Raw genomic sequence first — 144,179 nt, forward strand, 5'->3', positions numbered from 1 at the left:
TTTTTTTTAATATCTAGAGGTTTTTTTTAGCAGACTTCAATTTCAGTATGAGTCAACATACTGTATAATTATGGCAGTCAAAACCCTCCTAATTTGTTATTGGGTTGAATTGAGGGTAATATAGGATGTAGGATTAGGGAGTTGATTCTATTTTACTTTACTTTAACCAGATCAAACTGTAATACATAATAACAATGATAATAGCATTTATGTATCACTTTAAGGTTTACAAATATTATCTCATTTTTATCTTCACAAAACCTCCAGAAAGCAGGTGCTCTTATTATCCCTACTTTTAAGTGTTAGAGGCTAGGGGTAGCCATTTCAAATGTATGTAGAAATGGAGTTTTGTTATTCAATCAAACATTTATTCAGCTCCTCTTCCAATTAATTATTTAAATAGTATTTCTCTAATTACATTAAAAAAAATTTTTTTACATTTGTTTTAAAAACTTTTGAGTTCCGGATTCTCTCCCTTATCCCTCCCAACTCCCATTAAAAAACCACATGTGAAGTTATGCAAAACATTTCCATAAAAGTCATATTGTGAAAGAAAACAGCTCTCCCACCCTATAAAGAGAGGGGGATGGGAAGGCTTCGATCTGCATTCAGACACAATTGGTTCTTTCTCTGGGTATGGATAGGATTTTTCATAAATTGTTTCGAATGTTGTATGGATTATTGTACTGCTTATACAGTTCTTAATATGTACCCGATGCCCACTGTCATTTTAGAAAGGAAAAAGCAAGATCTGATCAAATCCAACTCAGATATAAACCTGTTTGCCTTAATTTCTTAAATCATGGAATGAGTATAATAGCACCCAATTATGAAGATCAAATAAGGTGATATTTGTAAAGCACTTAGCATAGTGCCTGACATAGGAGACACTATATAAATGCTAATTGTCATCATCTTATCATCATCATCATCATCATCATCATCATCATCATCATCATCATCATCATCAAAAGACAGAGTGTCAGAGGAAGGCAATCAGAACTGTGAATGCATCAGCTGTGGGAGCTGAAGGAGACCTAAAAGGCCAAAAGGAATCAGTGATATGAAGTTTACAGCTGGAAGTAACTAGGTCAATCCTTTTGTTTTCCTCATTTTACCAAGAAGGAAACCAAGCTCCCATTAAATGGCACTTCTCCCTTGTTAATACAGGTAGCAGATATTAAAGCTGGGATAGAAAGCTGGTTCTCCTGACTCTCAAGTCCCAGGGATCTTTCCGTGATACTAATGGTATTCCACCTAAATAGTAAGAGCCTCGGTAGTGAATAGGATCAACAAGGAAAAGAGTGTGAGAAAAGAGAGGAGAGTTGAGAATACATCTTTGGAGCGATAAACCCACTTAAGGAGAAGGTATTAACAAAGGAAATGGTGAAATTTGATAGGGAAATAGTGAAAGAAGGCTGCAAGAGAGAATCCAAAGTCACAGAACCTCAAGGGTCAAAAAGGATGAGTGAGACCCAAGTGTTAAAGGCCAATGACTTGATATCTTTTTGGTATCATACACATACAGCCAGAGTATGTGACTCCTAATCTCTATGGTGGAGGGGTTGTTAGCCGGTCCTGTTCTCTGGGCCTGCAGACACAAGCAGAAGGAGCTCGGATTGTTTAGATGAGGAGGAGCTGGACAGAAGGGAGACTGAATAACCATCATTATGTCTTTGAATGGCTATTCTTCAGTATAGACAGTCACAGAGGAGCAATGGATCCAAGCCCTGGCAGCCCTTGCTCTACCACTCCCCACAATATGCAGCTCTTTATCCTATTTCTGTCTGTCTCTCTTTTTCTTCTCAGCTTGTATTCTACACACAAAACACTATCTTTGTGATACCATATCTTAGTATCTCATATATAACCACCTTCACTTTCCTATGCTGCTAGAACACAGTCACATCCTCACCCTTCACATTTGCAGTATCTATTACCCACAATCATCACATATATTAGGACTCAAACTTTTTCTATTCGTGACCTCTTTTTGCCTGAAAATTTTTTGTCTCCAGGTGTACAAATCAAATATTTACAGATAATAAATCATAATTTCACAATCCCCACATTCAGTTACAGGACCCCATATGGGATTGAAAATCAAAATTTAAGAAGCTGGGACATGTATAATCAGTTTCAGATATGTACTTCCACTTCCTATCATACATACTTTCTGCTAATATACAATGTCACATATCTATACCCCTCATTCAAGAAATATTCGGCAGACATTTATTTATAAAGCATCAGTATTAAGGAAGTCCTAGAGATACAAGGAAAGGCAAAAAGCAGTGCCTGACTTCAAGGAGTTCATGATCCAAGAGATGGCGTTACCATGGGAATGAGTCTAAAGGGAGAAAAGAAGAGAAAAGGTGCTATTCATAGGGAACACTCATTCTCTAAATTTTATTATTTTATTCTGAACCCAAACATTAAATAAAAGGAGCATTTCCATATATAAAGTGTGCAAGAAGAAGAGTATGGAATTTTGGATCGGTTATGTACAGCTTATATTTCCTTTTAAGAATACAATCAATTCAGCATGTAGCTTTCAAAACCGTCTTGCTTGTTTGTTTCCTTCTGGCCTTCTTTCCATTCTTTTGTATTACTGTCCTAAAAATGCTTCAAAAGACCTCCCTTCTTTTTCTTTCTTTCTTTTTTTTTTCTCTTGGCAACACAGGAGGCTCCTCATCTTCTCCACCCCATTTGAGGAAAAAAATCTGGAAAAAAACAATCTTTGTAGCAAAAATGTTTAGTCAAATAAAACAATTTCCACCTCTGAATGTATCTGTCTGCACTTTGAGTTCATCATTTTTCCATCAGGAGGTGGGTAATATGATGCATTTTGGGAGGCAGGGAGAGATAGGACACATTCAAGGCAGACTCAGAGGCACAGAACCTCAAGTACCGGGTGGGATATAAAGGCCACTAGCCCAACTCATACCATTCAGCTGTGTTGGAAGGCTAGTTAGCTTAGAGGAAGCTAATTCTGCTTCTGGAGAAACCTGGAGGCGTAGAGGGAGCACGGTGGACTTGGAATCAGGAAGACCTATGTCACATGTTAGCTGGGTGACCTTGGTTCAGATAGTCACCTTCATTTTTTAATCTGTGTATGTGGAGGGTAGTGTGGGAAGTCCCCGGTGGGGGCTGGGCTCCCCCTGGAGAGTGGGTCTGCACTCTCCTTACAATAAAAGGTGGAGTTCGGACTAAAGGGCTTTAAGGTTCCTCCTCCTAACTCTAAATCTATGATCTAACGACATAGGATTTCAATTTAACAAGTACTTATTAAGCATCTGTTAGGTAAAGTCAAAGGCAATAATAAGGTTGTTTTTTTTTTTTTTTTTTTTCCCCAAAAAGCTCCTGCCTTCAATACATTTTTGATCTACTGAAAGAGACAAGATAAAAAATATCTGAGAACTCAGAGAGAGCAATGTGGGGGCTAGTTTGAAGGCAACTCCTTGCTCATCTGACCATACAGTCTGTCACACAGTCATTTGATCACAACTCCTCAACCCAGATACACATCGCACAATCTCTGTCACACACACACATGCATGAACACCTATGCACATATTGTCATAATCATTCTAACACAAATCTGTCACAATCACACAATCTCAGTCACATGGACACGCACTGTCACATAATCGCACTCCATCACACAATCCTTGGCACCATAGTTACATGCAATCACACAATCTGTCACACAGTCATAGGATCACACAAATACAGGTCCACACATACAGGTGGTCACAGTCTCCATCACACACACATGGACACCCGTGTACACAGTTACATAATCATACTCCATCTACAACCTGTCACATACATGGTCACATGATCACCTGAATATGTCCATACAGACACAGATGGTCACACAACCTGTCACATGTGCACCCAGACATACTGTCACACACACTGTCAGGTGATCACACTATCACACCCACCCACACAGACACAGGCGGTCACACAACCTGTCACATGTGCACCCAGACACACTGTCACACACACACTGTCACATACACTGTCAGGTGATCGCACTATCACACCCGCACAGACACAGGCGGTCACACAACCTGTCACATGTGCCCAGACACACTGTCAGGTGATCACACTATCACACCCGCACAGACACAGGCGGTTACACAACCTGTCACATGTGCACCCAGACACACTGTCACACACACTGTCACATGATCACACTATCACACCCACACCCACACAGACACAGGTGGTCGCACAATCTCAGCCACACACACACACACACACTGTCACACACAGAGTCACATGATCACACTATCACACCCACACAGACACAGGTGGTCACACAATCTCAGCCGCACATGCACACACTGGCACACACACTGTCATGTGATCACACTATCACACCCACACCCACACAGATACAGGCGGTCACATAACCTATCACGTGTGCACCCAGACACACTGTCACACACACTGTTACATACACTGTCAGGTGATCACACTATCACACCCGCACAGACACAGGCGGTCACACAACCTGTCACATGTGCACCCACACTGTCACATACACTGTCACATGATCACACTATCATACTCACACCCACACAGATACAGGCGGTCACACAACCTGTCACATGTGCACCCAGACACACTGTCACACACACTGTCACATGATCACACTATCACACCCACACCCACACAGACACAGGTGGTCGCACAATCTCAGCCACACACACACACACACTGTCACACACAGAGTCACATGATCACACTATCACACCCACACAGACACAGGTGGTCACACAATCTCAGCCACACACACACACACACTGTCACATGATCACACTATCACACCCACACAGACACAGGTGGTCACACAATCTCAGCCGCACATGCACACACTGGCACACACTGGCACACACGATGTCAGGTGATCACACTATCACACCCACACAGACACAGGGGGTCGCACAATCTCAGCCACACACACACACACACACACACACTGTCACACACAGAGTCGCATGATCACACTATCACACCCACACAGACACAGGTGGTCACACAATCTCAGCCGCACATGCACACACTGGCACACACTGGCACACACACTGTCACGTGATCACACTATCACACCCACACAGACACAGGCGGTCACACAACCTGTCACATGTGCACACACACACACACTGTCACGTGATCACACTATCACAACCACACAGATACACACGTGCTCACACAGTCCTTCACCCACGAGCCCAGAATCTCTCCCAACCACACATATACAGTCCCACAATCACGCCCACACAACTACGGCCTGGAATCTCTCGCAGCGTGTCACACACACGCACACGGGGGTCGCGCACGACCACCCGGATAGGGCAGCCGACAGAGCCGGGCCTCTGCAGGAAGCCTGCTCCCTCTCTCCCTCCCTCTAGTCCTCCCTTTCTCCCTCCCTCCCGGGAGGTGGAGGCTCCGCCCCGCGCCCGCCCCCTCATGAATATCCCGCCCCAGATTAGCGCGGGCCCCGCCCCGCCCCGCCATTTGTCGCGGCTCGGGAGGCTGCGCTCGCTGCCTGGGCGCTGAGGAGGGAGGCTGCGGAGCGCGAACCCGGACCCCGGCCCTCGGCCGGGCCCCTGCCGCTCTCTCGTCGGCGGCTCCGCGCCCGCGTCCTCCCCGCGCCGCCCCTCGGGAGCCGCGGCGCCCCCGGCCCGGCCCCTGGCCCGCAGCCCCCGCCGCGGCGCCCCCGGCCCGGCTCGAGCCGCCCTGCAGCCCGCCCGCCCTCCGCGGCCCGCGCTCGGCCCCGGAGGGGTGGGGAGGGGAGCGGGGCCTCCGCAGGGGCCGGCCCCGGCTGGGCCGTGCCGGGCCGGACGCCCCCATGGCCACGGCGGGCTGGCGGGACGGCTCCGGGCAGGAGAAGTACCGGCTCGTGGTGGTGGGAGGAGGTGGCGTCGGCAAGTCGGCGCTCACCATCCAGTTCATCCAGGTGACCTAGGCGCAGCCCGGGGCGGGGGGCCTCCGCTGGGAAGGGGGGGCTGGGGCTGCCTCGTGGGGGGGGGCGGGACGCAGAGGATCCCCGTGGGGGGCCGCGGTCCCCTCCCGTGGGGGGAGGGGCTGACTGCCCCCCGGGGAAGAGGAGAGGGGCTGACTGACACTGCCCCTGTGGGGGGGGGGCGGGGGAGTTGAGACTGCCCCCGTAGAGTGGGAGAGTTGAGGTTGCTCCTTGGGGGGAGAAGGAGTTGAGACGGTCCCCCCTTCCCCCGCGGGGGAAGGGGGGAGGGGACGGAGGCCACCCGGTGCGGCGCGCAGAGTGCCCGGGGCCGGGAAAGTTGTGGACGCCGGCCTCCGTCGCGGCCCTGGCCGGTGCCCGCTTCGCGGACCGGGGGAGCCGGGCTCCCAGGAATGTGGGGGGAAGGGTGGGGAAGATGTTAATCCCCCTTATCTCCCGAGCGGGGGCCGGCCCGGGCCTCGGAGAGCCGGGGGCTACCCCCCCCCCCCCGAACTTGGTGGCTCCGAGCCTGGGAGCCCTCGCTCCCCCGGCCGCGCCGTCGTCAGCGGGGGGCGCCCCAGCCCGGGCTCGTGTCCTCGCAGCGGGGGTCCGGCCTCCTGCTGGCTCAAAGGCCACCTCCGGGGTCTGACTTGTGGGAGACAAAGGGATGGAACTGTTTGTGCACTTTATGCACGTGTCGGACCCTTCCTCCTTTGGGTGGAACTCCCAGATACGGAGAATGGAGACCGCCGCCGAGCCTCCCGTTCCTCCGGACTCCGGGGGTCCCCACCCACTATCCTGGTGCTGTAAGTGGCATCCTTATTGTAACGGACGAACCTGCGCAGCCGGGGGGGCCAAGGGATGTGTCAGCCCCGCCCGGGGGGCCGAGCACAAGCCCCGCAGAACTCCCAGAGCAGCCCTCTCTCCCCTAGATCACACTGCCCTGGAAATTCTGGAAAGATTGGAGGGCCTCGGCCCTCCGCCCGATGACTGACCCTCCTCCAGCCGGCCTTTATGTTAGAGTTATCTCCCTTGTGCATCTCCCCGGGCTTCCCACCCTAACCGAGTTCGGTGCTCTACTCCGTTTATTAAGTGACTCCTTTGTGTAAGACTCGGGGGTCGGCTCCCCTTAGGCTGTGCGCTCGCCTGGGTGGGGGAAATCCGAGGGAGAGTACTTGCACCTACTTCCACGGATAGTTTTTAAACCCCTTGTTGCTAGGGACTAAGCTGGAGATAAAAAGATAGAAAATGCAATTCTATTCTTCTGACCTACAAAATCTGGAGTTCTGCGGGGAGTTTGAGTAGTACACAAATAAATGAATTGGAATGAGGAAAGTATGTGAAAGGTCAAATTGTGATAAGAGAAGGTGGGGGAGGGTACTGGGAAGATCGGGGAAGGCCTCCTGGAGGAGGTGGTCTGAACTAGGCTAGAAGAAAGGAAATATTTTCCACCAGTAGAGCTAGGGATGGTACTCGATACAGATATGGAGAACAATTTTTAGAATTTAAAAAATTAATTTCTTAGAATTTGCAGCTAGAGACAGGACTCTGATTTTTTTAAATTCTTGATTTCTTCAATCCCTCAAATCAGGTGCTAGGGAATTAACAATCTTTATGATACGACTTTTGTCAGTTCTTGAGGTCTAAGCGATGTCAGGTGGTCATTTGGTGCAAGCGCTGATCTGTATTCCCTGCCTGGCTTTGTGAGCATATCCTGAAAGGGCAGTAAAAAATGTAATTGAACTGCTTAGGGAAGTATTGGGTTTTCTATCTTTCCTGTTGTTCTAAAATAGAATACTTAACCTATTCTTCCCTTATTACTTAATGTTATTAACAGCTACAGATAGTGTATCCCGTGGAAATTGACAATTATCTGTCATGTTGAGGCTGTGAGCAATAACCTTTACAAGCGTGTGGGACTAAACAACCTAAAAGCTGTTACTTCAGTTTAACAAACATTTGTTAAGTACCTGGATGTTGTGATACAAAGATTAAAGAAAAGAACTAAAATTCCAAAACCAATCCTGGCCCTCCAAGAGGGGGGAAGGGAGAGGAAGGCAAGCATTCTGAAATATAAATAGAAATGGTTTTACGGAGTAATGCAAAGTAATTCTTGGATGGACAAGTACTCATCACCTCAGGGATGCTTTGAAGGAGAAGCAAGGTATTCTGCCATCTGGAGATGGAGGGATCATTTGGAGAAGGGCTTGGAGGTGGTTACAGGAATGCTGTGTGTGGGAAATAGCTTGCAGACCAAAGTGATTGGAATGGACAGTGTGTCAAGTAGAATACTATTAAGTAATGCTGGAAAAATAGTTTCCAGCCTGAAAATTTTGTGTATTATGCTAGAAGCAATGAGGAACCATTGAACATTCTAAGTTGGGAGTGACATCAGGATTCAGTGTCAGTAATTGAGACTTGGGCTGCCAAATATATTTGAAAAGTTATAGTAGGAAGTGAGCAATTTGGTTTAGGCTGTAGAATCTAGGATGCTGTCATGTGGCTATTTCCCAAGGGCTTAGGGGTAACATTAGGAAACTGATAGCAAAGCAATTTATGGCAGGCTTTTCTCTGGGGAGTATGGTCTCATGGTTAGAACAAAGTGGGAGGTGTGAAGGAGTTATTATGGATTCTTTTCCTGACTCCACTGTTCATAAAATGTTTTACTTAAAATACACAAAACCACAAGTGGTTAAAAACTTTGGCTTCCAATTATTTGAATCCTAAATGAGTATAGTGATTAGAAATTCTCTGGGGAAAGGCACTGGATGTTGGACATAATACTGGATACGAAATCAGGAGATCCCAGTTTCAATTTTACTTCTGATACTTAATGTCCCTGTGATCTTTGGCAAGGAAATTTTTCTTTTTTTAATTTCTGTTTGCTTGTAAAATGGGGTTGACCATATCTGCACTACCCACTTTATAGTGTAGTGATGAGAAAAGCATTTGCAAAAGTAAAAGCTCTATAGAATACAAATGCTTTTTTGGAAATCTTGTAATAAACATCACATTGTAATTATTGACCATCTATTTATAGAGACCATTGATGTAAAGAAAGTTGAGATGACACATGAGCCTTCCCTTGGGAATTTGCACTTGAGGAAAGGTAACATTTAATAAAAATGCCTAGATAATTTTTAGTCAAGTCCCATTTATGGCACATTTAATTGTGTGATCTGCAGAATTTGAAGTCCTAAAGGAAGTCAGGAAGGGAGAGGATGAAGGATCCAGAGGGAGAGCATTCCCATGCTTGCTACAGTAATAGAAAAGTTGGGAAGAAGAAGGGATTGGGGGAAAGATGAGTTCTTATATTGAATATGTTGAATTTGACATGCCTGTGGCAGTCCATTGAGGTAGAAAGGACAGTTAATTATGTGGGACAGGAGAAAGACTAAGGCTGGATATTTAGATTTTGGAATAATCGGTATAAGTTTGAACCTATGGTTTCACCAAATGAAAGAGCAAATGAGATGTCTCAGGACAGACCTTGAGGTGATACCTAAGGTTAGTGGACATATCTTGAGTAAAGATTCTGCAAATAAGTCACAATAGAGTAGTCGGACAGGTAGGAGGAGAACCTGGAGAAGGCAATATCTTTAGAAAGGGAAAAGTATCCAGGAGGAAATGGGGCAGAGACGTCATAAAGAATGGGGGTTGAGAACAGTCCATTAGTTTTGGCAGTGAGGTTATTGGTGACCATGAGAAAGCATGTTTGTTTGAATGATGAGGTCTGAAACTTCCTGATAGAGGAGATTAGAAACCAGTGAGGGTAGTGGAAGTGGAGTTCCCGGTTATTGGTGGTTAAAGTCACAGGTGATGTTTTAAAGTATGGAGGAGACATGGGTGAAGTGGGATTTTTTGGCAGTTGAAGAAGATCCAGTAGATGGGAAAGATGGAAGATTAGAGAGTGAATGATAGTAAAGGCAAAGTGCTGGAGAAGACAAAGGGTATTTTTAAGAGTAATTGTCTTTTTCAGATAGAAGCAGAAGGAAATTCAAGCCTATAATTTTCTTGATCTAATAGTCATTCTTATTGAATTAGATCTTTTATTTTGGTTGGTCTTATTAAGAGAAAAGAATATTTAGTTTTTTTTTTTTAAATAGCATTAGAATGTCCAATACTGAAAATAGTTTTAATTCAGATTTTTTTTTTAACTGAAAAAATATCCCTAGCTTTGAATTAAAGAGTCATAGTAAAGTGAAAAGAGAACATCATTAGGTAGAAAAATCTGGGGGAGAAAAGAGCACTGATTTTGAAGATAGAAAATCTGATGTTTTTTAGCTTTGTTATCCTGGACAAATCATTGAAGCTTTCCTGGGCTTCAGTTTTCTTATCTGTAAAGTGAGGATAATTCATGGGGTCTACCCAAAGAAATTTTCATTCCACTTTTTTTCCAGGGCCTTATCTATTGGCTACATTGATAAGTCATTATGTGAATAGTGACAGTAAATGAAATATTGGGGTGGTGATGGGAATAGAATGCTAGACTTGAAGTCTTGAAGACCTGAATTCAAATCTCTTTTTGGACTCTTGGCAAGTCACATGTTTCTCAGCTTTACTTTTTTTTTCTCATCTGTAAAATAGGAATAATGATAGTGCCTACCTACCAGAGTGGTTGTGACATTCAAATAAAAAAATCGTAAAGTGATTGCAAATCCATAAGCAATATATAAATATTAGCTTATGATTGAATTTAAATTTAATTCCCTGGAGAGTTTCTGGTCATACAAAGAAGAATGTGTTTCAAACCTTTGATGACTGAGATTAAGATTTGCATATTTTCTTTTCTACAGTTTCTTTGGGAATCTGAAAAAAATCCTTCTGGTGGACCTTTTTTTTTTTTTTTCCTTAAACCTTTTTACCCTGCTCGAGTTGGTAATCTCTATAATGATTTTATTGTTTAAAATTCCACTTCCTTGTAGTATGAAAGGTGTTCTGGGTTGTGCTTCTTTGTCCCAGAAGACAATTATTAAACCAGGTTGAGTGAAGCTAATTTTTCTATCTGTTAATGTTGCAGAAGAGTTCTCTCTGGTGTCTAGACTGGCCTATAAGCCCTTTGAGTTGTGAGTTCTTTGTGATCCTTGATTTAGTGAATTCCGTTTCCCTTTTAGGAAAATTACATTTGTGGTTTCTGTATGTATGATTTAGCATTGTCCTGGTAACCTCTCTTAGAGTTATTCTGCTCTGGAGGAGGAAATTGGAACTTTGAGTAAGTGCTCAGACCTTCAGGAAGCATTAGGTGAAGTACCAGGAATTCTCTGAAATAAAAGGGCTCCAAAGCACTTTTTTTTTGTTTTGTTGTTTTTGTTGTTTTTAAAAGGAGCTAGGGCCTAGAAGACCAAGATACTTGATTTTAGAGGAAGCCTGGGTTTTAGTTTAAAAAAAAATAAGATATTGATATTTTTTGTTTTTTATATTACCTTGTTTTTCTCTTGTATTCCTTCCCTTCCTAGAGAGTCATCTCGTTAAAAAAGAATTAAAAAAAAAAAAAAAGAGAGAGAGAGAAAGAGAGAGAAAATTCAGCAAAAACTGATCAGCATATTGGGGAAAAATAGCCAACCTGCCTTTCTCTGTACTTGTTTTCCTCCCTCCCCCTTTCCACCTTGGTCATGGATCTTTTTGGAATTGTAGGCTCTGTATCTAGTTTAACTATCATCATCCACTTTGCTCATTGTTTCTAGGCCACTTTCTAAAGGATCTCTTTGTAGAGAAGCTTTGCTACTTACTTGTAGGCTAGTATTTCATGTCTGCATTCCAGGGCTAAGGGGCTGGAAAGCTTTATTCAAGTCCTAGCTCAGACTCTACCTTGTCCGGGCAGCCTTCCTGGATTCTCTTCTCCACCCCATGAAAACTAGGTGATACAGTTCTTTAAAGGCAAAGACTATGTACTTTCTTTGTATTCCCTGTGCTGAGCACACAGGAGACAGAAAAACATTGTTGTGTTGCTTATTAGGGAGGGAAAGATATTGTTAGGTGTAGACCAAACCAGTGCAAATTTTTCCAGCTTTTATTAGACTTTTTTTTTTTTCCAATTCTCTGAAAGGCATTATAATACCAATTGTAACTTTGTGTACTTTGCTTTTTTAGATAAAGGGTTCATTTAAAAAAAAAAAAAAAAAGAGTGATTCTTTCTGTAGGAGAGAAGTAAAATGAAACCCCAAATCTAGGTTTGCTGTTGCACAGCTAGCTAGCTGTGAGGCTACAACTCTTGAGCTGGGAAGTTCTGTGCTGTAGTGAACAAGCGGATGGTGCTGCCATACCAATTCTGGCATCATTGTGGTGATCCCCCTTGGAGTAGGGGCCAAGGAGGGATGAGCTGGCCCATGTCAGAAAAACTGAGCAGGTCCAAAGCTCCAGGGCCAGGCAATAATGGGTTGCCCCGCACTTCTAACCAGGGTAAGCCAAGAGGACCCAGGCTTTTCAAAACAAAACTCAAAACAACCTAAATTAAAAAAATAACATAAAATTGTATACTTAAGAACCTATTATGCTACCTTGGCCTAAAGCTTCGGATCCGAAAAAGTGCCCCAGTAAAACTGGGCAGTTTGTACTTTGTTCAAATGTTTCTGGCCTTGTTGAAAATAAAACCTTATCAGAGAGGTTTGTTTAGTTGTTTCAGTTATATAGACTGTGAAGTCTCTCACTATGTACTGGTAACCTTTGTCCCTTGGGATTCTTTCTTGGAAGCTTGTCTAGTTCTGACCCCACATCTGGGTATCCCTGCAGTTAGCAGGAGGTAGGGCCTGTTAGCTCAAGCCCAGGAGGGTTTGGGTGTGTGAAAGCCTCCATGATTCCACTGGAGAATGGATTAAAACTGAAGGACTGAAGACCTTATATGAAATTAGAGAAGTTCATCCTGCTGAATTAGGGGAAGTTGATCATATTCATGCATTTAAAGGGTTGTGAGGAGGAACCAGGTATAAACTTGTGTGGTTTAGCCATAGAGGTTAAGACTAGGAATAGTTGGCTGATGTTGCTGAGAAACAAATTTAGGATCAATAAAACTAATAGTGAGGACTAGCCAGAAATAGAATGGGCAGCCGTGGTCTTCCTTGTCTGTAGAAAAGAGTCTAGATGACCCCTTCTTTGGGGAGATTGTAGGCCTGATTGGTTCTAATTTGTATTAGATGAGGGTCTTTGCTGAATTTCAGGCCTTCTGATTGCATGTGTGAAACAGTGCTCATTCCCCAGGCTTTCTCGAGGGTCTTCTGGGCTTCTGACACCTCACATTTCTGGGTAGAGCTTTACAAATGGCTACTTATTTTCCTTGCAACAGTACAATGAAGTAGCAATGCATGGGTTGACAAGTCACTTCACGCCTTCATTTCATGAAGGGACTGCACAATACCTAACTGGTCTTTGCTCCATTTGGCAGATGAAACTCAGCCAGGTTAATTCCCTTTCCTAGGTCCTATCTAGTAATCACTGGAGTTGAGACTTTAGGGAAGCTGTACTATATTTCCTTTTATCTAGATGGTTCAGGATAGTGAATCTGGTTGGAGTTCTCAGTCTGCTGTAACCTTAACCTTCATTTCCAGCCTTGAATCTGAAATGGCTTGATCTCTGATGATGAGTTTGGGGCATCATTTAAAGCTTAGTGTGGCATTTCCCCTCTTGGATACAATGCCCACTGAAGATCCACCACCCTTACTGTGTCTTCCTTGTGGCTCCTGGAAGAAGCAGCACAGTTAGAAATGTGCTGGCTTCTTGGGTTCTCTACTAAGCTGTGTGATTTGGGGCCTTGTACCTTAAGGGCCTCTTTGGGTCCTAAGTCACTTCCCCCCAAAACTTACAGCTTCTCAGGAACCTTTCTTTAGTCCTAAAATCTAGGAATTGGATTCTGAGAGAAAGGCAGCCGAGCCTAGTGCATTTGTCATCAGAAGACCTGAGTTTGAATTTCTCAGCTTCTCTCCTGTAAAGTGGAGCAGAGGAACTTTAAAGCTCCTCCCAGTTCTAAGTCCTTTCCTTCTCTCATGTGTTTTCCAAATTTGCCATATTGAGATCCTCTTTGTGAATGGATTCACTCCCTTTGGCTTTATTTACCTTTTCATTCTCCTGCCTCATTCCCAGCCAGCCATTCTCTGATCCTGTTCCATAAGAGCTCCCTGCCAGACTCCTGAGCCTCCTTCCCTTCTCCCTCTTTATCTCTACTTCTTAGCTAACCTGGCCTTCATCAGACTCCAACTAAAACCTGGTCTTTGACTACTGAAAGCCTTCCCCAGATCCTCTTGCTTCTCTTGCCTTCCTTTGAATTGTCGCTTGTTTATCTGTGTGGTGTGTAGCTCCTTTGCATGTCTTGGCTTGTTGTTTTTCCCATTGAGGGCAGATTGCCTTCTGCCTTTTTTGAATCCCCCATGTTTAGTATCAGGTCTGCCACATAGTAGATCCTTAATAAAAACTTATTGACTGACTTTATCTGTCCATCTTAGATTTTGGCACTAAACATACTGTATACTGTTTATTAATGGTAGAATTTGCTGCTTTAGAGGACATAAAGAAATGATCGAAAAGAAAGGTCTTGGGAAGAAGCAAGATACATCTATTGTCATTTCTAGGTCAGCAGCAGTTACTCAGAGGCTGAGGCCCTTTCTGTGATTTCTTTTGAAAGAATGTATAATGCTGAGAGGCTACATATTACAAATTAATATCAGTAGTGATCTGCTTGATATGGCATAGATTTACTTGAAGCTTGTTTTAGCAGTTTGGTCCAGAACAGGGAAGTGTCTTAAAAGAAAATCTTCATTTCATTTGTCTTTGGAAGTTCTGACTTGGAAGATTTTGAACAGCTTTTAATGTGGTCTGAAGATTTATGAATTTGTACATTTTCTTAGTGGATTTTCTTCCAGCGCCTTATGTCTGGTTACATGATATATGGGGTTGAGATTACAACATGTAGCAATTTGTGAAGTAAAAGGAAAGGAAGAGAAAACATGTAAGCCAGTGCTACAAAAGGAGGATTTTTGATTTTCAGGAGTGTAATCTTTCAATAAACATCACACACTCATGGGCCTAACACTGTGCTAAGCACTGCATTTAGCTGAACTACAAGTTGTAGAAGAGGGTATATAGAAAATGTCTTTTCTACTCTGGCTTCTGAATTAAAGACAGAGCCAAAGGAGATGGACGGCATCTCTGAAGTGGGACATTTTTTGCCTTATATAAAATAAAATTATCTCCCTTCACCTTCCCCCACCATTGATGACCATCTGGCTCTGATATGAGAGAACTCAATGAGAAGGGAGCACTGAGAGTTTGGGAGTTTAGGAAATCTCAGAGATTACAGACTAACCCTTTTAACCATGAGAAGAGAGTTCCCTTTTAGGGGGAGCCATATATGTTAGCTTCCAATGATTGGGTTGATGCTGGTTTCAAACTGTTGTATAAATAGGTGACTTTTATAAGTGGAATAGTCATTCTCTTGCCAAAGTCAGAAACCCACTTTGTATTTAGTTGAAAGGGGGGTGGTAAGGAGGATGTGTTGAATGTAGTAATTCACATTGAGGCCTGGTTGGTCGTCCTCCGTCCCTCCTGAGTGTGGTGTTTTTAAACAGCTGTGCTCACACTCCTAGGACCTGCTGCTGCTGCTAAGTTACAGGAAGTTTCATTTATAGTGTTCAGTTGTGAAGCTCTGTCTCTGACTTTGCTTTGCAGACCTGTAGAGAGACTGAGCAGGGATTTAAATCCTCTCTTCCCTACAGTATGGCATATTTGACTTTGGTTCGTGTTTCTCTTGTAAGCAGGCGCTCGTTTCAGAAGAGAATCCTGGTCAAATCAGTTAATAGAGTAGTATGACATGGACGACTTGAGTTTGTGGTTTGAAATGAATAGTACATGGTGCACAGCTGTTGTTCTAACAGCTTTTCTCCAGCTGTCATGCACTGGCCTGTCAGAAAATACCCCACATTCTCTTTACTGAACCCTTGGTAACATGCTCTACTTTATTACTCAAAGAAATGGAACACACCGATGAGTTTGACCTTTCTTCACTTCCGTGCCTATCAGTTGCTAACTTGAATTGGTTTTCTGTGACTGAACTACTACTAGGTCAGCCTTCCAGTAGTTCTCTGCTGGATAATAGAGGTTTGGGAAGATTTTTGTTGGTGACAGTAGCTTCCTTTCCTAAAATATTAAGTATGAAATTGTTTGGATCAGAAAGGCTTATTTATTAGGTGCAGTAGCTCTTAGACATAAAGAAGACCCCATTTTGCTCTACCATCTCCTCTACCCTTGCTTTTAGGGATTATCGTTGTTCTGAGATATTTCTCCCCATCCCATCTCCTTTCACTATCTTTTCTGTATTTATAAGTTTTTTAGTATTTTGCATAGCTCAGAGTTTTTGCTGGCTAAATTATTTTGAGAATGCTGTAGTATATAATCAGACTTAGATCTTATAGTTATGCCATTATTTTGGTTTGAATTAAAGTTGAAATTGTGATGTCTAACTCCTATAGAACATGGTAAAGAGAAACTTGTAAGTGTGAAGAAGACTTTTGTGATTAATAAAAAATTAAATTTTACTTTGTATGGTTTAAAGTGTTTAACTTATAGTCAACAATTATTTTAATTGCTTACTGCTGTAAGCTAGATGGTAGGGGAATCCAAGTATAAAGAATGAAACAATTTCTACTTACAGTAAAATTAATAGTCTAAAGAAGGATTCAAGTTCATAGAAAAAAACTCAATAGAGAATAAATATAAAGTCACTAATTACATATACACATAAAGTAGTTAAATACAAGGTAGTTTGGGAGAGAGGGTTGGGGAATGAAGAAAAGTTCCATGTAGAAATGGTATATGAACTACTTTTCTTATTTGGATGTTTTAAAAGAAATAGTTGATGCTTTTTGGCTTTTTAAAAAAATAGTATTTACCAGATACCTTTCTGTCTTCACTCATCCCTTTTTATAACAAAAACACTTGAGCAAATGAAACTGACACATTGTTGACATCTTTCATGTATATGACTCCTCAGCCTTCTGAGATAAAAACAAAGCAGGTTTCATTGGTTTTTTCTGGAGACAATATTGTTACTTATTTTAACTAAATTTATATTTCTTTTAGCATTCTTTTCCCATGAAATACATCTTGGTGTTGCTGATTTTTTTTTTTCCTCCCTGCATAAGTTCATTCGAGTCTTCTCCAGTTTTTCTGAATTCTTCAACTTTGTTGTTTCTACCACAAAAAATACTACTAGTAACATGGGATTTTCCCTTCCACTCATTTTTGACCTTATTTTGTTATATGCTTGGTAGTAGGTAGATGGCTCGATCAAAGGATTGATAGGTTAGTGACTTTTCTTGAAAAATTCCAAATTGTTGGAGTGATTGGACCAGTGCAAAGTTCCTCAAACCCCCTCCATCTTTCTCCCCAGTATATTTCTATCTTCTCATAACTCATTCAACATTACTGGTTTGGGGCTTGTCATATTTTCTAGTTCAAGGTGAAGTGAAGCCAATGTTCATTTCTTATATCAGTGATTTCCTGTAATTTTTTGTTTAGTTGAATTTCCTAATTCTGGAGGTCATTTGTTTATATATTTTGACCACTTGGTTATTAGGAAATTCTTGGTCTCATTTTTTTGTATCAGTTTTCTATAGCAGATTTTATTTGTCGTTATGCAATTAAGTTGTTTTCCCCAATTTAGTTTCTCATGTTGCTGTTTGTGCAAATGCTTTTTAATTTTAAGTAATTCAATTGATTTATTTTGTATGAACTACTCAATTCTCTAGTATTCTTCTAGGTATAATTGAAAGGCACCTCCTTCCATTCTCTTGATCTCACCCAACTTTGTGGATGTTTCTTTTTTAAATTTTATTTTTATATTTAGGTTGAGTTTCCAGTCAGAACTTATGGAAATGTATGAATGCTGATCTAAACATTTTCTGCCAGAGACATGATTAGTTTTCCTGATAGTTTTTGTCCAATGAGAGTCATGGCTTTAACAGAAGGTACTACTTAGATGATGTTGATTGGTAAGAGGTACTTAAGGTGGAATCAACTTACATTCTGTAAGTAAAGAAAGAAATAGAGCTGTAGTAACCAGTAATAGCACTGCTGGATCAATAGGTATGCACAGTTTGATAACTCTTTGGCATAGTTCCAACTTGCTGTCCAAAATGGTTGGATCAGTTCACAACTCCACCAACGATGTATTAATGTCCCAGTTTTCCCACATCCCCTTCAACATTCCTCATTATCTTTTCCGGTCATCTTAGCCAATCTGAGAAGTACGGAGTGGTACCTCAGAATTGTCTTGATTTGCATTTTTCTGATCAGTTAATTCAAATTGTTTTTCCATATATCAGGAGTGTATTGTGAAGGGCCTAAAAAGATGAGTTTATAAGTTATACTAAAAGCAGTTGGGAGCATTGGAGTTTATTGAGTTAGGAGAGCAACATGGTTAGATTTGCAATTTGGCAACTACATATGTATAGAGTGGACTAAGTGGGGAGAGCTTTGAAGCCACCAACACCACTTGGGAATGCTATTGTAAGATGATAAAAACTCAGACCAAAGTGGTAACTGTATGAGGATGGAGGGAAGGGATCCCGTTTGTGAGAAATGTTAGGAAATGAGGCTAGGGTAATCTGAAATGCTAGAGGGATGCTGGTATCTTCCACAGAAGTGGTGAAGTTTGAAAAAGAGAAGACCTTTTATGGGGCAAAATAATGAATTCTGTTTTAGACATGTTGTATTTAAGATGTCTCCAAAACATCCAACTTTTAATCAGTAGCCAATTGGTGATCTGAGACTGAAGTTCAAGAGAAGCCCCTAGAGCTAGTTGTGTAAATCTGGGAGTCATATGCATAGAGTTATAGTTAAAGCATACAGGATCTGATGATGTCATCAAGGGAGGAAGAATAAAAAGTAAGAAGGTAAGAGGATTCAGGATAGAACCTTGGCCATGATGTGGCTGATAAGCCAGCAAAGGGAACCGAAAAGGCATGGTCAGACAGGTAGAGGAGAACTGAGAAGTAGGAGAGAATAGTGTCATGATAATCCAGAGGAGAATATTAATAATAGATCACATCCATATAGCATTTTAAAATTGTGCAAAATATGCTTTATATGTTACCTTATTACACCTACACATAGAGGTGTAGGTGCTATTAATTATCACATTTTACAAATGAAAAACCACAGCAAACAGCTAAAAGTGACTTGGCTTGAGATGGGAGTTGGACTTAAGTCAGGTGCTTCTTACTGCAAAACTCCAACATTCTATCCATTGATGTCTAGCAGGTTCTTGAAGGCGAGGGGAGTTAACCAACAATATCATATCAGATGTAGCAGATGAGTCAAAAATGATTAGGACTGAGAAGAAATTTGGTAATTAAGAGATTAGTACCAAGAATCAAGGAATGAGAAAAAAATTTCAAACATGAAAATGATTGTCCAGGGTTATATGTAAGGTAGATTATAGACTTGATTAGTTATCAGTTATCAAATTTTTTGGTTCTTAATCTTCTGTTCTTATAGAATCTTACTTCTCAGCACATAACTGATCTTTGTTAATTCCAATTTACACCATATTTTCATTGTGAATATAGGTTGAGGTTTACTTCTTAGAGGGAGGTATTGTTAAATAATAGAGAGGTGGATTTGGTCAGAAGACCTGACAATAAGAATTGCTCTTATTTTTATAAATTTGACTCAGTTCAGAGAAATGAAGCCTTTATGAGAGAAACTTGCTTTAAATTTTTTTTCATAATAGCTATTGCTAATTCTGTTTTCCTCCATCCTATTCTGTATCTGACTCCTTTTGATCCCCTTATGTATTCTTTCCTTTCACCCAGTCCTTCCTCAAGTGTTTTGCTTCTGATTATCCTCAATCTATCCTCCCTTCTATCACTTCCCATATCTTTCTCAATTGGATATAGAAATCTTATCTTAGGTTTCCCCTTCCCCTACCTAAGGTAAGATTTCTATATCCAATTGAGTATGCATGTTATTCCCTCCTTCATCCAATTGTGATGAGAATAAAATTCTCACTCCCTGCCTCTTATCCCCCAAACTTTCTCTTCAAGTTTTAAGAGTTAAATTGAAGAATTGATCATCCTATAATCTTGTTGTTGTATGTTGTTGTTGGTCCTGCTCATCTCACTCAGCATCAGTTCATGTCTCTCCAGGCCTCTCTGAAATCACCCTGTTGGTCATTTCTTACAGAACAATAATATAACATTCATATACCACAGCTTATTCAGCCATTCTCCAGCTGATGGGCAGCCACTCAAGTTTCCAGTTCCTTGTCACTACAAAAAGGGCTCCCACAAACATTTCTGTACAGGGTTACACACAGCTAGAAAGAATTAAGTGTCTGAGGTAAAATTTGAACTCGTGTCCTCCTGACTTCAGGGCCTAGTATTCCATGCACTGCGCCATCTAGTTGCTTCTTACCTGCAGTTTCTAGAAAAGGAGTGAGCTAAATAATCTTTAAAGTCCATTGTAACTCAAAAATCCCAAGCTGTATACCAGAGCATAGATTTTGTGACTTCTTCATGTTACTTTTATTTTCCACATAGTTTAATTACTTTAAGCATTTGAGGATTTGATTTTTCTTCTCAAAATTTTACTTTCCTTAGTTATTTGAGCAGGAATGGGCCACATCTTTTTTCCATCCTACTGTAAAAGGAATTGTTTCCCTAATTTGTTGATAAAATTGTGTGAAATTATCTTTAACCCTATGGATTGTCAGTGTATGCTGAGTATAATGCACAGAGGTCTTATGATCATTGTATTTACTGATCTTCTCACTAAGTTATCTCTTTTCAAGCTGGAAGAGTGATGTTATATTCCTCTTCCTTCTTGGGAAAAGTCATTCCAAAATCAAGAAAATAAGCTTTCTTATTCCAAAGAGCAACTTTTCAACTAATTACCAGACATTTATTCAGTGTCTTCCATGCCAAGCACTATTCTTAAGTGCTAAGGTTACAAGAACAAAAGGGAAAGTTCTTGCCCTTGATTAGCAAATAGTTTTGTGAAAGGGAGATGGGAAGTGTGAAAGGCAACAGGACTTTGTTCTCTCCTAAAATGTTCTGAGGGAAGGAAAGACAGTGTAGCTGGAGATTTATTCTTCTTGGAGGAAGAAAGGAGCTTTGGGGGAAACTACAGATTCTTTGAGGTAGTTGTGAGGAGGGCAGACATTCTAGGAATGGTAAGTGTCCAGTGCAAAGGCACAGAAGTTGGAAATGGAGACTTTCTGTGAAGAATAGAGAGAATGCCAAAAAAATTAGGTTTAATTAGATTGGAAATATGGGTTGGAACTAGACTATGAAAGGCTTTAAAGCCCAACTAGAGGAATTTGTTTATATTTAATGTTAGAGGTGCCAATTTGATCATGGAAAACTCTGGAGTCTTTAATATATTGTTGGAGCCCACAAATGCTGGTCAGGGGAAGGCTGGGAGATAGGCTTCTTAGTGATCAACTGGTAGAATTGATGACTCTAGATTAATAGATGAACCCCAGAAAGGTATACAGGAGAAATCTTTAACACCACATGTGTTCAAAATTGAATACAAAATTTTTTCTCCTAAACCATCCTTTCCTCCTCCCATCTCTTATTTATGTAGAGCACAACACAAGTCCCTCAGGTTTGCAACCTTGGAGTCATCCTGGACTCTTCGGTCTGTTTCTTTATCATTGTCTGTCTGAATGTCTGTCTTTTTCTTTGTCTCTGTCTCTCTCCCTTCTTTCTTCTGATACTGCCCCCACTCTTATTATTATTATTATTTTTTGTTTGTTTGGTATTTGAATAAGATTTAATTCCAAAGAAAATTGTTTGTATGAATTTGGAGGGTGCAATATGGAAATCCTTTATGATCTTGGCATTATTGTTGCTTTATATTATTAAATATTGCTACAAATCATGTTGGGAGAGAAAAAAGGAAAAACTACTTAAAAAAACAACAGAAAAAAATTGGTTACCATAACATGTGTTGATTTACATTCAGACTCTAAATATAGCTTGCTCTGTATCTATTTGGTTGCATGTTGTCTTCCCTATTAGATTACTAGCTCATTGAGGGCAGGGACTGTGTAACCCCAGTATTTAGCACAGTGCCTGGCTTGTAGTGGGTGTTTAATAAATGTTTAGTGATTGATTGTTTATTAGCTAATGTGAGGCAGAGGTAGGATTTGAACCCAAGCCATTTGCCCAGTATTCTTGCTTACATTATTTTTTATGCATACATATTTATATAATTTTCTTGCTGCATAAGAAAAATCAAATCAAAGCCAAAAAAAAAATGAGAAAAAATAAAATGCAAGCAAACAACAAAAAAAAAAGTGAAAACACTATGTATGTTGTGATCCATGTGAAGCCCTCATAGTCCTCTCTCTGAGTGCAGATGGCTCTCTCCATCACAAAATCATTGGAACTGGTCTGAATCAATTCATTGTTGAAAAGAGCCATGTCTATCAGGATTGATTGTCATGTAATCTTGTTGCCATGTGCAATGATCTCCTGGTCCTGCTCATTTCACTCAGCATCAGTTCATATAAGTCTCTCTAGGCCTTTCTGAAATCATCCTGCTGATCATTTTTTTATAGAACAGTAATATTCCATAACATTCTATGCCACAATTTATTCAGTCATTCCCCAACTGATGGGCATCCACTTAGTTTCGAGTTTCTTGTCACTACAAAATGGGCGGCCACAAGCATTTTTGCACATATACATCCTGCCCACTATACTATAATAGTGTGATACTTAAGTGATTTCTTCTTGGCTATTTTGGAGAGGAAAATCTTTCTAGCATTAAAATTCTTTAGATTCCCTACCCATATCAGGTTGAATATCTAAGTTGTATTAGTTTGGGAGATGCTGATAGAGTGGTTATTGTTTTTTTAAGGACTGATTACTTCTAAAAATGTGATTTTTATGATTACATTCTGAAAGGCATATAAGAAATATTTTTAAAGTCTTCATTATTGAGTCCAAATTAGTAGAGCTTTTAAAATTTTTTTTTTCAATTAGAAAGAAATGTGGAATTGGAGCCTGCCTTATTTATGTAAAAGCAGACTATTCAGTATATTCTGGCAGGCTTTGTTTATGGCAATATTCTATAAAAGGATCAAGTTCTAATTTAAATGAATTTAGTTTCTGTGTCAGGAATATCAGGTTAATGGAAATTATAAAGTTTTTAATTGGAAGTCATTTTAACTTTTAAAAAGTCACTCTTGCCCCTAGAATTTTTTAACATTTGCACCAAACTTTCCGTGCAGATTTATTACTGTGCTAAATGTAGGATCTAGAATAATAACATTTACAATATTTTTGTTTTGAATAGACTGGTTTTTCCTTAATGAATGTTCGCAGTTAACCCTTTGCTGTATAACTATGCTTATGATGACCACTGATGAAAAAAACCAGATTAGTACCACAGAAAGGTAATTGGTATTCTTACTTTAAATGTCAGCTTGAAAAAAGCTCTGTGAGAAGCTGGTGCTAAAGATACTGTAATAATTGAAAAAGAGAACCCACTTTGGTAGAAATTTGAAGTGTAAGTTTATAATTACAAATAAAATAGACAAACAAGGAGGTTTTCAGCTAGGGTTAAAGGCATTGTGATACTGACTAACAATGCAACTCTTCTATTAGGAGTTTCCCTTCTGGGTGGGAGCCTGTTTCCTTTCTGTGTACTTAAAGAACAAAAACAAACAAAAGTACATTTAACCTATTACAGTTTGAGATGAATGGTTTTATGTTAAAAATTTTCCTTTGGAGTTTCCTAGCATTTTCTGTGCTATGATTTGTTCTTTGAAATACATTAGTTTGGACTTTTTCTCCAAGAACTGTATCAGACTTCATCTGGATAGTTACTAGAATTTAGGATTTTGCTTTGAGCGTCCTGTTTGAAAAAATGTCATCTTCAGCTTTTCCCTTGCTCTAAAATGTTTAGTAGGAGTACAAAATGGTGCTTAAATATGGACGTTAGAAAGATGTGTGATGGGAAATTTAAAAGTGTGAGAACCAGATGTGCGATTCAAGACTACTGGATTGGAAGTCAAGTGTGAGAGTTGCCTACTGCCTCTATGACCTTATTTACGAAAGATATTTCCCTCCTGGGCCTTGGTTTTCTCTCCTTTAAAAGTAGGCCTCTCATCTTACGAAGTTGTGTACTGATCAAAGTAGAACTGAAGTACCATAGTTTTCTTGTCATAGCCATGAGGCAGGCTTACAGAAACTTTCCCCACCACTTCTGAATGTGCCTGTGTACATTACCCCTTTCCTCGACATGCCATTATTATAAAAACAAAGATTAAAAGTCTCCAAATAATGGAATCTTTGGCTACTTTGAATCTAGACTCTGTTAAGTATCTTACCACCTCTTACTGTTGGCAAACTTGTTTGGGGCTGTTTCTGTAAAATCTAAAGGATCTGTTAATATGTCTCAACTCTAAATCCTATGATCCAAATTTTAATTTTTAGAAAAGGTTCTTTTGTTACTAGAAGTTGAAACAATAAAGGAATAAGTATTGTAGTAATAATTGAGAATAAGTGAACTGTAGCTCATGCTCCACCCCTCCTCCCAGTCTGTTTTCTATTATCTATAATAGGGGTGTTTTTCAATGTATGTTATGTATACTTTTTTCTTTCTGGGAACTCTCATTTTTTTGAGTCTGACCTGCCTATATTTGGGAATAAACTATTTTTAGACCAATATAGGAGAGATCTTTTTGAGCTTGCTATATTATTGTTAGAACTGATGGTAGAAATTTAGATAAGGGTTGTTTGTTTAGGGATGATTGGACAGAAATTGCAGAGGGAACAAAGACAAACTGATTTGTGATTTCCCTAATAGGTAAAAGTAAAGTAGTTTTCTTTCTAAAAGAAAATATGAGGTCACCATTTGATAACCAGGGAATTGAGATTTTCTGTGGCTTCAAATGCTTTCTTTGGAGACTTAAATTCAGTGAGTCACCAATCACTTCTACCTAGGAAACGTTGCTGAAGGCTTGCTTTCAAAGGGCTTACTCTTGGTTTTCATGCATCTTCTCAGTGCTTCAACGGTCATCTCCAATAGTGTTTCATACCTTTTTCCATCTGTCTTTACTTTTTGTTTCTGGAATTCATTTATTCAGTATTAGGTGCCTACTGTGAACTAAGACTATGTCAAAAATCAACTTTACATGCTTGAGTGGGTGTGTGAGAGGAGAGAGGAGTAATCACATAGATAAATAAGTCAGGTGATCAGAAAGGAAAGACTCCTGGCTACTAGGGTTCTAGAAAGAAGGTGTTCCCCTGAAGTTTGTATTTATTCTGCATATATGTAAGAATGTATCTGCTTAATGAGTATCCTTTTCTACTTTGATAAAATGAAAACTTATGAGTAGGAATTATCCTATGTATTTGTATCTCAGCACCTCAAACACAGTGCCTGGCAACAGTCAGGTCTTGGTAATGATTGACTGCCTATTTATAGATTAGTTGTCAGGGGCTATATGGCTAGTAACTTGATCAGAATTGAGATTTGAATTAGTCTTTTGCCTCTTAAACAACTAGACAGTGTCGCTAGAAAGAGAAAAAAAATTTTTTTAAGTTTAAGATGTTTTGAAACAGAGTATTGGTAGATTCATAATCAAATAGTCATCCTTCAAAAGATGGAGGAACCAACAAAGGGAAATTCTTAGCAACAGGGGACCACTGGGGCAGATAGAAGTGATAAGAATATTGAAGGAGAGCAAAGAGTACTTTAACAGGTCCCTTAAACTTTGGACAAAAAGTTCAGAAGAACACTAGGGGGGAATTTATGAACTAAAATTCTGGTAAAGTCGGTGTAGGAGGAATGGGAAATTTCTTAGCTTTGAAATTCTAAAGACCCAAGAAGAAGTAGTTACTATCAAGAGGAAGAAAGCAACATAGAAAACTTGCTGAGAAGAGGGAAACATAGGGAGATAGTAGAAGGGAGAGAACAAGCCTGACAAAAAAATACTATAAGAATAAACATTAGCTAATTCAAACTTTGAGCACTTTTGGGGCTGGATGGGAGAAGCAAAGACTCTAAGAAGTAAGTCCTGTAAGGGGAAAGAGAAGACTCAAAAGTGTTAAAAGCCCTTCAGTGCTCATGGTAGATGGGACACTAGTAGGTATCTGATGACAGAAAATGTAGGCCTGTTTAAGTTTTCTTTTTGCTTCTATTTTCAGTATTATGAAAAGGATAAAAAGATGGCTAAGAGAGATTTGATGTCTAAGATAAAAAGATGGAAAGTAGATGAATTTATCACCTGGCCAAGTTAAATGGACATTCCCCTTGTGAGTTCTGGGCATGTTTAACCTGGAGGAGAGAAGACCTTTGGCTTTTTAAGAGTGATTGATAAGCAATTAGATTTAGGTTTGAGAGGGCAGAATTAGGAGCAGAGAAGTAAAAACTGCACCCTAGTAGAAACTTCTTTTATATTTCTGCAGTCCCTTCTTAACATCTGAGTTTTTTAAAATTTGTATTTTTTTTTGTTAGGTTTTTGACTATTAGGTTCTTAACTCTATTTCATTCATAGGACAAGATAATCTAACTTGCTAAAATTAACTCCAAATTTAAGTATTTTTCCTTCTTTTAGATGTTCTCTGGAATAAGAAAACTAGTTGATGCTCCTCATTAGTCTAGGAAATCTTGCCTAATTCAGCATAGCATAATTTAGCATAATGATAAAATTACAGAGTTGGAATGAGTGGCAATACTCTTTACCTGAATTGAAGCATGAATTTCTTCTGTCCAACAAATTCAGTCTTTGCATGAAGACTATCAGTGATGGGCAGTCAGCCTATTTTCATTTTTTGACAGTTCTAATGTATAGGAAGGTTCTTCCTTATACTGAATAGAAGGAGAAGACTTTCTGTAACTTAATTTTAATTCTATCTGGAGTAGATAGCAAATAGGAGTTAAGCACAGTGGAGTAGGAGTAAGAAATATTAAATAAAATTATTAAATAATTTCATAGCATTTTTGGTCATATCCATGTTTAACTTAAGATTTTTGTGTGGTTTTTTTTTAGTAGTATTTTATTTTTCCAGCTGCATACTTTCCAATAAAGATGGCCTTCAGCATTAATTTAGTAAGATTTTGAGGTTTAAATTTTCTTTTATCCCTTTTCTTTTAGCCCCCTTAAGAGGGGAAGCAGTTTGGTATGTTACACATGTATAATTATTTTAAACATATTTCCATGTTACTCAGGTTGTAAAAGAAAAAACAGAACAAAAGTGCAAAATCACAGGAAAGAAAAAGCAAACATTTTTTAAAAGGTGAAAATAAAATGCTTTGATATGGATTTGATATACATCTCTGGATTCCAATAGCATTTTCCATCCCAAGTCTATTGAAACTCTTGGATAAATGTATTGCTGAGAAAAGCTAAGTCTGTCATAGTTGATTATTAATCTTGCCATTACTGTGTACAATGTTCTTCTAGTTCTGCTCACTTTATTCAGCATCAGTTTATATAAGTCTTAACAGGATTATCTGAAATCAGCTTACTCATCATTTCTTTTTTTTTTTTTTCTTCCTTTTTTTCTTTGAAAACTGTAAGAAAAATAAACAAGAGAAAAGGAATACAAAATGAAACAAAGCAAAACAAAAGAGAATATTGTCATATGCCCAGAGGACATCAGGGAGGATTCAAAATATATAACAACAAATACCAGATCAAGAAAGTATAAATATTAGTATAAGAAATTATATTTATGAATGTCCATTCTTTTTTTTTATTTCCTTGTAAATTGTTCTTTGGTTCTCTGCTGTGCACCATTTTTACTTTATTCTTTTTTCCCCTTTCACCCCACTTCCTGTTGTGTCCTTCAACTTCTAGTGGAGAAGTGATGAGGCAAGACTCCCGAGAATGGTGGAAAAATGGAGTCTGTTTATTTCAGACTTTCCCCTTTATATAATGTAACAAAAACAACACTGTGCACGTGGGACCACATAAACAACTTGCTATTGTACGTAGTTTGCCACCTGCTATCACTCTGTTTCAATCTCAACACAGGTTGTCACCGTCCCCTGACTTCTCAGGAAAGTCCTTAGGGGAGATGGGGAGCCGAACCAGACATTGTCAGGAGGTTCCTTCTGGGCTGAAGGGTTTTATACCTTACCCAAAGTTTCCCCATGGACTATGACTCTCCACATCTCCTACCTCCAAGCAAGCTATAGTTAAGAAATATATTTATGTATACATATGTTGGTACATACTCTCTCTCCCCTCCTCCCAATACATATCTTTCTGATCCCTGTTGACCCTTTAGTTAAGTTCAGAGCCTTTAGGTTAAAAAAGCAAACAGACAAAATACATTGCCAACATCCAGTATCAAGGAGCCGTAATTAGGATCACACAAATTAGCATCCAGCCCTCAAAAGCTTGGAATATGTATGCTCTTCCAGAAAGCAAAGGATCTGAGTTTACAGCTAAAAAATAACTCGGCCAACAAAATTGAGTATAATGCTACGGGAAACAAGTGGATGTTAAATGAAGTAGAGGATTTTCAAGTATACCTGATGAAAACACCAGATCTGTGGATTTGAAGTACAAACACAGGACTTAAGTCATGTTTTATGTTTTTGTTTTTCTTAATAATTATAAGAAATTAAACAGACACAGATTGCTTAAGTTATAACATGGGGAGATGATATTTGTGTCCCTATTTAACCTAATTAATAGGGATCATAGAGGGAGCCCTATGGGACAGGGATCTAGGAATGATTGTTAACTTTTTTTTTTTTTTAAACTTTATTTTCAAAATATCCATGCATAATTTTTCAACATTGATCTTTGCAAAACCTTGTGTTCCAAAATTTTCCCTCCCTTCCCTATCCTCTCTCCTAGATGGCAAGTAATCTAAATATATGTTAAACATGTTAAAATGTTAATTCCTATATATGTATACATATTCATAGAATTTTCATGCTGCACAAGAAAAATCAGATCAAAAAGGAAAAAATTTGAGAAAGAAAACAAAGTTAAAGTAAACACAAAAAAAGTTGTTTGTGATACACACTCAGTCTCCACAATCCTCTCTCAGGGTGCAAATGACTCTTCATCACAACACCATTGGAACTGGCCTGAATCATCTTACTGTTGAAAAGAGTCATGTCCATCAGAATTGATCATCATAATGATCTCCTGATTCTGCTCATTTCACTTAGCATCAGTTCATGTCTCTCCTTGCCTCTCTGAAATCATCCTGCTGATGGTTTCTTACAGAACAATAATATTCTATAACATTCACATTTTTAGCCATTCTCCAATTGATGGTCATTGACTCACTTTCCATTTCCCTTGCCACTACAAAAAGGGCTGACGCAAACATTCTTGCACATGTGGGTCCCTTTCTCTTCTTTATGATCTCTTTGAAATATAGGCCCAGTAGAAACACTGCTGGATCAAAGGGTCTGTTAACTCTTACTGATCTTAAACAAGAATGGAAAAAGAACAAGAGGAATGTGCTGGTGGGGAAAGAGAGGGAATGAAGCAAGGCTAGAAAAAAACATCACAATCACCACAGACCAAGAGATGAGTGGAATAGCTGGCATTTGCATTTTGCTCACTCTTGTTAGAACACATGGACACACATTTTACTCAATGGGGAAATAGAGAAACAAGAAAAGGAAATTAAAGATCTAAACAAAACATTCTGAAGATATTTATTTAATACTATCCATGTTTTTTTTTTTTTTTTTTTTTTTTTGAGATGGCAAATAAATAATAGGAATCTGAGGAGATGGTTGAACAATTATGGTATAGTTATATGATGTTTTTTTTTTTTTTTTTTTGCTGAGGCAATTGGGGGTAAGTAACTTGCCCGAAGTCATACAGCTAGGAAGTTATTAAGTGTCTGAGTCCAGATTGGAACGAGTGTCCTCCTGCTTCAGGGCTGGAGTGATGGAGTACTATTGTACTCTCTGAAATGATGATGATCATGGTGATGGTTTCAGAGAAACCTTGGAAGACTGAATTGCAGGGTAAAGTGACTAGAACTTGGGAGAACAATTTTTCTAGTGACAACAGCATGGTAAAGACAAATTTGAAAGAACTAGAGTGAATGAAATCACCAACCATAATTCTAGAATATTACTGAGTAAATTACCCTCTTTCTAGTAGAGTGCAGAATGAGAAAACAAATTTTTGGGGCATGACTAATGGGCAGATTTGTTTGCCTATATGTGGTTGTAGTATGGTTTTGTTTTTTCTTTTGTTCTCAGTTGGTTGGGGTGCACAGGAAGGAAGGCAGATTTCTCTTAATTGGCTAAAACCATACACTTTCCAGGGAAGTTTGAGCTCATGGCATTCCTCTCTACTCCCTCTGATTCATCTGTAAGCAAGCAGAGGCCTTCATAGTCATTCAGTTAACTTGAGAGCTGTCCTCAGAATTTGTAAGTGTTTAATAAAAAGTTTTTCTGACATTGTAAATAACTTTAAAAAGTAAAGGCCAGCTCTTGTACAGCCACAGTTTGTTGGAGCTTCCAGAATACCTCGAGTCACCTGGAACCAGAAAGTGTTGTTGGGGCCCTCTCACCTCTCCTTTGATTTGATAGGGCTTGGTTGGCGTTGCTTGTACACATAAGTGGTGCTTCAGGGAGGCAGGCACAAAAGGGCATCCTGACCAGGCCGGCTGCTTCTCCTTTTGGGAAGCTACCAGTGGACTGGCAAAAGGGACACAAGTAAAGAAGGGGCCTGTGATTGAGTCGTGGAATGGTGAAGGGCAGCGAGGACCTGGACTCTCAGCCATAGGTGAGCCCTTGATCTGCTTTCACAATTGGGCTTCACCTTTTCTTTAAATTTGCCATTCACTCAGAGTCAAATGTACATAGAAACTTTTCTAATACAATCTCATTCTGGTACCTTCATGGTGAGTGGAGGAGCCTATGCTGGGAAGGCTTTGTTAGAGTGTGGGCACAGGGAAACCTCACACCTTCCAGGAAATAGCCTAGCAGTGTTTAGTGGAGGAGGTGGGGGGGGGTCTCATCAATAAATGAGAATCATTAAAATATCCTTAGTTTTTTGGACATGAATCCTTTAAAGTATGGAAGGATTCCAGGAGGAAGGCACCAACACTGAAGGAAATAGATTGAAATGCAGACATAAAATACATTTGGTTTGGCTTGTTCTCTCCATTTTTAAATTGTTCAGCTCTCTGACATCCTTTGTTAATTAATAGGCATAGTGAACAAAAGTAAATTTTAGCCTTGCTCTTGTTGAAGTAGTTACTATTTAGTGCAGACTAGGTTATTAGATTTTTTTACAGTAAATTATTGAGATTAAATTGGAAGAGCAATACAGATGGTCAGAGACTATCAATTTTCTGAAACATTTTCTCTGGAACATCCTGATGTTTTAATGAAACAACATACCTCATTCCCTTCCCTGGAGTGTTTCTGATACATCATGCTGTGAATCATACCATGAAATTTAGAGAGATAAGGAAAGTACTCCTCGACTTAGTGCTTCAAGCCCATGGATTAAGAGCTTTCTTACACTTTAACAGTGTAAGAAAACTGGAATTTTTTTTTGGGGGGGGGGGAGGGAAACTACTGAGATTTACTCTATTTAGAAATTGTGCAGTGGTGGTATTTTTGAAATAGAATTTTAGGAAGTTTCCCAGAGGTAATATAAATACTACAAAGTATGCTTGTAAAAATGTTCTGGTCAGCAATCTGAGTAGGCAGCCAAAAAAGCTAATATGACCTTAGGCTACATTAAGAGGTATAGTGTCCAGACTAGACAATGTCTTTTTTTTTTTTTTTTTTTTTTTTTTTTTTTTAATTACCAGATGTATGCATGGGTAATTTTACAACATTGACAATTGCCAAACTCCTTGTTCCAATTTTTCCCCTCCTTTCCCCCACTCCTCCCCAGATGGCAGATTGACCAATACATGTTAAATATGTTAAAGTATAAACCAAATACAATATATGTATACATGTCCAAACAGTTGTTTTGCTGTACAAAAGGTTCGGACTTTGAAATAGTGTACCATTAGCCTGTGAAGGAAATCCAAAATGCAGGCGGATAAAAATAGGGGTATTGGGAATTCTACGTAGTGGTTCATAGTCATCTCCCAGAGTTCTTTCACTGGGTGTAGCTGGTTCAGTTCATTACTACTCTGTTGGAACTGATTTGGTTCATCTCATTGTTGAAGAGAGCCAAATCCATCAGAGTTGATCAACATACAGTATTGTTGTTGAAGTATACAATGATCTCCTGGTCCTGCTCATTTCACTCAGCATCAGTTCCTGTCAGTGTCTCTAGGCTTTTCTGAAATCATCCTGCTGGTCATTTCTTACAGAACAATAATATTCCATAATATTCATATACCACAGTTTATTCAGCCATTCTCCAATTGATGGGCATCCACTCAGTTTCCAGTTTCTGGCCACTACAAAGAGGGTGCCACAAACATTCTTGCACATATAGGTCCCTTTCCCTTCTTTAAGATCTCTTTGGGATATAAGCCCAGTAGTAACACTGCTGGGTCAAAGGATATGCACAGTTTGACAACTTTTTGAGCATCATTCCAAATCGCTCTCCAGAATGGCTGGATGTATTCACAATTCCACATTGTATCAGTGTCCCTGTTTTCCCACATCCCCTCCAACATGACACATTATCTTTCCCTGTCATTCTAGCTAATCTAACAGGTGTGTAGTGATAGAGAGATAGTAAGTCTTAACTATACGCCGCCATCCTCAGATTGGGTTTAGAATATTGTTCTAAATGACACATTTTGGAAAAGATATTGCTAACCTGAAGCTCATGTAGATGACAATGATAATGATGAAGATACTTGAGATGCTGTAATAAAAAATCAGGTAGAGGAAATGGGGATGTTTTACTTGAAGAATTGGGGAAGACATTACCCATTTACCTGTAAGAAGAATTAGAGAGATTTTACTGAGAATATATACACATGAATATATTTTACATATTAGACAATATATACTCTCTTTTTCTAGTGTTATATTTAAATAGTATGTTAGAATACATGTAAATGTGTGTATATATTAAAATATCAGAATATATATATCTAAATACATCTATAAATATGTGTGTGTGTGTGTGTGTGTGTGTGTGTGTGTGTGTGTGTGTATGTGTGTGTTTTGGCCCTGGGAGGGGGGTGGGGTATGAGCAATATAGGGAAATTGTGAGAGGAGGATTTTAAATTTTGATGTAAGGACAAACCTCACCAGTAGCAAGACTTGGTTGTAGCAAGAAGGAGATGATAAGATTTTCCTCCATGGAGGCTTTCATGGAAAGCTCCTAGGACTGCTTTTTGGTTATGTTGTACAGGGAATTCTTTTTCAGGTGTGAGTAAGTGGTATAGTCTCTCCAGAAAAATATAAAATCCTAGGTAGCAACTATTTTAGTTTTTTTTTGGTTGATGGTAATAATGGTTATTATTGGTGTGTGGGTGTGTGAATTAGATACTCTCCAGATTTTTGGGTTTAGATAATAGAAATTATTTTCAAGGTAGTAATTTTTACTTTTCTTCATAGAACCTTTTGTCTGGTGTTATGAATGAGTGTTATGTGTTATGAATCCCACTTTTAAATGTTTGATTATTAAATTTCACTATAAAATAAACTCTTCATGTAAATGAAAACATTTAAATAATTGGAAAAATTAATTACCCCCTGGGTAGGCTGTGCTAATATAATTATATGCAATATAATATAATAAATTATTATATATTATATAAAATAAAAATTAATAAAAATTATAGTACTACCTAAATTACTTATTCAATGCCTGCCATGACAAACCACCAAAAGATTTTGCTTTAGATCAACAATATTCATATGTAGGAACAGAAGGTCAAGCATATCAAAGGAATTAATGAAAGAAAAAATATGAAGGAAAGTGGGGGAGAGTGGAGTAGTATCAAAGTTTTCTATAACTTTATAATTGTTAAAACAATTTTGGGACTGGCTAAGAAATAGAGAAGTTTATCTTTGGAATAGATTAGATATATAATATTACAGAAATAAATGAGCACAGTAATCAAGTATTTAATAAATCCAAAGATCCCAGCTATTAGGGCAAGAATTCATTATTTGACAAAAACTGTTAGGAATACTGGAAAGTAGTATGGCAGAAACTAGCTATAGACCAACATTGAACACTGTACCAAGAGAAGCTCCAAATTTGCACATGATATAGACATCAAAGGATAACATCAAAGCAAATTTGAGGCACTTGGAAGGATTCCCTATCTGATCTATGGATAAGGGGAAGGGTTAATGACTAAACAAGAGAAAGAAAGGTTGAAAGGAGGTAAAAGGCAAAGTTTTGATTTCATAAATTGAAAAAGAATTGCACAAGAAAAGTTGATGCAATTAAACTTTAGAAGTGGAAAACTTAGGGAAAATATTTGCAGTAAATTTCTTTTGTTAGTCTTCAAAGTTTATAGGGAACTAAGTAAAATTCCTACGGATAAGAATTATTCTCCAATAGTCAATGAGTGTAAGTAGCCAGTTTACAGAAGAAAAAACCCAGATTATTTATAGCTATGAAAAGATGCTCAAAATCAAATGAAAAAAAATTGAGCTGTACCACTTTACACCCATCAGATTTATGAAGTTGACAAAAAGGAAAATTAAAATTGCTGAGGGGCTTTGGAAAAATGGGCAATTTACTGTACTGTTGGTGGGGCTGTGAATTTAGTTCAGCCATTTTGAAAAATTGAAAGTAAGCCTAAAAAGCTATTAAACTGTACATACATATCATTTAAACCAGTGACATCACTCTTTGGTCTTTTCCTCAGAGATCAAAAAAAGAGAGAAAGGATCCACATATATAGCTACTCTTTTTGTAGTGTAGAATTAGAAACTGAGTACATATACATATACTAGAATATTATTATGCTATAAGTAATGGGGCTAAAAGGGATGATTTCACAAAAAAGCTGAGATAACTTGATACAAAGTAAAGTGAAAAGAACCAGAAGAAAAATTTATATAACATTGATACTGTAAAATGTTAAACATCTTTATCAAACCAAACAACTCTGATCATCATAATGACCAATTGCAATTCTTAAGGGCTCATGATGAAACATGCAATACACATCCAGGTAGGTAACTGATAAATTCAGAGTACATATTAAAGCATATTTTGTGTGTGTGTGTGTGTGTGTGTGTGTGTGTGTGTGTGTGTGTGTGTGTGTGTGTGTGTTTCTAGACAAAGTTAATTTGGAATTGGATTTTAATTTTCTGGCCTTCTCAATGAGTGGGAGAAATTACACTGGCTTTTTTGCCCTTGTGTTTATTATCTGGAGTGAACAGACTATAAATACATGTATATGCATACAAATACTGTACACACATACATGTGTGTATTTTCATATGTGAACATAGAATGATAATATACTATATACAGACATGTGCATGTACATATCTATATATGCAGTACATGCATGTGTTTTCATATGTAACCATTAGAATCTTTATTATATACATACAATTTTTTTTTCTAAAAGTATATCATAAATTCTACACTTTTTTAAAATTTATTTTTTATTAATTTTTTAATTACAACTTTTTTGACAGTACATATGCATAGGTAATTTTTTTTCAACATTATCCCATGTACTCCCTTCTGTTCCAAATTACACTTTATTTTCAAAGATGTCCTGCTTATTTGTGTTTCCTTCTGACCTTTCTTTGGTTCTCTCCTGTGTATTTTAAAAAATGTTTCAATAATTTTTCCTTTTTTTTCCCTCCCCTTCTCCCAATTAAAAAAACAAACAAACAAACCCCAAACCAAAATAATTATTTTAATGAACATATTTAAAGAAAAAAATTTCTTCCATGTTCCCAAAATGGCTGTCTCATTCTGCACTTTGAATCTGTCATGTCTCTACCAGGAGTGGGTAACATGCTTGTCATAACTTTTTTGGAGCCATGGTTGGCTGTTGCATTAATTAGAGATTAGTCACCTTCCTTTCTTCCTGTCCTCCATCCCTTAACATTTCCATGTTAGTTAAGTTTTGAAAGAAGAAACAGATTGAAGTTTTTCTTCAATCTTGGGGGTAGGGGGAGAGTAAAAAGTTATTAGAAAATTTATAGAGTAGTAGGAGCTGAAACTAAATTTTAGGAAGCTAAGGAAGCAGTGGGAAGTGAAAGTACTTCTAGAAGTCATTTGGGAAGATTAGTGAATCAGAGGAGAAATGGCAAAAGTTTCCAAAATAGGAAAGGACATGTGTTTGTAGATTGAAGAGTAAAGGAACAAGTCAGCTGAGACATTTAACAGTCAGGAGTAAGAAGGGGATAAAAAAAAGTACTTGTGTGAAAACAGTGTCTTTTAGGAATTGGAAAGGGATAGTTTAGGATGCAATTGAAAGGTTAATTACAGAGAACAGAAGACGTTCTGATTCATCTGATTCATGACATCTAATGCTTGATTCATTTCATGTAGGTTTATAAGGGTATCTGTCCTCCCTAATGGAATTGGGATGCAGTATATCTTCTTGATCTATGGACACTTAGATCCAACCCATCATGAGATTCAGCATGAAAATACATTGGCTTTGGTTTCAATTTCTGTAAAATATATTCGTTTCTTTTACAAAGTATATGTCTGAAATTCTGTAAATTTTCTTGCCTGAAAATGGCAACATTTATTTGATCTTTCTAATATCTACAGGGCTAGAGGTTTCTATATTCCATGGCAGGAAAGACATCTGAATCTGGGTTGGCCTTGAAAGAATGGATAAAGGGCAGCTAAAATGGCAAAGTGTATAGCGTGGGAGCCAGGAGGAACTGAATTCAGATATGGCTTCAGACCCTTTACCTGTACTAGCTGTGTGACTCTGGGCAAGTCACTTAACCCTGGATGCCTAAGGAAAAAAAAAGAATGGATAGGACTCCAGTCGGTAGAGGGAAGTAATAGGGAATGCAAAGAATTTAAAGCAATAAAATCCAGTTTGGCTACAACAAATGCCATAGAAATAAGTAATAGTAGAAAAGCACAGAGCCTGGCTTATATTAAAAGCTTATTAATAAATGCCTGCTTACTGATGAAAAGGATAAAAAGATGGGAAGCTGATAGATGGAGTAGGGCTTTCAATGAGAGGGGAGGGGAAGGGAGTAGAGAGAGTGTGGGAATAAGGTGTTTGTTGCTAATTATTTCCTTGGTTTGTGATGATGTATAGTCAAATTTATGAAACTTTTTTCCTTTTATTTTCCATTTACATGAAAAAACTGAAACATTTGTTTTAAATTTGTGAAAATTTTTTACAGTATAAATATCAATCCAGTGTGACAATTTTTTAGTGACAATTATCTAAGATGCTAATTAGAATACATTTAATAAGGACCTGGGAAACCTAGTAATACAGTTTTATCTTTGGTGTTCTCAAACATTTATTCAAATTAGATATAAATTCATGATCTTCAGAGAATGAGGATAGAAAGTGATCTAAATTTGAGTCTATAGAATTTGAGGAAAAAAGTGCCTTGCTCACTGTTACATCAGCTAGTAAATAATAGAATTATGATTCTGATGTAGATTAAATATGGACAGTTGTTTTTAAACATATTTCCATATTTGTCATGCCAAAAAGTCGGACCAAAAAAGAAAAATTTACTCTCCATAGTTCTCTGGATGTGGGTGGCATTTTCCATCACAAATCTATTGGAATTTCCTTGAATCATCATATTGAGAAAATCATCATGTAATCTTGTAGCTATGTATGAAGTTCTGTTGGTTCTGCTCAGCTGACTCGGCAGTAGTTCACGTAAGTCTTTTCAGGCTTTTTTGAAATCATCCTGCTGATCATTTCTTATAGAACAATAATAATCCAGCTATTAATAAAGAAGAGAGGAGAATAGAACACCTTGTATGGTCTAAATTTTTTAATTAATGGTGTAATAAAACAAGTTGTTTGCCTATTGTCTTCCAATATTACTTCATCAGGGAATCCTTCAATACTTAGATGATGATTCGTACTAAAATGTTTTATATAGATGAGAAAATAGACATATCACCTAGAAGTTATTAGTATTTTCTTTTGCCCTTTCTGGAAATAGCACTGAAGTTCTAGATAGTTTTCAAGTCTTCTCCTTCACCTGCCTCAGAATTGTGGTATCTCTAAGAACATAGACCTCCTCCTTTGGATATTCTTGGCCTAGTACAGCTGCTGTTTGAATCTTTTGTTTTCTTGAGTGCCATTTCTACCTTCTCAGGAAGTGTACTTGGGACTGGACTCTGGTCTAGTCACTTCTGTCTTTCTCATCTATAAAATGATCTGGAATATACAAACATCTCCTCATCTATAAAGTGATCTGGAAAAGGAAATGGCAAACCACTCTAATATCTTTACTAATGTCTCTGAAAAATTATTAAATAAAAAAAAAAACACCCACCTTCCTAATTGAAAGTATATCAGTCTATTTTATACAATACTGCTCATTTTTTAAAGCACTTTTTTTTCTGAAAAGATCAATTTGCTTTTTAGTTTTTTAGACTTTGACATTACAAATAAGTGGAGACCTATTTTAACAATAGAAAACAGAAGTATTTTATTCCTTATTCAGTAGCAGCTAACAGTTTTTCCTAAGCCCTTAAGTTGGAATTCTTGGGATTTTGCTTTGTGAACATGAGTAAGCAGTTGGAGAGCATTTACCCCTTGAAGTAAATTATTCTTTCACATTTGTGTACCTTTTCAGAAACCTTAATCAATAGATCTTAAGAGTCTGTAAGACATAATAAAAATAGGTTGCACATTTACTGTGTTCACCTGAAAGTTCTGAATAGATACTGAATAGATAGAACTTCACTTTCTTTTTCTGATTGATAATTTTGAAAATCCTTTATTTTGTATAGTCCACAAAACAGCATGAGTAGTCATGATTGTTAGATCATTCAGTTTTTTAAATTTTGTCATAGTTTATTGTTAAAAGACTGATGACAGATGTGCAATTTGAAAATTAATAACAACATGGCATAATGTTTTTTATCTGAGCTTTGTTGCCTTGTAAGATTGTCTTCATTTGTGAAGTTTCAGTAATTTTGTATATTATTTTGGTTTGGTGTGTTCATTTTATATCATTTTCAAATCTTTGCTTTTTTTTTCACATTCATCATTCATTATAACCGTTATATTTCATTATATTCATATGTTCCTGTTTATTCAGTCATTCCTCAGTTGTTGGACAATAAATTTATTCATGACTTTTTTGTCATTACAAATAATACTGCTATGCATATTTACATATAGATAGATCTTTGTTTTCAGTGAGCACTTTTGGATGTCAACTCACTAGTGGAATTGATTGGTATTTCTATCAGATGCCTAAACAGTTTTGTAACTTTTTTTGGTGGAGGGGCATATTGTTAAAATGATTTGAAATAGTTCGCAGATTTACAACACGACTGTCTTCTTACATCCTTGCCAACATCTTCCCCCATCTTCTATCATTTTTGCTACATTGCTACAAGACTGTAGAATGGTTTAGTATTGAGAACTATAAACATAATAGAATATATTAACAAGGATGAAATGGTTATGTCAGTAAGTTTAGGCTTTTTTGATGAAAGGCAACAATCATTTTGTTTATCACTAAAAGCCATAAATAAATGGATTGTTTGTTAATATAGTAAATAGCAAGTCTTAAAAATAAGAGCCAGCCTTAGAAATAACGAATGCAAATGAGGGGCTTTTTCATTAAGATCAGGGTAAAGTAAGGTTATCTATGATTATCACTAGTATTTGATAGAGTGCATGAAATGCTAGCTAGAGTGATAAGCCTGAACAGCCCCATCAAAAAAAAAAAAATGGGGGGAATTTGTTTGCATTTGATATGATTGATGGCTTATTTACAATACTAAAGAGTCAGCTAAAAATTAATTGAAACAACTGCTTTAGCAGAGTTGTAGACTATAAACCAAATCCATCCAATTCATCAGCCTTTTTATTTTTATTTTTTAATTAACCTTTGCATTAGATGGGGCAGACTTTGCCATAACAGTAGTGACTATTAATATGTGCCTTTTATTATTTTTTTCTGGTGCCTTTCTGATTTAGTTTTGTAGGCAAAACTTTGAGACAATTTTCATGAAAATTTTTTTCTGATAGAGTTTATAGTTGGAGTTAAAGGATGAATGAGAGGGAATGTTTATCCCCAACCCTAGGACTACATGTTGATTTATGCTGCTTTGCCTCTTGAGTCAGGAAAAAGGAGAAAGAATCATTTGCTTTTTTAATACAGCTAGAAAAAACCTTGGGGGTCTTTCTTTGAAAAGAGATTGAGAATATAGTGCTTTGGTTTTAAGATACTAACCTCTGACAAATGTGAGAAATAGTACTTGATACATGTGGCTGAGAAGCATTGGTATTAAGAAAGTGGTAACCATTTAATGGCTGAAGTAGTAATGGCATAACATTCCATAGTAGTTCAGAAGTCGGAGATAATTGCTACTTTTAGAAAGGACTGCCACTGTGTTGAGGTGGCAGTGTGGCACTTTTCATCTCTTTTTCCCCACTGACTATGGGGGAATGTTCTCATTTATTGATGGTAACTGAAAGTGATCCTATTTAATTTCTTTTTAACTTCCTAATTGAAATATATTTGCAAAGTTAAATGATTTGCTATTTGGTTTGTGTTTTCCTACCTTGTCTATATATACTTGAAAGCTCAAGCAATTTATTTTCCCTACATTGAATCTGAGTAGTGAATACCTCAGAATTGAGTGGGCAAATCACTTAAACATTTCTCCTGAACCTCCAGTCTTGCATATCCATTTACCTGTTGGGATAATTCACATTGGATATTCTACAGACATCTTAAACTCAATATATTCAGAATAGAACTGAGTGTTTTCTTCAAACCTTCCTCTCTTCCTGATTTTCTTATTACTGTTTAAGGGTACCACCATCCACCCAGTCACCCCCTCTATGTAATATTTTGTCAAGTCCCATTGATTCAGTTTTTTTCAAATCAGCTTTCTTAGGACAAAATAATAACTTCAAGTTAGCTTTTTTTTTTTTTTTCCCTGAGGCAATTGGGGTTAAGTGACTTGCCCAGGGACTATAGTCAGGAAGGGTTAAGTGTCTGAGGTTAGATTTGAACTCAGGTCCTCCAACTTCAGGCCTGGTGTTCTATTCACTCACTGTACCACTTAGCTGCCCTCTTAAGTAGTTCTTCAAAGAATTCTTTGGTAGTAGTATGCCAAGTACTATTGTTATTTTTTTATTATTATTATATTACTGTGGAATATTCTTTTAGCTGTTTAAATCATCTTGCATTTCTTTTTTATATTTTCTCTTTTACATCTATACAAGTCTTTTGTATACTTTTCAGTTTTCTATTTTCTACTGCTACATATTTCCTCTCTGAGCCATTTAGCTTGCAGAATGTCCACTGAGCATCAAGATTTTTCACCTCTTTAATTTATTGTCAGTTTTCACATTGATTTTCTTGAATTTTCCTTCAGTTAACCAGAAATCACTGTTTTGAATCTATCATAGTTTAAAAGATAAGTCATCAGAAGCTAAAAGTAGTGATGAAGTTATAGGGAGGGTTTTAAGACAAATTTTGAAAGAAAAGTCACAGTATTTAAATTTGCTCATTTATTGATTTGATGATAAATTAAAATATTAATAGAAAACTCAGCATTTATGCTGTAACTGTAAGATCCTTGTCCAGTGATCACTGAATAAATATCTTTTTAGAGGGGCTAAATCATAGTGATCTTGACATTAATGCTATAAGTGAAGCCAGAAGAAAAAAAGAATTGACAGCTAAATGGATGTTGACTCAGTACTTTTTGGAGAGGTAAAGAAAGCACTTGGTGAAATGGGTTTGCTCAAGCTTCCCATTCAACAAAAATTTTTTACTTCATGGGACATTTGATCATAATCTATCGTAGCATTAACCAAAAGTATTTGTAATAAGATCATCATGAAAATAATTCCATATAGAGTCCAAATTGAAAGATTCCCTGTAGATATGAAATGTAATAACAATTATTATTACTGGGCATAGTTTTAAATTGTTCTCCAGAATGGCTGCACCAATTCACAATGCTGCCAACCCTTGATATACCTGCCACAACAATGATAATTTCCTTTTTTTGTTTTCTTGCCAATCTACTGAGAATGAAGAGTTGCCTTAATTTGCATTTTTGTAATTATTTATTTGGATCATTTTTTCCTATGTTAATAACTTGACTTTTTTCCTCCTTGAAAACCTTAATTATATCATTTGATCATTTCAGCTGTTAAATCATCTAAATATATTTTTCTCATCTAGAAAATGAAAATAACTATAGTAGTACAAATCTCTCTCATAGTGCTATTAAGGATTAAATGAGAAATGGATGAACTTTGTTGTTTGCCTTTTGTTTTCAAAGAACATAACACTAGGGATGTGATGGCATGATATGCAAGTGAATTAGATTTAAGTGGTGATGGAAGCCTATGCAAAGTTACCAGCCTCACCTTCTCCAGATCTATCTGGGTCCAGTGGCCAGAGAGAGATCAGGATGATTGAAGATACAGCTTGCATCTAAAGCCCTTAGTTATTTATACTGATTTTTAAAAATTTGTACATTAGCAATTGTAATAAAGATTTTCCATTTTAACAATCATTTTCCTAAAAATAGATTATACAAAAATGAGTAACAACTGGCAATTAAAAAAAAATCACTTTGCTTTATTTGTTTTAATAGTACTATCTGCAGTGAGATAGGTAATAGACTGGTATTTTAAAAAGCCAGTTTCCCTCTTCATAGGGGTGGTTTTTGCTTGTAGAAGACTGGACTGGTTCGAGGGTAGAACCATTTACTTGATTTCCTCCATAAACAGAGCACAAATTTTGCTGTTCATATCTTTATCTTGCAATGATTAATGGACTTTTCTTACTGTAATAATGTTTCTCTGGATTCTCTATCAGCAGATTCTTACCAAGAACCAACGCCTTATCTAAGATAGCTTTCCAGACTTCCAGGAATGAGTTTGTATTTCCCACTGATGATTTGATCCTTAAGATGCATTTGAAACTTGTGTTAAAGGAAAGTGGAAAGTCACACACAGACAAGTGGGAGTATTTACTGAAATAAGAACCTAGTGGGTTTTTTAAAATTGGTGTTTGAATAGCTGAAGCACCATACTTTTATTTAGGGAGGACTGACATAACCAGACAGGGGTTCTAGGCGATTGCATGTGAGCCGTAGTAAGAAGAATGGATTGGAGGAGGGAGGGACTTGAAGCCTGGGGACCTGCAAGTAAGATACTGCAGTGGTCTGAGTGATGTGTTTGTGAACTAAAGTGGCAGTTTTGTGAGGAGAGAGAAGCTGGCAGATGCAGAAGATGCCGACCCTTGGTTGACTATTGAGATCAGGGAGACTGGGGTATCCAGGCACTGAGGCTGCCCCTCAGGTGGCTAGAAGAATGGTAGGAAAGTTCAGGAAAAGGGCAGGTTTTTTGTGGGGAAACCAGGTCTTACACATGTGCCTCCCCTTATCTATAACTACCCCTTTTGTGTGACTCTCTCCCCTCCCCCAACCCAAAGGGGACAGGGCTTTCACTGAGAGGCCTTGCCCTGTTTTCAGCCACAAGATAATTTGGGGCCAAAGAGTGGATGTGCTGAGGAGGGCACTTCCTCCAAGGGCACCTGCACTATCACTGCAGGAGGTCCTGGAAGTGTAGCCTACTTGACTCAGAAGTGGAGACATGGGAGCTCTGCACAGTAGAGGGAATGGCAGAAGGTCAGGGAATAAAGGCAGGCAAACGGTGTTAAGAGAAGCCCTGTGATGGATGGACTTTGATGGCAAGGATAGGACAGGCTAGTGGATAGAATGCTAGAATTGGAAGACCCGGATTTGAATTCCTTAGACACTTAATGTAGTTTGATGAGTTATTTAATCTCAACCTCAATTTCCTTATCTGTAAATTGGGAATAATAACAACATGCAAGATACTTTGCAAATCTTAAAGGACTATAGCTTTTATATTATTAGATTGTTCAGTGACAAACTCCTTGAATTGTCATACTATTGTTCCTAACTTTGAAGACCACTGCTTGATCCCCTATTAAAATCTCAAAATTTCTTGATCGTTGCATTTCTTTTAGTTTTAATTTTTAGTTTTAATGTTGAAAGTAGAATGTCTGGCTTCACAAAACCAGCAATTGTAACATGTTTTGCTAAAGGTGCTGGGCTTGGAATCCGAAAGACTTGAATTCAAATGTAACCTCAGATAACTAATAGCTGTGTGATACTGGGAAAGTCACAACCCCTATTTGTCTCTGTTCTGACAATGTCTACCTCCTAAGGTTGTTGGAAGGATCAAATGGTATATTTGTAAAGTATTTAGCACAGTGTCTGCTGGCACATAGTGATCTATATCTAAATGTTAGCAATTATTTTTATTAGTGACTTGGTTTTGTTATCACAGATTGGCTTTTATTAGTTTGATTTAATGACATATCTGAGACTGGGGACGTTTGTCTGATTTAGTAAGTTAATGAAAATCTGTAGTTCTTAATTTGAGGGAACTTGTAGCACATATAACTACTGAACATAGATGTAACTACTGAATATAGATTTTTGGGGGGGTTGAATATTTGAAAGCTACGTTTTTAGCTGATTAACCAAAAATTGTAAGCTGCTTGTGGTTGGTGGTGGTACTATTTTGAACTTTGTGGTTACAATATGTAGAGATCATAAATAAAAGGTTTGGTTAATGGAGGTTTTAGCATTTGACCTATTTAAGAGACATAGGAATGGGGATTTACCAAGAACATTTTCTTATGATGTAAGTACATCTTATTCCTGCTGCTTAGAATATCTCTATCTTAAATGTGATATTTGGCTAGGAAATAGACCGTATAAAAAGAAAAACTCCAGTATTTATTTTGTGGTAATTATTTCCTTCCATTATGATGTGATTTATCAGAATAGAAAGGAGGGTTAGGAAACTTGAATCTTTCTGGCTTGGTTGCTGAATTCCACAGACATTGCTATTTGCACTATTGCAGATTTTCCTCTTCACAAAATAGTTGTTAATTATTGCTTCATGGTTGTCTCCCAGGGTTTAAAAAGGATTAATGATTTAATAATTGGGAAACAGTGGACATATCACGAATGGCAGACCTTAACAAGGCATTCTTAATCTTATGCATGAAAAAAATGCTATTTGGACATTCAAAGGTGTTGACCCTCACTCAGTGGCTTAGCAATTCTTCCTCCAAAGCCAGCCTAATTCTCTCCAAGAGAATTTTATGTTTTAAAGGCGAATAACTTAGCTTAAAATTAAGTGCCTTTTGTTTCATATAGTTCCTTTTTGTTTTGTTTTGTTTTTGATTCAGGCTTATAAATGTAACATAATTTGTTGCTAGAAACAACTTATGAGTAGCATTTCCTTTTCATAACCTGATAGAAATGGACACACAAATTTTGGGCCAAGTTTGTTCATTATCTGTAGATTTTTTCACATGATTTGAAGTAACAATACTTGATTAACTTGATTAAGACTCATAACTGGAAGCTAATGAACACATATTAGTCCTGATAGAGATGATTAAAATCGAGAATCTGATAACGTGATTTATAATCCAATTACATGTTGTGAACTTCATGTGTATATATATGTGTAAAATATTTTTATTACAAACTAGACAATCACCAATGGACATGAATTTTTCTACAAATAAAGACCAGAAAAGAGCACGTGGAACCATGAATCTTTTACATACAGCTTTAAAACAAACAAACAAATAAACAAAAAAAACCCAAAACTATTTAATAGAGTACTAGTATCACTGTTATGATGTTATGTATCCCCTTCTGTTGATTTCTGTGTTACTTCCAGTATTCCCAACCACCACCCAAAGCCCCAAACCCGATCCAACATATTTGTCTTGTATCAGGCCTTAAATAAATGTCTTGTTCTGTACTTATATAGTCTGTATATGCTTATATTGTAACAAAAGGTAAGTAAGCAGTTTTCATTGTTAGTCTTTTGGAATCTTGATTGATCATTGTTATGATCAAAATTTTTAAGTCTTTTGAAGTTTGCTTTCTTTTTTTTACAGTGTTATGGTCAGTTTTTCCTATATTTCTCAGAATCTATCCCTTTTCTCATTTTTAATGGCACAGTAGTGTTCTATTACATTCGTTTACTACAATTTGTTCAGCCTCTCCCCAGTTAATGAGAACCCATTTAGTTTCCAGGTCTTTGTTATAGCAAAAATGTGCAGTTATAATTTTGCATATTCCTTTTTTTGTTTGTTTCTTTAATCTCTTTGGTTATTATAGGCCTGGAAGTAGGGACTGGACAAGAGAGTAAGCACAGTTTAATGACTTTGGATATAGTTCCAAATTGCTTTCTAGACTATTTAGACTAATTCATAGCTCTGTCAACTGTGTACCTGGTTTATTTGTGGGGCTCTGTTTTGGCAGCTCTTTCTACAATTCTCATTTTATGTATTTATCATTTTTGTCATTCTGATTACTTGAATTGTTCAGAGTTGTATTTTTTTTTTCCTCTCGTATCAAATCATGATTCTAAATGTTAATCAAACACTAGAATCATTCAACAAATACTTAGTAAGCATGTACCAGGCATGGTTGGAGGCTTTGGAAAATTCCTGGTTGTGACTAAAGCTGATGGGAAACAATGCATGCCCCAGCTTAGGAGGACCATCCCTGCCACTGGAGCACAGGCTGTGGACATCTCATTTTCTAATTTGTTGTAAGACTAAGTCAGCATTGATACAGCATTTTCTTACCTAAAGTCCTGAGGTAGTATAACTGGTAGTTCCCCATTTTACAAATGAGGAAACTGAGATCAGAAAAATTAATGGACTTGACTCTAGTTGTAAACATACTAGGGCTTGAAAAGGGAAGCCACCACCTCTGTCTTTTTCTCTTCCTCAAGGATGAGAGTTGGGAGAGATCCTGTGGGATGATGCCTGAAGTGGTTGTAAGTCTCAAGACTGAAACTGAGTATCTGCCAAGAGGGAGGGAAGAGGAGGGAGTCAGAGAAGAGGGAAGATTTGGGAGATGGGAGAGCAAGGGAAGTGTGGAAGGAGGTGGATGAGACCTGGGCTCTTAGGCCAGTCACAACCTTTTGGAACTTCAGGCATCAATCTTATGGTCCTGTTGAAGGAGTGAAAGCCCCATTAAGACTGAAGTTGGGCAAAGGAGTGGCCAGCTGCCTGGTGCTGGCCCTGTAGTCAAGCAGACTCATCTTCCTGAGCTCAAGTCTGCCTTCATCTACTTTCTTACCCTAGGCAAACCGCCTACCCCATTGCCTCAGTTTCTTCACCTATAAAAGATGGAGGCAATGGCCAGTCACTCTAGTATCTTTGCCAAGAAAACCCCAAATGGAGTCACAGAGACTCAGATGGCACCAAACAGATTGAATTGGATTTCACTGGATATTTTAGTTAAATCTTAGCATATTAGAGTTGGGAGTAACCTTAAATATCACTTAACTTAAATGTTGAATGTTGGGAGACATTCAAGGTCTTGCTGGAGGAGGTCCTTACACACCTCTCTCTGAGTGGAATTTGAGCCTTGGGTTCTAGAATCATACCAGTTAGCTTTCCACTTGGTTTCTAAGGGCAGAAGGGGAGTTTTGGAAGCAGTTCAGTCTTCAAACAATTTTTAAATACGATAATATTTATTTAACATTTTACTCTATGAAATATTTAACCCCATTAAAATGTGACACGCTTAAACTGTTCTTTATGCTGAAGTTTTCACATTTTCTGAAAGCATTAGAATTTGATTGAGGCAGTCCTGTTTTCTTAACTAAAATTTAGGGAATTCCCATAGAAAAGTTGTGAAGCTGTAGTCTCTTTTGTTTATAGAAAAAAATTGGCAAAAAAAAAAAAAAGACAAAAGATAAATAAGAGTTGCTTATTTGAAATCTTGTTGCAGAGATTTGTTTTCAAATGCTTTGTGTTTAGTATGAGCTTTTATTTCACTAAGTTTTAACCAGCCAGGCAAACTTGAGGCATACATAGAGCATTTAAGAGGTTTTTATAAAATGTTTTCCTTTGGACATGAAGGGAAGAGATGAATTTGTTCTCATGTGGTTTTGTAGGGTGAGAGCAGATTTGGTTGTTTATGTGTTTCTCTCAGTTGCTTTCTGTTCAATGAATGCTTTCAATTTGCATCAGAATTTTGCAAAGGAGGAAATGGCAGAAAGTAAAATATAACCTCAAATGAGTTTTTAAATAAGTAGATGCTACGCCCAATTAAATAAATTAAAATATGCAATGTGGTGACCTTTAAGTTTCCTTACAAACATATGTCATGATGATTTCTCTGTCCTTCTTTGGAACTTGGAAAAGCTTCTTTAATCCTATTGCTGCCGCACTTGATGGTGCCATAATGTGGAGCTTTTGTATTAATTCTGAAGCAAATGATTGACCAAGTCCTTTTTTCTTCTCCAATTACCAGCTCCTTTTCCCTTGCTGGTAGCAATAATAATAATGATGGTGATATTTACAAAAAAACTTTTCCAACTATGTCTGCTTGGAGATGGACGGCAATGATGATAATTGCTAAGCACTTTACCTGAATCATCTCATTAGGTCCCCAAAGGCCTTCAAGGTAAAACCAGTTTTCCAAGGGAGAAAACGGAATGTTCATGAAGCATCAGAGTGGAGAATCTTAGCACTCTTTTCTAGCACTCTTCATTGTAAGTATCAGGAAACTGTGATTTGTAGTCTTAAATAGTTGCGTAGAGGGCACTGAGTTTTCACCGTGTGCAGCTGAGTAAAGTTACTTGAGTTAACTTACTCCCTTGGATACCAGTGGGGGGTAGATAGTTGTTTTTTGAAGAGGTTTTCTCCAAGTCATGGCATGTCTGGGATGATGACTGAAAACTTGTGCATAGTTTTAAACTTAAAAGATTGACTTGTCCAGTGGCCACAAACCTGGTAGAAAGGGCTGGGCCTGGGGCCAAGGCCCAAGAATCCTGGTCTGGTTTCAGAGTCCTGCCTTTTAAAAGAGGAGATTGCACTGAGATTCCAAACAAAAGGTATGCACTCTGCTTAGGAGTCGGACCAGACAGATAACCAAAGGAGAAACAGCTTTGCCTTTGAGGGAACATGAAACACCTAAGTGGCTACTTAATAATTTGTGGAGGGAGCCAACTACTCTCTGAGAATCGGGTGTGTTTTGGTGGAGAAGAGGAACTCCATCTAGGCTTGTGTTGGGAGGTTGTTAAGAGATTAGGATTTTCATTTGTCTCAGCTGCTGTTTATTTTTGTGCTTGCTCACCTTTCAAATATATGTATGGTATAACAAAGTATGAATGAGGAAAATGTGTTAATCTCTTTATCCATCCACATTGTATACAATTTCATTGCAATCTTGGTCTTTTACATTTTTTTGGTTTTAAAATCTCTCTTCTAAATTTGGGACCTCACTTGGTATGTAAATTATGGTTAGAGACCAGAACAGATTAGGACCCAAAAATGATCAAGGGAAAGCACCTCATTGGAAACCCCCATGACAATTAACCCCTCCCTGTAGTTCCCATTTGTATATTTCAATAATGTGGCTCATGCTAAAAGTAGTTCACAGTTTCCCTTGTAAATCCCTGTTTTGGTAAACAGGCAACCTGCCTATAAAGACAACTTGACTATGGGCAACATACTTAATTTAAACAAACGCTTTCTATTATCTTGATCACTGTAGAATGTTTTCTTGATTTTATAAGTCTTAGTTTGAGAAGTTTAGTTTTTATAAATTAACTGAGTATGCTATAATGTTCAATTTCATCAGATATTAGATATTAGACCATTTAGGCCATTCTCATCTGTTTTGTATGTGGAGCCAGGAAAGCCTGAGTTCAAATAGTCATTTCAGATGCCTCAAATACTAAAAAGCTCTGTGACCCAGGCAAGCCATTTATTCTCTCTGTTCATTTCTTTTTTATCTGTAAAGTGAAGGTAATAGCACTTATCTTGGAGAATTGTTGTGAAGATCAAATGATTCAACATGTGCAAAGCACTTATTGAAATATGTGCTGCTCCTGTTATTATTAGTTCTACTGTGTGGTGTGGATGGAAGGCCCTGTCCTTTAGTGTATATAGTCTTCTTGAATTGCTATTATCAGAAAAATTTATCCTCCTTTTGCCAATGTGCTCTCTAAACTTGAACTTAATTTAAGGCCAGTCTTCTACCAAGAGACAGTCCTTCAAGTACAGGAAGTACTTGATTTTTCAGCTTGCTGTAGCCAGACCCTTACTTTGTTAGTGTGCCATTTGAGAACCTCGGGCCACTTTGGTGTCATAATGGTAGGTTGGAGGAAGACTGGTAGAGGCTAGTCTCTCTTATAAGCTAATAAAATAAGCAAATGGGCTAGATGGTAATATTGGGTAAATGACTTCATTTGCGTTATAAGTGAAGAGTTATACAAAACTCCTGCTGTCAAGTTCCTTAACCTCCACTCTCCAAAGTTTGTGACATCGCAAGGATAAAGCAAGGAGCTATGAACAGTCCAGGAAGTAATAAATATCAGGAGAATTTAGATAACTCTGGAATAGGCTGTATTTAAAATAGAGCTTTGGACGCAAGAAATTTGTACGTGAGTGCACACATGGTTTTGAACCATGTGGGCTCAATATTAACCAGTTAAGACACTTATTAAAATGAGCTGATCTTGTCTGGGGGAACTGACCTTGTCTGGGGTGACACAACTCCAAATCTAGTGCTCTTTATAATATAATAATGCTCACACTATCCTGATCATCCTGTGATACTGTGATTCCCTAATTATCCTCCAGTCGGCCAGCACGACTGCTGCCAGGTAGGCTGTGGTGGTGCTTCTACGGGGGACCTGTTTAACTTAGGAAGTTCCACCTGTTCCTACCTATGCCTTCTTGGCTTAAGGCAGAGCCAGGAACCTGATTTTTCAAGAGAGTAAGCCTCTTTCTGCATGCAGATTTGGTACTTTGAATCAAAGGAACAAATTCACATTTACTAAACTGAAACAGTAAATTTTTTGGTTAAACTAAATTTTTCGTTTCTGGGTTATTTTGTTATATGTGTAAAATAAGTATGTGTTTATGTGTAGATAAAGGTATATGTATATATCTATATATAATTTAGTTGCATGTTTGCCTTTTTCTTTATGTGGCTTACAATTGATGTGGCAATTCATTTACTGTACAGTTAGATTTACTCATATAATGATAGCCTAGAATTGTGGATTGAAATGGTGCGAGCAAACCCTTAAAGACTTAGGACACAGATGCTTTTTAACTTGAGTCTTTAACCTACATTTTTGGGTGTTGGTTGAAATGAGTATGTGAATATTATGCCTTTGATGCTAAAGCATGTAGTTCTCTACTTAGGAAGCTTAAATTTATCCACTGACCCAATCTGCAGAGGGTAGGGATTGGTGGAAGGGAATTGTTTGTGTCCTAGAGGGCAGCGGGTATTCGAGAAATGACTGGGGGGAGATGGAGGGGAGTGGGGTGAGAAAACATGTTTTGTAGGCAGAAAATAGTTGTTGATCTGAGCAGTGCCATTCTGTTCTTAGGGACTATGAAAATTGGGTAAGTAATCCTCAGATAGGATCCTTAAAACTCATTGGAAGGAACAAATAGAGGCATGAATCCCTGAAATTGTTCTTCCCCTTCGAGTAAGTATGTAGCGATTTCTAGTTCTTATACACCATATTGCTACCTCCATCCTTTACCAAGGGTTGGCATCACATGGCATCACAGAAAGTGCTGTGTAAACCTTTAAGCATAATAAGGAACTGGATGCTCTGTGCTGGACACTCAGTTCTCCTGACTGTTGCTACCATCAGAATGTGGCCAGAAGAGTTGTGTGGTCAGTTCTAGCTCCTAAATTCTCTACCTCTTAGAGTGATAACTGCAGTTCATCTCAACATCTGTGAGGCAATTCAGAAGTTTTAGAACCATGTGAATCACAAAAGGTCAAGTCATATTTAATTGTTAATCATAGACAAATTATATTTAATAGAGCCTTAGCCTAAATCTCTGAAAATTGATTTTCCCCTCTAATAATTATTACCGTCACTCACTGAGATTTGTAAAAAAATTTCATTCATTTAGAGAACCAGTTGGGTTTGAGTGTAGGAGTTGATGCCAACGTTTGGCAAATGAAAAAAAAAATTTACGTTTTAAACTACAGTAAAACTTTACTTGAGAAAATATAAAATAGCTCCTAGCCCATATGAAAACTGAGTTGGATTTGCTTGGTAGTTTATAGCTGCCTGATGAGTAGATCTGAGATCAAGCTTCAGTTATTGTGTGGTCTTAGAAGTCATACCATCCCCAGTTTCCTCTTCTGTAGAATGGGGATGATAAGTAGCATTTATAGGAGTGCCCGTATGCATAAAAATAAGTGAATATTTATAAATTGCTTTGCAAAACTTGTGCTAAAACTTTGCAAAAAGTGCTTAAAGAAATATAGCTGTCATCACTCATCATCATCATTATCTCATTTGAACTTATAATAACTCCACGAAGTAGAATTAACTATTATTCCCTTAGAGATCAAGTGGCTTGCAAAGATTAGAGAAAAAAGATTAGAGTTTGAATTTCTCTATTCCTGACTCTTGAGTCCAGAACTCTGTGCTATACCATACTGTCTCACTGTGAATTGTATGTGTCTGCCTGCATTTATGTATTTGATCACAGAATCATTTTAATCACAGACTTGGAAATTTGGAGATTGTCTGATCCAACTCATCCTGAAAGTGTCAATCTTCTTTTCAATGTCCCTCACAAATTGTCATGGAAATGAATAGAACATTCCATTATTCAACTATGTTTGATACCAAGAAATAAGATGTATACCTACTAATTAAACCTAATCAGAAAAGTAGGATTGTACAAATATATTCCAGTTAGCCTCTGCATTTTAAAAAAGAATGTATTTGGAATTGAGGATGAGAAGTGTTCCTGTATGGTGAAAGAGTGTTTGAGTTCTTATATTATAAATGTACCTTATTTTTTTTTTTTTTAAGTTTGGGTAGTTTTCTGAAAAAAGTTTCCTTAAGACTAAAAGGAAGACTTTTTTAGAGACCATACATGCAGTGATGGAAATTTCTTCCATTATGAATATGTGAATGTCATTTTGAAATTTGGAGATTTAAATGTAAAATAGTTCTTGTTTCCCTATATTTGTGTTCCCTTTCCTCCTTTTTTTTAATCTTGCTCTTTCCTTCCAAGACTAGAATAAGATTAAGTGGCATGTAATATATCAATTGATTGCAAAAAAAAAAAAAGTGCAAAGAAACAGTTTTTCTCATCTCGGCCCAACCACGTTGTTGTGTCAGTATTTATTACCTCAGCAAGGAGAAGCCTTTGAAGTCAGGTGTTCTGACTCTTTAGTTCTCTTTGGAATACTAGCCAGATTTCAGAAAGTGATAAACTTGGGTGATGCTACTATATTGGCTAATACAAGGAATTTATTGATAGGGTTTTCTTTCTAATCATTAGTAAGTGTGGCATTACGATTTTAAGAACACACTAGGAACTCGAAAAAAAATTTTTTTGATAATGACATTCTTAGCTTTTGTAGCTAGTGCTTTTGATAAAGACTTCATTTCTAAAAGTGATTTAAATTTATAAGAATACAAGTCATTCCCTAATTGATTAATGGACATATGTTATGAATAGACAGTTTTCAGATGAAAAAAATCAAAGCCATTTCTAGTCATATGAAAAAATGCTCTAAATTACTATTGTTTAAAGAAATGTAAATTAAGACAACTCTGGGTATCACTTCACACCTCTCATTGGCTAAGATGACAGGAAAAGATAATGATAAGTATTGGAGGGGATGTGGGAACACTGGGACACTGATCTTTGTGTGGGTGGAGTTGTGAAATGATCCAACCATTTTCAAGAGCCATTTCATGGGGGGAGGGGGAGGCTAGGCCCAAAGGGCTTTAAGCTGTGCATACCTTTGATCCAGCTGTGATTCTACTGGATCTGTATTACAAAGAGATCATAAAGGAGAGAAAGGGACTCACATGTGCAAAAAATGTTTGTGGCAGCCCTCTTGTAGTGTCAAGAAACTAGAATCTAGATGCCCATCAGTTGAAGAATGGCTGAATAAGTTATGGTATGTGAATGTGTGGAATATTATTATTGTTCTATATAAACAATCAGCAGGGTGATTTCAGAGAGACCTGGAGAGACTTACATGAACTAAGTGAAGTGAGGAAAACCAAGAGATCATCATACACAGTAACAGTTAGAATATGTGATGAGCAACTGTCATGGATGTAACTCTAAGCAATGCGGTGATTCAAAACAGTTCCAGTAGAGGGAGTTGTGGAGACTAAATGTAGATTGAAGCAAAAATATTGATGATCCTTTTTTTTGTTTACTTGCTTTTTCTTTCTCATGTTTTTTTTTTTCCCTTTTTTGATCTCCTTTTCTTGCACAACTTGACATAATTATGTTTAAGATGGTTGCACATATTTAATCTATTAGATTGCTTGCTGTCTTGGGGAAGGAGAAGAATTTGGAATAGTGTTAGAAAAATGAATGTTGAAAACTATCTTTTCATGTATCCGGGGAAAATGTCTAAAACTAAACTTGGATAGTTGTGATGGAAGGTTTTTATTTTCCTTTTTTTACCTCCTTCCTTGATTCTCTAGTTTAACACATCTATTCATGCTCCTTTTTTCTATGAAATGTCCTCCATCCTCTTTTAAAAACTTTGCTGCTTGTCTCAAAAAGTAATAGGATGGGGGGCAGCTAGGTGGCGCTGTGGATAGAGCACCAGCCCTGAATTCAGGAGGACCCGAGTTCAAATCTGGTCTCAAGACACTTAACACTTCCTAGCTGTGTGACCCTGGGCAAGTCACTTAACCCCAGCCTCGGGGGGGGGTGGGGTTGGGGGGGAAGTAGGATGCAGATCTCTTTGAGAGCAGGGACTGATTCATATATTAGTCTCATATTCCTTAGGATAGTACCTTTCATGTGGTAGATTGTAAGAGATATTAAAATGTTGGCTATCACTGTCTTAGAGAATGTGATTGCAAGGGGCTTTGGAGGGGATTTAATCCAATCTGCATCCGAACTTTTCTTTTGTGAATGAGTTCTCTGGTAACATTTGTTAACTTCGTACATGATTCAAGGGATTGTGAAGCTTCTTGGGTATCTTCAATGGAAGGAAATCCATTCATGAAAAGGGGATTGGATTGGGTAATTATTCAAAAGTAAAAATGTCAGAGAGGACAAAACATAGATGATCCCTCACATGCTTCTATTTCATCCTTATTGTTAAGATGAAAGTGTGACCATACAAAATGAATAGCATAATGACAGTAAATTATTAGCTTTTCTTTGAATACTCTAAATATTTTCTGTAAAATTTTAACCTAATTTGTTTTGTATACCTCAAATAGATCCTCTTCATGTTTCAGCTTAATGATTAATACTATTTGGGAAAAGAGGCAGAAAAATGTAGGTTCTAGTTAGGTTTTCTTAATTAAAAGATAAATGCTCATTCAAACTTTTGGATTATAGTTGTATTACACATAATAGTTGTAATCTTTCACATGCAATGTGTGGGCTTTTTGGTTTTTCTCCCTCCCCCCCCTTTTTTTTTTAAGTAGAAAACCACAAAATTATTAGATGGAGATGGGCAAATAACATTACCCCTTTAACAAAAGAATCAAATATGGTTAACTGTGAAATTAATGACACTTGCTTTGGAGTCGTATTCTGGTAAATTAATTCTGGTTAATTGAATCCCTAAGACCCACCTTGTTTGGACTGTTAAAACTTTCTAGCATGTTTTGCTCTTTTTTTGGGGGGGGCGGAAATGCAGAATATTGTAGTAAATCTCTGCCTAGGTTTTGGAGCGCCTCTATCATTATGAATATCATTGATTATACAATAAAAGCCCCCTTGATGCTTCATCTTGTATTGGAGCTAACTCTGGGTCCTCAAGGTCTGTGCCAATTTTTTGTGCAGGCTTTACCAGTTCCTACCAGCCTTAGAAACTTGACACCTACCTGCATTTGTTTCCTTTGGGTCAGTTTAGCCAAATTTGAGGGGGGCAAGTCGGTGGTGCAGTTGGTAAAGTAGACTTGCAGTCAGGAAGACTCATTTTTCCAGATTTCAGATCTTGTCTCACACAAATAGCTGAGTGACCGTGGGCATGTCAATAGATCCTGTTTGCCTTAGTTCTTCATTTGTAAAATGAGCAGGAGGAGAAAATGGCAAATCACTCCAGAATCTTTGCAAAGAAAACACTAAGAGGTCACAGAGTTGGACACAACTGAAAAACCCCTGAATGACAATAGCCAAGTTTAAGAAAATGTATCATTAATTTTTTTACAGGATGATGAAGTTCTACCCATCAGACTGTTAGTCTCTGTTAGATTCTCTGCAACAGTGAAAGAGTACTCCCCCCATTAAATATGATCAGAAATCTTTTGAGGTGTTATTCAGAACTATGGGTTTGAGACCTTAGGTTAGACTTTAAGACATAATCCTGAGAGCTGATTTTTTTTTTCTTTCATTTTAAGATAGATTATAGTCTTGGTGTGGTGGGAGCAGTATCATAATTTTTTCCCCAACGCAACTTAAACTAGTTTTTCATTAAGAGATGTTGAGACATTTCTTCAAGATTTGGTTGGCTTTGAGTAGTACCATGAGTTCAGGCTATTGATATCAACTCATGGCCTGGCCCAAAGCATCCACAAGGACCTGGAGGGACTCTCTGAAGGTTATCTAGGAGCTTCATTCAGCTGAGGTTCAAAATGCTTTTTTCTTCTTTATAGACATCTGCTATGACTAAGTAAATCTCCTTTTATTTTCTGAAAAACATACAAGTGTCTCATTTTGATCCATTATTGAACCTAAAGTATTAGATCACTAACCAGGGTTTGGCTTTAGCCCAGAATATCTAGATTGTATTTTTATTTTACCTTTTTCTCCTTGGGATGTACAGATATCAACTATGGCCAAAGAGTTTTTCTAAGACTGGCTTCTTCTTACAAGGTTATTATTTATATCTCGGTTTCAAATGAGTATTTTTAAACATTATAAAAATTTTTCTTTGACAGTATATAAAGATGGAATATATTGTAAATAGGAAGATACTTATTCTTTAACTTAACTGACTGAAAATATTACCTCTTGGCATCCTGGTCACCTTTCAGTGCACAATCAGACTTTGTAAAGATACCTGATAGAAGTGGAGGAGATCTTTTCTGCCTTCTGTGGCAGATATAGCATGTAGTGAGTGTTTTTCTAAATGCTGGAGGAGAGCAGGGGGATGGCCTGGAGGAGGAGGCAAATCCAAATCTCCCAGGTCTCCTGATTGTTTCTAAGCATTTGGGCTGGACTGTGGGGAAAGTAAAGATTTCTTTTTATAGTTAGACAGGCTCCATAAAGGGAGCGAACTTCCTAGGTAGTGTTTTCTATGTGGTAATCTCTTCCTGGCATTCTTTAGATATTTACTTTTCTGTATCTCAAGAGAAATCAATTTATTAATTGGAGAAAACACATCATGATTCTCATAGGAATATAGCCATCAACAAAACTAGACACATGTCGCTTCTATTGCATATTGCCTATTTGTTCAAAGAAATGGATTAAGTTTTGGTGAGAAAAACGGTTGGTACTTGTTATAAAGCTTAAAAATAGATATGTAAGTTGAATGTGTACGTTGACTTTGAGACTACTGGACTAGTATAATTTGCCAAAGCAGAGGTTATTTCTTGACTCCCGATCCCATATCTCTTATTGCCTTTATTATTTAATGTTGTGATCTAAGCCATTTAGAGATGAAATGATATCAGTCTGTTATTATAGTCTTAACTTCTTGTATTCATTTTAAATAGGGCAGTTTTTAGTTTGTGAAGGAGAATGATTCATTTGTATTGAAGAATTACATGTATTCAAGCACAATTGCTCTAGATGTTTAATGTGACAGATTTTAAACTTAAAAATAGGATAAAAATGAGTCATACTTTAATTGAAAATTGGGAAGTATAAATATTCATTAGTTTCCAAGTTGCCCAGATTTTATTTATGCAGCTCATAATATCTCTGTGTTTTATAGGTGGATGAAAAAATTTAGGGTACTGTTATTAATTAAGCCAGTCAGAAAGTAAGAAAAATGATCATGGATCAATGTTTTTTGATTGGTACTCAGTTATACAGCTGTGGGATGATTGTTTATCTTCCTTGTTGCTGTTTAAACCTTTGCTTTATTTCTTTTAAGCTTTTTACTGTGGTGGGGTGGAAAGAGGATGACAGGAGCTGGGAAAAGAATATAAACCAGTTTTACTTCTTGTGGTTTGAATAAAGTTTTGAAAATTTGAATTAAAATTTTTTCTGTTGCTCCTTTTTTTCTCTATGCACAAATAGATTATAATGAAGTAGAGAATTAATGATCTTTAGCTTGGGAATAATCATCCTTTTTAAAGACCTTGCTCAGATGCCACCTATTTCATGAAAATTTATGTAATTTCTCTCCCACTCCCCGAAGTTGGAAATATTTCCTTAGGCCTCAGCATAGCATAGCACTTTATATCTATTAAGCTATATACTCTTCCTCCATTAATGATTGTTGTATAATTATTATCATTGGGATCTTAATAGACTTAAGTGACTTTGGACAAATTTCACTTCTAGGGGGTGTGCTTAGTTACTTGTTTAACTATAAAATGACGGGGCTGGACTATATCTCTGATTTCTGTAGTTAAAATAATAAGTACTTTCTTAATCATTTTCTACTGCATTATTAATGTCTTATATTACTGTTGTCCCTGGGGCCCAAGCTATGAGATGAGTTACAATAGTGATGAATTCTTCCTCAGTAGGGAAATAAATAAGACCTCATTCAACTGGTACTGGCCCCAAGGCCCCTCATACTAGCTTCATACCACTAGTACTATACAGTTCAGTGTCTTTTTTTTTTTTAATGGAGGAATAGGTGCCTATCTCTAGCAAGATCACAGACTTTTGGAACAAAAAGTAAATTTGTAAATTGAATAAATTGAAAGGTGCCTGTGTTAATACTTTGCTTTATTGATTGGATTTGTTCCTAGTCAGTACTTCATAAGTGACTGTGCTTAATAAGTAACTTTGTAAAATTAGGTTTTTATGGGTAGGATTAGGTGGTTATTGAGGTCTCTTTGAAATTTCATACTTGTGAAAAGCATTTCTTGTCCCCAAAGTCTTAGGATAGTTTAAACTTATTAAACCTGCATTAAGATTTTTGGGACATCCTAGATGTCAGCATATTAAATTGGTTTCAAATATAGTACCTCAGGTGCATAGTCAGTCTAGCTTAAATTGTGCAGGATTCATGAGACACAAGTTGTCGTCAGATGTGTCCCAAATAGAGTACAGCTGCCTGCATCCCTTTGTCAGAACAGAAGAGAGATTAATTCAAAAAGAAGGAAAGTCTTTTAGGCCTTGCCTTTCATTATTTTTTGTGTATGACCAAAAAAAAAAAAAAAAAATTCTCCAAAGGCATAGCTCAAGGAACTCCACAAATCTGTTAGAATGTGGAACCTCAAGAATCTTAGTTTGACTAGCAAACATTTGATATGAAATTGTAGGGAACAAAGGGTCTCTGTGACCTGACAGCTGCTTTTCAAAAGTGACATAAGGGAGAGGCTAACTCTAGTTCCTGCACAGCTGCCAGGAGAGGAATTTGCTGTGATGATTTCTGGGGGAGTGGATAGTCTTCTAGCATACTCTTAATTTAAATATTTCCTGGAATCATAGAAGATAAAGAGTTAGAAGGGGGGATCATTTTATTTATCTCCTCTTCTATCTCTCCTCCACTACCCTTTTTACAAATGAAGAAAGACTTGGGATTTATCCAGAATCACATAGCCAGTATAAGAGTAAAATACAGTCCCTGGTTTTATTATTATGCTATTTGTGATGCTGTGAGAGGGATATAAAGACAAGCAAGAGTCTCAACTCTTAGAGATCCTAGTCTTGTAAATAGACTTTTATTCCCATTTTATAGATGATGAAACTGATACTCAGGTGGAGTATGAAGTGATTTGACTTGTCCAGGGCTATGTTGCTATTAAGTCGCAGAAAAGACTTAAGCTAGTCCTTTTTTTAGGTCACCATGCAGTATGAGCTAGGCTGGTATGTAGCCAGTATGATTGAATGCTTAGAATTTTACCATTTATTTAGATAGGGAAGTTTTGTATCTATAGGATGTTGAATCTAGAGCTGGCTTGTGACCTCCATGTCGTGCATTTCAGCTTCTCATTTTAGAGTTGAGGAAATTTGAGATTCCAGGAGTTAAGTGACAAGGACACTGTAAAAAGACATGCCAAATGAGGAGCTAGAAGGAGAAGTTTATTACTTCAGGTCACTTTGGACAAGGAAACTTCCCAAAGAGGCTATAATTTGGGCTGGACCTTGGAGGGTGAGGAGAATCGGGTTATCTAAAAGTAAAAGAGAAGTAGAGAGCATTTCGAGAGAGAATCTCCTATAGACAGAGGTGTTCAAGGTCACCTGGGGATTGGGAATGGAGAGACCATTGTGGGTGGAGCAGACTGTTTCTACCAAAGGAGAGAAGTAATAAGAGTAATTATAGTTGTAAGTAATTGGGACCAAAGTGTTCAAGGTCCTGAGAAGGCCTTAGTAGCATAGTTCCCTGGATTGGGGGTCAGGAATTTGGGAGGCCCAGCACGCTTACCAATTAGTAGGGTGATCTTGGGGCCCATCATTGGAGCTGTGTTCCTCACTTTCCTTTCTAGATTAGGCTGTAAAGCTGTGCCTTCTGAGGCTTTTTCTGCATCACTTGAGCAGGTGAATGCAAGAACTGCAGCATTCTAGGAGGAACATGGCAGTGTGGACTGCCACACTGAGGAGACCACTTAGGCTATTACAGTGGCCCAAGTGTGGATCAGTAAAGCTCTGGTTTAAGATAGTGAAAATAGGAATTAAGGAAGGCATTTGAAAATTTTTTTGAAAGAATGTGATTTGCACATTGTGCTAAATGTTCAATTGGATTAAGTCAATAGGATTTAGGCCCTGAGTTTGGGGAATAAGAAATCATATGAATTAGCTTTCAAGGTGACAGGGAGAATTGGATAATTGAAATTAGGAAGCTGAGAAGCAAGAGTCACTTGGAAGGGAAGATATTGCATTTTGATTTAGTCATTGATTTGAGACAGTTTAGTTCACATGAATGGAAACGGGCACTAGAGAGTAGGAAATTATCCAGGCTAGCCTGATCATAGTCTGTGTGGAAAGAACACTGTCCAAATCTAGGTACTCTTATTTTCATTTGAACTGGGCCTAGGATCTCATTGGAGTAGAGAACTCCTGGGGAAGAAAAGCCCTCTTCTTGGTGCAGGTCACTTGCTGCACAGTTTTTCATCTTCTGGATTGTCTAGAGGCACTGTGAGGGGCCCAGTCCCATGGTGAGCATCTGGCAAGGACAGAATTCAAACCAGGCTGATTCTGAATGCTGGTCTGGTTCCTGATTTGCAGGGACTACATTTAGAAAGTATATATTGACAGATACATACAGAAGATGATTGGATGGGGAAGGGGACTGGAGACATTGTTCTTTGAAGATCAGAATAAAGCACTGTTTGTTTAAGCTTGGAGAAGATGAGATTTGAGCAAGATGTGGTTGCTTAAGTATTTGAATTCTCTGTTACATAAAGAGAAATTAAATGGATTCTGCTTGGCTTTGATGGGTCAGAGATTTAAGAGCAATAGATGAAAGTTATTAGGAGCCAAATTTAATAAGTATAAAGCACAAACAATTTCCCTACAATTTTGTGCTTTCCAAGAATACAGTGGACAACCTCTGAAGGTAACTATAAAGTGATTCCTGGTACCAGCCTTTTTAGAGTCCTTGTAAGGGTAAAATGAGATTCCTTAGGCTTGGAAAACTTCAAATTATCAAATTAAATGACCACTTTGTTATTGTTATGATGACTTTCCTTATTTCTGGAGTTCTCTTAGTGAAGGTCGGATGACCACTTCTTTGGGATGCCTTCAGAGGTCTCTTGAATGACTGATGCTCTGTGATGTGATATATAAGGGTGCTGCAAATGGTAATCTATTGACCTTGTGGAATAGCCTTGTAGAAGTCTACAAGTTCCCCAGCTTAATGAGAATTTGGACAGGTTTGCATACCTTTATTGCTGTGGCCCTACCCTCTGGTTCCTGTCTGTGGACTGAACTCTTATGAGCAGACTAAAAACAGCCTTTTTAAGAGCAAAGAAATAACCAACATTTTTAGTTAATCATTTGTCTGCCTCAGACTTTTAAAAAATAATGAACCACATCAGGAGATTGGAAGCACTTATAAGACATTCCTAGTTGTATGTGCCATCTGAATCTGCTGAGTTGATCTGTGCTCTTGCCAGTTTGTTTGTTTGTTGATTGCTGGATCTATGATTTCATTGATATAGAGAACTCAGATTGGCCCCTCTTCAATATCTCTGAGTCTTAGAGAACTGAGAAAACATAGACACTGAGAAGTTAAATGATTTGTCTCAAGTCACAGCCACAGATGTTTGAGATGCAACCCGATCCCACCAAGCACCCCTTAACACTTTATTTGGCCCCATCTCAGTCATTTTGAAGCTCCTTAATGCTCTTGTTCACCTGTGCTTCACTGAATGCTGATGAATGACTAGAGCATCTGCCCAGCAATTTTTTCACAGTTCCTCTTGGTGTGTATTTTTTGTATGATTGGAATTTAGCAAAGAGATTGGTTATGGGTTCTGCTAATGCTCTCAGAAAGATATAGTAGTATGCCAATACCCCCCTTTTGGGGGGGGGGAGTAGCATAAATTGGAAAATGGTATGGTGAACCAGCCGGCCTCTGAGTTCCCATAACCTTGGTTTTTGGGTTTTGAAGGTGAGGTGGGAGATCCGTGGGTTATTTTCCCCTAAGGGCTACTAAAATTAAAAAAACAAAATGATCAGAACATGACAGTTCATAAGCAATTCTGTCATCCAATTTGTCCAATGCTGGATTGGAAACTTCTTTCTGAAAATGGAAGATTCCTTATTCTAATTATATGCCCTAGAGGACTTAGTTTCCCTACCTATTGAGTAATCTTGAAGTCCCTTTCCTCTCTAATATTCTGATAGCAGCTCAGGGATCATTTTTATTATCATAGCTTTTTATTTACAAGATATATGCATGGGTAATTTTTCAGTACTGACCCTTGCAAAACCTTCTGTTCCAACTTTTCCCTTTCTTCCCCCCACACCCTCCCCTACATGGCAGGTAGACCCATACATGTTAAGTATGTTAAAGTATATAATATATGTATACATGTCCATACAGTTATTTTGCTGCACAAGAAAAATCAGATTTAGAAATAAAGTAAAAATAACCTGAGAAAGAAATCAAAAATGCAAGTGGACAAAAACAGAAGGAGTGGAAATGCTATGTTGTGGTTCATACTTATTTCTGAGGGATAATTACTATGGATTTATTAGTAAGACTGAATTAGTGAATCATTTTGATGGCAGAAGTTGTTAAATAACCATTATTGGGATTTCTGTGCTTAGTTATGTATTTTCTAGATGGTCAGATTTGATTTAAATTATACAGGAGGCCTGGGAAACATTTTGTTAGACTAAGAAATGATTCTAGGGAGCAAGGTTATCTGCCCTGAAAGTGAGTTTGTTGGGGTAGGTGACGGGATTCAGGGTTGAAGAAAGATCATGGCCTTCTTCCCTTTTTTTGGTTTTCCAGCGTCACAAACCAGAGTTCTTCCCAGGGAGGTTTTTCCTTTAACATTTGTAATCGAGCTCAGAAAGTGGAATTCAGACAGGGGATCTCACCTTTTTTATATCTTGGACTTACCTGGCAGTCCATAAACAAATGAAATGAAATATATAAGAATGTGAAGAAAATAAATGAAATAAGAGGATGAGGAAAACCAATTATATTGCAAGTTCGCAGACCCCTGTGAGCATCTTTTCCCTTTTCTCCCCACTCATTGCCATGGCTCTTCACTTGGTAAAGGGGAAAGAGGTTGGAAGTGCTGACTCCCCTTCATTACCAGGTCCCAGAGCCTAGCCTGCCTCAAGTGGCTACATGACTTTTGAGAGAAGGTCTTTTCATCTTTACCTCCTTAATTCAACCCTAGTTGAATCGCTACTAGACCATAGGAGGATGTGGTCATTTCGCCACCTTGTGGCTGTGTTTGGATACTGCACCTGCCCTCCCACTGGGCCAGAGAAGCTACTCAGTGGCTCTTTTGAATGCCCAGGAAGGCCAAAGGACGGACTACCGACTTCTTCCCCTTGGCAGCACTGTTCTGGGCTGGTGGGGCTCTGAAGGGACTTCTCTGGTCAACCCCTGACTCGGCGGGCTGACCTCCACTTTTAGAAATGTCTGGATAGAGCCAGAAAGCTTCCTGGGGCAGATTCACTAAAGGGAACTAAATCCTCTCTGCTCCCATAACCCCTCTGGCCTTAACCCTGAGCTCATCCTTTAGGATCTGAGCATCTCGGGGCTCAAATGAGCATGAGGAAATTGAGGTCTGAAGAGCAGAAAGATCTGGGGTTAGAAGCAGGCCCACCCGTTCCAACCAGGGCCTCTCAGTTTTCAATTTCCCTTTTGTATGAAGTAGATGGCAAAGGGCACTGGCTGTCAGAGCGTTGCCCTGTCCGGAGAGCAGGAAGCGGCTGTTTTCCTCCTTTCCCTGCTCTTGGGGAGCAGCACCAGCCACAGCCTCTCTGAGCTCTTCGAGGCCCTGCGACCTTTTTATACTGTGCTCAACTATTCATTTAGCCTTTGGGGAAAAGTTTTTCCTGGCAAAATTTTGAGGAACTTCCGCTCATCATAGTATTAGCAAGAGGCCAAACTGGTACCAGAAATTGGGTGTGCTTATGGTTCTCCCTAACTTTTGGGAACTTAATTATTCTCATTTGGAAAATGGGGGTAATAAGATATCACAGATGGAACACAGTTTTGAGTTTACTTATTTAATTGTGTACCATATCATTAATTTTATATATGTCTGTACACATACTTTAGAGACTGCTCATGGCTTCAAGGAAGAAAAAAAAAATCACCACTAGGTAGTTAACCTTCTTGTGATCAGCCATGGCCCACCAATACTGTCTGTGGAGTTTTCTTGGCAAAGATACTGAACGGATTTAAGGCAAACAGGTTAAGTGACTTGACCAGTCTTGAGTCTAGACACATCCTTCCTCACTCCAGGCCCAATGCTCAGCCCACTGTGCCACGTCGTCTCCAAGGTGTGATGTGTAAGCTAACCTAAAGTTAACTAAGCCGGTGCTTGGGATGCGACAAGATATTAGTGTCAAGCCCACTTCTCTGACATCTTTCTAGATTGTGGTAGCACCTGGCAAACTGGTATAACCTTAGAAAACTCCTCTCTTTCCTACTTGGATGAGGTATGTCAGAGGGTGCAATATGTTTGAGTGTATCTCAGGGTATGTATATACCATTGTATTACAGCAGGCACATCCAAGTACCAATTTCACGGCTCCATGAACAGTGTGTCAGTGTGCCTGTTTTCCTCTAGCCCCTCCATTTCCCTTTTTTGTTTGCTTTGCTGATTCCTAGGTGTGAGGGGGAAAATCAGAGTTAGATTATTTTGCCCTTCTCTAATTATAAGTGGTTTGAACTTTTAAAATATGGCTTGATTGTAGAGGGCTGGAACTTTGGAGAAGTATACTTGAAACAAGGATACTTAAAACAAGGTGTTAACTCAGTGGAATTGATGGTTCTTTAGTATACAAATAATTAATACTTAGCATTATGATGTAATGGTTCTCTAGTTCACATATACTAGGGTGTTGTAATGATGTAATCATACCAAGGTATTTAAGGGCCAAGAGGACTGGAAATGAGACATTCTATCTTTGACCACCCTCTTGGTGGCTCTCCTGCCTCCTGCACTAAGATCAAGACTGGGTCAGACTGTGACAGAAACAGACTGTAAAAGAGACAGACTGTGAAAGAGACAATAAAGACTAGACTCTATTCCTGACTATCCTTGATCACTTGGAATTCTGTCTTAACCTGTTTAGAAGATTCAGAGTTCAGAAAGGACCTTAGAGATCATCTAGATGTTTCTCACCCATTTTACTGATGAGGAACCTGAGGGTTCTAAAAAGGAAGTTTTGCTCTAGATCATATTTACAAAGCATATTGTTCTCAGGAAAATCCAGCCACCTGCTTCTTATCTCCCAGTGCTTTCCAGCTGTGGGGGAACTTAATTCAAGACTATTGTCTTAACTCATGTATATTGGGGATCAGGAAAAGTTACCCACATTATTTTTACCTACCGTCAAAGAACTAACCTAGCAAGAGGAGAAAGATGTCATTTACATAAAGTACTTATCAGTTATGATGGAATTGTGTAACAGAATACTAATTGTGAATGTTATTGAGCGTGACAAATTACCTTAGTTTAGAGTTCTTTCCCCTGTATGCTCTAGGCTCATACATTGCTATTTGTTGCCCTTATCTTTAACACTATTGTCTCACTTGTGGTTTTCATCCCTTCTCCATGAGTTTGCCCTTTCATATACTAACTTCTCCCAAAGTTGCGGGAATATCAAGTAGTCCTGTTTGGCTAGAAGGAGGAAAGAATAAAAGGTGGGAAAAGAAGGTTGAAGTTAGATTGTGGGGGACCCTAAAAGTCAGGCTGAAGAGTTTTGTCTTTTATCCTACTGTTCATTGGGAACCACTGAAAGGAAGAACGAAGTAGTCAGATGTGTTTTAGAAATATGAATTTGACACTTATATGGAGGGTGAATGGGTGAAGAGAAAGAATGGAAGGAAGGGTGAAAATGAATAGATAACAGTCATGGGGAGAGTCAGGATGGGCAAACATAAAATGTGATGAAAAGAGGTTCAAACTGTTGACTGGGAGAAAGTGGAAGAGAGCTTTGAACAGTAATAGGGAAGGGGGGGCAGATTTGAAGAGAAGGGTGATGATTTAGGTTTTGAATTTGTTTACCTTGAGATATTTTTAGAATGGGGTGTGTGTGTGTACACAGAATGAGCACCCAGCTTGAGTAGACATGTTGCTTTGCAAATTGAATGAGGTGATAATCGTTCTCCCAAAAAGAAAAAGATAGAAAAATCTCCTTTTCATAGGAATAGGAAACAGATGGAATTTCTGACACTAGGATGTTGAACAGAGGCTGATAAATAAAATTGTAATGTGATATATATATATATATAAAACAAATTCTAAAACTTTTTTTTTTAACAGTCCTATTTTGTCACCGATTATGATCCAACAATTGAAGATTCATATACTAAACAGTGTGTGATAGATGATAGAGCAGCACGGCTTGATAGTAAGTAATTTTATTTCAATTTTCATTTCTTTAAAACATATAAAAGCGTCTCTCTACTATAGCCTCTCTCTTTCTCTGTTTCTCTCTGTATCTGTCTCTCACTCACTCTAAACTCTAGGATGATCTACCAAACTAGAAAGGTTTGAAAGACCTTGGCAGCAGACTAGGTGTCTTTTGACTGAGAGCCATCTTAACTAAATTCAGAGAGACTCAGCCACCATGGCATGCAGACCATTTATTAAAACATAGAAGGATTGTGATCCATTTTTGTGGTATTCTTTTTTTTTTTTTTTTGCTGAGGCAGTTGGGGTTAAGTGACCTACCCAGGGTCACACAGCTAGGAAATGTTAAGGGTCTGAGATCAGATTTGAACTCGGGTCCTCCTGACTTCAGGGCTGGTGCGCTATCCATTGCACCAACTAGCTACCCTGTGGTATTCTTGAAGTACTGAATTGTCATAGTCAGATTAAGGAATCAGTTACAGAGAGGAAAGGGATCTCAGATATGCAACTCCTACACAGATCATGAATATGACCATCTACCTTGTGGTGTTTTACCTCGTCATCTATCTAATTTATGCTTGAAAATGGGAAACTAAGTATCTCTTAAGCTAATGAATATGTTTCTTCTTTGGGCCATTCTAATTGTTAATAAGTTAAACTGAAATATGTCTTTATTGGATTAAGAAAAACAAGTCTACTTCACATACATGACAACCTCAGAATACAAGACGGCCACCATTCTCTATCCCTACTTGCTCTGCTACTCCCTCCTCAGTCTTAACCAGCTTCAACATCATGAGCACTGTCTGAAATGTAATATACTCCTCAGACATAACATAATTGTACTACTGATTCAAGATTATAGAAAACTCTGTCATTAAAGGAAGGTTTTTCCCCCTGTGGGCAATGGAATGCATGATTATAACTTTAAATTCAACCTTAAAAGATGAAATAAGCTCTATATGACAAGAATATTCATTTTATATGTTATAGTGGATTAGACTTTCCTATTCTCAGGATGTACTGGACCGTACTTTTGTGACTTAGTAAATTTTGTCAGACCTATTTAAATAGAAACATGTCCTGGTTTAGTGAAAAAGATAGATGAGAGAGGAAAAAAAGATAGAAGACTTGTGGTGACATCTTGACACCTTCCTCTTTAGATTGTGAGCTCCTTGAGGCTGGGCACTATCTTCTGAAATACTTTATATCCCCAGGGCCTTGTACAATTTCTGGGACATAGAAGGCATTTAATAAATGCTGATTGAATAACTACAGTATTTACCAGCTTGATGACCTTGAATATGTGGTCTCTTCTTTGGGCCTCTATCTTTTCACCTGTAAAATGCTGAACCATTTAATCCAGAGTTGGGAAGAAAACACTTTATAAACCTCTAATCATTGTTTTACTATTTCTATTGCTATGTTCTTAATTGCAATTCTTTAGAAAACCTGAACTATGTTCCTTTATTCACTTGTAATTTTTGGTTTTGTCCAAAATTCAAGAAATCTGGATTTCATCATTATTGCTACTCCTTCCACTGACAGATTCTAACCCCTCAGTCAGATGATGATGATGATCAACAACAACGACAAAATCCAATCAAACAAAAGCTGAAACACTTCCCCCCACTCTCCCAAAACAAAACAAAAACAAACCCTAACAAACCAACCAACAGAAAATACAGCACCACAGATATCTGAAACCCAGATAACACATCAGGTCTGTCCCTGGACCTTTCCTGAAAGCTCTTCTGCCAGAGGTTTCTCTATACTGATGATGCAAGGAGGCACCAGAAGAGGCCTTAATGGAGAATCTATATTAGAAGTTCCATGCAGTTTAGAATTCTCTAGGGAATTTGCTAGTATCCATTTATTCCATCAGAGCATGATTTCAGATTTACTTAATTTCAGTTGCTCTACTTGTTAGTTTATTTTTTCCCCCATGGAAATTGATACTAAATGTTCAGTAGGAACCTGACAATATGTTTCACATTTCTGAAACTGCATATAGCATTAGCACATATTTATTTGTCTTGATCTTTTGGGACCAGAATATTGAGAAAGATAGAATGGGATTCTAAAATAATCATTGGTAGTATTTTTTTCCAGGCCTTTGCCTGAAGATCAGGGGTGTGCTAGAGCCATTTTGCTGTTTTATTTATTTAATATTTTCCCCCAGTTACATTTAAAGCAAAAAAAAATTTTTTTCCTTTGCTTTGAAAACTGTGGAGTTTTTTTTTTTTTCCCCTGAAAAGAGAGTTTCTATGAATATTTTTGGTACATATAGGTCATTCTCCTCCAATCCCCCAATCTCTTTTGGTACTCATGTCTAGTAGTGGCATTGTTAGGCCAAAGTATATGCATGATTTATAGTTCTTTGGGTACAGGTCATATATTTTATCAAACAGGGCTTAGGTGGTTTTTTTTTTGTTTTTGTTTTTGTTTTTTTATTTGTCTCATTTCCCTCCATGTTTGAGAAATGAGAAACAATTACTGTTGCTAACTGTATTTCCCACTATTTATTCTCTTCTGTCATCCAGTCCCTCCTCAAAAGTATTTTGGTAGTGACCACTCCCTCCCTCAGTATACCCTCACTTTTCCTATTTCCTTCATGTTTTCTTGCAATGTAATATAGATTTCTATACCCTTATTGAGTATGTATGTTATTTCCCCCTTAAGGCTCACTTACTTACCCTCTCTTCCTCCTCTTTCTCTCTATTTTAAGAGCTTTTTCTTGCCTCTCTTTTTATGGCAGATAATTTACACCATTCCCTTTTCCCTTTCCCCTTCTCCCAGTGTATTCCTCTTTTACCACTTAATTCCATCATTTTTAAAAGATATTATTCCTTCATATTCAACTGTTACCTGTGCCTTCTGTCTATATATACTCCTTCTAACTGCTATAAAACTAAGAAAGTTCTAATGAGCTACATATTGTACTCTTATGAAGAAATGTAAACAAATAAACCTTAAGTTCCTTGTGATATCACTTTCCTTATGCTTTTTAGGTCTTGATTTACGGTTTTGTTGATTGTCTAAATGCAAGTAACAAACAAAATGATACTAATGCAGATTAAATCTAAAAACATGCTGTGTCTTTTTGGAAAGCTGGTTGTTCAGTACTTAAGCAGCATACCACTGATGAAGATACTCTTAATTTGGGGAAGTTCTGCTAATTATAATACCTTTTTAATTAGGAAGTCTTTGGAAGAGCTGGGGGAAAGGCATCCTTAAAAGTGCATTTACAACTACATCTCCATTTTATTTCTATGTAGTTCTGGACACTGCAGGTCAAGAAGAGTTTGGAGCAATGAGAGAACAATATATGAGGACTGGAGAGGGCTTTTTGCTGGTTTTTTCAGTCACTGATAAAGGAAGGTGTGTACAAATATTACAGTTTTGGACCAGAAAGATGGGTCCAAATCTTTTTTGAATCATATTTTGACTTCTATTTCTTTCTTTCTTTTTTGTTTTTTTAAGCATAAAGGAAATAGAATTTGTGAATTACTATGAATGATATCATGATCTGATAATCAACAATTTCATTTGTATGTTTGGTTTTAGTTTTGAAGAAATATATAAATTTCAAAGACAGATTCTCAGAGTAAAGGACCGTGATGAATTTCCGATGATTTTAGTTGGCAATAAAGCAGATCTTGACCATCAGAGACAGGTAAGAAGTTTCATGATTATTACTATCCTTAGTCATATAATTGGAGTAAAGATAAAATCAGGTGTGAGTAATTCACTTTACACCACACACTTTAAAAATACTGAGGTGCCATATATAAAAAACTGATTTGTAGGAAATTTGTCATCTTTCATTAATTTATAGCATGTAATTGGAAAATTGATTGCATGTGAAATTACACTTCTTTCTGTCATCTTGCTCTGTGGTCTTGATTGTAATTCCTCTGGTTACTGAGGCCCCTGAGTGGTCTCTAATTTGGAGTCCAGTGCTCTACCTACCCACTATAACATTATTGATTTAATTACAGTTTCTGCTTTATGGGGTTTTATTAAAAATGGTTATCCTCTGATAACCATTGTCTGATCCTCTGATAACATATCTGTGTTGATCTCTTTTAGGCCTGTAGCTTATGGAACTACATATTTAAGCAAAAAATAGTGAAAACCCTATTAAATTTTATAAATAAATATGAAGTGTGATTATTACCCTAGTGATTTTCCTAGTAGAGATGTAACCAAAAGATTCATTTAAGGTGGAAAGGCTCTCTAGCTTGGGAGAGGAGAATAAAGGAAATGGGATAGTTTTTTTTTTCCCCCTAGAATATCCAAACACTGAGCCATCTCCCCTCTTGGGTGCACTTCATGAAGAGGATAAAGCAAAGATTCTTAAGCTGGGCTCTGTGAACTTGTTTAGTATTTAAAAAATGTTTTTAATAATTCTGTTTCAATATAATGGGATTCCTTTGTAATTAATATTTTTTATGTATTAATACATGATTCTGAGAAGAGGTCCAAAAGCTTTGCCAGACTATCAAAGGAGATGGTAATGCAAAAAAAGATTCTAAACTTGGCATGAAATCACCAGAGGAAGCAGCAGAGTGTAGTAAGGGAAAAAAATTGAAATGAAGCGATGTGAGACCTGAATACCATCTGACACTTAGGAGCTTTGCTAAAGTCCATTTAAATCACATCGTCTTTGAGGCTTCAGTTCTTCCTCTGTAAAATGGGGACATAGTACTGGTACTAGTACTTTAGCAGAGTTGTTCCTAGAAAACAATATAAATGTGATCTAGAGGATCCTAACAGCATTTATAGATAATAGCCAAAAGAAGCATAGCAAACAATCTGCCAATGCTCTTTCTGTGGGTCTCCTCTCATTTAAGTTATCATTGCGTTCTGCCGCTCCTCTGCCCAGTGTAGTCTTTGAAGAGGTGAAGATGAAGTCAGAAAACATGGCTGGTCTTCCTATGCACTTACATAAAAATGTGTGAAAGCTCCCCTGCCCAGGAGAAGATTCCAAAGAATGGCCTAGACCAGACAGTAAAAAAAGGAGAACCAAGAAGACCTCACCAGCCTGTGTAGAGCTTACCTTTTGTGACAAGGAAAATAGTCCCAGGCCCTAGACCTAAGAAAGTTAAGGGATTTGCCCACAGTCATAGCTCCAGAGTTATATTTCCCATTGTACCCTGCTTTCCTCCCAGGTATCCTGTTTAAATCCCATACGAAGATTTCCTAGTAATGTCAGAGTTCTCCAAATTCTCTTATTTGCAGATTTTGTAATATTTATTTCATCAAGCCCTGAAGCATCACAAAGCTTCCTTCAATGAAATCTACAGTAATGGGAAAGAGATTGGTTTAATCATTTACACTGGAAAAACAAAGTTAATAAAAAATACATAGTGCCCTGATGATGGTCTTCTCTTGGACAGCAGCCCATTAAATTAGTCTTTCCATATGTGAATCTTGGACAAGCTCTCCAGATGCATTATGAATGAGTGGGGCCCAGAATGGAGGCGGAGGAGGAAAAGATCGACAGTGAAGCCTGGTGTTGGAAAAGCTCATCTCTGTTGTCAGCATTCTCAGTGCGATGCAGTTCTGTCAGTTGTACAGTACTGTAGGTTCATAGTTAAACTTGACAGATAGCCCAAAGGACAATGGAAGGAAGCAGTTCGGTGTAAACAATCTACAGAATAACAATTCATGCATAAAAGTGTCATACAAGATGTTATTGAGGCTATGTATGAGCAGAAAGGGTGGGCATGCAATCATGTAAAGCAAAGGAGAGACAGATATAAAATCTACTGAATTTTTATGGGAATACACAAGAATTATGCTGAATAAGAATAAGAAGCTTGTGGAAGGGTTAGAATCTGCATCAGTGGGAAGGAGATGCCATGCTCAGAAATCATGGAACTATCAAAGCAAGAAGTGTATAGATTTAAATCTTTAACTGTAGAAGTTCCAGATATATCTTTAACAGCTAACTTCAGAGATCTCTTTGCTGAGAAAGAATCCTAAGACCCATGTGAGGAACTGTGAATGTTCTGTTTTATAGATAAGAAGACCAAATCTTAGAAAGGGTAGGTGGCTTGCCCAGGATCACATATCTCCTAAGTATGAGAACAAAAATTTGAATTTGGGTCTTTTGACTCAAGACCAATAGCAAGATCTAACTCTTGTCATTTGCCAGCTGTGTAGCTTTAAGCAAGTCACCTTCCTTAAGTTCCTCTTGAATCCTTAATCTATATGATGATTTTTTTTTCTTTTTGTAGAGATTGTAGTTTCATGATTAAAAAACAAGTTTTTCATGTAATTAAAAAAAAATTCCACATCAAGTAGTTCAAACAAAGAGATATGAATATATAAATCTGTTACATTCAGCATGCTTTTATAGGAGGGAAATTATAAAATAAATTTAGCATGTTACTTTCTAGATCTTTTTCTTTCAGAACTTTATTTTTCTAATGTATGTTTTCTTTTAAATGTTCCCTCTGTCCATTGTGGCACAATCATCCCTAGTTGTCTTTCCTCCTTGAATACTTTTCTGTATCAAAAAGAAGAGAAACAAAATCGTTATGCTATAGAAGCAGAGGCCACATGTTGGCTCTGACTGACAATTATTATGTTTCCTTTGGCATTTTAGTCTCCCCAAAGTGTTCTTTGACCTCTCAAATTGTGGTTGGTCGTTAACACTGATAACAATTCTTAGGCCTTTCAAAATTGTTTTGTTTTTTATGCTGGCATTGTTGTTAAATAGCTTGTATTTTCTCATTATCTACATTTCCAGCATATTCTTTCTGTTCTCTTTCCCAGGGAGCCATCCCTTATATAATGTAACAAAAGACTCAGTGTAGTTTTAAGCTTTAATAACTTAAGATGAATAAATGCTAGAAGTTTATAAAAAAACATTTAAATGGTTAATTATTTAAATATTGTGTTTCTTATTAGAAATTCAGCTGTATCGCTCTAGTCAATTTTTGAATTTTGTTTAAAAGGCAAAAACTATTGTATTTGTAATCTTAACTTTGTTTTTAAAATTCTAAGCCTAAGTCCAAAGAATGAGATTTTGATGTAACTTCCCAAGGAGAAGTCTAATGAAAATAGATGAGGTGACTAAGATGGACACAAGATTTTCTAATAATATCTACTAATCAATAGGTTTGAAAAAATGCTATCCAAAAACCTTTGTATATGCAATACATGCTGATAGGGGGCCCTGACTTATTAAAAAGTAACTATTTGAAATTCTGAAAACTAAGTATATGTAAAATAATTTGAAATAATTAAGATTACAATAGAAGTTTTAGTGAGTTTGTTAAAGGACTTAGGACTAAGTTAATAAAGCTTAAAATTGCACTAAGATTTTTGGGACATGTGGTATGACCAAAGGAATAAAAAAAAGAGGAAAAACATTCCATAAAACTAGCCAACACAGAAAAGGTCTTGCCATTATCCACTTGGGCTTCAGTTGTAGCTGTTAAGAACAGAATAGCTAAGCAGTGATCTTCTTGAGGATTAGCCATACTACAAGAAATTAGTGAGTATTCAAGGGAAAGCTCCATTGGTGTGTTCCTCCTAATTGCATGATTGAAACAACTAGTGATAAATTTTTGCCCTGTGAATTAATAGGTGCTTTGTTAATTGGAACTGTGTATTAGAAGCATTCATATGTTTTCGCTCTTTTCTATAGGAAAGGTCAGATTTGAATTCTTTTCTTTTCCTTTCCTCTGTCTTTCATACAGGCGCAAAGACATGGAACAAAACCATAAAAGCCAAACAATATGATAGATGAGGGCTTGAAATCTTTTGCCCTGGGGATGGAACAAAAAGTTGAGTGAAATTAAAATGAGGAGCTCTTTTATACTGATGTGTTCTTCCTTCCATGTTATATTAGAGTTTAGTTTTTGACACCAGGATTTTTTTTTCTTTTTCTTTTTAAGTTGTATTTTAAAACAAGGCACGCTTAAAACCTGTAAGAGTGAGGTTAAAATACTGGCTCTGCTATTAATATGTGATCCTATAATTATCTATGAATTTCCTGGTTCACAACTCAGAAACTGTAATGAACAACATTAACAACAGTGCTGCTACACTTGATACAATTTGAGCCAGTCTTTTTCTTATTTGTGAAATGAGTGGATTAGATTAGATTAAAGCTTCTTAACCTTTTTCCACTTGTGACTCCTTTTTGCCCAAGAAATTTTTACACAACCCCAAGCATATAGGTATGTAAAGTAGGTATACAAATCAAACATTTACAGATAATCATAATTTCACAAACCCTACATTCAGGTACTTGCCTGCATATGGGGACTCACAGTATAAGAAGCTTTGGATTAGATTTGCATGGTTTCTAAGGTTGAATCTAGCTCTAAATTCTATGATTGCACATTGGTAATATGGTATTCTTGGTATCAGTGAAAACATCAGCCCCCCTAGACTTTGCCTTTCCTCTTTTAGTGATAAAGAAGTCATTTGCTCCTTAAGAATGGATTCTAAGTGGATTTCCAGTTGTGAGATGAACCTTGTATTACTGTCTGCTCTGACTTGTGCTTAACAGCCCCACAGCCTAGGGGCAGGAGTAAAACAGAAAGTGTGTACTTTTCTTCAGATAGCACTCTCAAGGTCACTCTTCATTTCAGGTTACACAAGAAGAAGGACAGCAACTTGCACGGCAACTCAAGGTGACATACATGGAGGCGTCTGCAAAAATTAGAATGAACGTAGACCAAGCTTTCCATGAACTTGTGCGGGTTATCAGGTAAGTCCAGTGCATTCTCACAGGGCTGCATTATATGATTCACATTGCTGTTTTGTAGTTTCTTAGTTGAAGAGATGAAGTTTCTTTTGTATTTTATCAAAATAAAGCCAGAGTAAGTTCATACCCAGTATCCTTTTGCTGGTCATTAAATATTCCTGAGAGGCATAATTTAGATTTGTCTTTTCCAATATTTCTTATAATTCTGCAGGATAAGCTTTAGATTGCTCTCAAGGTCTGACTTAGTGAGTTTGTAGATGGTCCAGAGAATAAATAAATGGGTCTCTCCATATGCCCGATAGAATGTTAAGTTCCATTTGTGCCATTCCAGAAAGTACTAGAATCAAGCTAGTGAAGATCACAGGGCTTCAGGAAATAGTAATAGCTATCAATGTCTTTTTTCTTATTGCTAATTTACCTTTCTTTTAAAAGAAGCATATTGAGAGGATTTGCAAATATATTTCTGATAGTTTTAAAGGAATTGGATTGGGTGAGTCATGGGGAAGATAAGGCATTAAAAGTTTTAGAATGGCTTTGTATCTCAGCTTTTGGTTCCTGTAGACACCTTATCATATAGATACCTTATGATAAGTCTCTTATCAGTTTTTGTATTTGGAGAAAAAAAAATAATAAATTTTACTGTTAATTTTCACCAACCATTTTAAGTTGACTGTCATTTTATGATCCATGGCCTTCACATAGAGGTTACAGAAAACCTGGATATTGGTTTTAGCCATGTCACAGTGGGGTTGGTCTAAATGATTTTTACAGTAGTAGAATATCTACAGGATATTCTAGAATATCTTGGTTACATGCTGTCTTTTTGACAGGCTCTGAGTCTCTCTGGAAGCATGAATACCCCATTCTTTTTTGATGAAGCTGAGTTAATTTAAGTTCCTCCCCACCCCCTTTGGTTATTTCTCAAAGAATCTCTTAAGTTAGTGTTATGCTTGGATTTCTTGGGTTCTCTCTGGTGCTTTATGCTTCTTTGGTTTGCCAATCTCAAGAGTTTCCGGGGCCCAGTCTATAAAAGGTCTCTCTCTTTCCTGTTTTCATTCATATTTTAAAAACAATAATAACACCAAAACCAAAAAGCAACCAACACTTTTTTTTTATCTTATAGGAAATTTCAAGAGCAAGAATGTCCTCCATCCCCAGAACCAGCAAGGAAAGAGAAAGACAAGAAAGGCTGCCATTGTGTCATTTTTTAAGAATCCCATGAGTCTTAGCTGCCAACTGCCAGAAAAAGCCCTTGTCTGCTCCTTTCTTCCCTCCAGTTTACATCCTGTTGGGTACCTCTTTAGCCTTATGCAAGCATGTCCTTGAAATGGCCACCATGTTAGCCTTAGTCCAAGAAGCTGGCTAAATCCTGGCCTGGAAGATGACGGTGATGGTGATGATGCTGATGATTTTATGCTCATGTCAGGACAGACTTAAAGAAAACACTAAGGCTGCTTCTCTAAGACCATCCAATTACTTTTTTTTTTTTTTTTTTTTTTAAACTAGACACACACACACACACACACACACACACACACACACACACACACATCCACCACAATTCTTTTAGGGCTTACACTCATACTGGGGATGAATCGACCTTGAGTCTCCAGTTGTTTTCCAAATTGAAATCATTGTATGAAAAAATGATTAATTTTTAACTTCTGAGATCACATTGCCTACTGTCATCCTAAATCAAAACCTAGGGAGTTTTCGTTGTGGTTTTTTGGTTTGTTTTGTTTTGGGAGAAAATGTGAATTAGCTTTTTTGCCCAAGAAAATAAAATTTGATTTCAACTTCAGTTAGCCTTAAACCCACTGAAATGAGTTAACAAAAACAAGGTGTTTTGGACCTCATGGATCACCATACTTTCTGGTTTCCAGTGGCTAGAAACACTTGACCATCTACTGTATTTTTTTTCTCTGTGTCCAGAATAGGGCTCTTACTACTCCTGCCATTGTTGTTACTGTATGGCTAATAATGATGGTGGTGTCCTCAGTGGCCAAATACCTGGGCTTATTCTGGATGTAAGCATTTCAGTTTCTTAGGGATCTTTATCAGCCATTTATTTGAGGGGGGAAGGGATGAAACAATCATATGTGTCTGTCTTTCTTTTCTAGTATTTCTGGATAAGGGATTCAAGAAAACAAACTGTAGTTGTCTTTGTTTTGATGTAATATAAAAAAAAAAAGGAATTGATCTTTCCAGGGTCAGAGATGATTAATGTTTTTGCTATATACTTTTATACATTATTTTCTTATCGAACTAGTTAACAAGTATTTTTATATGTTTGTAAGCCAATATGCTTTCACAGCATAACTTGTGTATATGTAAAGATGAGTATTTAATTCTCACAGTTCACTTCTAACTGACACACAGAAGCAAATGTGGAAGCTGCAGAAACTGTGGTAAAACTTTTAGTTTTCTGGGCTTTTGCAGAGCCCACTTTTGGCCAGTCACATCCCTGCCCAAGATTATGTTACAGGTACAACTCCCCAGGATGTAGATCTCAAAATCACTTTTGGTAGCCCTTACTGGAGACTGACCATTTACATGAAGTATTAAACTGTACAACTCTTAACTGACTCTTTGTTTAACTGTGGATGGCTTCTGATTTTTTTTTAAAGTTTCGTGGATTGTGTTTAAACAATTCAAGACTATGATCACCCTAATTTTGAGATGCTAAGTGGTGATATTGCACAATCACCACTATACCGAATGTGTACAACAGCCCCACAAAGTTGATAAAGTAAAGTATATGCCCTTGTAGAGCTTTGGGTGCTAGAATTAAAGAGAATCTGTTATGACAAGGTGACTGCTGTGCCGCCCACATTATTTGGAGGTGGGGTTGCAGGGTTGGGGTGGAGGATGGAGCAATAGTCATCCTACATTCATTTACTGAATTGATAGCCACACATCAAAGAAAAAGTGCAATTTTAAAAATAATCCTTCAGTATTAGGCATTCATCAGTTGCAAAGGCCACAAGATCTTTAGAATATATTAGGGGGGGCAATGAGAAAGATTGATATTTTACATTTACATTTAGTTATTATTTGAGCTATTCAATGAGTTATCATTTCTCCCCCCGACCCCACTATTGTTAGGAACTGTGCAGAAAACACCTGCTTTTTGTGGGGGTTTTTAGGTCAAATTATTATTATTATTATTATTATTATTTTTAAAGATCACGTAACATTTTGGTTTCCTGTAGCCACATAGATGACTAACTTGGAGCCATGACCTTGTTGATGGGAATACTTCCTTCAGTAGTACTTATTTCCATCCATACCTATGAAACTTATTTGTGTCATCTCATAAATTCTCCACAGGAGGTCCATCCCCTCCATATGTCTGGTCTGCCTCTAGGTCACTTAACAATGTGTAGACACCAATGGAGTAGTATAATGACTCACCTCTACTATTGGCAAAAGTTACTCTGATGAAATCTTTTACAGTAGTTCTCCTGCCACTTCATTGGCCATACTCCAGGATTTTGCAGAATCTGCTATAGATCCCTGACCATCCATATGTTGTACAGTTGTACACATCATCTAGCCAACGTTCTAGAATTGTTTAAATTGTTAAATGACTCAAGAGTAGATTTTTAAAATCTATTTCATGGATTGACATTGCCAAAGAATCCTATGTGGACCACTTTGAAAGTACTGAACCTTTTCATGTTTGGTAGACTTCCACGATACCTCTACATGTCAAGGCTGCAGAGGTGTCGTAAGTCAGAACATTTGATAAAGCAAACTGATTAGCCAATTTAAGGAAATCCTTGTTTTACACAAATTGGCTGGTGCTAGCAAAAAGGGAATGGAAAACAGATTCTGTATTTTCATGGACTAAATTGTTTGATATTAATGGGGCTTTCCAATGGAAAAGATGTTCTCCCACCTTTTCTCCCCGCCACCTCCCCACAGGCAGTTGAAAGTGCTGAAAAGTTCTAGTGGGCCAATCCCAGGAAACATATATAGCCTATAGTTGACCCTTCCCAGCATTTTTCACCATTGGATTACATCACACATTTTGGAATTCCCCTTACTTTTCCTTACATTCTTTAGGAGTTTCCAGCTAGAGGTTTATCTGACTTCAAATTCAGATATATTCATTCCAGAAATATTCATTTTCCCAACACCCTTCCAAGCATTTACAGTATAAATAAAGCTGTGGTTTGAAAAAGAATGTGTTCCTTAACTTTGGGACTAAAACCTTATGAAAATTAAGTTTCTGGATTTATCAGTTTGGCAGATTTGAAATTCTGTGACTGAAAAGTTTTCTAAGTTTATATTATTATTTATATTCAGTCCCTCCCAACAAAGTTGTTTTAAGCTGTTAGTCAGGATTTGAGCCATGTCGGTCAAAACAGCTCAATAAATGTTTTAATTCCAAGTCAATGCAATATGATTTGGAAATGGTTGGAAAAAAATGAGAATGGTTGGCTTGTTTGGAGAAGAAAAGATTAGCAAGGGTATGAAGAAATGTCTTGTGGAAGAAGGTTTTGATTGGTTTGGTTTTCCTCACAGGGCAGAAGTTGCAGAGCAAAATTTAGGCTCAATATTTACTAATCTAATAGCACTACAAAGTGAAATGCCTTTCCTTAAAGAGTAACAGGTCTTCTTTTATTAAAGACCTTTAAGCATAGATCCTACTAACTGACCACCAAATGTTCATTTCAGTTCAAATTCTGTGAGTCTCACCATCTTAACCCATAATCTCACAGATCTAGAGTTGGAAGAGACCACAGGGGTCATCGCTAATCCCATTTTACAAATGGGGAAATGAATACTAATGAATAGCCATACCTAGCAGAAGAAGAAAAAGATTATTAATTTGTATCTTTTTGTTTATAAATTTTTTGTTCTAATGAAATCTGCTAATCTGCTTTTTCTTCCTTTCCCCTCAATTTAGAAAACAACAAAAAGAGAAGTGTTACAAACATCCCATAGACAAGACATTTCCACATTAGCTATGTCAGAAAACAAAAATGTGCAATCTGCACTCTGGATTGATTCTCTATCACTGTAGGCGGGTAGCATGATTTATCGGGAGTTCTGGAACATTGTGGTTGCTCATTGTATTGATCAAAGTTCCTAAGTCTTTCAAAATTGTTTTTCTTCATAATATTACACAAGTTGTTACCTAGTTCTTGCTCACTTTGATTGCATCAATTCACACAAGTTTTCCCAGGCTTTTCTGAAATTATCCTTTTCGCACTTCTGATAGCACAATTACTATTGTGTATTACATACAGTAGCTATTTTAAGGACAAGATTTCTATTTCTTTTGTGCAGTATTTCTTTAATAAAGAGACAAAAGATTCAAATTATGAGAACTGGAAAATTAGAATCTACCACCTAATATTTCATAAGGGGAAGCAGACCTAGACAGGGTGATATTCTTTGGTGCTATTCCCATCAGAGAGCCCCATAGGCCCATTCTTCTGCTTCCATACAATAAAGCTGCTTTCTCTTTCTCTTGTATCCTGGACCCCTTTGAAGCCTATGCCTGTGGTCCCCTTCCCCAAATTACATTTTTAAATGCATAGGATTACAAAAGAAAATAATTCATCAGGAATAGTTTCCAAAAATATTTTTCGTATCCACAGACTGCAGAATGTTAAAAAATTTTTTTAAATTTAATTTTTTGGGATCTCATCACTTTCTGACACATTGTAAATGCTTACAAAATATTTGTTTGATTAAAGGCAACTACGCAATCAAGGGAACGGGAAATGACTGTGAATGTTACCTGCCTTTGCTAGACTGACTTAGAAATGAGCTGAGACTTAGGAACCCCAGAAGTTCACATCTTCAGTTGATAGATTACAGAGGAGGACCGGTACAATTCAACAAAAACTTTGTCTACCATGTGTAGGCTTCCTAACAAAACAATTTGTTTTCAGAGTAGTCCTTTTATGGTGTTAGACTGAAAGCATCTTGAGGGCAGAGACTTTACCCAGTACTTAGTACAGTGTCTGACAGAAAATAATCAGTTAATGCTTTTATTTCCACTTTAGTGACTGATTCTTAGCACGGTTCAGGGAAACTTTTCTAGATTTGTTCAGCTAAATATCTCTTGGCTTCCTCTGGGTAATCCCTTCCCTTCGGAGCCTTAGTCACTCTCATATGTGGGAATTGGACTAGATGATGTAAGTACTCTTTCATTTTTATATTTCTGTCTCCAAGTTCTCCAGACTTGCGATTTAGTAATAAACCTCTTGAGCTCTAAAATCTAGAACCAAACTGATTCAAGAATAAGAAGGAATGTAATGGAGAAAGCTTAAAATTTAGGGTCAGAAAATTTGTTAATTAAAACAACTAGTCTAGCTCTCCTTAGGCTACTTAATTTCTTTGGATCTTTTTTGATAAAATGTGAGCCACTGAACTAAGTGACTTACTCTTTCGGCCCTTCAGACTGATTTCTGACGGGAGTGGGGAAAGTGATGTTAAGAAGGACAAATTACAATTTGCCTACTAAGTCTCCCTCTACACTGTTTAACATGGTGATCTCATCAGTTCCCATGGACTCGGTTATTTCTGTGCTGATGATTCTCAGCTCCATCCAAATTCTACTATCTAGAATAGCATCCCCAGCTGTCATTCAGAAAACATTTGGGTGACTAATGTGCCAGGCCCTGGGCTAAGAGCTGGGGATACAAAATGAAGCAAGAGACAGTCCTTCCCCTCACAGTTTAATGGGGCAGACAAACACACACAAGATATATATGAAGAGGAAATAATTAGGGGAAACACACACACACACATACACAAGACTTCCCATGGGAGATGGGACTTAAATTTCAGGAATTTGAAGTCAGAGAATCCCATGAATCCTATAGATGGAGGGGGGAGGGGAGATAGCCAAGGAAAATTCCTGGAATGAAGCCTTTTCCCTGAAAGAAGTGGAGAACGGATTAACAAAGATGGGCAGAAAGAATACCCTAGAGGAGGACCTGGGCCAACGAAGTATCCAGGAGACTGGTTCCAGTTAGGATCTAAGGTTATAGAGAATATAAATAAAAAACTGAGCTCAATAATCAGCTGCAGTACTCTGAGTGGGTCAGGGAAGGGAAGGTATTGTGGGCCTCCCTTCTTAGGACTGGATACTTGCTGCCCTATTTTTATAAAAGAAATGGGTTCAGGAGAAGGGTCAGAAAGTTGCATGTGTGATATAGCCTTTGGTTTAGTTTCATCGATGCTGTCCAATAGGTCAAGGAGACAGAAGACGGCTCTAAGCCACCGGATCATACTCTGCCGGCGATTTTCTCTTGGGCAACACATGCACTGCACTGTCAACCTTTTAATAGACTGCAACATCCCAGCTGGGCACTAGAGGGCACTCGAAGATTGGGGGGGAGCTGCTGTCCGAGGAGATGATTATTAACATATACAAATAGTTAATTTACATAGGCAGTGGCTTGCTACCTTTGGGATCAGTCCCATCTTTATTCTGTCTACCTCAATCTGGGATCTGAATTTGTTTTTAAGAATTTTTTTTATGACCACTTTCTAACTGGTGGAGGAGCTGGAAGAGCAGATGAGTCAGTAGGGAATAAATGGGCACGGGAGGGTTCCTTGCTTCCCTGGTGACTTCAGGGAGGCTGCTGTGTGCCACCAGATTGGGGGAAAGGCAACTGGTCACTTGTCCCTCTCACCTGATTTTTTTTTTAATTGATCAAATTCTAATTGTGAACTTTTAATTGGTCAGATCCTTCTGCCTAAGCAGTGAGTCCTGGAAGTCTTGGAAGGACCTACCTCGACAGGCAAGGGGACCAATTTTACTCTGGGCACACCATGACTCAAATAAAATAAGCTGATGGGAAATGAGTATGAACCACAACATAGCATTTCCAATCCCTCTGTTATTATCTGCTTGCATTTTTGTTTTCCTTCTCAGGTTATTTTTACCTTTTTTCTAAATCTGATTTTTCTTGTGCAGCAAAATAACTATGGATATGTATACATAGATTGCATTTAACATATACTTTAACATATTTAACATGTATTAGTCTACCTGTCATCTAGGGGAGGGGATGGGGGAAAGAAGGGGAAAGTTGGAACAGAAGGTTTTGCAAGAGTCAATGCTGAAAAAAATCATCCATGCATATGTCCTGTAAATAAAAAGCTATAATAAAAATTAAAATAAGATGGAGACTCTTCAAAGGAAGAAAAAGGCTTCGAGGTCCAGGAATCACAAAGTAACCCATTAGTCTCATATGCTCCCTACATATGGTTCTAACTTTTTTTATTTAAAGATTGAGCTTACTCTTCTTGCAGACTAGATCTGAAGTCTAAGTAATATTTTTCTAATTTCTTTTCCTATATCTTATCTCTTTGTAAAAAGCTAACTGATGTTCCTTGGCTGATTACTGGAAGCATATCTGATGGGGGCTCATGGATAAAATATTAACAATGATACATTCTCAGGGGTATTTCTAGAATTCAGAGGGCCCAACCTACTAATGTGAATAAGGATTGGGAGAGTGAGCTCTGAGGGACTGCTGTATCAATTTGGCACAACTTCCCTCCATTAGACTATGAGGTGCCATAGATGGCATTTGAGTGTCAAGATCAGAGCAAAGCAATAGAAAGTTAATTCGTATCAGTGTGTGGAGGATGAGTTTAAAGTAGAGAATAGAGGCAGTAAGACGGGTTAAAAAGCATTTTCACTATTTCAGGTCAGAAGTGATTAGGGCTTGAAGTAAGCCAAGTGATAAGGAACAGATATAAGAGATATCAGGAATAAGGAATTGATATAGGATGAGTTCTATAAAGTGGGGGGAAGGGGAAGAAAGAGAGAGGGACAGGCAGAGAGAACCAATTATAGCTAGTTTTCAGATAGGGAGTGATATCAATAGAATTTGCTAACTTAAGTTATAGAAGCAGGTTTATCATGAGGGGAATCATGAGTTCCAAAACGGTCATATCCTTAAGAGACGTAATTGAGATGATGAATGAAAAATGCTCTGAAATCTTTGAAGTGCTATATAAATGTCAGCTATTGTTACTGTTCTCATTACTTAGGAAATCTAAAGACAAACTTCCTTAAGCCACTACTCACTATTTTACTATTGGTTTTATATTTTCAAAATATAAAGGCATCGTGTGGAGCAAATAGAGTTCTAGATTCAGAGCCAGGAATATTGGAGGTCAAGTCTTACCTCAGATGTTAGCTATGTGACCCTGAGTATTCCTGGCTGTCTCCCATTTCCTTATCTACAAAAGGAGGGAGGGGGCAGTTTGGACCCACTGGCCTCTAAGGTCTCTTTGAATTCTATGCTCTTATAAGAACAACAAAATGTATGCATGGGAGATTTCATCAAGACATATCTAGGAACTATATTCACCAACAGATAAGTCTTTATTAAATGCTTACCATAATGCTAACTTGTATTTGAGTACTGGTTGATACAAGAAGTTAAAAAAAAAAATAAGCTCTGCCCTGAAGCAATTTACATTCATAAACCAGAGTATACAAGGTAAATATCAAGTAGGTAGAAGGCAGCTCTATCAGGGATGGCACCAGAAATGTCTTATAGTGGTGACTTTGGCAGCATAACTTCCCTCTGCAACATTCCCTGTGAAAGGCTAAGTCACTTAATCCCTCCATCCTCCCAGCTCTCCAAGTCAGTCAGCATTTTGAACTGATAGAGTTTTAATACACCTAGGGTGAAATAGAACCATAAAATTTCAGTTCTAGAAGGCATTTACAACAATCCAAAACTAATCGAATACTGTCCACCACATAAATGACTTTGTTTATCCAGACTTTGAAGGATTCCAAAGATGGGGAACTCAACGACCTTCAGTTTTGATTGTGGGCAGTTCTAAGTATTAAGATTTCTTTTCAATTCTGCTAAGTCTTGCAACTCCCACCCACTGTTCCTAGGTTTGCCTTTGAGGACCAAGTAAAAGTAACCTAATCTCTTTTCCTGCAGCAGGACCTTTAAAGATGACAATCATACTCTTTTAAAGTCTTAAGTGCTTTCTAAGCATTAAGTAGAGACTACATATGTAAACTTCCTGTGTACTTGTGGGGAGAGTAGTGTGCTGGCTCCTTAAGCGAGGGACTGTTTTCATTTCATTGTTTTTGATATTGCTTGAGGAAATTGTAGATGTCAGCCATTTAGCAAAGCTCTTTGGAGGTTAGAGTGGAAAGAAAATTTACTTAGTAGTAAATGGGAGTGACTACTCTTTCTGCCTTTCTTTTGGACAATCAAGGGCATGACTTTGCTTCCATCCACATCCTTACACTCTTCAAAAATAAACTTCTTTGCTTTGGACAAACTGGGTTGGGTTCATATTGTCCTACCTTGTGGACAAAAATACCTTTTTCACCTTGGTTCCTGTCTTCCAGCCTTCCCAAATCCTATAGTCTCAATCTGAACTTTCCCTCTGAATCTGCAGCCCCCTTGCCCTGAAACAGCTAACTACCTCTGCAGCCTTCTCAACATGGAAGAGCTCTCTCTTTTTCTCCCATTGGAGAATTTCTCCTGGAGCTTTCATTTGTCCATGTTGACCTTAATTCCCTTTTATTTTCTTCTTGGCGTCTGCACTTTAAACCATGCCCTGAACTGTGTACTGTCAACCCTACTACTGTGTTGTTTTTACTTGTTAGTCTTTATTTTTCTTGCATTTGTATTTCTAGCACATAGCACAATGCCTGGCACATATTGCTCAATTGTTTTTTGTTTTTAGTTTGTTCAACTCTTCATGACTCCATTTGGAGTTCTTGGAAAAGATACTGGAGTGTTTGGTCATTTTCTTCTCCAGTCCATTTTACAAATGAGGAAACTGAGGCAAACGGGTAAGCAATTTGACCAGTCACACAGAAGACTCAAAAAATCAACTTCAGAAGTACAAGATTGAAGGAGATATAACTAGACAGTAGTAGTTCAACTGAGAAGGTCTGAGCATCTCAATGGATTGTATAAAAAAAAAAAAAAAGTTAACTGTGATCTAGCAGCCAAAAATAATAATGGATGTTAGGGTGCCTTTAGAGAGGCTTAGTGTCTAAAACTAGAGATTTGACATTCCCACTGTATATTCCCTTTGCCAAGACAGTTCAGACCTGAGAGCAGTTTTTAGGAAAGACATTAATAAGCAGAAACTACAGAATAGAATGGTGAAGACCTAGACTGGTTGAAGGAATTGGACATTCTGGAAGAGAGAGGAGTTGGAAAAATGGAGTGGTATTTATCATCAAGTATTTGAATTCTGGACAGATGTTTAGAAAGTGGATTAGATTTATTTGTCCCTGGCTGGTAAAATGGGGAGCAAAAGGTTAACAGAGAGATAAATTTCCTAAGAAAACATTCAGAGCAATCCAAGAGTGGAATTGGCTGCCTTGGGAGGAAGGTCTTTCTCTCTCAAGGTCTTCAAGGAAAAATGTGGTTCTTACTCAGGTACCATTGGGTCTTTTCAGTTCATGGATTCTGTAATGTTTGTGAATATAAGGTACTTCGACTTTTCTTCTAATGAAACAGCCAGTGACTGATTTCCTATTTCCTCTTAAAGCCAAGGTTTTTCTCCTTTTTCAGGTAGGACTCGTGTCTTGCATATTGCTCCTTTTCCTCATCTTTATGGAAATCAGAGAGCTCCCATAAACCGCATCAATGTCTCTCCTTTTTCCTCTGGCGGTGTCCATCTCCTTCCAAGGAGTCGTTGGAGGGAGTATATTGGGAAGAGCATTCATTACTGAGTTGATCTTCTTTTTGAGCTTATTTCCCTTTTTGGTGAGATGGGGTTTAATAATGGTGGTTTTTAAAAGACTGGATCTTTCTCACCCAGGCTGCACATGGACCTGGTTCCAATATCTGTCAGCACAGAAGCCACTATTTTTCTGATCTGAACTGGACCAATCCTCCATAGATTGCCTATGGAGGCTCTACCAGTATTAATGCCCATGCAGCTTAAAAAACCCTAAATTCAAGTTGTTCCCCAGCAATAATTCATTCAATAACTACCTTAGAGATCCTAGAATGGAAGATTTAGAGTGGGAGAAGTTCTTAGAAATCATCCAGTTCAACCCTCTCTGATTATAGATGAGGAGTTTAAATCAGAAATAGGTTAGTAGGGTAGAAGGGGCAGAACCAATATTTGATTCCAGATCTGTGAACTCCAAGGCCATGAGGGTTTTTTTTTAAAGAAATATGGAAATTGAGGCAGAATTTAAATGATTTGCCAAGAGTCACATTATTTGATATGATCACAGTTTGCTAATGGTTAGGAATTGCTAGCTCCAAGGGTGCTTTCAACTTTCCTTCCCCTTCCCCATGACCCAGAAAAGTTTGCTTATGGTGGGTATGTGGATATCCAAATTTCAAGAGCCAAGAATATGAAAATGGGATAATATTAAGTACCCCCCTTCTATTAAAAAATGATATCTTTTCAAGGAAAGAACTGGAAAATATCTGGTCTAATTCTCTCATTTTTCAGAGAAGGAAACTTGTCCAAGGTCTCACATCACAGAATTTGAGTTGAAAGATACTTTCTATCCATCTCCACATTTTGCAATAGAAAAAAATGGAAGTTTCAAGAGGGGTCTGATGCTGCCCCACAATACAACATTGAAGCAGAATTTTTAGACCTGAAAAGAACCTTAGATAGCTTAAAGGTTTACAAATATTTTGCTGCCCATTATTTTATTATATTTCAGAAATCATTTAGTCCATCCCTGTCATTTTGCAGATAAGTAAGCTGAGGCTTTAGGAAGGGGAAGGAATTGATCCACAATAACCTGGCAGGTCGGTGACAACCTGCACCCAAAGCCCTTGACCCCATCCGAGGGTCTTGCCTGTGCCTGCACACTTGTTAGCTGGCAATTTCCGGTGAGCAGTGGGCCAAGTGGACACCTGACCTAATCTGGAGAAGGAGTGAGGAGACGAAGAGGGAATCACGGAATATTCCCCTTCCTTCCCCAAGGTACTTCTGGGAGCTCCCACTCCGTGACTCAGAGAAGAGACGTTGCTACCTTCAGGCCGTGATGGAACGGATGGTCTGGGCCTTCAAGTCAGATCTCTCTAGTAAATTGGGCAGAAGGTGAGAGAGGATAGGTGCAAGATAGGGCACCGGGGGACGGTGGCAAAAAGGTGGGGCAGCAGGGACTTTTGGAGGGCTCTGGATCTGGGGGGGGGCGCGCTGGGGGACCACTTGTTCCCTACTCCTGTTGTCCATCCCACTTCCCGACCCTGGAAATTTCAGCGCTGTAGGAATGGGGCTTAATCTTTGTCACAAGGGAAGGCTCACCTCAGGAAAGGGCAGAAAACGAGGCACCGGGACATGGTGGGGGACACAAATTATAGCCAAGAGCCGACCGCGACCGCGTTTTCCTTGTTCGCATCCGACCCTCCCGCCAGCCCTGAGAAATACCCCCCCCTCCCCCCCCCGCCGTTTTATGAATGAACAAGTCAGAGAGGAGGAGATTTGTCGGCGCTGACACAGCTGGCTAGTGAGTGCTCAGGACAGAGTTCGAATCCAGCTTTTACTAGCACAGAACCCTTAATCTGGCTTCACTGCGGCCGCCGCCTTCTCTCTAAAAATAAACGGAGCCCCGGGGTCAGCAGGGGTTGCGCCCTGGCCGTGGCGGCTCCCACTGGACTCGCTCCCACCCGCGGGGGTCCCCAGGGCCACCTACCTGTCCACCCCGCGCCGGCCTCGCCATAGGCTGAACGCAGAGAGGCTGGGGTAATCCTCCCCCTCGAAAGTAAATGGTACAGCCCGCAGCCCCAGGGGTGGGGGGGGCAGCTGGCGCCCCGAGGGGGAGGAAGGAGGGGGGAGGGGGGCGCCTTTATCCCGCGCCGCGCGCAGTCGAGCCCAGCCGACCTACAGCCCCGGGTAGCGCGGGGACCGGAGGGGCGCATGGCGGGAGCCAGCGCGCCGCTGGGGATGGAGGACGGCGGCTGCGTGGGGCTCGGGGCCGGCCGGAGCAGCAGTCGGACGCTGTCCTACAGCCGCTGGAGTTATGACAGGTAGTGCGCCGGGAACGCCGCGGGGGACGCCCGGGCTGGGGGGGCGGGGAGCGAAGGCTGCGGCGCCGGAGGCGCGGGGTCCGGGGCGCGCGGCGGGGCTGTCCGGGCAGTCTGGGCCGGGGCGGCCACGCCCCCTGAGTCCGGCCTCGGCCCGTCTCCCGGCCCGGGCTGCCCGCGAGGCGTGGGGCGGCCCGGGGGGCTCCGAGCCCGTCGCAGGGGATCCCCCTCCTCAGGGATGTTCGGGGAGGCCTCTTTAGCCTGGCTTCGGACGCGGGGATACCCGCGCGGGTTGCGTGCAGTCTGCATCCCTCCCTCCCACAGCCTTGGTCCCTCTTTTGCCCTTCATTGGAGCTATTCGAGGGCTTGCGCCTGCCCCGGCTTCTCCCCTGGTCTGGGAGCTCCCTGAAGGCAGACTCCTGCTTTTACCGCCCAGCCCTGTCTCCATCCTCCCCCTCACCCGCACCCCAAGCTTAGGCTTTAATCCAAAGCTCTTTCCGGAGCTGTGCGATGGGTTGTGAGACCCCCCCTCCCCGGGTGGCCGGGCCCCTCCCCTCCCTGGGTGGCCGGACCCCCTCCCCTCCCCGGGTGGCCGGCCCCCTCCCCGGGTGGCAGGACTCCCTCCCCTCCCCGGGTGGCTGGCCCCTCCCCGGGTGGCCGGGCCCCCTCCCCTCCCCGGGTGGCAGGACTCCCTCCCCTCCCCGGGTGGCAGGACCCCCTCCCCTCCCCGGGTGGCCGAACCCCCTCCCCTCCCCGGGTGGCCGAACCCCCTCCCCTCCCCGGGTGGCCGAACCCCCTCCCCTCCCCGGGTGGCAGGACCCACTCCCCTCCCCGGGTGGCTGGCCCCCTCCCCTCCCCGGCTGGCCGGACCCCTCCCCTCCCTGGGTGGCCGAACCCCCTCCCCTCCCCGGGTGGCAGGACCCACTCCCCTCCCCGGGTTGTCGGCCCCCCCCACAGGTGGCCGGGCCCCTCCCCGGTTGTTCCGAAGTTCCCCGCTAGTTCTGGAGCAGGCCCCCGGGTGGATAAGGCAGGGCGTGCCTCCCGTTCTCGCTTTTTGTGTCGCTTTTTTGTTTTCTGTACGAATTCCCCAAGGCCACATGGGTTGGGCAGACTTGGGTCCCTGGAGCCGGAGAAGATTCTCTTCATTTTGGGCCGAATGTAACTGTTGCCATTTGGAAGCTTCCATCTCCCCCAAGACCGGGAACCTTATTCTCTGAGGGAGGCTTAAAGGTCCGGGCTGACCTAGAATAGTGTGGGGAGCAAGAGGAGGAGGGGTGGATCACTCCAGAAGCCATGGAGAGCTACCATAACTGCGGAAGCGCCAAGAACAGAGAACTCGAACTAAAGAACTTCTTTATAAGGAGAGAGACAGAGACACAGAGAGACAGAGACAGTGAGAACTCTGTATTTTGGGCAGTAGCGAGAACAAGGAATAACAATAATAGCCCTGTGATAGTGACATATATATTGGAAGATTTTGGGATGGGACGCGTGAACGGGCCCAAGAATAGATCAGAATAAGAGAGAGTGGGTAAGTTTTGATTTGCCCTGGCGGAGGGGCGTTATTGAGATCAGCCGGCCCAGGCCTCATATTTTATTCTCAGAGAAATAGTCAAGTTGGCAGCCAGTGCCCGAGCTGGCTAAGCCCTGCCCTCGGAATCCAAATCCAAGGGCTTAGACTGACTAATCAGATTGCTCAGCCCCCTTCCAGTGCAGACAGCCAGTGCCCCGCATTCTACATTTCCAGCGATCAGCAAAGGTCCTGCCGCTGAGTAGGGACTTGGTGAATTTTCAGGGGATAGAAAGGGCCAAGCTCTGCTGCTTACTAACCTTAGGTGCACAACGGTCAACAAGTATTTATTAAGCGCCTATTATGCGCCAAACACCGTAATAAACATTGGAGATACAAAGGCAAGATGTCCCAGTGTTGGGATTCAGGGGGACCCCAGAATATTGGTATTCTGCACTGCTGTTGCAGGTGTCCCAAAAGAAATCTCCAAGTCAAGAGGCAGATTTTTATTATGTCAATTATATAAGGTCATTTAAAAAGGCTAAATTCCAAGAGGAAGATAACTAAGAATAAGCACCAGTTAGGTAAATTTATAGGGACTTGGCAAAGGCCAGAGCAGGGTAAATGACATCACGGGATTGGAGTTTACATGATTAGTGGGAAGTTTGGTAATGGGGGCTGACAACCCCCTTTTTTAAATAAGAAGTGCTCATTGTTTGAGTCCAGGTTCATGATAGCTGCCCAGACTCTCAGATAACAAACCAGACGTCCTTGAAGGATAGCTCTGTGGAATAAAGATATCGGGTCCAGCTCCCCTTGTTTCACACACATTCTCCAAGGCTGTGCTGCGTCTCTCCCAATAGCCACATTCCTAAAGCGACTACATCATTCCGGGCCTCATGGTCTGCGGTTTCTCGAAAAGTATTGGGGTGTCTATTGTTACTGGGATTTCTACTGCATTGTATCCAAGGCCTGCACCACATCACCAACTCTCAAGGAACTCAGAGTTTAACAAGGGAAACAACACTGCGAACAATTATGTATAAATAAGAAATGTACAGTATAAATTGGAAATAAACAGAGTGAAGGCATTAGCAACAAGGGAAATCTGGAAAGGGGTAGGTGGGATTTTTGGCCAGGGGCATGAGGAGAGAGAATATTCCAGGCTATGAAAATGAGAAATCAGGACATGGAAGTATCCTGTGTTGAAGAAACAGTGAGGGGGCCAGTGTTACTGGATCACAGAGTATATGAGGAGAATTAGGTATAAGAAGATTATGATGGTTTGGAGGGGACTGGGTTATGGAAGGTGTTCTGAGTGCCACCTTTCAGAAGCAGGTGATAAAGAGTTGAACAGGGAGTCAAGAAGACCAGAGTTCAAATTCAGCTTCAGACACCTACTAGCTGTGTGATCTTAAGCAAGTCATTTAACCTGTCTGCCTCAGTTTCCTTTTCAGTAAAGTGGGGCAGTGGATAGAATGCCAGGCCTCGAATCAGGAAGACTCATTTCCTAAATTCAAATCTGACCTCAGGGCAGCCAGGTGGCACAGTGGATAGAGCACCAGCCCTGAATTCAGGAGGACTGGAGTTCAAATCTGGTCTCAGACACTTAACACTTCCTAGCTGTGTGACCCTGGGCAAGTCACTTAACCCCAGCCTCAGGAAAAAAAAAATCTGACCTCAAGTACTTACTAGTTGTGTGACTCTGGACAAGAGACTTAACTAGTTGTGTGACTCTGGACAAGAGACTTAACTCTCTTTTCCTCAGTTTCCCCTTCTGTAAAATGATCTGGAGAAGGAAACACTCCACTATCTCTGCCAAGAAAACCCCAAATGAGGTCCCCAAGAGTCAGACTCCATTGAAAATGACTAAGTGACAAATAAAACCTATCTTATAGGGTAGTTAGGAGGATCAAATGAGATAACAATAAAAGTGCTTTTCAAAGCAATGAAAATGGTAGCTATTATTACTACTTGCAAGGTGTGATAAGTACTGGAAATTTAAAAAAAAAGAAGCTGTCTATTCTCTAGGGGATGGGAAGAGAGTGGTTCAACTGTATACATGTAAGTATTACTATATACATATAAGTAAATACAGAGTCTATGCAAAAATGATACAAATTAATTTAAAGGGGGTAGAGAGCTTTAAGGGGGGGAGGAGAAGGGGAGTGAACTAAAATTGCTAGGAGTGAACGAACTAAAATGTAGGAAGTAGCATCTGAACTATTTTGAAGGAGGTTCGAGATAAGATTTCAAATCACTTTTTTCTAGATGGTTTCACTTTTTTCATCTGCAAAATGAAAGGATTGAATGACATGACTCTTAATGCTTCTTCCAGCTCTAGATTTTTGATTCTGAGAGGCTAGTTTGAGGAGGAAGGGAATTCTAGAGCAGGGCATCTTAAACTTTTTCCATTCTTGACCCTTGTCCCCAGAGAAATTTTACACAATCCTGGGTATGCAAATCAAACACTTGTTGATAATAAATCACACAAAAAATTCATTTAAAAATATTTTTGGTATACAGATAATTTTGCCATTTATTAAAAGTGAAAACACATTTGCATACTAATGAAATGGATTATTTTTACATCAAGAATTAAATCTTGGCTGAATATTTTCCTGAATAAATACCTTTTATTGTTGCCAAATTTTTTGGCACTTTCAGTGCCACTTTCAATTACTTGACCTCATATGGTGTTGCAACCCACTGTTTAAGGCACTTTGTCCTAGACTATGAATTCAGAAAAAGGGGGCATTTTGGTTATCTAGTCAACTCTGAGGCCTTTACATTGAATAGAAAGAACTTTAGTTCTATTTAAGAGGGAAGATAGGAGATTCCTGAGAGGGGAAAGAACTTTGCGTGTCAGGAGGTCTGGGCTAGAGTGTGAAACTGTTATTGAGGTTGTTATTTTTCCTGCATTCTGGAGGACAACCATGACTTCAGGGAGGTGACGCCATAACTCGAAATTGAATTGGATTTGAGTGAGGAGGGCTGTATAACTTCAGGCAAGTGCCTTTCTCTCTTCAGAACTCTATCTTCCCATTTGGGAAATGATACAATTGGATTAGGTGTTTCCTTCCTTCCTTCCTTCCTTCCTTCCTTCCTTCCTTCCTTCCTTCCTTCCTTCCTTCCTTCCTTCCTTCCTTCCTTCCTTCCTTCCTTCCTTCCTTCCTTCCTTCTTTCCTCCTTCCCTCCCTCCCGTCCTCCCTTTCTCCCTTTCTCCCTTCCTCCCTTCCTCCTTTCCTTCCTCCCTCCCTCTCTCCCTCTCTCCTTTCCTCCCTTCCTCTCTCTCTTCCTTCCTTCCTTCCCTCCCTCCCTCCCTCCTTTCTCCTTCCTTTCTATAATGGGATTAAGTGACTTGCATAGAATCACACACTAGTAAGAGTGTGAGGCTAGATTTGAACAGGCAAGGTAATTTCCATTTGATCATGAAAGGAACGAATGTTTTTATTTGTTTTTTGCATTTGTATCTTCAAAGATTGACACATAAGTGTATAATAAATGCTTCCTGTCCTATTTTTGCTTATTTTGTCCTGCTCTAATATGCTGTGCTTCTGTGTCTTGGTCATCAAAGGCTTCTTGGGGGATGTGGAACTAGAACTGGAAGGATGAGTGAGATTTGGCTGGGATTAGTTGAGCAAAAGTATGGAGGCTTGAATAGATGAGCATCACATGAACAGCTAAGTTATGGTTCGGAGACCAATTTGCCTGTAGCCCTGGACTTGGGGATCAAAAAAATCCATTAACTCTGGGTGTCGCTTAACAATGAGCCTAAACTTAAGAAGCCTGCCTTCCTCCTTCTGAGCCCCATTGTAAAATGAGGAGTTGGCGCTAAATAATCTTCCAAATGAATACACTTGAGCTCTGCCCCTTTGAGAATCTCTGAGAGTGAGGCAGAAGTGCCTGCCTTTAATTCTGTGGTCAGTGGGAGGGAGGCTTTTGGATAAGTTTGGTCAGGGAGAAGAGCTGAGAAAACATCCTCCCAATATTATTGTTCTCTAAGAAAAGAGGAGCAATAAATTTCAGAAAAGCCTGGAAATACTTACATGAACTGATGCTGAATAAAGTGAGCAGACCTAGAAAAACACCATACACAGTCACAGCAAGATTGTATGATGATCAACTTGACTCTTCTCAGCAATACAGTGATCCAAGACAGTTCCAAGACTTGTGATGGAAAATGCTATCCACATCCAGAGGGAGAACTGTGGAGACTGAGTGCAGATCAAAGCATCTTATTTACACCTTTTTGTTTGTTTGCTTTTTCTTTATTTTTTCCTTTTGTTCTGATTTTTCTTTCCCAACATGACTAATATGGAAATATGTTTCCAAAAAAATTTTATATGTAACTGCAAAAATAAAATACTATAGAAGTAAGACCTCAAACAAAAGAAAGAAAAAGAAAAGAACCCCCCCTTTCTTTGCAAAGTCAGGCTCTAAATGGGAAGCTACGGAGGGAACAATATATTAACTGGCAGACAGGGTAGGAATATTGACTGATTTTTCAGAATGACTTTTTTTTTCTCTTTGAAAACCTTTTTCACAAGAGGGAGGGAGAGGAGAGGGATCTCTTTAGAAATGAAGGTGACTTAAAAGCAAAATATATCAATAAAAACCAAATTACAAGCAAACAAAAAAGCAGATTATGAACAATATTTCCCCAGGCTATAGCTCTACCCTGCAGCCTAAATCAATGTAGACTTAACTAATGCTGACATCTTCTGCTAATTTGGTATTGATTTTTACCTTTGTTCCAACAAGTCGATGGGCTGACTTTCCCAGACAGCTGGTTCAGAAATGACTCTCACATCCATAACCAATCATCTCCTAGCTGTTAAAATATAGTCAATTTAATTTTTTAAAAATTGCCTTCCAAGTCTCTTAAAGCTGTTCACATAATATAGATGTCAGACTTTTCTGTTGTCCATAAGCCTTTAGCCTTGTTAGTTTCTTGATTCCAAGCCATATTTTCCAGCATTTATTTTTGCTTTCCTGCTCTATGCCATATTATCAAGGAAGTCACTGAGCAGTAAAGTGTGTCAAGGTGGCAAGAGCCTTGGATTTCTTAGACCTAGATTTGGCTCCAGACTGTGCCACTGCGTTCTTTTGTGACCTTGACACAAATGAGGCAGCTAGGTGGTAAAATGGATAGAGCTGTGGCCTGGAGGCTCAGGAAGCCCTGAGCTGAAATCCAGCCTCAAACCACTTACTAGCATGTGACTAGAATTATAAGTTTCCGGGCAGCTAGGTAGCAGAGGGCTTAGAGCACCAACCCTGAAATCAGGAAGATCCGAGCTCAAATGTGATCTCAGACACTTAGCATATCCCAGCTGTGTGACCTTAGGCAAGTCACTTAACCCCAACTGCCTCAGCAAAAAAACAAAAAACAAAACAACCCCCCCACAAATAGAAGTATAGGTTTCTTATATTTCTGTCTGCCTCAGTTTCCTCATCTGTAAAATGGGGATAATAATACTTACTTCGCAGAAGTTTTATGAGGATAAACTAAGAAGATATTTGTAAAGAGTTTTGCAAATCTTTAAAAAGCTACATAAATGCTAAATATCTTATCATTGCTGATCACATTTTCTCTTTGGGCTTAGTTTTATCATCTATAAAATGACCTTGGATTAGATGATCTCTGAATCTATGATCAGAAGCATATGTTGACTTAAATCTGAAAGTTCTTACAGAGTTCTTCACAGAACTTCCATACCTCCTCATCCTCTACAGTGGATCTTGGTTCAGAAGCATCTGTTTCCTTTTTTTTGCTTATGTTTATCATGAATACTGCAAGTTGAAAACATAGTAATATAGCATTTCAAGAATTAAATGACCTTTATATATAATATATATTATATTATGTAATTATATAATATAATTACCTCATTTGATCCTCACAGCAATGTAAATAATTAGTAGAAATAAGTATTAAGTAAGCTAATATCACTTCCATTTTACTAATGAGGAAACTGAGGCAGATAGAAGTTAAATAACTTGCTAAGGTTACAGAGCTAGTAAGTGTCTGAGATGGCATTTGGTTCCAGGGATCCTTGATTCCAAGTCCATTATGCTTAGCCATTGTAAAAATGTTCCTTGAAATATTTCTTTTTGCTTTTGAATATGTAACAAAATCTACTAAACTAACTTTTAAATTTGCCTCTTCCGGGAAAATCTGAAAGCCATCCTTTTGTTTAGCTACTCCCAGAAGCTTTATAATGAGAACATCAATAAGGATTTATAACAAGAATATCACTTAAAATGAATTTCATCCCCTTCAGTCATAAGTCCACTTGTTGATTGTTGGAAAGGTCTCACAATGAGAAGACCAACAGTGAAATCATTGTTTATGAAGTATCTAAAAACTGTGTGATCCCCAGAATCCTCCAAGGAGCCACATTGCAAGAGGGAAGGCCATTTGTATTTTTCTTTGTATAGAGGGTTGCCATGGCCAAATAATTCATTGCTGCTCACCTGACTACTGGTGACTGCACCTCCCAAGCTTAGCTGGGCTAGTCTTCTCAGATAGCAAGCATGATCTGCCACTAGAAATACATGAGGGTATTGGAAAATGTTAGACCCTTAAATCTGAAGGTTGGCTTATGCCATGCTTGCAGGTGTATCCTTCCAGAATTCAGAATTCTTATATCTTACTACCATTTTTCTTTGTGATCTAGTAATTTTTTTCCTATTTTCCCAGCATAGGACACTCCATCTCCTAATTCTTCTGTTCATTCTCACTGGCTGTTTCCTGTGCCTGGAATTTCCTCCCTTCTCATCTCTGCCTCCTGACTTTTCTGGGTTCCTTCAAATCTCATCAAAAGAAGCCTTTCTCAGTCCCCCTAAATACAAATGCTTCCCTTTTGTGAATCCTAGATATAACTTGTTTGCACATAGTTAGTACATTGGCTGTTCCATTATAATAGGAACTTTTGGAGGGCAGGTACTATCTTGTGCTTTATTTATATCTCTTGCATTTAGCAGGTAGCTGGTACAAAGTATTGTTTCGCTGTTTCTGTTATGTCTTACTCTTCATGATCCTGTTTGGGGTTTTCTTGGTAAGGATACTGGAATGGTTGGCCAATTCCTTCTTCAGACAATTTTACAGATGAGGAAACTGAGGCAAAGTGACTTGAGCAGGGTCAAACAATTAGTAAATTGTCTGAGGCTGGATATGAACTCTGGCAGATGAGTCTTCTTGATTCCAGGCTGTGGTACACAGTAGGTATTCCGTAAATTCATGTTGACTCACTGATTCAAAGAGGTAGACTGGCACAGAGGCAACCTCTTTATAAAGTTGTAAGTCTTTGTAACCCTTAGTATCCCCATCTCTGGTTATAATCTTGTTAAGTCTGAAATTCACTAGTGTTCTCCTATCCAAGTCTTCCATCTCACCTAGAGGTCTCAGCTTATCCCTCCTTCACTTCTCTGTTCTCTGCCATACATTCCAAATCTCAATGGCTTATTTGTGACAGAGTGATTTCCATAATAGCTTATTGAGTTTACTGGTAATAAAAATATACCTATCCATATATTTACTTTGTAATCCTATCCTAGGAATAGTTTATACATTGGATGATAGAATCAGGATCCCAAAAGATCTTTTAACAGGTTAGAATTATAGGTCAAAATGAATATGCTGAAATATAAGAGATAAATATGAAGGCTACTCTTATGAAGTTGATGTCTTGAAGCCATCTACAAAATGGGGAAGTTGTGATTGATTAACAGTAATGACTCTGATCAAGATATGAAGAAGAAGAAGAATATGGAATTAAAGCTAGAAATGTAAAGCCCTAGCTAATTGTGAAAAGTCTTGAACCACAAGAAGGTGAAACTTCCTGGGGCCATACTGGAGTTTTGAGCAGAGGAGTATTATGACCACATCTATCTTTGGATAATGGAATTTAGAGCTTGAAAGGGCTCCAGATAGCCTTCGTTTTACAAATGGGGAAACTGAGGCCCAATAAGGAGCCAAAAGACCATTTGCAAAAAGTCACAAGGATAGGAAGTAGCAGAGTTGAGATTTCCAGCACATCAGATTTCCCTGGGAGCTATTCCTCAGGCCTAGAAAAAACAATTCTGGCAGTAGTATGAATGAGTAGGGAGAGAGGGAAAAGCCAAATTGAATTGGGTCGGAACCTCTTTCACTTGATCTGCTTCTCTCTAGAACAGCTCATTCCCACTTCTTCCCCATCTCCATTCCTCCAACAATGGGTCTTTAAGATGGTGTGTGTGTGTGGTGTGTGTGTGGTGTGTGTGTGTACATTAAATGCTGCCTTCCTGTGGGATTATATTATATCCTGGTTTGTTTTTTTTTCCCCACCCACCCTCACCCAGCCAAAGATGAAATCCCCTCCCCCTTCCAATCTAAAATGCTTCTCCAGGCATCAGGTGCTGTAACCTTGGGGAATGCAGACTAATTATATCTGAAACTGGGCCAGAGCTTGGCTCATTAGCAGTGCCCTACCCAGGGAACTACCCTTCTGAGGGTCCCTTTAATCTGCTGTAGTTACCTTCTCCTTTTCTTCCCAACAAATAAATGCTCTTTGACCCTGGGTTTGGTGGATTGTCCTGGATATCAGAGAGCATTATTTGGGGTCAATCCTTCCTTTTCTCAGAAAATGTGGACCACGTTAGTTCTTGAATTTATCTCAGAGCAAAGAATATTGGGGTTTAGAACATAGAGAATATGAGAGACCTTAGAAGATAGAGAATGTGTGAATTGGATGGGATCACAACTGGAATATCAGGGGTGAGTAGAGCCATGGAACATGAAGTGCAAAGGCTAGAAGAGGATTTTTAGAACATAGAATAGCAGAGAAGGGAGGACTCTCAATTTGTAATTCATTATATACAAGACACAGGGTTTGGAACTGGGAGAGAAAGTCAGAGTTGGGAAGACTTGTAGAGATGGTTGTAGACAGGGAATCACGGACTCTCCTATTTAGAAGCTTCAGACCCCGCTTCTTCCACTTGGACCTGACCAGGAATCCCAATTTTATCCATCCCAAACTCTACCTCATTCAGTATCACAGGTGGAGGGAGAACTGAGGCTTAGCAAGTGGAAAGGAGTTGTCCAGTCACGGTGGCAGAAAGAGCACCAGAAACCTGGTCTCTCGACACCCCAGTCAATGCAGTTTCAATGCTCCCTAATCCCTGCTGGGGTTTAGAGGATCTGTAACTAAGAGGAGGGGCTACTTATGGCTTGAATGATACTCTCCTGCATCCCTCCCCCCATTTGTAACCCTATTCTTTAGGAGTGAGGGATGGGGGAGGAAGAAAGAGAACAATTTCTCCCCTAAATCCATCCCAGAGCAGCACCTGGGGATGGGTGAAAAGGGTCTCCCCTCCCCTCTCCAGGGAATAGGCTGTAATCTGGCCCCACCCAAATCCAAAGGACAGGTTCTCAGGCCAAGGGAGGATAGTAATGAGCTGTGACATATTGAGGCCAGTGAAGTTGGCAGCCACAACCCTAGTGGGTTGCACCGAAGAAGGAACACAAACCCTGTATGTCCCAAGAGGAGTGTGCTCAAGAGTCGGGTGTGATCAGTCCCCAGAGGGAAGGGGGATGTTGCAGTAAGCTTGCCCCTCCTTGGATATAAAACTCACTTCCTTTCTCCCTGATGCTGGCTTGGCTTCTCTCTGGCCCTCAGCTGCCACACAGTCTTAGGATCAGAATTGGTTCTGAATGGGGGAGAGGGGAGATGAAAATGGGGACTCAGATTGGGGAGGGCCTAATTTCAGTGAACATTTTTAAGCCCTGGTGATGTGAGAAGCAATGTGAGAAAGACATGCTAAGTTGTCTGAACCCTTTGAGGCTATATTTTAGGGAGTAGTGATAATGAGTAATAAAACTGGGAGTGTGCCTAGGAAAGCACTATTGGAGTGGAGAGGGGCCAGGAAACCAAACCCATGCAAAATTAGTTAAAACAACCCGGGGGTCCTTAATTGGAGAAGGAGATGACCATTCTTCAGGTACCTAAAGGATTTCATATGCAAAAAGGGTCAGACTTTTTCTGATGGGCTCCAGCAGGCAGAAATAGAGTCTACAATTGAAAGAGGCCTTAGAGGTTATAGGCTCCAACCCTCTCATTTTAAAGGTGAGGAAATCTCAGAGACACAAAATTTATTTAAGTGACTTGTCTAGGGCCATACAGCTAGATAGGATCTAAGACAGGATTTGAACTTGTCTTCCTGTACTATACTTAAGTCCTGTACTGTAGCTATTTCACTACTCTGCCCTGTTGGATAGTAAAGAAGTGATTTCTGCTAAGGCAAGAAAACATTTCCTAATGATCAGAGCCATCCAGAATTGGAATAAGACCCTTTGGAAGGCAGGGTGGATCTGGTTAAACACTTGTCAGGCATGTAGGGGTCTGGAAGATCTTTTTTTTCAACTGTGAAATTCTATGATTCTAGGACTTGATTCCTGCTGTCCATGAAGTTATAATCTAATAAGCCCTTATTGTCTTATTATTACACATCTGAGGTTAGAAAGATTCCTGGGGGAGAAAGAATCAGAAAAAGGCTTCTATGGAAGAGGTGCCTTAGAATTGGGTTAATGGGGCTAGTTTATAAAAAGGTCAGAAGTTAAATTCCTTTTTAGTCTTCTTTGTGAGTTGGGGGTGGGTCATCCCAAGAATTTATTGGTGTATGCAAAAAAAAAAAAAAAAAAAAAAAAGCCCAAACATTTATCTTGAATGGGCTGAGTTCCTCCCTCCTTATTCTGTCCACGATTAACATCTCTCTTGGTCTCACTTTTAATGTAACCGGAGAATCCTGAGTTGCAGTGACCTGCTTTCGACTCCCCAATCTCCCTATCTCCCCAGGAAGAGGCTTGTGGCAGGGGGAGGGAAAGCACAGAACCAGGGGTGAGACTGGGCCAGTCCCGACGAGGGGCCCAGGTTCAGCCTGTGGCCCTGTGAGGATGGGGTGTCGGGGATCCTAGCAGAGACAGGGGTAGGGCGCCCCACTGAACTGCCAGTCTGGACTGTTCTCGGCACACTGGGTGCTAAGTTACACCCAGCTCTAGCCAGCTTTTAGCACCTGGCTCAGACTTAATGGGGGCGCTGTCCACCTTTCAGTGCTGAAGGACTGCGTATATCCTGCCCCCACCTCCCTCAGATGCCTTGTGTTTTCCCAACTTCTCTCCTCCATCCCACCGAGTTCCCCCTGGCCTTCGAGGGGGTGAAGCTCAGGACAGAGCTGGGGAACCCACAGCAAGAGCCTCCTCTGGGCTCCTGGAGCTCTGAATGCCTGAACAGGGACCTGGTTCCATAGCCAGCTCTAAGCCTCCATTACTGCCATTTTCATCGCCTTTGGCTCCCGGTAAGTGTCCAGGATTGGTTTTGAGGGTCCTAACCCCGACCTGGGAGGGCTGGAAGAAAATCTGAGTTAGGAGTCCTCTACAAGCAGGGCAGAACAATACCTCGGCCCCCTAGACTGCCCTCACTGGAGACCTCTGTGCTGTTAGGGCTGATTATTCAGGTAGCCATCCTGTGCTTGGACAGAGTGATATTAAATGCATCAGACACAGGACTCGAACTTGAGTCTTCTTGAGTCTGAACTCGGCTTTCTAACCATTATGTCACTTAGGCTTTCTGGGAATTTTTATTGCCAATAACAACATTTCCCATTTCCTTAGTGTTTTATGGTTTGCAAAATGTTTTTTCTTTCTTTCTTTCTTTTTTTGGCAACAACCTTTTAAGGTAGATAGCAAAGGGTTGTATTGACCCTGTTTCATAGATGAGTAAACTGAGGCATATAAAGGTGATTTGCTCAGGATCACAGAACTAGGATGTGAAGTTAATCATATCTCCTAACTTCAAGTTCAGAAATCTTATTTCACTACAAGACTAGGGACATTTTCCAATCGAATTCAGTTCAGTTCAATTTTTTTTTTAACATATCAGACACTGCTTAAAGCTCTGGGGATGCAAAGACAAGACTAAATTTTAAAAAGTCCCTCCTTAAGGAGTTTACACTCTATTTTTTGGGCTGGAAGGGACTTCAGAGCTCTTCTAATCTAACCTGGGCTCCTGACTCCAAAGCCAGACCACTCTTCTCAATTCTTCCATACTTTTACATTTGACTCCCTGAGCTATGTGTCTTCTATCACTTTCTTTCTTCTTTCTTCTCAACTTTTCCAACAAGATGCCTAAATACTATTCCTCCCGGTTCTTCTCCCTCCCCTCTAGGGATTGACACTTATCCTTAACAACCTTAGAAATTGAACTGATTACATCTCCTTGTCTCTAACTCATCCACTTCTTCCCCTCCCCCCCCCCCCCAGCCGCCCTTACACTTAGCAAAGTCTTTGCAATTTCCTTCTTGATGGATTGGCAAAGCCGGTTTCTTTATCTTTGATTTTCTCACCTTCTCCCACTCCTCCCCAAGTACAGTATCAGCAGCCTCAGAAAGAACAATGCAGAAGACAGTCATTGTATAAGGGAGAGGCAATCAGAAGAGCAAGCCTTGACTTTGCCAGTTACTAGCTGTGCGACCTTGAACAAGGTCACTTCTCTGGGTCTCAATGCCTTTATTGTTCATAAAGTTTATAATAATACTATGTGTTGCTTAAGTCACAGGGTTTCTGTCCAGAAAGAATGGATGAATGAGTGAATTAAGTTATTAAGCACTTAATATGTATAAAGCATTCTTTTACATAGGGTTATACATTTAAATTTTTTGGGAAAAAAGGTTCAGAAATCATTTGGCCCAACACTCTCATTTTTTAGATGTGGAAACTGAGTCCCAGAGAGCTTGAGTCATTTGCCAAGGTAACTACTAATAGCCAAGGTAGCAGAATGAGGATTTGAACACAACTCTCCTGATTTCATAATGATGTGATTACAATCATGTCAACATCTACTTCTCGAACTGGACCATACTGCCTCTTTGTGAACCCTGAAATGATCTATTATTACCATGCTCATCTTATTTAAGTTCTTATCGTTTGAGCAAAACAGAGATGGAACAACTTGGATTATTTCGACATTTACGAACTATCTTGTCTCATCATCAAGAAGCCATGGATTTTAAAATGAAAGAGATAATGATTAGACCAACCTCCTTATTTTATAAGTGACAAAACTGAGATCCAGAGAGAGGAACTGTCTCATTTAAATGAAATTTAAATTAATTTAAGCTAAATTAATTTAAATTTAAATGAACTTAAATTAAAATTCTCACATAAGTGGCAGAATTAAGCAGAAATTATGATTTCTGACTTCTAGTTCTGTGCTGTTCCCAGGATGTCACCCTATGTCATTTCACCCCTCCACCTCAGTTTCTTCATCTGTAAAATGTGGGGATAAAAATAGCCCCTACCTCCTAACGTTATTGTGAGACAAGTGCTATATAAGTAGGAGTACTGTTTTGGAAGGGATATAGGGAAACATAAAGGAGGGATGCTTTCTTTTAAAAACTCTCTTGTCTTTGAGAGGCAGCCCAGTTGCTTGGTTGTCCTAGGACTTCTGGCTAAGGGCCAATACCTAGAGGAATCTGTAGACTGGAGGTTTTACTGGGGCCAATCTGATTGTTCAACTAACTATGAGACAAGGGGGCTGAGCCTGCTAATCCCCCTCACTGGGAAACATGACTCCTGCCTATGCTCCCTATGGGGCAGGATGGGACCTGATCTGCCCTGGGGCTGCACCTCTGGGGCCTTTTCTAGGCCATGGGAGTCAGGTGACAGCCTCCTCTGTGTGTTTGGGAAATGGGGAAGACTGTGCCTCTTCCCAACTCCCTAGGCAGTCTGCTTGGGGAAGAAGAGAGGATCAAAGATTCATAGGATTTAGAACCAGGAGGAACCTTTGAGATTACCAAGTCCAATCCTTCATTTAACAGATGGGGAAATTGAGGCAGAAGGGGTTAAATGGCTTGTCCAGAATCACAGAACTAGTAAGTATCTGAGGTGGAATTTGAACCTAGGGTTTCTTGATACCAAACCCAGTGTTCTGTCAGCTATATTGAGCTACTTTTTTTCTTTAAACTTTCCATTTTATATGGGAGACCCAGGAAAGAGTAAGTCACTTCCCCAATAAGGAGCCAAGGCTAAGCTTTGAGGAGCAGCTAATCACTGCATTACTCCCCTGGCCCCTTGAGAAACCCTGTATAATTGATAATGGTCCCTATTAGTTATGGAGATAACAGGCAATTTTCTTCCTCCTTCCCTCTTTTCCTTCCTCCTTTTCTTCCTCCTTCCCTCCCTTCCGTCCATCATTGTGTTTTGCCTTCCTTCCTTTCTTCTCCTTTCCTCCCTCTCTCCTTCCTCTTTCCCTCTCTCCCTTCCTTCCTGCTCTCCCTCCCTCCTTCCTTCCTTCTTTCTTTTTTTTTTTTAAATTGTATTAATGCATTTTGTGCTGATTTATCTTACTGCTATCATTTCCCAATATCCCCTCCCCAAAGAACAATCCTTTATGATAAAGTCATAGTTAAACAAAGCTGACAGGCATATTTACTGTCTGACAACCTTAATATCATGATTCTTTGACTAATTTCCCCTTAAACACTGCTCTGTATGGCACAGTGGCAGCTCTGGATTTGAAGACAGAAGACCTGAGCTTGAAGCCAGCTCTACAATTACTTCTTGTGTAATCTTCGGCAAGTTTCCTTCACTTTAGTTTGTTTGTCTATAAATTGGGTGGTTGGACTAGATAGTCTCCACTCTCCACAAATTTATGAACTGTGACCTTGGGCAAGGTCACTTCAGATGAGCAGTCTCAGTTCCCCCCCTGGAAACTGGAGGTTGAACTACTGAGGTCTCTTGCATCTCTAGAGCTTGTCAGTCGATGAACATTTGTTAAGTGCCTAGTGTGTGCCAGGAACTGTGTTAAGTGCAAGAGATACAAAGAGGCAAAAGACAGTTCTTGTCCACAAGGAGCATACAGTCTAATTGGAGAGACCATAAGCAAACAATTAGATACGAACAAGTTAGATACACAGCATAGAGAGGAAATAATATTAAAAGGGAAGGCATTAGAATAGAGCGATTGGGAAAGTGTTCTTATAAAATATGGAACTTTGATTTGTACTTGAAGAAAGCTAGGGAGACCAAGAAGGAGAGATGAAGGAGAACTTTCTGGGCATGGGAAGCAGGGAAAATACCTGGACCCAAGAGATGGAGCATCTTGTTTGTGGAACAGCTCGGTGGCCAGTGTTGTTGGATGGAAGAATATAAGTTGTGGAATGTGACTGGAAAGATAGAGGAGGATGCTCATGAAGGGCTTTGGATGCCAAAAAGCATTTTGTATTTGCTCTAGGAGGGAGAGTGAGTGATTGGAATAGGGCTGTTATAGTTAGACTTGGGTTTTGGAAAATCATTTCCTTTGGTGGCTGAATGGATTGGAATAGGAAGTAATTTGGGTAGGCAGACTCAATATTGCCATGACCAAGGCATGAAGTGATGAAATCTCAGTTTGTTCATCTTTAAAATGAGGGGTTGGACTTGATGTCTTTGAAGGTCCCTTCAAGGACTATTGACCTGGTCCTAAAGCAAAGTGTTTTTTTTTTTAAGTAATTAGGGCAGAGAGTAGCATTAAGAAAAGCTTCCTGGAGTGAGAGGACCTTTTATCTGGACTTTAAAGGAGGGTAAGTTTTCTTCAGGGAAAGATGGAATTCCAGGCACAGGAAACTGAACAAAAGCAATGCGGTGGGAATTGTGACAGTATTGGGATATATTGGGAAGGATCAGGAGAGGCAGCATGATTCAGTGGTGAAAGCATGTTGAAGTTGTATTCAAAGGGTGTGAGTCTACCTTACAGGTCTGAGACACCTTAACATCCAATTTATTCATTTGTGAGCCAACTGGACTAGAACAGTTCTGTCAGATAAATAGAAATGGTTCCCTGGGGGTTGAATGTCGATTTACAAAACTACAAATTAGTTTTATCTACAGAGTATTATATTTTTATCCAATTTTCTAAATACTTCCCAATTAAATTTTAATGTGGTTCAGATTGTAAATCTTTCAACCTACCTCCAGGTTGTTTGACACCTTCTAAGTTCTCAGCCAACTCAAAACCTGTGATTCTAGGATCCTTTGAATGGTTGATAAAAGGATGAGGTACCATGGAAAGATGGGGTGATATCAAATTTGGGAGAATCTTGTTTCTAGGAAATATGAAGAATTGGGGTACTGAAGAGTAGACAGTGATCTCGAGAATATACAAGAGAACAACTGGTTTTCAGGGAAAATTAAATGTCCCTTAAGAAAAAAAGGAAGAAGGGCTCCCTCTTTTTTCTAACAAAAGAAGATAGGAGGAAAGAGAGAGGGAGGAAAAGGCAACCAGAAATTCTGATCTGTGTTAAGAGGTTGAAGGATGGAAGAATGTTATTTAAATCTCTCAGTGTAGGTATTAAATGAGGAAAGGAATGGGGAAAGAAACACTATTGACTGCTGAGAACTCAGGAGCTGTAGCCTCCCTTTGTTGGGGCACAGTCACAGCTAAGCCAGTAGAGTTAGAAGAAGAAATGGTAGTGGTGGGTGGTGGCTACCTACTGAGGAGGCTATTTGTTGACCTGATTCAAATAGTACAGATCCATTGAGATCCCCAAGTCTTCTTGGGCTTTCTGTCTTGGACTTGACAGGGAAGTGTGAGGATTCACATGGACACGAATGATCGTCCTAAAGAATCCTGCAAGTTTTGCTAAGAAGGAAGAAATCTTAGGCAAGAAACTGAGATCATCTTACAAGGGAGAGGTGATATTTTCATCAGACAACAAAGATTCCTCAGAAGAGAAGGACAGATTTGGGAAGAGGAGTCTGAGAAACGAACCTGGATTTCTAGACCAGAGGCATGTGATCAGCAGCACTAGGGAAGATTTAACAAAATAAATAAAAACATGAGAGAGCGTAGATAACATTACATTTTAAAATTAAGTTCATCCCTGCAGCCACAGGGATCCTTGTGGATAGATTAGTGGCCCTTATTTCTGTTTGAATTTGACATCACTCACCTAGATCCCAACTTTAAATATAAGAATGACATGGGGCAGCTGGTGGAATGCAGTAGTTAGAGCTCAGGAGGATCCAAGCTCAAATGTAGCCTCCTACTCTGAACAGGTCACTTAACACACACAATACCTATTTGGAATACACACACACGTATGAGTATATGATATATAGTATAAATGTGTGAACACATGTATACACATGTGTAATGTGTGTACACATGTGCACATATACACAGACATATAAAGCAATGCTACATATGTACACGAGCATATATAACATGTATATGTATGTTTGCATATATCATAATATATAATTACACAATATGCATACATTTTATACACACATTTATGCATGTGCATGTGTTTGTGTATATATGTCCATATATTCACACAGAGACACAACACATTTATTATACATATATGTCCACATATACATACAAACATATACATGAATGTGTAAAGCTGCATATTCACACAATACACACTGTGTACGTGTATATACGTATTGTGCTCATATCTATATATTTATCCATACACATTCACATATGAATACCGGGCTCATAGCCAAGGCAGGGGGACGTTGAACAAGAGCTGACAAAGGACCTGTTGGCTTTCATTCTTACATATGTAATCCAGGGGGTTACCAACTGAAAAGGGAGGGAGGGAACTTTTCCATCAAGTAGATAGGAAGTATCTCTAGAGTAAGAAGGAGAATTGCGGTAGACATGGGACACTCCCTAGGAGAGGAGCCAGTGACCCAAATCCGTCCATAACAAATATACAAAGAAGACAATAAATAATATGAAACAGTTTGACCTTTGAGCTGTCACCCAGATTCAATGCAGTGGATTCACACCAGAAGCTGGAATCTAGCGCAGGTCTGAACCTTTTTGTGGAGACCCCTCTTAGCCAGACTCTACCTCTCCCTTGACTCTGCTATTCTAATTGAGCTCCCCAGTATCAGGAGGGTGGTCTCATCTCGTAGAGCTGGCTCTTTATGCTAGGACTGCAGGCAGATCTTTTTAAGGAGAGAGACTGGGGCTTGTCCCAGGTTCATGGCCCGTAGCTGCTGCCATCCTAACCTGTAGCTTAGCAGCACTGCCTTCTTCAGGACCATTCCCAACTAGAGACTCAGCACACTCAACAGGCCAAGGAGGAGGGGGCAATGAGGGCGGACATCTGAGTCTCCTGCCCCAGCCTGCACTTTTCTCATTTTATCATACACAGGCAACAACAGGGTGACCATGGCAAAGATGTAACGTGTGCCATCTTGGTTGGACAGGTAGGGAAGCTCAGTTCTGTTTGATCCTTTAGCCCCGTCACACCATCTTGGGCAGTTTTGTACCCACTAAGAACCCTGCTAGCAGTGATATAAATTAGCCTTGGACTTCTCTTAACCTCTGTCACCTCCAGTGAATCCAAGAACTTACAGAGAAGTCAAGCCCCAACTGATGTCCCGCCTTCTGTCTGCTGATTACTTTACACTCTTTTCCCAACCCGTCCATACAAGGCCATACAGAGTGCTAGGGGAGGGACAGCAGCACGGACAGCAGAGGGACAAAAGCAGTTAATGTTTGTCTAGGGTTTTAGGGCTTGGGAGGTTCTCACAGCTCCAAGAAGCAGGGATTAGAGTTGTCATTATCCCCATTTTATAGACAAGTTGGGGAATTTAAATCACTTCCCTATCCATGTATAAAGCACGTATCAGAGGCAGGTTATAAATCCAGATCTGTCCTGACTCCTGGTCCCAATGCTCTTTCCATAATACCAAATTGTCTTGAATATATCCACACACACAACCCACATATATGTGTGCAAACATGTATGTTTGTGTGTATAAGGACACACATGCACACCTATTCTATATAATCCTAGAACCATATAATGTTTGAGTTTGTCATGCATCAACATTTATTACGTTCCTTTTGGGTGGCAAGCCCATTGCTGGGCACAGAACACAGAATGCCAGAAATGGTTCTAGAACCATAGCATGTCCGAATTTTAGTCATTCATTTATTAAGTTCCTTTTGTATGGAAAGCTCAATGCTAGACACAGAACATAGAATTTCAGAGGTGGTTCTAGAACCATAGAATGTCTGAGTTTTAGTCATGCATCAGCATTTATTAAGTTCCTTTTGTATAGAAAGCTCAATGCTAGACACAGAACATAGAATATCAGAGGTGGAAGTGACTTAAGATTGACCATAGAATGTCAAAGTTGCAAAGAACTCTGTGATGTGGAATGTGGAACACAGAATGCAGAGCAAAAAGGCAATTTTTCATTCCTTCATTAATTTGGCAAACCCTTATTAAGCACTTGCTGTGTGCCCAGCACTGTGCTAGTTACAAGAAACAGAGACAAAAATGAAACATTCTGCCCTTCTTTTAGTAAACTACAGCTGGAAGGAACCTCAGAACATGGGAAGGCGTGGATGTCAAAACAGAAAAGCACCTCAGAAGGCTGGAGGCTTCTAGGGAGAAAGTGGCTCTCCTGTGGTCAGCTGGCATCCTGGGAGGGGAGGCGGTAGCTGTAGGTCTCTGGAGGACAGAACCTGCATGGACCAGGGGGTGCATGACTTCCCACAGATGAATGATGCCGTTTCCCAGTCAAGAAGAGGCGTTGAAGCACAAATGTCATCCTTCACCTTGTCTGCTGCTCTAATTACCGGTTTGAGTTTGACTTCCATCCAAAACACTAATCGGCGCCTGAGCTGGTGTCAGATCTGCAGGCGGAAGAGGAGTAACATTTATCAACAAGCACATGCAACATCTGGCAGTCAGATATGCTGCCTGACAAGGCTGCCCACCTCTGCCATGGCTGCCCCCACCCTTCCTGGCCCCTGGAAGCAAGAATAGTGTAGAGTTCTGACTACGTGGCCCTGAGTTCAAGACGAGCTTCGGTCTCCTCTCCCTGTCTCACAGATTTGCTTTGAGGATAAATTGTGGTTTTGTTGTTCAGTTGTCTCACTCCAGTCTGACTCTTCATGATCCCATTTAGGATTTTTTAGGCAAAGAGATTGAAGAAGTTTGACATTTTCTTCTCCAGCTCATTTTACACACAAGATAACTGAGGCAAATAGAGTGAAGTGACTTGCCCAGGGTCACCCAGCTAGGAAGTGCCTAAGGCTGGATTTGCAGGAAGGCTGATGAGTCTTCCTGATTCCAGATCCAGCACTCTATCCATTGTACCACCCAGTTGCCTCTCAGGTAACATGCTTTATATATATGCTAGCTCTTGCTCTTGTTGGTATTGCTCTCAGAGACAAATTACTTTCAGTGCCTTTCTTCCTGATTCTGTGAAATGAAGGTGTTGAGACTTGGGGATTTCTTAAGGTTCCTTCCCACCCAAATCCTATGAATTATGAACAGGGAACCATGTTCACATGCTTTACAGACTAGTGGCAAAGAATTCCCCCTCCCTCTAGCCCATGTAGTAATTAGGGCTCACGAGGGGTGGCACATGGAGGAGATTCTGAATCACTTGTTCTGTGGTCCCCATGTGCCCACCTGTGACCCCCATGGGCCTTCCCAGATCTCTAGTGCAACCCCCTGGCAAAGGGGCTCCGGGATGGGGAGAAATTGTCTCCCTCTTCTTAGCATCTTCTGGCTCTGTTTCAACTGTGTTCAGAGCCCTGAGTCTGCTGTGACAACTGAAAGTTGCCATGGTAACATGAGCAAAGAGGGAATTGGTCCCTGCTCTCTCCTCCCACCCCCATCCACTCCAACCACTCATTGGCACAAAGTCTTGGTCGCATCCTTGGGTCTGTCAGATGCCTCGGTTGGGATGAGCTTTGCCCCTGCCGCACTCTGTTTATTTTCTCCAAACCTCTGAGGCTTCCTGTAGCTTTTGGATGGGAAGGTTTTGGAATCTATCTCCTGCAAGTATCAGATGGTTACAGAGAAGACATAATAGACTTTTTCTGCTTGGTCCTAGAGGGCAAAACTGAGAACAGGAAGAGGAAATGTTCAGTCATGTACAAACTCTTTGTGACCCTGTTTGAGGTTTTCTTGGCAGAGACACTGGAGTGGTTGACCTTTCCCAGTTCATTTTATAGCTGAGGAAACTGAGGGAAACAGGGTTGAGGGATTTGCCGAGAGTCACACACTATGTAGATGTCTGAGACCCAGATTTGAATTTAGGTCTTCCAGACTCGAGGCCTGGTGCTCGATCCACTGCGCCAGATAGCTGCCCCTGTGCCAACTAGGCTAGGAAGGTGACTTAGAACTTTGTAGTTCTCTCTCTCTCTCTCTGTCTCTTTCTGTCTGTCTCTCTGTCTCTATCTGTCTCTCTTTCTCTGTCTCTCTCTCTGTCTCTCTCTCTGTCTCTGTCTCTCTGTCTCTTTCTGTCTGTCTCTCTGTCTCTGTCTGTCTCTCTTTCTCTGTCTCTCTCTCTGTCTCTCTCTCTCTCTCTGTCTCTCTGTCTCTTTCTGTCTGTCTCTGTCTCTTTCTGTCTGTCTCTCTGTCTCTGTCTGTCTCTCTTTCTCTGTCTGTCTCTCTGTCTCTCTGTGTCTCTCTGTCTCTTTCTGTCTGTCTCTCTGTCTCTTTCTGTCTGTCTCTCTGTCTCTGTCTGTCTCTCTTTCTCTGTCTCTCTCTCTCTGTCTCTCTCTCTGTCTCTGTCTCTGTCTCTCTCTGTCTCTCTCTCTCTCTCTCTCTCTCTCTCTCTCTCTCTCTCTCTCTCTCTCTCTCTCTCTCTCTCTCTCTCTCTCTTCCCTTATTTTTATGAGTTAAGTACTGTAAGTTTGATGATCTCTCATTTACAAAAACTGAGGCCCAGAGAGGCAAATTGATTTTTTATAAGGTCCCAGTGTATTTTATTAGAATTGATTCAAATCTGTTCAAGCTGATCTATGATGGAACAGATTACTTTCAAGAGCAAAGAATGGATTTGTCTCCCAACGGGTTCTCCCAAGAAGGATGAGGGAAGGTGGAGGTTTGGGCAAGTTAGAGCCATTCACTAGACCTCTGTGACATAGAATCTCAGGATAACCTCAAGGGTTCCAGCCTGTGTTGGGTTTTCTCTCTATGACATCCCCAGTCATGAGAAGCTTCCCCTTCTTGACTCAGTGCATATTATGTCTGGACAGCTTTCATTCAAGAAAATTTTTCTTTATCTGCAGCTGAAATCAGCTTCTCTGCAATATCTCCCATCCCCCCTCACTTGATCCTCTGAGGTAATCAGACCAGGAGGATGATGGATCCACCTTACAAAGCAGGCAGGGTCCCGGCGAGGCTAGCCCCCCAGGCCTGATCTCTAGGAAATGGGTGAGACTTTGGATAGCCAGTCACAGCTAAGTTTTCCTGGGCCAGATGAGAGCGTCTCTGCCTGTCTTCCCACAATTCAGTCGTGACAGTAATGGAGACGGTCCCTTGGGGACTGACAGGAGCTTTGGTTTTATGCTGTATGCTAGTCTGTCAAACTGATTTTCTCATGGGCAAACGCAATTGCCTTGGGTAGAACACTCTCAGTGACTCATCCTGTCTCAGTCTGGGTGGGATCATAGGTTTAGATCTGGAAGAGGTCTGAGATGCATCTCGTCTAAACTGTTCATTACACAGCTAAGGAAACTGAGTCCGAGAAAGATCAAATGACTTGCCCATAGCTTAGCACAGAAGCTGGCATTTAATAAGTGCTTGTCGATTGCCCACAGCCCTATGGGTAAGAAGGGGGCTGAGTGGGGATTCTGAATCTAAATTCAGTGTTCTTTCTCTACTGTACCACTCTGCTTTCCAAAAGGATCTAGCTCTTGGAAGGCTTTGCCAGGAGAGCAAAAGCTTGGGGAATTATGGGGCCGCTCCTGGTGCCCTGTAGCTTTGGCACTGAAGTTCCAGGCCGTGGAGGACGACAAGGCAGGAAAAAGCCATCAAAAAGCATTTAATAACTTCCTGTCAGGCACTGGGCTAAGGGTTGGGGTCTTGAAGTTGAAACGAGGTTCCAGTCTAGAACGCGGGGCAGATCGCCGAGGAGCCTGCTTGGGGAGAAGTGAATCCATTCCAGAGCAGGGAGCTGTTGCTCGGCCATAAATATTCCATGATGTGGGAAGTGAAACCGAACCCTTGCAACGACAAGCTGCTCCTGCAGTCGTGTGGACAGATAGAATCTGAGCGGGATTCGGAGAGAAAACCCTGGATGAGATTTGTAGTGACAGATGCCCATGTGGGTGCACACACCATCCACGGCAGCTTCAGGAACGTGCGGCCTGCAGCCCAGCCCCACAGCCACTTCCTCAGAATGTTCCGCGACTTGGCTTGGTGGGACTTGCTCAGAGGAAGCCTGGGTACGGGGAAACAGCCACAGATGGAGCGCTTCCCATTGCTCTGGTGCCTCCAGTTAAAATGAGCGAGGTGATCTCAGTGGATTTATCCCCAGCGCTGACGTCGTTCCAAGGTCGCTTCCAACTTTGTTTACTCTATGTTCTAGGGTCCTCCTCCCTCTGCATTCTATGTTCTAGGGTTTCTTTCTGCTCTAATATCAATTCTAAGGTCCCTTCTGGAGCTGCAGTTCTGACAGACCTTACTGGCTTGAAAAGTATTTCTAGGTTCTCTCCTATTTCAGGGAGTAAATTTCTCTTCTGAACCTCAGTTTACTTTTCTGTCAAAAGAAATCTTCCAAGCCACTTCCTTACTTCCCTGTTAGTGTTGCTGGGAGGATGAAATGAAACCAGCACTTATTAAGTACCGACTGTGTGCCATGCACATAATAGGCACTGGGGAGTCAAAGACAAAAATGAAATAATCCTTCTGCCCAAGGGGCTTACATTCTAGTGAGGAGGACAATGTGTAAATACATGTTGACACAATACAGCACAAAACAAAAGGTTAGGATTTTCACTGGGGGAAAGCATTAGCAGCTGGGGGCTTCATGCCGTTGGTGGGACTTGAGCTGAGCTTTGAAGGGCGCTCAGAGACTTAACAACCAGGGTTTTGGAGCTTTGAAGATGCCCAAGGGCACGAAGAAAGGAGTATTAGATGAGGAACAGGATTAGTCCAGTTGGGCTGAGGTATAAAGTATGTGAGGGGGAGTAATGAGAGGCCTGCAAAGGTGTGAAGGATTTTAAATGTCAGGCAGAGAGATTTTTATTTGCTTCTACAGGTAAGAGGGAGCCTGGAGGTTCCTGAGCAGAGGAGTGGCCTGGTTAGAACTGGGCTTTGGGAACATCACTTTGGCAGTGATAAATTGGAAAGGGGGCATTTGGGACAGGGAGACCAATTTGGTTAAAAGATTGATCATAGATGGTTAATAGATGGGAGAGAACAATTTGAATAAAGGAGATCTAGTAGTTTTTCCCCTTTTGTAAGCCTTAGGCTTTTTTTAAGTTGTCGCCACTGAGCGGGCCTTAAGCGGATCTGCCAGTTGTTCCTAATGGCGGGGGAGGGGGCTTGGGGAGGGGGAGGGAGGCCCAGTGCTCCCAGGCCTTTCCTGGAAGGAGAGACCGTCCCGGAGGGTTTTGCCTCCCAGGCATCTGTTGGCTTTAGGGGTGGAAAGCCTTATGAACCTTAATTTCTCCATCTTTAAAAAGGGGAGGTGATAGACCTCCTACGGACGTCAGAGACCAGACTGAGACTTCGGAGATCTCAGGTTTAGAGCTGTGGGCGAGGATCACCCAGCCCATCTTTTCATTTTACAGATGAGGAAACTGAGGTCCAGAGAAATAGAGTCATTTGCCCCAAATCCCCTTCCTCGGGGGCTCAGTCATCGAGCTCGGAGATTTGTGTCCCTCAGACACGTGTGTTATTTCACCCCGTCTCTCACTCCGATTCCTTTTGTCTTCCCTTCCTCCGTACCCGTCCCCACGTGGTACACCCTGAGTACAGCGAGCCTCGTTCTGATTGGGCAGGAGTCAGCCTGTCCTGGGAGGGGGCGGGGCAGCGCCCGTCGGGAGGGAGGGAGGGGAGGGCGCCAGGGGCCCTATCCTTCTGCCCGGACCGTGGGATTATTGAAAGCCCACTTCTCAGAGGTGAAGCCTGAGTTCCAGCGCGCAGTTACCCTGAGCTGGGTCTCCTTACTCCGCCCCCGGCCCGCGGCTCCCGCCCCAGCGGGCTCCTCCTCCTCTGGCTAGCGGAAGGAGGGGGCCGGGGCGGCCATTGGTGATCGGGTCTCCGATATTTACCAGTCACGTGGGCGTGTCGCTGCTTTCTGTGTGCCTCAGTTTCCTCCTCTGTAACATGGAATAATAACAGCCCCTCTCCCGAGGGCTGAGAAGGTCGGATGAAAGCTCTGGAAGTGCTTTGCAAACCTTAAAGCGCCTCCATGGATGCTAGGTGACGTTTTTGTGTCACGGACTACATGTGACGCCATGAACACAGAATTTCGACGGCCGAGGGCCTCACGTTCTAGAGGCCGGAGGGCTCTGGTCGGACTCCCGCCTCCTGCGGAACAGGAACCCGGCTCAGAGACTCCGCACTCGGGCACTTTCACTGCAAGCTCGCCAGCATTAGGTTAACAGCCTGGGAGCCGGGTGGGAGGGGGCCGCGCCCCGGGACCTCTCGGAGACTGTCAGGTAGAACCCTAGCCAGTAGTGAGGAAACGGTGCAGGAAGAACTGGCCCAAGGCAGAAGTGCGGGCCGCTCCCCGGGCTTCCAGCCGGATGAGGCTGCACCATTCACCCCCCCTCTCCCATTGCAGAGTCTGAAGAGGGAGATCCATGGGACTGGGCCCCCATCCCAGAACTCCCCCCCATCCGGATCCATCCGGACCCATCCGGTCCCATCCGGACCAAGTGTACCTGTCCGGCGTGGGATCCGGGAGGGCAGTGGCGCAATGCTTCCACCTTGTGGCCGCAAAGGGAAAGTCAGGGAGGAACCCCGCATCTGCCCGGGGCTCATCTCTCAGCCCCCGCTACCCCCAGAGCCGCGAGGTTCCCTGCCCCTCCCCCAGTATCAGATTGCTAATTTCTAACTTTTGGTGAGGAGCGCTTGGAGAGGCGGGCAGAGTTCCTGGCTCGGAATGAGTTAGAACCCGGTTCCCCTCCCGCCTGTGGCTCGGACAGGCTCCGTCATCCCGGCAACCCTGCTGGCGCTGAAGCGGCCCGGAGCCCCAGAACGGCTGCATCTGGCCGGGTGAAATCGCAGAGCCAGTCTCCCGGCCCCTCCCCCCACTCAAGATGCGCTCTATAGATCACATTTAAATTAATTTTAAGAGAAAATTTCCTTGTGTCCATTAAGGGGAATTTTAGAATGCAAAACGGGACTTTGGATCGACGCCCCCTTTCACTTTTATGTAGGTCCCGGGCTCGGCCGGGGCCCCGGGACTTGGGAGAGTGACTGTGCCCTGGGGAAGACTATTCCAGTTTTAGGGGTCCCTAAGCCCCAGCGGGGTCTCTGATCCGGGGTCCGCCTCCCCAGTCTCTGTCCGGCGGGGAGGGGGCAGGTGGCCGAGCCCAGAGGCGCGGGAGTTTTAGCTCTGTTCCCGCCAGGCCCGGAGCACGCCGCACTTCCTCCCTGAGCGCTGCTCTGTGGTACGGGCCTTCGGGTCTGGCGGGACCCCGAGGCCTTCTCCTCACGCCCCGGCCCTAGGAGCCCCAGCCCGGCCGCCCCGGGGCTTGTCCTCGGCACACCTTGCCCTGCCGGGGTTGCCATGAGAACCTTCAGCCAGAGGGATTAATGGCTGTCTTGTTCCCATGGAGACCGAAGCCTAGGTGGTGCCATGTGCCGATGCGGCTGGGGCCGGGGCCCAAGGCCTTCCTGTGGGGGGAGAAGGGAGGCGCGGGGGCCGTGACGGGGGCCAAGCTGCCCCCTGTGGCCTGCACTGGGTGATCTGTAGCACATAACGACAGGGGAGCGCGGGTCCTCGTCTCAAGGATGGCTGCCCGGTACTCGGAGCCCCACAGCTCCTTGGGGCTGCCTGCGGTCCGCGAGGCAGGCCCCGCCCCGCCCCCTGTCTCTGGTTTGCACGGTATATGAATGAGGGTCTCGTTCCCAGGAGGCGCTCCTGTGCTGTGGCGGCCGCCCCTCTCCAGGCCGATGGGAGCTCAGAGTTCAAAGCAGCACAGGAAGCCGGGGCCCCTAAAGCGGGGCCACCGGAGAGATGGGTAAGCATGAACAGCACCCCCGCCCTTCCCCCTCCCGCTGGGGTGTGAGGTTCCCCGCCCAGGGCCCAGAGCTCCCACCGATCTTCAGAGCCCAGAATCTCCTCCCAGGACGCTTCCTCTCTAGGCCTTGACCTTCCTCTCTTCCCTCCCCCCTCCAACTAATTTTGAAATAAAAGGTTGGTCCTTCCTGTCCATGAGCCTGGGGGAGATAATGAGGAGGGAAATTAGAGAGGGAGATTGCCCCAGTTTCCCTGTGGTCTGCTCCCTGGCTGTCCCCTTGTCCCTGGGCCCCGCTTCCCCTGCCCCAGCGTTCTCCATCATCACCATCACCATCGCTGCCATTGGTCTCCTGTAGCCTCCTTCTCAGTCCTCTCTGCTGCTCCAGGCGTAGGAACCCTTGCCCTCGAGAAGCACCCCAAGGACACCCCTCCCCCTTCTTCCAGGCAGTCCAGACCCATGGACCCCTGAGGAACGCTGTCAGGGAAGTGAATGAATCTGTCCTAGATAGTCTCAGGGGAAAAGGTCATCTGGGGTGGCAGCCCAGGGGGCAGCAAGGGTAGAAAGGTGCCAAGGGGAATTCACCCCTTCTTTTCCCCTCCAGGAAGGCTACGAGGAGGAGGAGGAATTACAGGAGTGAAGGAAGGGAGACGGTCCGGTGAGCTGGCCGGGGAAGGGTGTGGCCAAGCAGAGGAAGAAGGCCTGGCTGAAGGGGAGCGTGGGCCGGGGAAGGAGATGATGGCTCAGTGAACGAGGGGCCGGGAGGGAGCAGGAAGGCAGCGGAAGGCTTGGAGCTGGAGAATCAGGATCCTGGAAGGCGAATTAGACCCTGAGGGTGGTCAGGGGAGGAGCACGGAGGTGGGAAATCAGACCTCAGAGCCACAGGTAGAAATGGCAGTGACTGAAGTCACCGTCCACTGGGTGGACACCAGCCCTCCTGCTGGACTGTTGGTTGGGGGTCAGGAGGTACTCATGTTAGAGACCCTGAGCTGGCCCCCCACAGTGACCTTTACCTGCCTGTTCTCCTGTCTGTTGCCCTTAGGATGCAGAACCAGACAGTACGCTTAGAGCCCGGTTAGAGTTCTGGGTCCCATTCTGGGGACCCCCTTTTAAAGAGGGACTTTGAGGAACAGGTATATTCAGAGGAAGGTGCTTGGTATAGTTTGGGCAGAAGAGTGAGCCCTCCTGAAAACTGGTTGAAGGCCCTCCATACGTGTAACCTGGAGGAGAGCTGGGAGGATGTGATCCCTGGCTTCAATACTCGGTCGGTGTGTGGAAGAGGGATTATACTCTGGCTGGCCCTGGACAACAAGTGGCAGAGTTTTAAGGGTTAATGTCAGGAAAAGCATTTGAACAATTAATGTTGTCCAAAAGGGGGGTGTTCTGTCTCAGGAGGAGTGAGTCTTCCAGCACTGGCAGTATGCAAGAATCCACTTTTGTGGCAGGAGCACAGTAGGTGCTCAAAACATATGAAGTCATCAGATGTATTTCCTTATTAGTCATGTTGGGGCAAAACAAGAAAAATAAAGAAAGTGAAAAAAGTACGCTTCTCTTCACTCAGAGTTCATCAGTTCTCTGGGGAGGTGGATGTGATTTTTCATCGTGAGCCCTTTGCAATTAGCTCGGTTTGTGGTCTTGTTCAGAGTACCTAAGTCATTCCTAGTTGATCATTGCACAGTATTGCTCTTCCTGTCTCCAATCTTCCCTTGGCTCTGCTTGCTTCCTTTTGTATCAGCTCATAGAAGTCTTGTCGGGTTTTTTCTGATCATCATTTCTTATATTTTGAAGGAAATGCTAGATTTCATTTAGAAGTCTGATGAAAATACAGATGTACTTTTTCCTCATCCAAGTTAACAGATTTCCTGAAATCTACTCATAGATTATAATATATACATATATAATTATATATAGGTTATAAGCTCCTCATCGTGTCCGATCCCCTCATTTTCTAGATGAAGAACAGAGGTCCAGAGACTTATTTATTGCACAGGTATTAAGTGGGGAAATCAGGATTAGAATCCAGCTTTTCAGAATCCAAATACAGAGTTTTCTCCACTATTCCATGTTGTGGACAGCTTGTTCCGGGAGCACTGGTACTTTCCTCCTGGGTGCTTCTCTCCAGGCGACCAGGTGGTGGTGGGGGTAGTGGGGCAGGTGGTGGTCTCCTCCAAATGGCTGCTGTACTGGGGAAGGAATCACTGGGTGAGGAGATGGAGGCTCTTGTGCTGGGGATGCTTGGGGGGTGGATGAGGTGGAATGCTTTTTTCAGAGGCGCTCTGAAGATTGCCTAAGTGTTCTTGAGTCCAGAGGATGAGCTTGAGAATCATGAGCTGCCCCAGTAACAGCTTTAATGAGCGGGAGATTGACCTAATGGGCCTTTGATTAGCGGAGATAATGAATCCTGTAGCTCTTGAGTCCAGGAGAAAGAACATTAGGGAGCACTCTCGAGGCCCTCCTTGAGACTAGCTTCCTTAAAACAAAGTTCTCTGTTGGCTGCACCCGGAATCTCAGGCTCACGGCATCAAGATCCGAAGGGATTTTAGGGAGCAGTGAAGCAAGTCCAATTTCTTTTACATGGGCAGAACCTGAGGCCTGGAAGGACACACAGCCGTCAGACCCAGAATTCAAACGCTTTGATCAGATCTGGATTCTTCCTCTAAACCCTACTTATTCTGAAATCAGGACAGTGGCTAACCAGGGCTGATCTGAGGTAACTTTTTCCCCATGAAAATTGGTACTGAGGCAAATTCAAAAGTTGAGTTTGAATCTAAAAGTCACTTAACAATTAGAACATGTTTCCTCACGTTTAAGATGGAAATTAATACTATAGCAACCACACACATTAAAAATCTCAACAAAATCCCCTTGTGAACTGTAAAGAATAATAGAAGGGCAAAGTATTCTTATTATTAATAGTTATTTATAATTGTATCTATTTTAGTGTCCACAAGGTTTTTCATAGATCTTTGTTACTTGTTGGTACTAGAGGAATATTCATTTAAAGACAGATGTGCTTTGGGTCCCTAAAGGTCCTGGCTTTGATGCTGGACCATCCAGGATGGTCTGAATCAGGGGATGGGTGAGAAAAAAGTCCTGAGCAGGGTTGTGCTGTGTGTGTGTGTGTGTGTGTGTGTGTGTATGAGAGAGAGAGACAGAGACAGAGAGACAGAGAGACAGAGAGACAGAGAGACTGAGACTGAGACCAAGAGACGAGAGAGAAGCAGACAGAGTGATAGTCTGAGATATATAGGCAGACAGAGAGTCAGGTATTTAGTCAGAGAAACAGACAGTCTGAGATATAGAGATAAAGAGAGAGTCTGAGATATAGGGATATGCTGAGACATAATAATCTGAGACACAGAGAGAGATAAAGAGACAGCTGGAGATAAAGAGACAGACAGTCTGAGATATAGGGACAGAAGTAGAAATGATCTAAGATGGAGAGACAGATAAAGTGACAATTAGAGATACAGAGAGAGTTAGGGAGAGACACCATTAGGAAATGTACCGATATTTCTTAAGGAATTTTTGCACTATTACATTTGATTTTCTTCACATTAATGACTTTTCTATCATTAATGATATTGCTATATTTTCCTCTCTTAAGGAGAATGGCCTTTGAACTGGGAAGGATGAAAAAGAAATGTTAGGGAAGTGATTTCCGAAAAGAAGCAGGGAGATGGGCACCTAGTTGCTTTTGAGGAGTCCAAGACCACTGGCCCAGGTGAACAACTCTCTGGGGAATAGCCACTGAGAGTGAGAGCTGATACTTCAGGAGAAGTATCATGGCACCAGAGAAGAGCAAAAGCTTTGCTCATTTCCAAAAGAGAGAAGAGTAAAAGTGCAAATTCAAGGTCCCTGAGCAAAATCTAGACTCTAAATTCTCTGAAATCCTTGGGATGGTTAGTGAACATCTAAAAAGGAATCTATGGGCCCATAAGAGTCCTTCATGCTTCATAAAGAGAAGGTTATATTAGACCAACTTCCTTTTCTTTAGCCAGGTTACTCACCTGGCAGATCAAGGCAGCTGGGATTGGGGGAGGAGTACATAGTGCACAGAGTACCAGACCTGAGGACAGGAAGTTCTGAGTTCAAACTTTGCCTCAGACAATTCTTAGTTGTGTAATATTTTACAAGTCATTTCATCTCTGCTTCAGTTTCTTCACCTGTAAAATGGAGATATTAGCACTTATCTATGGGGTTATTGTGATGATCAAATGAAATGATATTTATAAAACACTTTGCAAACCCTAAAGTACTATATAAATGCTAGCTATTATGCTAGTTATCAAGAGAATGCTATAGACAATATTTTATCTCATGTTAATCTTGTGAAAAAGATGGATAGGTATGGCTACAATGAGGTGGATTTTGAACCAGCTGAATGACTAGATTTAAAAAGTCATCATTATTGTATCCTTGGAAGAAGTCTTGAGTGAAGTGTTGCAGGTATCCATTTAGTGACTTGGATAAAGGTATAGTTGAGACATATTTACAAAATTTGCAGTTGCCAAAAAAGCCCCATTGTCTGGTGGACTAGAAACTTGGGATGAATCTAAGTAGATGAAATTTACTTGGGAACAAATGCAAAATTAATTGCAAAATGAATGCAATTTATTACATGAATAATTACTTTTATTTTTTATTTATTCATTTTTTTCTGAGGCTATTTTTTTCTGTGACTTGCCCAGGGTCACACAGCTAGGAAGTGTTAAGTGTCTGAGACCAGATTTGAACTCCGGTCCTCCTGAATTCAGGGCTGGTGCTCTGTCCACTGCACCACCTAGCTGCCCCTTACTTTTATTTTCTATTAAATTTATTTATACTTAATTATAAAATTAATATAAAACTTAAATATGAGATCTGGGCACAAGAAGTTGAGTCACATATACAAAATGGGGGAGACGTGATTAGATAGGATTTTGTCTGAAAAAACTTTAACATAAATCTACAGAATGGTGTGGTCATCCAGAAAGCTGATATGATCTTGGATCAGTTTCACTAATAGAGACCTAGCTTCCAAGAATGAAAAGGTGAGCCCCCAGCCCTGCCCTGGACAGACCACATTTATCTGGAGCATTTTATCCCGTTCTGGCCATTCCCTTTTGGGTGGACATTAGGAAGATGAATCATATCTTGAGGAGGTCAAAGAGATTGAAGAAAGGACTGGAAGCTATGAAGAGAGGAACTAAGAGAAGAAAAGACTTGGTGGGCTGTGGAGGATGTCCTCAAGATTTGGAGAGGAAGCAAGTGGAAGAGAGGTTGAACATATTTAGTTCTGCTCCAGAAGGGATGAGTGGAAATGGCAAAAGAGGCAAATGTAGGCTTGATGTCAGGAAACAGGTTCTCACAATGGGAAATGTCTCACAGTGGGAATTGTCCTCCTGGGAGCAGGAGCTTCCCCTTCCTCTGGGGTCTTTGATCAAAGCTGAGTAATCATCAGTCTGGGAGATTGGAGATCTCTTTCATTTGGGGGTTGGACTAGACAGCTCTTGGGATTGCTTCTAACTTTGAGATTGTGTGATTTCTACTCATAGGATGTATGAGTTCATAATACATGAGTAACAGTGCATATTAAGTAAGTAGCATATTGGTAATTGTTTTTCACATTTGCACATTGCTTTGTTATTTACATAATAATTTACTCTTTTCATAATTCACTTTCCAGTTTACAGAGAGCCTTAGTTTACAAAAGACTTCTCTCTCATGAAAGACTTGTTAAAGAAGCACAAAAAGGGTTATTATCCCTATTTCACAGATGAAGATACTAAGAGGAAATGAGATCAGTTCAATTCAGTGAGATCAATTCAATGCTGGTAATTCAAAGATGAAAAACAATACATTCCTTGTCCCCCAAGAGCTTACAATCTAGTTGGGGGTGGGGTGTGACACAAGGTTATGTGCTGAGCCTGTGGCAGAAATAGGAGCAAAGTCCGGCTCTCCTGATTTGTTCATCCCAGGGATTTTTTCACTGTAACAGTCTCCCTCAAAAAACACACACACACACACACACAAAACAACACCAAAAACAAACAAACAAACATTTTGGTGGGGAAGCAAAAGGGAGGAAGATCAGGTTAGCAAAAAACCCTACCAGTGATGTTTTTCACTGATTTGGAAGAATCTTTTTTGTTCCTGGTTGCCTGAATGAGGGATGAATGAGGTTGTACTCATTAAGGTCAATGATGTTATTTTGAGAAGGGCTCTTTGAACATACAGGGAGATTGTTATCTTCCTATGCTTGGTCTTTGGGAATGAACCTATATGAACTTCAGACTCAGCTTGCCTTCATGCCTCTTAAAAGAAGATTATAGGAAAGGAAGGTTTTAGATATTGGTTGTTTTTTATTTCAGTCTCTGTTTTCTGCCCCTTCTTATTTTCTTGCTTAATCTCTCAATCTCTCTATCTCTTCCCAGTCTATTTCTCTCTGTCTCTTTTTCGTTGTTTATCTCTGTCTCACTGTTATCTCTCTCCATCTGTTTGTCTCTCTCCCTATTATCTTTCTCTGTCTCTGTCTTTATGTCTCTCTGTCTCTTTCTCTCAGGATTTCTTGATTTGTCTCAGCCTCCTTGTCTCGTTCCCAGTTTCTCTCTGTCTTCTTCTGCCTCTTTTTCTGTCTTTCTCTGTCTCCCTATTATCTCTCTGTCTATTTTCTGTCACTCTATTTCTTTCTCTGTCTCCCTGTTATCTTTCTCTGTTTCTGTCTTTCTAATTATGAGTAGTTTCTTAGTCAGATCTGGATCAAGTCAGAGTGGTCAGTTGCCTGACCCTACACCATCTCTAGGCCTTCCATTTTGGGAGCCCTCATATAGCCTCAGCTGCTTGGATGACTCCAAGCAGCTGCTTTAGCTGACATCTCTGATTGTAGAATAAATTGGGTACATCAGCTGGCGTACTTTCAAGTCTCACCTCCTGTATCTCAAGGGAAATCAGAGGGTAAGGCAAATGAAGATCAAAGCTCCCTGCAGCCTTAGACAAGGACGTCATTGCAACCAAGGCACAGGCAGAGACACGCTCAGTACCAGCAGGCGAGCAGCCCCTAATTGGGAGCTGGGATTTGGAGACAGGCAGAGTGTGTGTTTCTCCATGTGTCTGTATCCCTAAGAACACCCCCCATTTATCTAGTGTTTAGCAATTTACAAAGATCTTTGTGAGAATGGAAGTCTCAGTCATAAAATAGGAAACTAAGGTCCAGACCAAGGTAGGAACTTGCCTAAAGGCCCTGTAAGAAGTAAGTGTTAGAACTGAGCCTTACAGAATCAAACCTTCTTGTTCATTATGGTATATGTTATACTCCTTGTACCAGGAATTGGCAGCTAGACACACTGGGATGTGGCTTTGGCCACAATTGGTCCACTCAACAATATCGAGAATTCATAAAATTTGGTCCTTGCTCCATTCTGAGTAGCCTTGTCCTATATCAGATCCCAAGGCCATCGTGTTGTCCAAACTTACCCAACCTGATGAATTCATTCAGACTACAGTGTTAGAGTTCTTTGTTCTTCCTTTCAGGATTTTTTTGCTCCTTAAAATAAGGGTTTAAAGAAGGTAGTGCTGAATTCCAAATAAATGTCTTGCAAACAGTGAAACTTTAGTGCTAGTAGAAAAGAGATTTGGGTGGGTGTTTGCATGTGTTGTAAGGAGATGGGGAAGATTTCCCTATCCTCCCATATCATATACTACATGGGTGACCACCTACTCTTGCTTGTATGTAGGAGAAACTCTGCTGTTGGTTTGTCTGCTTCAGGCAGCTCAGAGTGATGTGGTCCCACAAGATAAGTTGTCCAGTTTATTCCTGACTCAGAGACACTGGGAAGGGCAGCCTGGAAAGAGTGTGGAATTCTCTCCTGGGGATGTTCTGCTTGGTTGAGATAGGCTTGTTGGGGACCATGGTGAATCTGAGGTTCAGGCCTGATTATTTATGCTAAAGCCCTTTTTCACTTGGGTCTCGACCATAGTTTGAAATGTAAGCTCCCTGGGCACAAGTCTATAGCCTAAATTATTTCAGGAAGTGTATTCTAGCTCAGAGACTACCCCCATTGGTGTGGGAACTTCTGTAGTACCCTGCAGGCTGCCTGGGGAACTGTTTCAGCACCTTGGATAGAGCACAACCCTTCTCAGAGTCCTCTACCTCAGACCTCATTTTGCAACTGTCAGGTTAGAACTGTACTTTAGACTGCTTTGGCAGGACAGAGACTGTGATGTCCTTTCCCCTTCCCGTGGTCAATACTGTCCATTGTCAGTCCAAATTAAATGGTGTAGAATCACTGAATTTTAAAATAGGACGGAACCTGAGAAGTCATCCAATCTATCCTTCTACCTGCTTCAGGAGTCTTCAGTAACAGTCCTGGCATATAGAGTGAGTCTCCAGCTTCTGCTTGAGGACATTCTGTGATGGAGAATTCACGTGTCTCCCAGCCTGAAGTTTGACTTTTTAAACTTTTCCATATCATTTGTAATTCTGCCCTTGGGGATCTAATAGACTGAATCTATCTGGGTCTCTTGGTTCCCAGTGCCAGGCTCTTTTGACTTCATAAAAAACAAGTATTTCCTAAGGTGTCTAGAAGCCTAGAACTGGAAGATGGGGCCTTAGGAATCATCTAGTTCGACTCTCTCAAATATCAGATGGAGGAACTGAGCTCAGAGGCAAGCCAGGTTGGAAGGGGGAAGACAAGTATCTGTGATGTGTAGTAGAAGGTACAAGAACTTGAAGGAGAGAGGCGGAGTCTGGAGGGGTGTTGTGTGCTAGGGCATGGACTCACAGACAGACTAACTCAACTTCAGCCAGGTGTCACGAACTGGACCAGATTTGTGCTGCCTGTGGTCTCCTCAGCTTGTGCATAACTGGGTCAGTTCTCTCTGGGCCCTTTCTGCCTAACTCATTATATGCCAGCAGCAGTGCTGAGGATGGGAGGGACAATAGAAAACTCCAGCATTCTAAGAAACAAACTCATAACCAGTCATCCTTTTCCCCCACCCCGCTGCACCCCATGCACCTTAAGATATTCTGGGCTCTATGCCATTCTTTCTTTCTGTTTTTTAAAATAGTATTTTTTCCAAATACATGTAAAGACAATTTAAACACAAAAATAATGAAATTTTGATTTCCAAATTTTCTCTCTCCCTCCCTCCCCATCCACCCTGCTCTCTAAGATGGTAAGCGATTTGATGTAGGTGATATATGTGTAAATATGTAAAATGTACTTCCACATTAGTCATGTTGTCTACGTCATTCTTTCAGACATTCAAAGACAAACTCATTTCATTGAGTTTTGCATTGGAAGGGTCATCTTGTCCATCTTCTTGCTTTCAGGTAGTTCTGACCCTAACTGTCCACAGGCTTGTGTGTGTGTGTGTGTGTGTGTGTGTGTGTGTGTCTGTATAAGGAGGAAGAAGAAGAAGGAAAAAAGGAGGGAGGGAGAGGGAGAGGGGAGAAAGAAGAGGAAAGAGGGAAAGAAGGAGAAGAAAAAGAAGAGAGGGGAAAGGAAAAGAAGACAGAGACAGAGCGAGAGAGAGACAGACAGACAGAGAGATACAGAGATACAGAGACAGAGAGAAAGAAAACAGAGAAAGAGGGAGAGAGAGAGAATCTTAGAGGTTGCATTTATTAAGTGTAAGGCTTTGCTGTCCTTTATTGCTAGATCTTCCATAGTTTCATCCAAAGTCCTTAGGAGCAAAGTTGGCCATTTTCTTCTCTTTGGTCTTGGTGGAGAGCAGTAGCTGGTCACCCCCTACCTTAGAATAACTGTTCACAACATCTGCCCCATTTCCACAGCCATCATTGTTTGGGATCCACACGCATGCCTTCCTTCTCAGGACTCAGCTGTCTGACCACACGTGAAATATTAGGATGAGGATGGAGCTCCTGGTGTCCTGGGTGGGGGTGCAGTGGTTACCTGTGTACTGTGATTTTCTTTGCTATGGAAGGCTGAGTTGTGGGTGCTTTAAGGAGATTGAGGACACAATGGGGTGAGGAGGATGGGGAAGGGAACAAAAGATTCTGAAAAATATGTCAGGCTGTTTGAATAGCGAAGTAATTGCAGTTCTGTGCTAGTCTCTGGACAATCTAAGAAAGCCTCTTGTGATTGATGGATGAGCCTTTTAGTCCAGACTGCTGTCATCTTGGAAGTTCAGAGCACAATTGTTTTCAGTGCCTGTGGAAGGCAGTGTTCCTGTTCCCAGGTCTTCATGGTGGAACATAGGCCGGGGGTCCTCAGGCTTGGGTCTCAGCTCCTATATTAGCCAGTAAGTGATGTTGAGGAGATCCCTTCCCGTCTCGGGGCTATGGATTTGTTTATCTGTAAAATGAGAGCCTTGGATGAAATGTTTTTTTTTTAAGGTTTTTCTGACTGACATTTTGTGAGATGGCTTTAGGATGAGTCCATAAGTTATTCATGGAGCAGCAGACTAGGGTGGAGCAGGTGCTTCAGTGCCTTTGTAGACATGACCTAAATAACAGTAATGCTTTTCTGAACATGTGTAGACTGAGCCTAAGACCAAGGTTGAAGAGCTGAGGCAGTGTGGTGCAGAAAAAAGAGCAATGACTTTGGAGGGAAGGGAACCGATCTACCTTACTCTGATCCTACCATTTGCCATTTGTGTTGTCTTGGTTTAGTGATTTACCTCCTTTGTCTCAGTCTCCTCATCTGTAAAAGTGAGTATATTACACTAGATGACCTTTTATCTTTCCAACTCTAAATTTATCATCTTCTAACAAACCTGGTTTTGGCACTAAATCCAACTTCTCTTTTGTCTTTCTGCTCTGACCTCCTCGGGGATGGTCCTGGATGAGAAATTTTTGATTCAAGAGAATGCCAATCAATGATGACAATGGGCAGTGGTTATTATATTATTATATATCACTAAAATAATCACTATAGTAGTGATTATACTTCCTCACACAGGCATAGTATTTCGCCATTTATGAAACCTTTGTGCATTCATAACCTTATTTCATCTTCAGTCCTATGAGGTGAATAACTTAGTGATGATTAATAGGTACAATAATTATACTTATTATTAGGTATAATAGGTATAAATTATGTTCTTTTGGTAGCCTCCTTTTTGGAAAAAGATCTAAGGCTTTTAGTGGATCACAAGCTCAGTAAGAGTTAGTGAAACTTGGGAACCAATAAAAAAGTGACTTATCAGGCTTTGTTGAAAGAGAGTAATAAGAACGTTGCCTTTTGGCAATTACGCCTGATCTTTGTTCCATTATGGGTGCTGTCTTGGAGGAAGAGAAGCTAGAGCATCTCTAGAAGAGGGAGACATCTAAAAGAGACTGAGTGAACTGAGACTATGCCATTTGAGGGAAGGTGGGGATTTTTATCCTGGAAAAGAGATGATTGGGGTGGGATATGACTTCTGAAGAGCAGTCATGGGAAAGAAGGATTGATCTTATTAATAGACTTAGAGTTATAAGGGACTCAAAGGCTCTCCATCCCACCCCCACCATTTTACAAATGAAGGGATCTAGTCCTAAAGGTGTGATATGACTCATCCCCAAAGCCATTCAAGTAATAACTGGCAGAGGCAGGATTTGAACTAAGTCTCCCAACTCCAAATCCAATGTTCCTTCCTCTATACCATCCGTCTCTCCCTAGTCGGCTTGGAGGTGAAGGAGAGCTTTCTAACCATGTGAGCTGTCCAAAAGGAGACTGCCCTATTTCCAGAAGTGGTGGCTTCCCCTTCTCCGGGGCAGATCACTGATGTCAAAGATGGGATTCTTGGTCAGGTACAAGTTGGATGAAATGGAGGCTGAGGTTCCTTCAAACCTGGAAATTCTGTGATTCAGCTGTTCCTTGTTCTACCCTGGGCTTCTCTTCTGAACTCCCAGAGAATTAAAAACTGACTGGTGTCATAAGAATGGCAGGATGTGGGAGCATGTAGGGCAGAACCCACCAGGTCTCCATGGATGTGCTGAGTTCTTAGAATCAGGAAAATCTATGCTCCCACAGGAGCCTATTGTCCCTTCTCACAGCCTTTAAGCCCCCTAGACTTTTCCATATTCCAATTAAAGCTGAGCAGTTGACAGACTAATGCTAGTTACTTAATTTTTTTAAGGTCAGCTTTGTACCTGGGACAATAGGAGTTACAAAAGTATTCTTTTTGAAGAGGAAAAAATATCCAGTCTGTGGGAAGGGGACCTAAGGCCTCTGATTTGCTTTTGGATGTGGGGAGAGGATTACCTCAGAGTGGTAGATAGCTTGGCCAAACTCTGGGGGCTTAGGCAAAAACCTTACACAGTCCTGGGGGGTGTTTTTCTGGGAACCCCTAATCCTAGGGTTCTCTTCCTTACATTTATAGCATGTGAACATTGATACATTCAGTCATCAAAAGCTTATTGAACCTGTATTATGTGTAATTTTCAGAAAGAAACTTTACTGTATTTGGAGAAAAGAACTTTACTGAACTTGGAGTCAGGAGATTGGCTTCAAATTTCAGCCTTGATGCTTAGATGCTTGAACATTTTTAAAAATGGTATTTTACTTTTTCAATTACATGTAAAGATAGCTTTCAACATTCATTTTTGTAAGATTTGGAGTTCCAAATTTCTTTTCTCCCTCCCTCCCTTACCTTCCCTCTCCCCAAGGCAACAAGCAATCTGACATAGATTATACATGTACAATCGTTTAAAACCCATTTTCATATGTCATGTTGTGAAAGAAAAATCAGAACAAAAGGGGAAAACCACAAGAAAGAAAAAGCAAACACATTTTTAAAAAGTGAAAATAGTATGTTTCAATCTGCATTCAGTCTCCAGTTTTCTCTCAGGATGCAGATAGCATTTTCCATCCCAAGTCTATTGGATTTGGCTTGAATCAATGTGTTGCTGAGAAGAGCTAAGTGTATTATAATCGATTATCACAAAATCTGAGCAAGTCACTTCTAAAAACCCTAGGCACAGAATTACAGTGTTCTCGTTGACCATCTAGTCCATCCTATACGTACCTGAATATATCTAAAAAGAGACCATCAAGGCTTTGGTGGAAGGCTTCTGATTCCTGGGATCCCATGCATCCATCCATTCCCTCCCACACAGCTCATTCCATTTTGGGATAGTTCAGATTGTTAGGAAGTTTAAGCCCATATTTGTCTCTTTGTAATGTCCCTATGTTGCTTTTCTTGTTCTTCTCTCTTGGACCAATTAGAACAAATCAATCCCTCTTCTTCAAATGACCCTTCAAATACTTGAAGAAATCTAACATGTCTCCCCTGAATCTTCTCTTTCCTTGCCTAAATATCCCTTGCTCCTTCATCTCACCTTCAGATGGCACCACCTCCTGTCCCTTCATCATCCTACTTGTCTTTCTCTGGATTTTCTCCAGCTTATCAACATCCTTCTTAAAATGAAGTGCTCAGAACTGACTCCAGCATTCCACACGTGGACCAAAATTGAACAAGACAGGCCAACCGCTCCTTTATTCCTGGAATTATCTTTCTCTTAATTCAGTCTAAATTCACATTAGCTTGTTTGGCTGCCATATAACACTATTAAATCATGTTGAGCTTGTGGTTCACTAAGACCTCCAGATCTTTTCATTCTCTAAATGAATTTTTGCCTAATCTTGCCTCCCTTGTCTTGCATTTGTGGAGTTGATATTTTAAACACAAATAGAAGGCTATATTTGTGTCTATTAAATTTAAATTGATGCTATTTTGTCTTCTGTTCATGGTGTTCTCTTTTGTAAAATGAAGATAATTCTGGGACGACTTAGCCACCCCAGGATTATTGTGAGTAAAGTACTTGGCAACTCTATTATTATCATTATTATTACTAGTTTGTACCAGGCATGTTGAGCATGAGGCATAATTTTTGGTTTCATAAGTTTAATTGGTGAGATAAGACAAGGACCAGAATAACTACAGGTGGATGGCGTTCTGGTGTACACGCTGTGATCTCAATGTCCAAAAAGAAGAGTCAGCTTCAGGAGATCCTAGGAGAAAGGCAGTGCTTCTGGCTGGGAAATTTTCATGGAGCAAAGGCTGTGGAGATTAGGAAAGGATGGAAGAGGATCAGCTAGATAGGAAGGCTCAAAGGGCGACATCTAAGGAGTCCTAAGGGGCAGGTCTTTTAACATGTGTGAATGCCATTCTGTGTCTGTGATGATGGCAATGATGGCTAAGAAATAAATGGCATCAGGGAAAACTGCAAATGCTGATACTGATTATAGATACTGGACATTCAACAGAGTGAGAAGAGAAAAACAAAAAAAACCCTAAAAATAACTCTCAACAAATTGGTTTGGTCATATCAGTCATAGTGATTTCAGCACAGACTGCTTTGCCCTTAAAGCTAGGCTTCCAGGCAGCACACCTACCATGAGTTAGGTGAGCCTTATTTTAATTTTTATGGGAAAATTATATTAAATTCTGTATACTAGCATGTGATTGTCAGTTATTGCTCAGTCTGACCAGAGGGAACATTGACTTTGTGGCCAGAACCATCACAGAAGTAGCCCCTCCTTTACCCCATGTCCATAATCATATAGCACAGTCTTTTCCTATCCTGTTCCTAGTCATATATTCAATGAGAGGTTTGCTTTTTGGCTTTTTTTTTCTTTTTAAAAAATTAAATTAAATTTCCACTTCCAAATTATCTCCTTTTCACTTCCTCTTCTCCCACTATTGAGAATGCAAGAAAAATAAAGCCCATTGCAAAGTCATGCAAAACAAAGTTGCTGTTTTTAAAGCAGCAAAGTCAGCTTCCCAGGCCTCTGCTGTCTCTTGGTTGCTTTTGTTTAGGAGAGCTTGAATATTTCTCTTTCTCTGACCTCTGCTGGGTTATAGATTTAGTAAATGAAGACTGTTCCAATGATGTTAATGGCAGTGATGATGATGATGGTGATGACTGATCCGTGAGGCTAGCAGAGGACCTAGGACCCTTACTGCTCTTCAGCTCTAGTTCTTCTCTCTTATTGGCTATTTTGAAGAGATTCATGACTTCAAAGGTAATGGTTTGAAACCAGATGAATTTAGGAAAAGACCCCCATACCACCATAGCTTTTCTTTGGGGCTCTTAGGGTGGGGAAGGAACATCCCTCAGTGACAGAGCAGTGGGTATACAGATGCTACCAAAAAGGAGATGAGAAAGCCCTTCTTTGGCTTGGTGGGATTGAGGACACTCAGACCACAGGGAAATCCAGCTGATGGTAGGGATCCTCCCACACCCTTGGGGACACGTCCAGTTGTTTATGCCCTGGACCTGAGAGCCAGGCCAGCCCTTGGGTTGGGAAGTTAAGGTGTGGAAGTGGATGAGGGAGGAATTTTATTATAAATTTTATTATAAAATTCCATGATTTCACAGACTGCCTGGAAGGTTCTTCTAGGCAAAGAAGAATTCCCCTCTCCTCACCAGATTTAGCTAAACTAATGTTCTAGACAAAAAAGAAACTGGACAGTTTCCTAAGGCTCAGGCCATCTCTAGGAAAAGGGCCAGGAAGGGACTTGAGCAGCTGAGGGGTTCTTGGCTTGCATAAGCCCCATTTGTTCCCATGACAACCAAGTCTTTTCCTGTCCTTTTTTCCCCAACCCAGAAAGTCTCCTTGGAGACCGCTGGGCACAGGTCTCTCCAGCCTTTTCCCCAAAGCCTCTTTTCTTCTTCCCTCTGGGTTCACAGACTCCCTTTAGTATGGTTGGCTGCAGGGAACCCTTGGGTGGGATGGGCTTGGGCTGGAGGCAGGATGGTGATAGGAGCCACTTTCGCCCATTTCCTCCTGACTCCAGGCTGGGATTTTCAAACCCCAAGGTGAGACTGAAGAGTATCGTGCCTCTTGGGGGCCTGAGAGAGCCTGAGCAAGCCCAGCCTACAGACCTGATCTGGGCAGGGACGCTGTGTGAAAGACGGACACAATTGTATAAAGTGACTCAGTAAGTACGGCCGGGGTTGGGGGAGCACTGCGCAGTGCCTCCGGAAGATCTGGTGAGAGGGGCTGCACAGCAAAGCATCCCTCCTGGGCATTCTCTTCTTTGGGGGACAAAGCAGAGGGATCTCTCCTGGAAAAGCCAGAGAATTCTCTTCCTGGAGCCATAATAGGAAATGGTTTGGGGACCTTGGACAGCAGCCTACAATGACCTGATCAGAGTTGAGATGGCTTGAGCCAATGTCTTAATCCTCTTCCTGGAGCGGCCCTTCCCTCTTTGACCCTGTCACTTTGAGCACATCCTCTCCTCCAATGCCTTCACAGTGAGAATAATTCCATTCTTGACTCTTGAACCATTCACCATTGCCACAATGGGCCCTTCTTCCCTAAGTTCACGAAGACTAAGAATGAGTTTCCAAGAGATTTTAGAAACAATTACTAGAAAGGATAGAAATGGAAAATTAGTGACCTTTCAAAAAAATTAAGGAGTCATGGGGTCACAGAACCAAATTTTTTCTCAAATCCCATTCATTTCCCCAAGAGCAGCTAAATTCCCAGGTTAGCAGCTTGTATTTCTCCATAAAAGCCTTGCAAAATCAGTAGTGAGAGCATTCTGGCTCCCATTTTATAACTGAGCCTTAGAGATGTAAAATTACTTGCCTAATTATTGGAACAAGGTCCTGGACCAAGAGCTTTTGCCTCCAGGTTCACCTGTGGAAGCAACTTCAGCTTTTCTCTTATTCTAGGGTTGATTATAGGCAGCAAACATAAGCAGGGAGAGCCTAAGCCCCTGAGCTGGTCTTCCTAAACCAGACCTCATATTTTGATTGTAGATCTGAATGTATGTATTGATAAGAGGGAGAGAAAATGAATCGAGAGCTGATGTTATGGAAGAACAGGATAGCCAGGAGGACCCTTCCCAGTTCACTGTGCCTGCCCTCCTGTTGACCATATGAAACTTCAGTCCTATTTATGGAGCTACCCTCTGTGCCTCTTCTCAAATCACTCTTCTCCCCCCTGCTTACTCACTCGTAGGGTTGAAACTTTCAGCATCTGTGATGTCACCACAATGCCACGCTGAGCTGGCTCTTAGATAACTTTGATAGTGGTGGACCATCACACAGCCCCTTTCACCAGATAATTAGTTATGAAATTGGGCACCTCAACACATCACAGAGACTAGTCCTTTACCCAGCATAAGACTGACTGTTCTAAAGTGCATTTATATTTTTTTTCCTGAGGATTGAGCAACTCTAAATTGGAAGGGTTCTTCAAAATTTTTTTTGAATCATAAAGCTTTTGGGCAGTCTAGTGAAACTTTTGGATCCCTTCTCAGAATGATGATTTTAAATGTATAAAATACATAGGTTCACAAAGGAAACAGATTATATTTAAATGGCTATCCTATAATTATCACAAGTTAATAACCCTGACATTAAATGAAAGCAGCATAAAGCATCAACCTGCTATATAGCCTGTCTATAGAAAGCCCCTGAGTATGAAAGAGTGTTTTTCATAGGGCTATATTTGACTGTCTGTCTGTCACCTTAATATGCATCTATCTGTCTGTCTGTCTATATATCTATCCATCTATCTACTTGTCTGTCTATCCTTCTATCTGTCCATTTGTCTGTCTTTCTACCTGTCTGCATGTCTATCCATCTATCTGTCTATCTGCCTGCCTGTCTGTTTATCCATCTATCTGTATGTTTGTTTATCTATCTACCTATACATCTGTCTATCCATCTGTCATTCTATATATCTACCTATCTGTCTATCCATCTACCTATCTACCTATCTATCCATCTATCTGTGTATCTCTCTCTCTATCATCTCCTTGTCTGTCTGTCTGTTTGCCTATTTGTCTATCTACCTACTCACCTGTTTATCCATCTATCTATTTACCTATCTACCTATCTTTGTCTGACTATTTATTTATTTATCTGTCTACCTACCTACTTACCTGTCTGTCTTTCTTTCCATCTATCTGCCTGTTTCTCTGCCTATCCATCTATCTATCTACCTACCTACCTGTCTGTCTGTCTGTCTGTCTATCCATCTATCTGTCTGTTTATGTATATATGTTTGTATCTATTTGTCTGTCTTTCTGTCCATCTAACTGCCTTTGTATCTGTCTACCTACCTAGCTACTTATGTATTTATATCTCCTGTTTCCTTGGCTTATTTGCCTTTGTCTCTTTGATTATAACATCCAGGAGGATGGTAAAGGGATTTAGAAAGTGTCTTAACGGATATAGACACCCCCATTTTTGCCGTTCCTCATCTCTAAGACCTCAGGCAACTGCTAGCACAGCCCTAAGCACAAGCCTTTGCTAGAAAAGCAAGGACCCTGGGGAACACAAGCACAGCCATATTGGAAGAGCTACCTAAATACCAGACTCCTCAGAGTCCCATTATTATGTCAAAACATATTCTCTTCTGAAGATGCTGCCCCTCCTCCCTAGGCCACCCACTTAAATCTGTAGCCATAACACAAGGGTCGGATTAGCACAGCATCTCCCTGCTTTTATCTGCTGCCCACAGGGAGTTGCCCAGTGAGTTCAGAGGCTGATGTTCTCATTTAGGGCTGTTGGGACCAGTTGCTGCCTTCCTTCCATAGTATAATGTCCTCCCCCAGGACCACAGATCAAGAGCTGGAAGGGAACTTAGAGGCTGCCTAAGCCTCCATTTTACAGGTGAAGAAACACTCAAACCCTACCTTCCCCAGGGAGCCTTTCCCAATCCCTCTTAATTCCAGAGCTTTTCCTCAGTTAATGATTTCCTGCTTATCCTGCCCAAAGCTTGCTTTGTGTAGACTTGTTTGCCTGTGGTCCCCCCATTAGACTGTAAGCTTCCTGCAGCCAGGGACTGTTTTTTATCCTCTGCAGTACCTGGCACATTGTAGGCACTTAACAATTTGTGTGTGTGTGATGGTCTTTTGTTCTCTGAGAAGACCTTGCTATCAGGGAGGTGAATCCATGACATGCAAGTGAATTGGATTTAAGTGGGGGGGGGTGACTGTCTATCCATCTATCTGTCTGTTTATGTATATATGTTTGTATCTATCTGTCTGTCTTTGTGCAAAGTCCCAGACTCACTTTCTCCTCCAGAGCCATCTGGGTCCAGTGGCCAGACATAGATCCAGACTGGAAATGGCCCTAGATGCAGTGGGAAGACTTTTTTTTTTTTTTTGGCAAGGCAATGAAGATTAAGTGATTTGTTCAGGATCTCCTAGCTAGTAAGGGTATCTGAAAGTATCTGAAACTGGATCTGAACTCAGGACCTGTGCTCTCTCCATTGCACCAGTTAGCTGCCCCAGTTAATTGCCTGAATTCATGAAGGGGGCCATACCGCTAGGAAATATTAAAGGCAAGAATCTTCCTCAGTTTCATGTTCAGTACTGTACCCATTATACATGGGATGAAATGTGTAATATTTATAAAATCCTTAGCACAAAACCTGGCATGTAGTAAGCACTTAATAAGTGCACATTCTCTGGTGTTTCACATGGCCTTTTCTAGTTTCTTCCTCTCCACCTTCATTCTTGGTTGTCTTCTGGTACCTTCTCTTTCAGTCATGGTTAACCAGTCTCCTTGACTGGCTTTTGCAATTTCTAGAAATCAATTAGTAAATGTTAATTAAGTACCTACTCTGTGCCAGGCACTTTGCTAAATTCTGGGGATACAAAAAGAAGCCAAAGATAGTTCCTGTCCTCGTGGAGCTTGTGATCTAATGGCGGAGACAACACACAAACAAATCGAGTTGTAGACAGGATAAATAATAAAAAATCAACAGAACCCATGGTCTCACACATGGAGGGGTCCATTCTCTGCATGGTGTTCAGAATGCTGCATTGAGGTTCAGAGAACAAGGGTTCAAATCCCAGTTCTTGCTCATTGAATTTCTTTTAGCTTCCAGTTTCTGCCTGTGTAAAACAAGAGGGATGGACTAGGCAACATGTGAGGTTCCTTTTAGCTCAAAATCCTACAGCCTCCTAGTATGCAGCTTCCCCCATGGACCTAGTCCCTCTCCACTTACCATTGCTCAAATTTTATCAAAAGGGAAAGACTAAATTAAAACAGGCAGCTCAGGACAGAGGTATTTTCTGAATTGGGAAGTTCTTGAGCATGTGTGGAGAGTGGGAGAATCCAGGCTGGCTCATTTTAAGGGATTACTCTGCTCCATCCTTTTCCTGCTTTGTTTCGGAATCAAGTTCAAAGCAAAATATTCTTCAGCCATGTAACTTAAAATACAAAGATTGTCTGTAGAAGGTCACCCAGTCCAATCCTCCCTTTTACAGCATCGGGGACTCAATTCTAAGCCTTCTGAGGTCCTCTTGGGATGGCTGCCGCTGGATTCAGGTTCAGTCTCTCCATGGGCCAGTTTAAGCCCTTCCATGATCTTTGGTTTCCATGTTGATTGCCCAGCCTGAGCCCAGAATGACTTTCCCTTCCTGCTCCAACCCCATATCCTCAGCTGGAGTCCCCGGCTTAGCTTGTCTGCCAGGCACCCAAGACCCCTTCCCCAGCCCTTTGGCACTCCAGAGTCTTCCTTCTGAGGGATCCCTTCATTCTTAGCTAACTTGTAAAGTGGAGGTCAGCAAATGGCCATACCCTCCTGGCTCAGGTTACTGGCCCATCCACTTTTCCCTCCTTCTCCTTGGATGAGATGTGAGGGGGATTTTCTTACACTCTGTGAGTGTAAACGAGGGGATGAGGTTCCTATACTCTGACCACATCTGCAGACACTCCCAGTCCTATAAGAGAAGTAACAGCTGGGGCCCGCCCGTGGCAAGAGGAAGGTGGTTTGGGTCCAGGCGGTGCTGGCAAGTCTCTTCCAGGCCTCCAGCTGCATCTTCTGACGTGGACGTGACGAGGATGTTCTTGGAAGGCCCCGCAGGCCCCGGCAGCTGCTGAGGGCCGTCAGCCCTGCAGGACAGATGTCCGCCTCATCCCTTACCTCTGAGCAGGAGTCCTTGAGGGACTGCAGCCAGCTGGGCCCAGAGCTTGCCTCGTTCTTGTTAGGCAGCAGTGGAAGGAGCCAAACCAGGGGGACCAGAACCAGAAACTGGGAAGACCTTTTAGGCTCAAGTGGAGGTAGAGGGTCTAGACTGCTGCATATAGGGACAGGAATTCAGATCCCAGGTTTCCTTATTTTTATTCTGGTAACATTTTAGTAAAAGTTAGCTCAGAAAGTTGGAACATGGGGCTAACCAGGCCAAGGTCAAAAGCATCAATCTCTCTAATTGAAACTGTAAGCAAAATGGCCATGCTCCCCAACAGAAAGCCATGAAGGCAGAGAACCATGGGGAGAGTTTAATAGTATAATCATGTATACATATGACTCAGTGGTCCTGGTATATATTTAATGAGATACATCAATATTCATCCACATATAGATAGATAACCTTGACGTTGTCATCCAGTGACATTGTCCTCAGATTCATTATTGGATCGCAAGGTAATTAGCACATGGTAAATGGTTCATGTAAATGACTGTCATCACTCTTACTTACAACCAGCCAGTCTTGACATTTCTGTAGTCTCCTGGAGGGGAAACTGGTTTTCTTATAATGATGACTACTTCACAGTCACTGTGATGAGAAAATCCCCAGGGACTCTGCAGCTGCAAAAGTCACCTTTGCTGGTGGCAGAACTCTAACTCAGAGCTCTTAAGTTTAGTCCCGGGCTCTTTTTTATTTACAAAGCATTTGCATGGGTAATTTTTCAACATTGACCCTTGCAAAACTTTGTTCCAAATTTTTTCCTCCTTCCCCCCCACCCCCTCCCCTAGATGGCAGGTAGTCCAATACATGTTAAATATGTTAAATTATGTTACAGCCAATATATGTATACATATTAGTCCCAGGCTCTTAACGTTATCTCATGTTGCTAGTGCTCCAAGTCTCAAAAGTTTATATCCTGATTTCAAAGATGGATATACTAAAGACCAGGCTTGGCCCAGACCCTCATCATATCTACACTGTACTCAGTGTACAATACTGCCCTATATTCCTTTCTGTATTATAATAATTTCTGGCTCTCCAGGTCTTTGCTCCAGGGATTTTATTGTCATTAAAATATGGGGTGACTGAGCAGCCATCGGACCAAAGGGGAGGATTGTGGGAGGACAAAGATGGATTATAAACTTTGCAAATAAGTTGAAACTCTATTCCAGGGATATTGCAATTCCTTTTTTCTCAGGAGGCCAGTTTGATATTGCTGGGATGTATTATTTTAACTTTCACATTTAAAATTGACTGATAAAGATGAGGAGAAGGTAGCAAAACTGCAAAATCTCTGAGTTTTAGAAAAGGGGATAACTTGGAATGTGCCTTGTTGGAAGATGGAAGGGAAACGGGCTTTGTGTGATGGAGTGGAAGACATTGTGGGATAAATCCTTTCTGAATGAGAATGCTCCCTTCTTTGGCCAACCTTGTGTGTTCCTCTGGCATTTTTCTGCAAAGCTGATAATTCTCACCAAACAAACCCCTTCTGGGCCCAGCTGGGCCCAGCCCCAGCAGCTAGCTGAGGCTGAATTCTTTGCTTCTTTTATTGCCCATTCTTTAACTGCTTGTACGTCACAGTTTGCAGCCTCAGGGAATCTGGGTTCAACATCCTTCACTCATGAGCTCTCTTTGGGCAATTGGACTGAGCCTGGGCCAGAGCATATGTTCGTTTGTTCCATCTAAGAAAGAGGGTTTATTAATAAACCCAGGATGGGTGCCCAGAGACCCAGGCCCTAGTTCTGGTTTCAATGCTAACTTAGTGGCAGAACCCTCCAAATCCTCTCTTCTGAGCCTTAGTTTCCTTCTCTGTAATATGGATGTGATAGTTGTCATTTTTATATTATTTAAAGGTTTGCAAAGCACTTTACAAGTCAGGAAGACTCCCATTCAATTCTGGCTTCAGACGCATTGCTAGCTATGTGACTTGGACAAGTCCCTTAATTTCTGTCTGCCTCAGTTTCCTCAGCTATAAAATGAGGCTAATATTGCGTTTTCTTATACAGAATGGCTTACATGGAAATATTTGAAAAGCTATTACATATATAACCTATTTAACAATAATTAATTATTAAGTTTATTTAACATCTCAGGGAGGAAGGGCTAGAATTTGGAACTCAAAGTGATAAAAAATGTTTAAAAATATAATTGGGGAAAAATAAATATATTTTAAAAATGAAGATAATAATAGTATCTACCTACAGGGTTGTGTTATGAGGATTAAATAACATAATATTTGTAAAATACTTAACACATTAATAGGCACTTAATTAATGTTTGTCCCTTCCTCTTTTACTTGATCTTTAAAATAGCTATTTGTTGTCGGGCTCAAATAAGTCAATAGTGTAAGAAATTCTTTGTTTCTTTTAAAAATATTTATTATTGGCCAATATAAAATATCAATATAATCAACATATTTATTTTGCAACTTTTTTTAGGACTGAATATATAAATAATTAATATAAGTAATATAATAATGAATATAATCCAATAAAATATAGTAAATGATCTTATAATGAAATGATTTTAATATGACCTGTGGAAGTCATAACTTATATTTCACGCTTCATAAGTTTCTTTTAGTATTCTTTGGCCTTCATTGCAATTCATCTCTTGTGATGTAATAAATTTAAGACTTGGGTTTGGGTTCAGCTTTTGTTATATTCTGTATGACTCTGGAGAAGTCACTTAACATCTAAATTTCCCAGTCAGCTCTCTAAGATTTCAGGTTCTAAAACACTTGCTGATTTTTCTAGAAGGGAGCATTTTCTGCCCAAGAGTTAAAAGCCTGCTAATAAACATGCCTGTAAGTAGTGTGTTCTTATTCTTTGTTCTTCACCCTACATTGTGAAGTCTTTGTAGTTTTCTTAAAAGCCCTACAAATGGAAGCTTCCTTTAATATTCCAAGTATATATATATATATATTTTTAATTCATTCCCTCCATAATTCGAAAGCATGGTAGTAATGATTCCTTTGTGTTGCCCTGGGTCTAAGAACCGTCACCTCTTTTCATCTCTTTTCATGATCAACATCTGTGAACTTAGTAAGGTTGGTTCTTGAACAGAGGCCTTTCTGCTCAGCCTTTCCAGCTGGGGGAGACCTGCCAGAGGCTGACATCCCTAACTGTGGTCAAGGAGAATCTCTCCTTGGAAATGGAGGATTTTTGTTTAAACTATTAGTATTAAAAGGTAAGCAAAATAAAAGGGAATATTTAACTTATTTAGCAAAATTTTGGATAGAACCATTTGTATACAAAGATTTAAGTAATCGATTTTAACTGATTCTTCTTCCATTCAGTAATGAAAATCCCCAGAGCTCTTAAAAATAATTTATGGTATTATGGAAGGATATAAAACTAGTCAAACTACTATTTTTTTCTTTTTGGGAGGCAGTCAGTGTTAAGTGACTTGTCCAGGGTCATACAGCTAGTAGGTATCTGGGGTTACGTTTTAACTCAGATCCTCATGACTCCAGGGCTGGTGCTCCAACCACTGTGCCACCTAGCTGCCCATCAACTATTATTTAAAAAATTATTTTCTTAAAGCCCTGAAAAAAGGAAAAAACCCCACAAGATTATATATTTAGTGCTGAAGGTCCTGAGCCCAATTCCTTTATTTTGAAAGCTAAAGAAACTGAGGCTTAGGGAGTTTAAAGAAATTCTCACACAGCAAGCATATGAGGCAGGATTTGAACTAGGGGTTTTCCTAATACCAAGTGCAGAATTTTATCTACTGCAAGGTTTAGCTTCCATTCAGAAAAAAAAAAATAAGGGCTTCTGCCAGGAAACTCATTTCTTTAGCACATTTAATCTGATCACTAGGCATGATTCATGTGGTGTGAATAGACCCAGCCTGAGACTAATATTGAGGGAAGGGCAGAGGCCATATGCAGTTATTTAGACATTTCATAAAATATCTCAGATTATTTGGGGAAAGAAAAAAAAAGACCAGAAATATTTTTACTCAAGCATCTTTATATTTCATGGAGCTTGGTCCGTTGGGAGAAGGGGAAGGAGGAATGATTCTGAATTCTCAGACCCTCGGCTTGGGATTGGCTATCTCTGTGTCCATCTGGTAAATGGCAGAGTGACTTGGGTGGAAGGAATCTCCTTTGGAACTCAAACGCCTTCATTTCATAAATCCTTGGAGAGCAGGCAGGGGAGTTGAGATCCCAAGACTCCCTTCTCTGAGAGTGAAGCATTACCTTAGGGCTGGATCTTGAAGGCCAGAGAAAAAGAGGAAGCCTTCCAAGAGCCTCCCCTAAGCGGCCTCAAAGACCTGCCTGTCATCCTGGCAATTTCAGAGAAGAAAAATGGCAAAAGGTTCCAGTGGATCAGACATCTGAGGGGCAGTGTCAGGTAGCACTTTAGGATTCAAATCCTACTTGAGACACTTTTAAATTGTAGGACCTTGGGACTAATTACTGAACTTCTTCGTGCCTTGGTTTCCTCCTTTGAAAAAGGAGTGAAGGGTAGACTGGGGGATCTCTAGGATCCCAACTGGTTCTAAAGTTCTAATCTGACGTTCACAGGATTTTAGAGCCATATTGTACCTTAGAGGTCATCTGAGCTAACCCCTTAATTTTATAGAAGAATTTGAGACACTTCAAGAGATTGTGATGTATCCAAGGTCATACCAATAAGCAAGAAGTAGAAGAGATTTAGTCACCAAGATTCGATAACATCTCCAGCAACCAATGCTGCCCATCGTCCTCAGAAATTTCACTGTAAGTGGCCAGATAGCCCTGCTTTTCACAGATAGCACCATCCCTTCCTCCAAACTCTCTCCTTCCACGTTGTCTTGCTCTTTGGGCTCAGCCTCCTGTACTGGAACTCTGGCTAATGTTGGGGAGAACTCCCATGTCCCTGGAA

General features: G+C 40.4%; 2 protein-coding genes across 6 annotated transcripts in view; both read left to right on the forward strand.

Annotated features, from left to right (window-relative positions):
• The first annotated feature begins 5,760 nt into the window (after window positions 1-5,760).
• On the forward strand, window positions 5,761-78,169 carry RRAS2 (RAS related 2). The gene is made up of 6 exons (XM_074273748.1): window positions 5,761-5,974; window positions 67,150-67,237; window positions 70,518-70,620; window positions 70,807-70,915; window positions 75,855-75,973; window positions 77,094-78,169. The coding sequence occupies exons 1-6, from the start codon at window positions 5,867-5,869 to the stop codon at window positions 77,179-77,181; spliced, it is 615 nt and encodes a 204-aa protein (XP_074129849.1). The 5' UTR covers window positions 5,761-5,866; the 3' UTR covers window positions 77,182-78,169.
• An 11,632-nt stretch (window positions 78,170-89,801) lies between these two features.
• TUB (TUB bipartite transcription factor) overlaps window positions 89,802-144,179 on the forward strand; it is a 131,216-nt gene continuing 76,838 nt past the window's right edge. The window contains exons 1-3 of one of the 5 annotated variants that reach the window (XM_074273750.1): window positions 89,851-89,946; window positions 118,335-118,443; window positions 119,045-119,098. In XM_074273750.1, the coding sequence (XP_074129851.1) occupies window positions 89,940-89,946; window positions 118,335-118,443; window positions 119,045-119,098 (170 nt within the window). In that variant the 5' untranslated portion in view covers window positions 89,851-89,939. Of the gene's footprint in view, window positions 89,947-118,202; window positions 118,444-119,044; window positions 119,099-144,179 lie in introns of those variants that run through there. The other 4 variants (XM_074273752.1, XM_074273749.1, XM_074273755.1 and 1 more) reach the window with 4 other exon arrangements.

This window comes from Sminthopsis crassicaudata, chromosome 6 (genome assembly GCF_048593235.1).
Source record: "Sminthopsis crassicaudata isolate SCR6 chromosome 6, ASM4859323v1, whole genome shotgun sequence".
In the NCBI taxonomy this organism is placed as follows: domain Eukaryota; kingdom Metazoa; phylum Chordata; class Mammalia; order Dasyuromorphia; family Dasyuridae; genus Sminthopsis; species Sminthopsis crassicaudata.

Excerpts from the sequence above, each read along its gene's own strand:
- RRAS2 (XM_074273748.1), top strand. The coding sequence starts at position 5,867 with ATGGCCACGGCGGGCTGGCGGGACGGCTCCGGGCAGGAGAAGTACCGG. Across the intron at positions 5,975-67,149 it reads TCACCATCCAGTTCATCCAG|TCCTATTTTGTCACCGATTA; the intron begins GTGACCTAGGCG and ends TTTTTTTAACAG. Across the intron at positions 70,621-70,806 it reads TCAGTCACTGATAAAGGAAG|TTTTGAAGAAATATATAAAT; the intron begins GTGTGTACAAAT and ends GTTTGGTTTTAG.